We start from the raw sequence: 121,896 nt of genomic DNA, 5'->3' as shown, positions 1-121,896 counted from the left end.
TATGGGGGGAGTGGGGCAGCTATGTACAATGCCCCTGATCCCGTCTCCTGGATTGGGGCATCTGGAACTCAGGGAGGGTCGTGTCCACCTTCCAGCCAGGCTCGGGGCGCTTACGCACATCCAGGTGGCACACCCCAGGTGGGTGGCGCAGTGTTCGGCTGAGTCTCTTTGTCGGGGGAGAAACCATTCCAGGGATAGTGACGGCTTCCCGCGGTCTCAGTCCTTCCCTGCGGGGCCCGAGGCATCCCCTGCGTCCTCCACATCGCTCTGCGGCAGGGGGACGGCCAGCCCCGGGGGCTCCTCCACCGCGATCTGTGGTACGCCGGCAGCTGGCCCGGGGGACCCGTCCAACGGCTCGTCGAAGCTCACCTCCTGCACGGCCTCCTGCTTCTTGAAGGAGTCCCTGCGCTCCGACAGGTGCAGCCTCCGCATCACCACCAGCTCCGAGTCCTGCCCACGCCCCCGGCGGCTGGCCTCCCCGTCTGACCGATCGCCCATACCCAGCTTGTCCGCGGACTGGCCCCGGCGCAGCCTGGGGGAGCGGGCAGGTCCCGGTGGGTGCCCGGGCAGCGGGGAGGGCGAGCGGGGTGCAGCAGCCGACAGGGGTGGACAGGCCAGCGGGGATGGCGGTATGCTGCTGGTGGACTTGCGGCGCCCTGTCTTGTGCCGGGGTGGCCCCAGCTTGGCAGCCAGGCCGTGCAGGGAGCTGGGACGGGCGTGGCTGGCCGTGGCTGGCGAGGCTGGGCTGCTGGAGCTCGGGGACACGCTAGGCGGGGATGAGTTATCTGCGGAGGACAGGTGAGTCTCAGGACCACCAGCCCTGGGGCCTCTAGGATACTCTGGAGGTCAGCCAAGGCCCGTATCCTCCTAGTAGTCTGTTTCCTGCCCCCTGCGGGGCTCACAGGATGTTTATCTAGGCCTGTTTTGGTGACTCCTACTCAAGTATCAAAGCCCCAGGGTCTTTGCCCAGCTCACAGCGCAGGCGCACCAGTGGGGCAGATTCAAATCCTCCACCTGCTCCTCCGCCCCCAGGCGGCCAGCCCAGCCCACTCCCTGCCCCACCCGCACGGCTTGGCCCCACAAAAAAGCTAGAGGGAGGTCAGGCACCCCCCCACCTCCCTCAAGATGCCCGTTGCTCCTGTCTCCTCCCTCCCACCAGCCCTTCCCCTGCAGGGGGTCGCACCTGCGGGGGCGTCGGGTGCAGGGTTTCGGCAGGAGGTAGTGGGGCTGGGCGAGAGGCTGTGGGTCGGGGAGCCAGATGGGCTCTCGCTGGAGGACAGCGAGTGGTGCAGGCCGGACGAGAAGCTGCGGCTGGTGTGCAGCACGGACGTCTGCTTGGAGATCTTCTTGAAGAGGGACTTGCGGCTGCAGGGTGCCCAGGCGGCTCAGGACACCGTGCAGGAGCCCGCCCGGCTGCTGCCCGCCGGCCTCCCGCCCCCGGGTGCCCAGTGCCCAGCACCCCCCACTCCCGCTCACCGGTCCTGCGTCTCCCGCCGGCGGCTGCGCTTGCTCCTCCGCGCCATGCGGCCCTTGGTCACGTTCTTGCGCGCCGGCCCCATCTTGATGGAGGTGTTCTCCAGGGCCGTGGTGCGCAGCGCGATCTTGCCCCCACTCTGCAAGGGTTTGTCGGTGGGTCGGTCACACCCGGAGGCCCCGTTCACCCACCGGGGAGGAGGGCCGGGGACGGGGCGTGGGCGCGGCCGGGCCTCTGGGGAGGGGCGCCATACCTTCAGCAGCAGTTCCACCACATCCATATGCACCAGTCCCAGCACCGACTCCCCGTTGATGTGTGTGATCAGGTCCCCGGCGCGCAAACCCGCTTCCTGGGCCGGGCCTCCCTCCTCCACGCTCTGGGGACAGGGACATGTCCGCAGCCTCAGTGATTCAGGAGACACTCACTCCCGCCCGGAGCTCACTTGAGACCTCTGTCCCCGTGTGTCCCACCTCCCCTCCCCAACTGATGACCCAAGACAGAGGATCAGGAATCCCTGGGGGCCATCAGGTTTCTCATCCAGCCCTGAAAAGCAGCGCATGAGCACTGGCTACGCCCTGGGATCACAAGTGGCTCCAGGGGCAACGCGTCAGTACTGTGGGTAGTACTGTGGGTAGCCTTGCACACAGGCGACCAGGGTTTGATCGCCAGCACTCCATACTGTCAGTCCCTGTGCACTGCCAGAAGCAGGCGTCTACTATGCCGGGTATGGCCCCAACCCCCCCCCCAAAAGAAAACGGCCCCAAAGGCGGCTGTGGTGGGGCAGGAATACCCCAGTCTACAAGGTGGTTCCTGCCTTCCCAATGCCCTTGCCCTGGGCAACCTCCACCCACTGAACCCCAACTGTGCCCCCAGGGTGACTGCCCCTGCACCCACTACACATCCTTTCAAGTCTGGTGACCTGTGCTCCTCATCTTCAGGTACCCCATGCACCCCAGTTCTCTCCATCCCTGGTCTCAGGTCCAGTGAATTTACACCCAGGCACCAGAAAGCACCAGGCCACGCCCACCTGGAGCCACACCCAATCACAACCATGCATGCCCAAAGCCCCACCCTACACGTGGCTACATCCTATTGGAAGCCCTGCCTTATCCCACTGCGTGGCCCGCCCACCTGAGATCCCGCCCCTATGATGTGCCCCCGCCCACCTAAGGTCCGCCCCACCCTAGCAGCGACCATCCCTCTCACCCAGACCACGTGATGCACAGTGTAGACGTCGCTGTCCCCCATGTAGACGCGGATGGCCCGCAGGCTGAAGCCGTATTTCTTCCCTGAGCTGTGGATGACAATTGGGGGCCGCAGGCTGCCGCACACGGGGGACGGGTCCCGGCTGGGAGAGGAGTCTCGGGAGGACGGGTTTGAGGACAGCGAGCGTGGGGACAGCGGGCTCATGAGGGGGCCACCGCTCCCGTCATCTGTGGGGCCAGGGCGAGGGCGGGTCACCCTGAGGGCCCGGACCGCCCCCCCCAGCTCCCCTGCAGCTCCCGGGTCACCCCAAGGCCTGCCCCACACCCCCACCCCAGCTCCCCCCATGACAGTGCTGCAGCTCCAGGGTCAACCCCTAGGAGGGCCGGGGCTACCTGCCGTGATGATGAGCGACAGGGCGGACACAGAGGCTGACTTGGGCACACGGCCCCCCACCGGTGCCTGCCCTGGCCTTCTCCAGACCCGACTCCCTGGCGGCCCCCAGGCGGCGGCCCCGCGTGGCATCCACAGCCCGTGGGGTGGAGTGGCGCGCGCCTGTGCTATTGCTCCGCAGCCGTGCGTGGCTGAGGGCAGCGGTGTCTGCTGAGGGGGAAGGAGGAGGGTGTCAGCGGAACCCCAGGGGGCCCGGCCCTTTCCTCCCCCCTGCTTAATTTCAGAAAAACTCAAGGTCCATCCCAGCTAGCCTTTGCCCAGCCCCTGGGGCTCTGTCCGCAGTCCTGTCCTGACCCCTGACCACTGGTTTCTTGGTGTCCAGGTGATGACTGGAGGCCCCGCTTTCTTCAAGCATTACTTAGGTGACAACTGGACAGTTCCTGTTCATCCCTGAAAACCCATCTCAAATAGCCCTTCAAATAGCCCTTAGTCCCCAAGCCACTGGACTCCACTGACCTGAAAGGCCTGAGGGCTTTGATGCCCCGGGGGTGGCCGCTGGGAGGGGGTCTGGTTCCCCCAGAATGAAGACAGGTTTCTGGAGCCCCCCTGGGGCTGGGCCCACTCCTTCATCCTCTGAGGAAAAGGCAAACTTGGGCATGGTGTCCAGGCTGATGGTGTTCAGGACAGACGGGCTGGGGCCCCGCTCAGGCTGAGACGAGGAGGTCCCAGAGGAGGAGGGCCGCAGTCTGTCAGGGGGGAAGAGACCCGGTCAGACGGTCATCCCTGGCACAGGACACCCTGTAAAACGCAGCCTCTACCCGGGCAACTGGTTCAAGCCCAGAACCAGCTTGCTGGGCCCATGCAGTTCTTGGAATTCCCGAGCAAACTCCTACACATCCTGTGAAACATCCCTCCCCACGCCCACCTGCCAGCAGACAGCGTTTCTTGGGTGGCTGGATTTTGGGGTGCTGAGGAATGTGAAGCCAGAGGCGAAGATGCCAGGGGATCGTTCTGGGAGTGCGACAGGCTGGCCAAGACGCCAGACTCTTTTCCGCTGGGCCACCAGGAGGCTTGCCAGGGCCAGAGTTGGTGTTTCTCCCACTCAGGTCAGCCACGGCTTCTGGCGCACCCACCGGATCTCAGCACTGCTCATGCGCCGGCCGTAATCCACCTCGCTGCGGTCCCAGCCATCCTCCCGGTCCTCACTGAAGCTCCTCTCGGCCAGGCTTGGGGTGGGCTGCACAGCCAGGAACTCGGAGCTGCTGTAGACCTGGGAAGCAGCGAAACAAGCATTCTGACACGAGGAAGCCACAGGGCTGACCTACAGCACTCAAAGACCAAACACAGTGCCAGGGATGGACCCGGGGCGGGTCAGGTGCGTGAAAGGCAAGGCCCCACCTACCAGACTACTCTCTGGCCCTGCACTTGCAATTTTTTTTTCTTTCGGTTTTTAGGCCACACTCAGCAATGCTCAGGGGTTACTCCTGTCTCTGCGCTCATGGATCACTCCTGGAGGGGCTCAGGGGACCCCATGGGAAGCCAGGCACGGAACCTGGGTCGGCCACGTGCAAGGCAAACGCCCTCTCTGCTGGACTGTCAGCCCCAGACTTTTTTTTTCTTCTTCTTCCTTTTTGGGTCACACCCAGTGATGTACAGGGGTTCCTCCTGGCTCTGCACTCAGGAATCACTCCTGGCGGTGCTCAGGGGAGCATATGGGATTCCAGGGATTGAACCTGGGTCGGCCGCGTGCAAGGCAAACGCCCTATTTGCTGCGCTATCGCTCCAGCCCCTCAGCCCAGACTTTTCTTTTTTTTCTTTTTGGGTCACACCTGGCGATGCACAGGGGTTACTCCTGGCTCTGCACTCAGAAGTTACTCCAGGCGGTGCTCAGGGGACCATATGGGATGCTGGGAATCGAACCCAGGTCGGCTGCGTGCAAGGCAAACGCCCTACCTGCTGTGCTATCTCTCCAGCCCCAGCCCTGACTCTTGACTGTACTTTTTAACGCCCCTCTCCCTACACAAACACCCCCTCCTGTCGCTGCCACACGCGGCCAGGCCACCTTGCTGAAGCGATGGGAGCAGGAGGAGAACTGCGGGATTTCCGTGGATGATTCTTCGTCATTGGTCTCCTCGTCCTCCGAGCCCAGGTGCCGGTACCGCTCAGAGCGCGCTGCAGATGGGAGGGGAGGGGGGCGTGGGGAAGGCGGCCCAGGACGGGGCAGCGGAGGAAGGGGCTACAAGGGGCCTGCAGACCGATGTCCACTGGATTGCATGGCAAGGGGGACCCAGTCACAGGAGGGACAGGATGAGCCCCCACCCGCCGCCATGGCTCAGGGACAACTTGCTTAAATACCCCGGCTCCCAGCACAATGAAACACAAGAGGAAACACATCCACAGTGAAACAGGACGGGAAAGCAAGGCTGGAGCTCCGAGTGGGAAGAGAGCACGTGTGGGACGTTTCCCTGGATGAGCGAGGGCCTCCCACCCCAACCAAGACCAGCCATGCAGGAGGCGGGGTTGTGGGGTCCCTGACAGGCCCCACTTCTAGGGGCTGCAACAGGAAACGCTGCCTGAGTGTGTGAGTGCCGGGAGATGGGGCGGCGGGGGGGGGGGGGGGAAGAAGTGCCTCAGCTTCTCAGAAACCTCAGGAAGTCGTAAGCTCTAGGGCCAGGCTTGGCGGGGGACACTGCTGACGTCCCCTCCAGCCCGCAGAGTCGGCCCCTGCCCTGTCGGCCCGGCCCCCACATACTGTCGAAGTAGCTGGTGTCATCCTCGGCCTCGAGCTGCGGCACGAATTCGGCCTTATGCCTCAGGAGCCCTGCCCAATCCAGCGTCCGGAAGAAGGGGTGCTGCTTAACTTCGTGAGTGCCACCTGCAAGGCACCACATGTGATCTGGGGTCCCACCAGACCTCCCTCACCGCCATGGCGGGTGTCTTCTTGGGCCCGAATGCCCCCTCCGAGAGGTACCCAAGACTTGTGCCAAGTGTGCAAGTATGTGTGTGCCAGTGCCCGGGGGCCAATGAACTGTGCCAAAACCTTCGGGACACAGATCCCTAAGAGCAGACCCACAACTGCCCAGTGAGCCAGAAATCCTGGAAAACTCCTATGCACCCTCCAAAGCCCCAGCTTCAGGTGTTCCTCCTCCCAAACAGGCCCCCTCCCAGCCACACCTCCGTACCAGTGCCCAGTCGGTCCAGCGGGCTCTGTCGAAGCAGCCGGGTAATGAGGTCCTGGGCGTCAGCGGGCAGGGCCTCGTCCCCCTCTGGCCATATGATCTCATCTATAGTGTGGGCATTGGCGAGAAATGCAGAGTCGGCTCACAGCTGCCATTCTTCCCACCGGGCCCCTCTTTACTTCTGGGTGCTGTTCTCTGGCATTTTTTTGGGGCTTGGGCACTACTCCTGACAACACTGATCAACTGCAGTACTGGGACTGGGCAGTGCCTAGGACTCCGGCATCACTCCTTGAGTGGCTGTTTCTCTGTCATGGTTTCCGCTTAGGGGGGGCCACAGCTGCTGGTGTTCAGGGCCCCCGCCCCAAGGTGCCAGGAATCGAACCCATCAGTGTCTGCAGAGCCGCAAGGCAGCACCTGTTGTCTGTCCCCTCCGACCCCTCTGGCCTTTTGATTGACAGATTCATTTTGGTTTCGGGGCCAAACCTGGTGATACTCAGAACCCTATGGGGTGTCAGGGATTGAACCCACCGGCCCAGTGCAAGGCCAGTGCCCTTCACATGGCCGCGCGGATTGGGGGACGCACCGCTGACCACCTGGCCAAAGAGCTCCTCGGGCGTGTCTCCGAAGAAGGGCACGCAGCCCACCAGGAACTCATAGAGGATGATGCCCATGGCCCACCAGTCCACCGGCTTGCCATAGCCCTGGCGGAAGATCACCTCGGGCGCGATGTACTCGGGGGTCCCGCACACCTGGGCAGGAGAGGATCGGGGGACGTGGAGGTCATTGAGGACCCCTCCCTGCCTGGGAGAGACCCTCGGAGAGGCAGGTGACCCTAACCCAGAGGCAAGACCCGGATGGCAACCGCCCACCTGCTTATCCACGAACTCCCGGGTGTCTTTCTCAATGTGGCCCTCGTACAGGTTGGTGGCCATGCTCATGAGGCCGATCTTGGACAGGCCAAAGTCGGTCAGCTTGATGTGGCCCAGTGACGTGATGAGCAGGCTACAGGGGGCAGGGAGAGAGGACGCAGAGTGGGGTGGGACGGAAGGAGAGCCTCCTCCCCACCCTCCCCCACCCCCCCCAAGATGTTCCCAAAGCACCACAGGGTCCCCAGTACCGCCCAGAGCGACACTAAGCACAGAGCCATCAGATATGGCCCCAAACCCCTGACTAGGAGAAGCCACAGGGCGCGGGGCCCCTGAGAATCGGATGTTCCCGTCCACCCCAGTGTAATCCTGCAGGCAGACGAGGTGGGCCCCATCTTCACACATTACACTTAGCAGGAGCCTAGCACGAACTCCCACTGACACTCGCGCAGGAACTCCGACTGTGCACGAGCACCGAGCACCGACCAGACCAGCATCTCTGAGCCCAGCCCCAGGCCCCAAAGCCACACACTCAGCCTTGCCCCGCCCCCAACATGGCCCCGCCCCAACATGGCCCCGCCCCACCCCGCCCCTCGGTCTGCACAGGCGCACTTGTCAGGCTTGAGGTCCCGGTGCACGATGCCGTAGTTGTGCAGGTACTCGAGCGCCAGCACGGTCTCGGCGAAGTACATGCGTGCCATGTCCACAGGCAGCGGACCCATGTTCTTCAGCAGCGTGGCACAGTCACCGCCTGCAGGAGGGCAGGGAGGCGGTCAGAGACTGGGGCTGCCTGGGCACAGGGCAAAGCCTTCCTCGCCTTGTCTGTCGGGAGCCGGGGTGCAGGGCAGCAGCTCGGCATTAGCGACACTGCACAGCGCCCGCTAAAGGCTAGGGGCCAGCGGCGAACGCCACCTGCAACCCTGCCCCCTCTCCCCACTTCCCTTCTCCAGCTGCCTGTGCTGCGGACCTCGCGGGGCACCAGGCGCACCTTCCACGTACTCCATGACCATGCAGAGGTGGCGGCGCGTCTCGAAGGAGCAGAACATGCTGACCACGAAGGGGTTCTCAGCGAAGGTAAGGATGTCGCGCTCCACGAACACCTGCTGGATCTGGTTCCGCAGCATCAGGTTCTGCTTGTTGATCTTCTTGATGGCAAAGCGCTGCCGTGTCTCACGGTGCCGCACCAGGTAGACGGCACTGCGGGGGGGGGGGGGGGGGGGGGGGGGGGGGGCGGGTGTCACAGAGGCCGTGGAGCAGGCCCCTGCCAGCAATGGGCCCCAGCAAACTCCAACGGTGGCCAGACCAAGGACACGCAGCTTACGATGGGGGCGAGGCTCGAGTGGGGTAACACAAGCCACTCATGGGAGTCCAGGGACTGGTCCCTCCACACGCACCCCTGGGTCAGGGACTGCTGGATGTGGTCCCCACAACAAAAAGACACGATTCTGAAGGAGCCAAGGAGAGCAGTGACCCACATAGCACCTGGAGTGGAAGTCCTGGGGACTCCCGTGCAGCTGCCCACCAGTGTGGTGTGGCCCGACTGCCTGAGCCCCCCGCCCCCCATCCTGGACCCTGGGTTGGGCCACACCTCCTGCACCCTCTGAGACAGGGGCTTCCAGGGACAGGACTTACCCGTATGCCCCATTGCTGATGAGTTTGATGGTCTCGAAGTCATTCTCACACGGCTTCCTCCGGCACTGGCCGGCCAAGGCCCGGTTCTGGGGATTGGAGTAGGGTTTAGGAAAAGCTCAGGGCCCAGCACCACTAGGTGAAGCTCCTCATTCCCCCAGCTCCAAACTGTCGATACCACAAACTGCCCTCATTTCCTCCCTCCTAGTTTCTCAAATTCAAGCTTCTCAGCTTTGGGTACAAGAAAAGTCCTACACATCCTCCAAAGCCCACCTGGGCAATAACCACCCCCCCAGCCTCCAAGCCTGGGGATCCCATTTTCCTCACTGTCACCACCCTGGGTTTTTTTTTGGGGGGGAGGGTCACACCCGGAGATGCTCAGGGGTCACTCCTGGCTCTGCACTCAGGAACTACCCCTGTCAGTGCTCGGGGGACCATATGGGATGCTGGGAATCGAACCCAGGTCAGCCACGTGCAAGGCAAATGCTCTACCCACTGTGCTATCGCTCCAGCCCAAACATGGGTTTTTTTTAACTGCCAACTACATGGAAGACCTCAAAGGACCCCCAGTGCCTCTCCTGGCCACCTGGTCTAGACTACACAGGAACCGACAGGGGTTATGTGTGTACTAGCACCCACATGCATATGTGTCCATATCTGTGCATGTACATAGTGTGTACGTGTGCATGCACTGTGTGCGTGCAGCCACACACGTCTAGGTTCTTCAGCTCACCTCAGGGGACTCAGGGGCTGGAGGCTGTCCACCATCGTCGAGGTGACTCAGAGGCACCATCTCTGCAGGATGAGTGAGGAAAGGGACTCTACTCAGGCCTGCCTCTCTAGCAACCCAGGGTTTCCTGAGGTTCTCAGGGCCCATCCTGGGCAGGAGACATGGTATCTCCCTGGGACCCTGTCCCGCCGCTGCTCTGAGCACTGCAGCTGGTGACCTCTCCATGTCCCAGCAGCAGCACAGTCTCCCAGGCCAACCTGACCGCCCAGAAGCCCCTCCCAGCTGTGACACGGTTTCCATCCCAGCTCTTTTTGGGCGAGGGCTTTTTTGTTTTGGTTTTGGGCCACACCTAGCGACGATGCTCAGGGTTCATTCCTGGCAGGGCTCAGGAGGGAGCCTAAGGGATGCAAGCATCGAATTGGGTTGGCTGAGTGCTAGGCAAGCATCCTACTCACTGTCCTAGTGCTCCAGCCCCAGGAGGGGACTCCTGAGTGTCTTGGTGTCACCCAAGGACTAGGTCAGTCTCCCCTACCCCCAACTCCCAGGACACCTCCAGGTCCCATTCAGGACTAGGGCTTTGTGAGCAGACAGGGCCAGGTGCTGCTGGTCACTGACGCTGACCCCAGACAGCTGGATGATCAGAGCCCAACTCCTAAGAGCAAGATACTTCCGGGCCTGCAGGTGGATGCAGCACAGGCTGAGGCCTAGGTTTGCATCCCAGCTCACCTTCCAGGGGATCCTTGGCCAAGCCCAGCTGCCCGATGATGTACTGGGGCAGGTCCGTCTTGATGCCCTGGCCCTCACGGGCTTGGCCCTCAGCGGCCTCCAGCAGGTGATAAAACTCCTCGGGGTCAAACTCCTGGGGACAGAGGGGGTGGCTCAGGGGCGTCTGCATACACTGTGGTCCCCGCCAGCGTCAGAATTCTGGGAAGCCCAGTCCTGTCTGGAGGCACCCTGCATCTCTCTGAGCTCCCCACACGACTGGGCCCTGTGGTGAGACCCACCAGGCACTCTAGGAGCCTCGCGGGCCGTGAGATGATGATCAGCAGCTTCCGGACGAGTTGGACTACGAAGCCCACCTCCTCGCTGTCCGACCGCTGGTGGGCCTTAAGACAGAGAGAGGGGCATCATCATAGGGCACCTACTGGCCCCGCCCCCAGACCCCGCCCCCAAACGCCCACAGGCCCGGTATTCAAAGGCCCCGCCCCGAAGCACGCCCATAGGCCCAGCTCCCGCAGGCCCCGCCCCAGACACGCCCACCCCCACACCCCCACCAGCGTTGCCCTGCTCACGCACGTCCATCAACAGCCTCTCCAATTTCTCCTGCATCTCTAGGAAGTAGCGGGAGGTGATGAGTGCCTCGTGGGACTTGGCCAGGCAGTCCCGGGCCAGCTCGATGATCTGGTGGTGGATGAAGCCCAGGACTCCATCGGCCAGGGCCAGCTTGTCGCCGGGCTCGAAGGCCGTTAAGAACTCCTGCAGTCGGCCCTCCATCTGCGCCGTGGCCTGCAGGCAGGGGCAGCCGGTCACCCAACGCGATGCGCAGAGACAGGGCCCAGAGCAGCAGCTGCCGCGAGAGGAGACGGGGAAAGGAGCTAACAGGGTGCAGGGCTGGGTGAGCAGGGGCAGAGCAGGCAGCTGCCCACCTTGGGAAAGCGCTCCCGGTACACGTGGTTCATCATGACGATCTCATTGTCAAAAGTGCCTGTTCCACGTCCTGGGCTGCGGGGCGGAGAGGGGTCGGTTAGCATGTGACCAGGCAACCTTATGCCGGCCAGGGGAGGAGCCGAGCCGGGGCAGAAGGCTAGCGTCAGAGGCTGAGGCGACGGGGTGGGTTGGGGGGGAGAGGGGACAGCCACAGCATGGACCTCCCCAATACCCCCAGGCGCACCTGAGGCTCCGGGAGCGTGGGCGCAGGCGGGGGGAGCGGCCACCCTCCTCGTCCACCACATTCTCGGAGCTGCGGAAATGCTTGGACAGGAAGCGCAGCTCGTCCGGCGTTGGTTGGAAAGGAAGCTGGTGGAGGCGCTCGCGCGAGGATGAACTGGACTGGGGTGAAGAGCAGGAGCGCAATCAGAGCCCTGGGCCAGAGTTTGCACCCAGCCAGGGACCTCAGCCCTCTCTCTCAGGGCTACAGGCCGCTAGGGGGCTCCTCAAAACCCCTGCTCCCATGCCCTGTCCTCCAGGAGGCCCTCCCTGACTGCTCAGAGCTGACCCCACAGGCTGGGCATGTCTGTGTCCCCTAGAATGGAAGTATCTGGGGGAATCCCCCCACAATTATCTGACATCTTGCAAGCAACCAGACTTGTCCCTCCCCAGAGCCACCTCACGCCCGCCACGAAGCACTGTTCGGTACCGAGACTGTGGAGCTGGGAGTGTTGGTTCCATAGCCAGAAGAAGGGAGGGATGCCAGCGACCATCTCCTGCCATCCGCCCTGGCAAGGGAAGCGGGAATGGAGGTGAGGAGGGCAGGAACCCTGCAGTCGCGGGAGCTGAGCAAGGCACTGTGGCCAGCAGCCTGGCCCCGCTGGAGGCAGGACCTCCCATCCAGGCTGAAGGTGGACACTGGTGATAGGGGGCGGAGCCACTTCTCTACAGGCTGCTTCCTCCAGGAAGCCCTTCTGCCTCCAACTGCCAAGATGGCCCCCATTCCAGCTACCGGGGTACCCGACGACTATCCCTCGAGGATTTCCTCCCCAGTCCCAGGGACACACAAACCAAAGCCTCTCTCCCTCCCCACTCCCACCAAGGCAGGGCCCCTGACCTTCGAGCAAAGGGGAAGTTGATGGCCGATACGGCTGAGAAGTTCCGAGGACTGTCTAGGGGGCTGCTGCCTGCTGAGAGAGTGGGGAGACTGAGTCAGGTGCCCACACTGGGCCCCAAGTCCCCGCCCCCCGCTGGCCCTCTGCACTCACCAGTTGGGACAGACAGTGGAGACAGGGGCCGGGAGAGGGTGGGCGATGGGGTTCCCACCACCAGGCTTTTGCGGTTCCCACTGCGGCAGCTGGGGGCAGAGTAGGGGCTTGTGCAGGGCCGGGCAGCGGGCAGTGGGCACAGTCGCACCCCCCAGCTGCCTCGCAGCTCGGCTGATCACCCCGCAGCTAGGACAGCCCAGACCGCAAGGAGCAGGATGGGTCCCGCCACCTCGCCCACCCCACGCCAACGGTCAGGAGCGCGCAAGAGCAGCAGGCAGCCTGGTGCAGAGGCCTGCTCCCGGAGACCCCCCAAATGGGGTGCCATCTTTACTCTGCCCGAGATTCGCCCCTCCCTCCCACCCCCACACCCTAGCCCCCGCCCTGGCAGCGCGAGGCTGGGAGCGACAGTCTGCCCACCCCCCCAGCGCTGTCTCCCGGCAACGGCTCCATCTCCACCAGTACCGCTGCCCACACAGCCTGGCCGCCAACGCACGCAGTGCCCGCAGCTGGGCGGGGAGCGCGCACGAGCGCGGGCACAAGGGAGGGCACGGAGAACAGCGGGGCACAGGGTCGGCTGAAACCCCCTGCCCCCCTCCCCGCGATCTGGTGACGAGAGCACAGCGGCCCCACCTGTCGTCACCTGGGCCTCAGTTTCCCCACCTGGACCCTGCACTGTCACACTTGCACACGGGGGAGGGGGCAGGGATGGGTGTACCCTGGGTTGCCAGGTCTCCTGCAAGGTGGGCCTGTGTGCCACCACAACAGCGACCAAGGAAAGGCCTGGCCAGCGCATAGATGGCTCAGCGCAGCTCCCAACCCTGACCCAGCCAGGGCGGAGGTTGACACCCCTTTCCCACCCAGAAAAAGGCGAGACCACAAATGTCAACAGCCTGACAGCCCGAGCTCCAGCCCGCGCTGCAAACACAAAAGTGAAACCTACAAATTCCGCAAAATGTTGTCTCCCCGGTCCCAGCGCCCCCACATCCTCTCCGGCCCTCACCTGGACTCTGGGGCTACCTCCCTTACCCCCTCAACAGGGAGGGAAAGAATCCGCTGGCTCTTCAGTGCGGGGGGGGGGGGGGGGGTTGGGGTTGGGGACCCTCTGGAAAGCAGCAAGATGCACTAGCTCGGAGGAACCTGCAAACTGGCGGGGAGGAGGGGAGGCTCCCAGCAACTGGGGTGTGCTCAGAACTCGCAGCAGGCCCAGGACCCCGAGAAGCTGCTTCCTGTGTCCCCCCCACCCTGGGGAGTCTGAGCTCTGGGCTGAGAGTTTGCGGAGACCCCATGCCCGTGTTCCCAATGCTGAACCCTGGAAAGGGGACACACAGAGAGGTGAAGGCACTGCCACTGATCACACAGCCCGGGGGCCCAGGTAGACAGCGAGCAGGGATGGGCCGGGGGTGGCGGCCTGACACCCACCCTGCGTGCACCTCGCCTCAGGCGGCCAGTGTGTGAGCTTCTGAGCCAACGTTTCCGCTGACTGAGCCCCGAGGACCTGCCTCACTTTTTCCGAGAAGCTCCTCCCCAGGTCCGCTATGTGCTCGAGGCCCAGGTTCGAAGCCCGGCTGGGCAGATCGGGTCCCGGGGAATTCGGGCATCCCCACCCCCCCAGCTGCGACCCCAGCCTCACGACGGGACTAGACAACCACGAACGTCCAGGCTTGTCCGTGGCTGGCTCTCCAGGGGTCCTCCCGCTGCCCTCCACCACTGCTCCCGGGGCCCCCGCCACGCCGCCCGCCAGGAAGAACCCTGGGGTCCGCCCGTGCCCGCGCCGTGCGCCCACCTCTTGGAGCGTTGCAGCAGCGCGCCCTTGGCCAGGCGGCTCCGGTGGCCGGGCGCCGCCACCGCCGTCCAGTAGCTGGGGTCGGACATGCCGCTTCCCTTTGTGCCGCCGCCGCCGCCGCCGCCGGGACCCGGGAAGCGCGAACCTCGGCGGCGGGATCGGCCCCCGGGAACCCCGCAGACCTGGCTGGGGGGCGCTCGGCGGAGCGGGGAGGGGGCGGGGAGGAAGCGCGCGCCCCGGAGCCCCGCCCAGGAGGGCTAGGGGCGGGGTCAGGGGCGGGGCCACAACGCGGAAGCGCCCCCGCGAATCCGCTGGCAGGCACCGGGCGGGGCGTTGCCATGGCTACGGGGGCGGGGCATCACCGGCACAGCGCGAAAAGGGGCGGGGCGTTGCTAGGGCTGTAGGGGCGCGGCGTCCGAATGGGGCTACCTTCCCTCAGATGGGTGGGAGCCCTCCCGCCCCTCTTTGCCCGTTAAGCTGACCCTCTCTGAGCGCGGAGAGCCAGACCGACCCAGTGGTCCCGTCCAAGTCCTGCTCCCATCTTGGAATGCACTTCCTGTCTGGTAAGACCCAGCAGCTCCTCCTCTGGGAAGCCCTTCCAGCTTTCTGTCCTGCTCAGGTTGGACTCCTTGAGGCCCCAGCATCTCCCATGCCCTGGCAGAGAGGGTATGCTTGGCAGACTGAGTCAGAAATCAGATGAACGTGTCAAGCCCAGTGTTTTCAACTAGAAGGTGGGAGGAAAGCCAGGCTGACACGTGGATTGCTGGGCTAAGTGGGATCAGGCTGTGCCTACAACCGTGCCACGTATAGGTTCCACAAAGGGTGGCACCAGGCTAGTTCTCAGGCCCCTTTCTCTAGCCCACATAAGTCGCCTCATGGAAGAATAGAAAGAGGGCCAGAGAGGGTACAGGGTAAAGCACATGCCTTGTGCCCACCCCCGCCCCACCCCCAGAGACTAAACAGGAAACAGCAAACAACACAATTTCAAACGCCCAGGGGATAAGGGGATCGCCGACACCACCAGAGAATAAAGAAATAAATGTGAATAACCAGACAGAGAGGGTTCTCTGAAGCGGGGGAGGGGAAGGGCCGCTGGGGACAGCTGAGACAGACAGGACAGAGGAGTCGCCCTGGAGAACGGGAAGGAAGGACTCAAGCTTGCAGTCCAGCGGGCAGGCCCTGCAGGAGAGCCGGTGCAGTGTGGATGAGGGTAGGGGCAAAGGCAGAGACCCCAGTTTGGGGGTCACCGCGAGAGAAGCTGAAGCGACCCAATGCTGGCGTGCTGGACCTGCGCCCCCAAGGGGCCACCTCTGCCCACCACCTCTGCCGCAGCCCTGTCTGCGCCTCGCACCACCTACAAGCCCCCCACCACGCTGGTAAGCTGACCTCGGCTGCTCCTACGCGCGTCTGGCCTGCAGCGTTTGGGGGCGGGCCTGCAACTGAGGATCCGCGCTGGCCACGCCTCCGGGGTGGAGCCTATCTCCCGCCACGCCCACCCCGCCGCAGACAGCTCCAATGCCCAGGCTCGTCGTCCCCTCCCGGCCCCCCCCGCCCCCCCCCGGGGGTGTCTGCTTCGCTTTCCTGGGGAAATACCCCTTCAAGGGCTCAGCCCCCCCCCCCCCGCCCTGTCTGGCCCACGCTCTGCCTCACTCTCCTCTACTGAGCCAGCCAGTAGGGAGGTGTCCAAAGGGCGGCCCTTCAATGGGCACTGACCTCGCCCTGTTCCTTCAGTTTGGCCACCCAGCCCAGCCCAGATTCTTCCTCTTTCAATTTTTTTTTCTTTTTTGGGTCACACCCAGCAATGCTCAGGGGTTACTCCTGGCTTGGCATTCAGGAATTACTCCTGGCAGCGCTTAGGGGACCATATGGGATGAGATCGAACCCAGGTCAGCTGCATGCAAGGCAAACGCCCTACCCACTGTGCTATGGCTCCGGCCCCACTTTCAATTTTTTTAAAAATTTTGTTGTAAATAAATTAAATAAATAAATGGGATGGAGTGATAGCACAGCGGTAGGGCATTTGCCTTGCACGCAGCCAGCCCGGCCGAGCCGGGTTCGATTCCTCTGCCCCTCTCGGAGAGCCCGGCAATCTACCGAGAGTATCTCGCCCGCACGGCAAAGCCTGGCAAGCTACCCGTGACGTATTCAATGTGCCAAACACAATATGCCAAACACAGTAACAACAAGTCTCAAAATGGAGAGGTTACTGGGCCCGCTCGAGCAAATAAGTAAATATAAAAATAAATTAAAATTTTGTTGTAGCGCCCAGCAGTGCTTTGGGGTCACGTCGTACTGGAATCCCAGTCCTCACCAATGCAAAGTATAAACCATCTTTCCAGCTCCAGAAGGAAAAAAAAAACTTTTTGTGGGGCCAGAGCTATAGTACAGCTTGGAGGGCGTGATCCTCCACATCCCACACTCCTCCCGAGCACCACCGGTTGTGACCCAAAAATGCAAAAAATAATGCTAATTTTGCTTTGATTTTGGCCCACACCTAGAAGTGCTCAGGGCTTACTCCTGGCTCTGTTCTCAGGGATCTCTCCTGGCAGGGCAAGAGAGGCCATCTGGGGTGACAAGGATCAAATCGCGTCAACCACATGCAAGGCAAGAGCCCTCTCCGCTGTCGTGCCTCATCAGTCCCAACAATTCTTTATTTCTTTTTGCTCTTTGGGTCACCCCGGCGATGCACAGGGGTTACTCCTGGCGGTGCTCGGGAGACCATATGGGATGCTGGGAATTTAACCCGGGTTGGCGGCAAGCAAGGCAAACGCCCTACCTGCTGGGCCCCAGCCCCAACAATTCTTAATATCCTAGGCACTCAAGGGCCAAGGGCAATACTGAAGGATCTGCTCACCGCCCCCCGCCCCCACCCCACACCCCTGCCCTACCCGCTCCAGGACAATGCGGTTCTGGCCTGGAACCATCTGTCCAGGAGAACCCAACTCACAACCACCCTCCACGCCCTGACCACCCAGGCTGAGCCCTCCCAGCTTGCCCCTGCACCAGCGTGTCTGCAGAACCCCGCTCTGAGGACACGATTGGAGGTGTCCACCTCGCACCTTTCAGAAGCTACAGAAGGCTCAGAGCTGGCCAGAGAAGCTGTGAGGGCTTGTGGCCCTGAGAGTAAACAACGCCGGCCGCCCTCAGCTGATCTGCAGACACTGTAGGAGCAAAAGCTCCTGGCGCCATAGCTTGCATTTCCTGGGGTGTCGATCTGCGGAGGTTGCAGGGGAGGAACCCAAAACACGGGGCTTTCTGCCTAGAGCCCGTTTCTTGCCCAGCCCAAGGCGGCAACACTCTGTTGCCCCCTGGCGGTGGGAGAAGAAGCAGCACTACCTGTCCCACATGACCCCGCAGGGAGGGTGGCCAAGGATTCACAGAATGAGATCGTTCACTTTGATGGCTTGACAGAAGCACACCAAGGAGTCACGGCAGCTCCCTGTCCACTAATGCACTCTTGATAAGATCCCAAAGGTAGATTCCCGACCTTCCCCACCCCCAGCCCCAGTTGCCAGGGGTGAACAAGGAGGATGTGGTCTATATACCCATTGGACTTTGATTCTGCCCCATGAAGGGGCGCCAGCTGCCAACGAAAATGAGTCGGATGGCATGAGGGAGCTCGCCTAGGGCACCCTTGACATATCATGAGGTGCCTCAGTTTCCTTCCCTACTCTGCCTTCCTGTGCATGCTCCAGCACCCTAACCAGATGCACCCTAGCCGCCTCCGGTCCTTCTCCGGGGCAGGCCTCCATCAGCTCCCAGTACAGCCACAGAGAATTTAAACCATCTTAGTGTAGGGGCTGGAGTGATAGCACAGCAGGTAGGGCATTTGCCTTACATGCAAGCGGGCTAGATTCCCAGCATCCCATATGGTCCCCTGGACTCTGCCAGGAGTAATTCCTGAGTGCATGAGCCAGGAGTAACCCCTGAGCATCACCAGGTGTGACTTCAGAGAGAAAAAAAAATCCTAGAGGGATGGAGCAATAGCACAGCTGGTAGGGGGTTTGACTTGCACACGGCCAACCCGAGTTTGATCCCCAGCATCTCGTATGGTCTCCTGAGCACTGCCAGGGGTAATTCCTGAGTGCAAAGCCAGGAGTAACCCCTGTGCATTGTCGGGTGTGACCCAAAAAGGAAAAAAAAAAGTCCTAGCCTGAGGCTGGAGTGATCTTACAGCGGCCCACCTGGGTTCCTTCCCCGATGTCCCATAAGGCCCCCAAGCACTACCACAAATGATTCCTGAGTGCAGAGCCAGGAAGTAACCCCTGAACATTGCCAGGTGTGGCCCCCAAATTTAAAAATAATGAACAAAAATTCCATCTGTGGAAATGGACCCTGAATTGGCCCCCTGGCACCATGTTGCTCCCTTTCCCAGCACTGCCCAGGGCGGCTCTGATGGGTGCCGAGCACTTTTGGCTTGAGCATCTCTCAGAGTGGACCCTCGCTCCCACTCAGCTGGCCGTGGCCCCGATGACACCGGAGTCTGGGGTAGCCCTGTGTGGCCCCCTTGCTCTGCCTAGGTCTGGGCTCAAAGGGCACAGAGAGGAAGAGGCTGGCCTGCCATGCAGTGAACTTGGGTTCTGCACCCAACAAGATCCCCCCAAGCACCTCCAGGAGTGATCCCTGAGCACAGAGCCAGGAGTCAGCCCTGAATACGGCCAGAAAACAAACAAAAACCACGCATCACCTCCTCTGAGAGGTGCCTCCAGGGTTCTGTTCATTTGATCACAGTGGGCAGCCCAGGAGTGGGGGGCATATGGGAGCAACCACCACTGCTTACTCCCGGCTATGCCCAGAGCTCCTGGCACACTGCGTGTGACCCAACATCCAAATGCCCCCATCCGAGCCAGTGCCAGCCCCAGGACTGCTGGTGCAGACTAACAATTGCATAGCTGCCAGCCACCCGCCCCCGTCCTGAGACAGGTCCCAACTGTGCTCGCTCCCTCCAGTCCCCACAAGGCCCAGGGACCCACCAAGCTCAACAGAGCCTCGGTTTCCCCCTCTGGAAAATAGCGCCAGGACAGAGCAGGAGGCAGCTGGTGCGGCTGGAGGTCATTGGTGCCAGGTCTGTCCTCTCTCTCGCATGCACTTGCAGGCCACACTGGACATCAGATGCCTCCCGGGGCTGGTGGACGCGTGGATGCGCCTTCCAGCCTGTGCGCTACTGGGCATGCTCAGTGGGCAGAGTCCTGGACCTCGAGGAGGTGGAGGGTCTGGGGGGAGGGACAGGAACCGGCTGGGAGCCCCACCACCTGTCCTGCACATGTCCTTGAGCAGGAGCTCAAGTTCCGGCTGGTCTTGGCCACCTGTTGGTGGGGGGACCTGCTGTTTCCGGCAGGAATCAGCTGGTCCAAGTCCAAGTGTGGACAGCAGCTTCTGAGGGTAAACTGAGGCCCCAGAGGTGATGTCCCTAGGCCCACTCCCGCAGGGTCTGGGCTGTTTCCCCGGATAATGTGAGGGTAGGGCTGGAGGTCCCCGCACCCCGTGCACTGTCACTTACCTCCAGGGGTGCAGGCCCAGGGACAACGAGGGACTCCCAGGGCTCGTGGGGCTGCAGGGGCTCAGCAAGGTTGGGATCTGGCCGCTCGGAGACAGACTGCAAGAGTTCGCCCGCCAGTGACTCTCGTGGCAGTCCCCACCTCCGCCTGATGCCAGCCCCCGGGAGGGCATGTCCCGTGGGGCGCAGGGGTTCAAGGCCCTGGATTCTGGGAAGCGCACAGGCCGCGAGGGCGGGGCCAGACCGATGACCCGGGAGGGCTCCCCGGAGGCAGCGGCAGCGGCGACGCTGGGGCTCCACCCCAGGCACCCGGAGCGCAGCTCGGAGGCGCTGGGGGGTAAAGGGTGCTGGGCGCCCGTCAGCCTGCGCTGGGGCCCACCCCCACCGCCAGGATCCCACCCCTCCCGCGCCGAGCACTCACTCCAGAGTCAGAGCCGGGATATGCAGCTTCTCTTGGCGGGGCTTCATGCCGCGGCCCGGGCCGCGGCGAAGCCGACGCCCTCTCCTGGGCCCCGGGGCCTTGCTGGGGGCGCGATCATACACGCACAGATGGTCACGAACGCGGGGCCAGCATGCCTGGCAGGCGGGCAGACTCGGCGCCGGCGCCGGGGCTGGGCCGCCGGGGGCCGGGGGGGAGGGAGCTGTCCGCCTTGGGGCGGGGCTCGGGGCCCGCACCTGCGCGCAAGCCCGGCCCGGAGGGAGGTAGGGCAGCGCAGGGCGCGCGCCCAGGAGGTGGAGGTAGGGACACCCGGGTCCCCGGGTCGGGAGCAGACTCTGCCCCCGCCCCCGATGAACCCCGCCCCTTGTTGGCTACGCCCGTCAGCAGGCCCCGCCCCTCCGGCGAATCCGTCCTCTATTGGCCCCACCCCCCAAATTTTTCGCCCCGTGTTAGCCCCGCCCTCCTCCTCTAGGGACCGCCCCTTTGATTACAGCCCCGCCCGTGTACCGGCCCGCCCCCTCAGATACACCCAATCCCCTACTGGCCCCACCCCCGACACGACCTCGTCCGCGTATTGGCCACACCCCTACGGCAGGCTCCGCCCTCTATCTGGCCCGCCCATCACCAGGCCCCGCCTCTTAGTTGTCCCGCCCTCCATAAGGCCCAGCATCTTAATTAGTCCCGCCCCAGGTCTGGGACCGCCGGCTCAGGAAGCTTCCATCCCTGCCCAGCCTCCTCCACTGCTCATTGTCCAGGAGGGCCCCAGCGCGGGTCTCTGCGCCCCTGAGCGCCACGGGGACCAGCCCCCGCTGTCCACCTCCCGCCTCTGCCCCGCGTCGTCAACCTTGCCATCCCCTCTCAGGCCTCGAACTTCCCTGCCCCGAGCCTTCCCTGGGCGCATCCAGAATCCTAGGGGAGGCGTGCGCAGGTTCCGCAACCCCCGGATAACCGAGATTGCAGACATGCTGCAGGGTGTCCCTGTCTCCTGCGCTGCCTCTGTGCTCTGAAGCCAGCCACGTCCACGTCCAAACTTCGTGAGCCGCTAGCCTGGGCAGAGGCCAGCACAGTGCCTGCCAGCTTCGCCCCTGTGGGCCCAAGCCCACCGCTGTGCCCTCCCAGGTCCAGTCAGCTCGGGGTCTGGGCTTGAGGCTACTCCCACCCCATGGCGCCCTTGGACCCCATCTGTACTCACATCCCTCCCAAGTTTCCAAGCTCGCCCATGCTGTTCCCTCTGCCGAAATTCTATTCCTGCTCTCGGGCCTCTTGCTCCCCTTCCAGCTAGAGGCTCAAATGTCACCTCCTCCCAGGGTCTCTTGCTCAAATCTAGAGGGCCCTTCCTCTGTCTATGCTGAATTTCTGCAGAGAATGACAGTTTCCTGTAGCCGGGGGAGACAAGCCATGCCCCCATTCAAGTCTCAGGTCTGAGTTCCGAGATTTTGGGATGAGAGCATGCCTGGGGGCCAGACGCAGTCCTTCTCTGGCCTCCAGAAAGACAGTGAGTGAGCTCCCCGGCTCAGGGCCACGCCAGTCCAGGGTATCGCTGTGGTGGACAAGAGTCTAGTCTCGGCCCCACACACATTTCTCCCTGTCCAAACTGGGCCCCCTTGATCCGGGAGTGCACAGCCTCAGTTTTCCCCCTTGCCAATCCCTGGGCGGGGTGACCCGGGAAGGTGTGCCCACAGGACACTGCAAACGAAGGATGGGCGTTTTCTCCAGGATGGAGAAAGGCTCAGCAGAGACCCCAGCACCCCCTCACCCCCCCCCCACCTCTCCCCCATGCAAACTCACCCACGTCCTCGGCGGGGCAGGCTCAGCTCCTTCTGAAAGGGAATGAAAACGCGAAGTGATCCCCACTGCCAGGGTGCTCCATGACATTGTCATGTCATGTGACCCAAAAGCATAGTCCTGTCATGTGACATCAGGTGACCCAAAGGCCACCTCTCCCCCTGCAGCCCCTGAGGGCCACGCCGCACCCCATGGAGCCTTTCTAGTCTCCCAACCCCCATGGGCTGGGCTCAGTCCTATTCTCCACCAGACCCACCCAGCCTCCCCTTTGGGCCCCTCTGGACACATCACCTCTCAGCTAAAAACGTTCCTTCCTCCAGGACGTCCACCCAGATTGCCCATCTACCTCCCTATCCGACTCGTTATGTATTAAAAATCATTTAATCACTCCCACGTGAGCTTTTATTTTCTGATCTACTTCAAGAGTCTGGAGAGAGTACAGGGGCAAAGGCTCTGGACTTGCTGGGTCAGTCCCAGTTTCATTCCTGAAAGCCACGAGGGGGCACTCCTGAGCGAACAGCCAGGAACAGCCCAAGGCCACAGGACACAGGACGTGGCCCCCAAACCTGGTCACGGTCACGGTCCTCCCATTGTTCATCGATTTTGCTCGAGCGGGCCCAGTAACGTCTCCATCATGAGACTTGTTACTGTGTTTGGCATATCGAATATGTCACGGGTAGCTTGCCGGGCTTTGCCGTGCGGGCGAGATACTCTCGGTAGCTTGCCGGGCTCTCCGAGAGGGGCGGAGGAATCGAACTCGGGTCGGCCATGTTGGCCGCTTGTAAGGCAAACGCCCTACCGCTGTGCTATCATTCCTGATAGTGTGATATACTTCACAGGAAGCGTGTCAACAGTGGCTAAATGCCACTGGGTCAGCCTTAGCTGTGCACCCCAAGAGAAAGTAGTGGCTCCCTCATTCCCTGTAGCGCTTATGCAGGCTGGGCCCTGACTGGGCCCCTGGTGACAGTTTTCTGGGCCACATCCAGTGGTGCTCAGGGATCACTCCTGGTGGGCCTCAGGGACCTTATGAGGTGCCAGGAATCAAACCCGCGCCCGCAGTGTGCAAGGGCAGCACTCTGCCCGCTGTACTCTCCCCACATAGGTACACAGAGCCGGGCACCCGAGAGCGGCTCTCTGAGGGGACTTGCAGTCTCCCAGAGGACACACAGAGTGAGCCAGAGCCTTGGGACACCCAGGCTTGGCACAGACCGACTGGCCGGTTGGAGCTATGCGACTGGCCACCCACTGGGTCTCCCCACCAGCTGCTTGGTGCCACCACGGGGGTGGGGGGGAAGGGAGGAGGGGTCAGGGTGAAAACAAGCACCAGGAGCTCAGCAAGGCTCTGTGTGCACCTTCTGGGTGACTGACACACCCCCTCTCCACTACACCAGGGCAGGTCAAGAGACAGGGAAACTGAGGCACAGGAGCACATCAGCTATTTGATTCCATTGGTGAAGGGAGAGCGGGACTTCCGGGTGTCCCCTCACACCCACCCCCAGCCTCCACACAACACCGCGGGGTAGTCCTGGACACGCCACTATTTTCTCCCTCAGTGGGCTTCCAGCTGCCCACGCCCAGAGCGGATGTTTGCCATGGCAACCGATTATATCATCACACCACAGCCAATGGGAGGGGGCTGAAGCATCTGGACTGGGAGCTGCTGGGCTGGGGATAAGGTAGCAGGGAGGTCTCCCCAATCTGGAAGGGGAAGGGCGCTTGGGGTGACCTGGAGCTCAGGGAACAGCGTCATTCCAGATGGAAGGAAGTGGATCACCCACCTTGCAGCCTCCCCTTCAGCTTGATTACTCCCAGGGACCTGGAGCTCACTACCAGCAGTACAGCGTTGGCTGTGGGACCCCAGCCAGCTGCCCCCCCCCACTCCTGTTCCCTCACTAACATGCTGGGCTCTGACCTCCAGGGTCTCTCTCTCTCTCTCTCTCTCTCTCTCTCTCTCTCTCTCTCTCTCTCTCTCTCTCTCTCTCTCACACACACACACACACACACACTCTTTGTGCCTTCGAGCCAGGGAGAAATCGTGCCCTGCGGGCAATGGGGGAAGCTGGGAGGAATTAATTGGAGGCAAGCCGCTGACTTAGTGCTGTTAATAATAACCTCCCATTTCCCAACAAATGTGCCTTTGCTTCCAAAATACAGAACGATGTAAAGTAGCAGAGAGGTGAGAGCAAGCGGCATCCCCCGAGGATCTGGGAAGGAGCAGCCCACAGGAGCTCTCCCAAGACCGCCTCGGCTCCCCCCTTCCCTGCGCCATCTGCTTCCGCCTTCAGCCCCCTCAGTGCCGGCTGTTCCCCCAGGGAGTGGATCCAGCCCAGACAGGGGAGGTGGGACTTGCCCCAGGGTTGGGATGGTTGCTCTGCCTGAAACCTCAGCTGGAGCTGGAGTCCTAGAGGCGTCTGGAGAGCTGGGGGGGGGTGGGGGGGGGAGGAAGAAATGAAGGCAAGGGGAAACCACCGGCTGCAGTCCCCAAGGGCTTCCTGGAGGAGGAAAATAAGTGGGCCGGAGCCAGGAGGAAACTTTCAGGGAGACTCTACCCGGCAGTCACAGAGACAAAATCCAGACACGGACGCGGTCACTTGGCTACAAGAGGCTGTGCTGGGGGAATGTGTTTTAAAGTCTGTTGTTTGCGAGATGAGGAAAACAGTGAAATAAATAACCGTCGTCGCCATCAGAATAACACTCCATGTGAAGTGGCGCCTACAGATGTCACACAGGAGACGGCTAAGGCCAGCGCAGGAAGGGCCCATCGCCACCTCATCCTCTGACCCCACTGCCGAGGCCAGATGGCCAGGTCCTGGCGCGCGTTCCCGGGACAGAGGCATCCGCGTGCCTATATTGCTACGACCCCATTGGCTGGGAGAGTAGGTATACTGTCTACACCAGCCAATCAGCACTGCCTGATTTCCTGGGGTCAGCTGCCAGGGTATCTGATTTGGTCTGCGGAACAGGCTGCAACCTGATTGGCTAGAGCTGTTCCCAGGCCCGTTATTCGGGTTCCTTCTGGGGGAAGCCTGTGGCCCGAGCCTCAGTACATGAGGCCCCTCAATCTCTTTGCACCCTGGTGCCAGAGGGGTTAAAATGCCAAGCGCTCTGACATCCGGGCTGCTTCTTTCTCTCCTGGAGACTCGGTTTCCCCCTCTGAGAAAATAAGGCTAATAATAGCACTGAAATCGGTGGCTGGGAGCAGCCTGATAATGTCCGCAGCAATTTCTACCCCAATTATTTGACGAATTTCGTTGTCTGCTTAGTTCTTTACCCCAAACACCTCTCTCGCTCAGCGGGCCGCTGTTCAGGTCCCAAGCTGACTCCAGAGCACTTTAAACGTCCTTACATCTGGGAGTCCTCAGCTCCAGGAAGCCAGTCACCCCAGGGACAAAATCTCACTCCCCCAAACTTGCGGAGGGACCATCTGTCTCCTGGGGAGGCTGCCGACACTTCCTGTTTCATGCCTCTGGCTCTTGGCATGTGCCATGGTCGAGCCCTTCTTGGGGACGGTTTCCCACTTCTGGACTATCCCTCAACCCCGTCGGCCCCCCGGATGGGCCTGAGGAGGGAGGGGGCCCCAACCCTACCTGCGCTCACGCCCGGACTGTGACCTACATGCTGTGCCACCAGCCCTGTGGCAAAGCTTCACTGAGCCTCAGTTTCCCCTTCTGCACTGGGCCTCCAGTCGTCAGGGAATGGGCACCTCTTCCCCTGGGAACGGCCCCCATTTCCTGACGTCAGCAGCGCCCCCAGGCGCCTACCCGAGGGCGGTTTCTCTATTTTAAGAGGCCGGGGGCGGGGCTGGTGTCTAACTGGGGCTTCAGGCGGGGCCTGGTCCCCCCCACAAACACCCCACTGTTTACCAGCCCTGCCTTGCCCCCGGCTAAGTGTCCAGCTCCCCCACTCCTGACTCTGTCCCCTCAGAGCCCCCCACCGCAGCAAGTGGGGGGTGGAGGGGGGATTCCCGCTGTATATCTTGGCCGGGGCTGCGCAGTGGCTGTCTGGGTCCGACCCCCACCCTCCCTGCTCAGCTTTTCGAGGTCCTGGCTCCCCTCTGCCGGCTTTGCTTCCCCTGCCTCTGCTGCCCTCCTGGGCTGCCAACACCACAGAGCCCACCACTTTCTGCAGAGATGCCAACGTCCCCACTGCCCCAGCCCCTGACAGCCAGACCAGTGCAGCCACCCAGTCCAGAAGGTTCCACCCACCTCACGCCCCAGGGGCAGATCCCCCGGGGCCTGCTTGTTGCGCAAAGGATGAATCTTGGGGTAGCCCCTTGCCTCCCGGGAGCTGCTTTGTGGTTGCGGTGTAGCAACCCCCTCCCCAACCACCTCACAGCACATCTGGGGAAACTGAGGTCTCAGGGTGCTGCTGGTGGGAACGCGAGGCCTCCGCGGGCTGGGCCCGGGACCTCTGCCAGCCGCCGCAAGCCCAGGCCAAAGGCCAGGCAGAGGCCCTCCCGGGGGCTTCCTGGGGCTGCCCCAACACACGGCCAGCGGCGGGGGCTCGTGTCCCTCAGGGAGTGGATGAGGGCATGGGGTTGGAGCCTGCAGACTCAGTTTCTCCACCTGATGAATGGACACCCGGGCAGCCTCCACCTCCCTGGCTCGCCGTAGGGGGAGCTGAACCGAGGCAGGGGCGCAGAGCCCGAGACAGGGATGAAGGCGCTGAATTAATATTAATACATCCCGGGAGCTAGGATTAATCAGCGAAGAGCATATGGCCCAGCGCTCTGGCTGCGGCGGCTCCTATTATCAGCGCAGTTGGGGGAGCGGGACGAGACCCTGAGCCCCCCTCCAACTCCCCCGCTATTGCTCGGACCTCAGTTTCCCCGAATGTCCAATAGAGCACTACCCTCTTGTCTCTCTCCCCCGCTAGGGGAAGGCACTTGGAGAAGCGCCAGAGCGCTCCCGGCCCTGCCTTCCGGCTCCCCCGGGCCCGCCCGAGCCCCGCCCCCCGGGCCGGGTCAGGTGCGCCGGGGCAGAGCCCGTCCGCACGGGGCCTCACCTGGAGCCCGCGGCGCCGCAGCAGGCTCGGCTCGTCCATGGTCCCCGAGTCCCGCCGCCAGCCCCGCCCCCGGCCCCGCCCCGGCCCGCTGTGCCCCGCCCCCACGCGCCATTGGCGGAGCCGATCAGCTGACGAGGCCTGGCCCCTCCCATCCCGGGGAGCCCGCTAGAAGGGCCCGCCCCCATTGGGCGAGCCGGCCCCGCCTCCTCAGGCCACGCCCACCCCAGCCCAGGCGTAAACAGCCCTGAACCCCGAGCCTGCGCGCCCCCATCTTTCAGGTGGAGAAACTGAGGCTCTGAGGAGTGAGTGGGCGTGCCCAGAGCACACGCTTCCGACCGCGCAGAGTTTAACACGGCTCTCTCCCGTTCCCCCCATAAAAACCTCCTTGGGGTACACCAAGTTTTAATACTAGGTACTCCCGAACTCAAAACAGATGCCAACATTCTCCATGCGTGAAACAGGCAGCTGCAGACACTCTGTCCTCCCGGGCGCTGCCTTTTCCCGCCCCAGCCTCCCTTGGTTCCCCTACCTAATACCGGCCCGCTCCTAATAAAACTTTATTTACAAGAACATGTGACCGTGGTGGCTGTCAGTCTGAGAAGGGCTGCAGGAGCAGAGGGCTGACTGGAGCTTAGCTCAGGACGAACAACTGTCACAGGCGGCTCTGCTCACAACTGCTCAGCCGCACTGCACAGGAGGGACGTGCCCGAACCCCTGCAAGGCAGCCATGATCCTCTTGCCGTTCCCTCTGACTCACTCCTGCTGTTCTGCTGACAACAGCACGACTGAGCACAGGAAGACACAGGAGCCGAGTAAAGCTCCTGCTTCTCAGACCCGCTTTGCAGTGACCTAAAATTCTCATACCAGAAAATTCGCCTTGTAAGATGTAAGGTTCGGGGGCATGGAGGGCACACACGTGATGCAGTCACCACCTCTAATTCCAGAACACTGCACCCCCAAAAGAAGACTGTCCACCTGGGCAACGGCCCCTCCCCAGGGTCTGTCCTAGGGGTTTCCTAGGGGCTGCGGGGGCTGCAGTTCTTGCTTCTCTCCCCAGTGGAAGGGTTTGGATTCATATACATTGTAGCCTAGGTCAGCTCTTTGTTCCTTTTTGTGGTTGCATAATATTCTGCTGGGTAGCCCACAGTGGTGGTTTCCCATTGTGCCCTGAGGGACACTGGCCCCATCCGTTGTTCGAATCCTGCTGCCCTATGCTCCGATACAAATATGGGTATTTTACAGGGGAAGGTCACACCCAGTCACGCTCAGGCTTCCGTGCTCTTTGCTCCTGGCTTTCTGCTCAGGGATCACTCCTGACGAGGTTTGGAGGCCAAGGCGGGGTGTTGGGAACAGAACTCGGGTTGGCTATGTGCAAGGCCAGCACCCTCCCCGCTGTCGTCCCATCTCCCCCCCCCCCCAAGTTTTGGTACTTCGTGTTGCACTGGGGAACACAGACGGCGGAGCTCAGGGTGGTGCCCGGTGCGGAGGGAGCCCTGGGACTGGGTTCTTGACCTGCCCCTGTGAGCTTATGCGTCAGCTGACCTAAGCAGAGGCTCTATTTCCCCCAGGCCTCGAACACAAGTTCTTTTCTTGCTTTGGTTTGGTTTGGGGGCCACACCCAGTGGCACTCAGGGACCACTCCCGGTGGGGCTGGAGGAACCCAGTGGGGTGCAGGGGGCGAGACAGGATCTCCTGCTGCAAGGTGAGTGCCCGCACCCCTCACAGGCTCCCTGTGCGCTCGCAGGTGCAGGACACCCTGCTGGCTCTGTACTCGGGGCTTGCTCCTGGCACTGCCAGCTGCCCGCGCTGCTATGGCTCTGGCCCTGCTCTAACTTTTTGTTTGTTTGTTTTGCTTTTTGGGTCACATCCAGCGATGCACAGGGGTTACTCCTGGCTCTGCGCTCAGGAATTACCCCTGGCGGTGCTCAGGGGACCATATGGGAGGCTGGGGATTGATCCCGGGTCAGCCGCGTGCAAGGCCAACGCCCTGCCCGCTGTGCTATCACTCCAGCCCCCCTGCTCTAACTTTTGAAGCCAACTCGTAGACCCTTGTCCACACAGCCCTGCTCCAGAGATGATGGAGATGGGGAAGCGGGGAACGGTGGCGCTTGGGCAGGCAGACGGGGTGGCAGGTATCTAGAGGAGTCACCTCTCTTGCTGAACTGGGGAATCCCTACGCAAGCAGCCCCTCTGCGGGTCCCAGGAACACTCGTTGCTGCCGGCGTGACTTGCCCCATCCAAGGCACGTGCGCCCTTCACAGCCGGCTCAGGTCCGTAGCACAGAGCCTTCCTGGTGGGAACTTCTAAGCATCCACCAAAACCCTCCTCCTGTTCAGGTGAGCCCAGGAGAGGCTCAGGAAGGAGTGAGTGGGGGGCTTGTTTTCTCTGCCACATTATATTACCTTTCAGACACCCTCGGACCACCCCCCAGAGGCCTCAGAAAATTAGGCTGAATGGAAATATTCCTTGCAAACTCCTACACATCCCTCCCTGCCCTCCCCACATGGCCCAGAGGGGCTTCCAACACTGCAATCTTGTTTGGCTGAGAGGGGCCAGACCTCCTCCCGAGAAGCTGAAGGTCACTGTCCCCAGGAAGAAGGCGGAGGCTGCAGGGGTGGGAAAGTTCCTGTCACAGTTTCCGGGGGCCCCTTGGCCAGATCCTTCCTGCCTCCCTTCCCCCCTGAGCTTGAGGTTCCTAAAAGTAGGGCAGGGCTGGGCTGTGTGGGCAGCTATGGTGACGGGGAGGGTGGCTCCGACTCATGCTTTGACCTTAGCAACTCATTTTGGGGTGTCTGGGCCACAACCAGCGGGGGCTCAGGGGACCCTAAGCAGTGGCGGGGCTCAAACCCCGGTCAGCCGCGTGCACAGTGAGAGCTCTGCTCACACGGGACCCCTGAGTCTCCACACCAGAGCCACCCAGGCAGCTCTGGCTTCCTGTTTGCCACCTGTCAAATGGGGTGACAGGCCTCCAAGGCCCGGGGGCTGGGGCAGGGCTGGCATTGGTCCGCATCTCTAAGGTCCCCTCTCCCTGCTCTCTGTGTCTCTCCTGCAGACCCCACCCGGGCTCCCCACAGCCACCCCTGCGCAGCTCAGCCTAGAAAGGCGGCTGTGTGTGAGGTCACGGGCCGGCGCCCCGCGTGCCAGGCTGGGGACACTGCCCCTTTGTTCCCAGACCCTGACCTCAGGCCTGCTGGCTGCCGGCCGCCCTCACAGGGGCTCCTCCCACTGCTGCCTGGGCCTCAGTCTCCCCAGGAGCGCCCCTTAGCCTCTCAGAGGCCACAGGTTCCCACCCCCATCTCCTTCCAGAACATTCCAACCCGTACAGGCACTGATCCAGGAACACTTATCCCTCCGCCTCCAGTGATACCCCCGCCAGGGCCACTAGATCCCTCTTCTTGTTTGCCCCATCCCCCGCGATGCTCAGAGGTCACTCCTGGCTCTGTGCTCAAGGGTCACTCTGGTGGGACTCGGGGACCGTGGAGGAGCCGGGGAGGGAAGCCAGTGGGCTGCGTGCATGGCCCCATCCCCTGGGTCCCCTTGGGTGATTCTTTGCGGTTCACTCATTTTCTGGAGCCAAACATTCCAGCAAGAGTCAGTTGGGGGAACCAGAGAGACAGGACTGACTGTTAAGGTGCCGGGTTCGATCCCCGCCACAGCAAGGGTTCCCCAAGCCCTGCCCAAGAGATCACTGAGCACAGAGCCAGGAGTCAGCCCTGAGCACCGCCAGGTGTGGTGCAGGAAACCATCAACAAATATCTGTTTGGGGGGCCCAAGTGTACCCTTAATCACGTTTGTCTGAGAGTGCAGACGTCCCAGGGACCCGGGGCGCTTCCCTGGTGCTCAGCCCCCCAGGTTACAAACTCATGCCCCCGGGGGCCCCTCCAACTTCAACCACAGACTTTCCTATTAGTTTCTCAGCCTCACTATCAACCGGCCCGGCCAGTCAGAGAGAAGAGCTGCCCATAGGGCACTGCCCCTCTGGCTGGGGATCCAGACTCGAACCCCCCTACTCCTCTCCAACACTCACTGCTCTGGGCTCAGGCTGTGCAGTGAGGCCACCACCACCGAGCTGACTTCCTGAGTTTCTCTTTCACTCTTGCTTGTGCCAGAAGTCCCGACGTCTCCTCCGTGAGAAATCATTTTATTTTCTCCTGCCCACGGCACGGGGTTCCTGGCTGGGGCACCTGATGGGGCAGTCTGCGGCCGTGCTGGTGTCTCTGCCCGTCCTCCTCCTGCTGCCCCCCAGGCAGGGCGGTGAGTCCCCCTGGCCCTCAGCTGGGGGGTCTGGGACAGCGTGCGAGCAGGGCCCCCACGGTGGGTCCGGGCCACCCACGTGGGATCTGATGCCCCCCGGAGATGCTGCTGTGCACTGTGGGGGCCTGAGGGTGGGAAGGGTGGTGAGTGCGTAGAGGGGTGGACAGACTGAAGGACAGACAGACAGATGAACAGGGGAGTGGATGGATGGATGAGTAGGTGGGTGGGCAGATGAATGCACGGGTGGATGGATAGACAGATGGAAAACCAGACAGATGAACGGGCGAGGGGATGGATGGGTGGGCAGAGGGACAGATGGATGGATGGATGGATGGATGGATGAATGGATGGATGGGTGGATGGGTGGGTGGGTGGGTGGACAGATGGTGGGTGGGTATATAAAATGGGTGAACAAACTAATGGATGAGTGGGTACATGCGTGGACAGATGGATGGACAGAGAGACGGACAGATGGGGGCGGGTGGATGGAGGAGGATGGATGGCGGATGGGCGGGGAGCCTGAGCTGCAGTGTGACGCCGCCCACTGTCGCTTTGTCTCAGAGGCCTGCGCCCCCGGGGAGTGCTGCTTCGGGGCCCTGCCCTACACAGAGGACTCAGGTCAGGGGGCCCCATGTGTGGGTGCAGGGACAGGGAGCAGCCCCTCCTTCCGTGCCCCTCCCCCGCCCCTGGCTGAGGGGCTGTGGGAGGGCTGTGGGCAGGGGGTCTCAGGGTCGGGTTCACATGGGGTCGCACTCAGACCCCAGGTGGACATGGCGGGTGGGCATAATGCCCCACCCCCTCTCTCCATGACCCTCCAGGGTCCCCATGGGCTTTAACGCCCGGACCCCAAAACCTGACCTGCTACCGGCTCTCCGATGGCCACTATGAGTGCTCCTGGGGATACGAGGGGCCACGCGAAGGGGTCAACCACTTTCTGCGCTGCTGGTGAGCACCAGTCTTGCACCCCTGCCCCATCCCTGCCTCTGACCCTACAATCCCTGCTCCTGACTTTGCACCCTTGCCCCTACCCCAGCACCCCTGCCCCTATCCACACACCCCTGCTCTGTTTTTTTTCTTTTTGCTTTTTTGGTCATACTGGCGATGCTTAGGGGCTACTCCTGGCTCTGCACTCAGGAATCACCATGGCGATGCTCAGGGGACCCTATGGGATGCTGGGAATCGAACCCGGGTTCGGCTGCGTGCAAGGCAAACGCCCTACCCGCTGTGCTATTGCTCCAGCCCTCACTCACACACCCCTGTTCTTACCCACACACCCCTGCTACCCCTACTCCCCTGCACCTGCACCCCTGCCCCTACACCCACGCCCCTGCTCCTGTCCCTGCACCCCTGTTCCTGACCCCGCACCCCTATCTCCAGACATGCGTCTGGGGGGGGGGTTCCTGCCCTGGTCTGATTGCCCGAGAAGGGAGGGTGGGGTGAACGTGCCAGTCCGGGTGAGCACTGCAGTGGAGCTGCCACTGGGGCTGGCTCGGCCTCTCCTCATCCTCCCTCCTCACCCTCTTCCTCCCCACACACCCTGAGCACCCTTGGTTCAGTCCCCCTTGGGTCAGGGCGGGGGGTCCGGATTCTAGAGTTCCCCTATCTGCACCCCAGACTCACCGCTGCCCCCCACTCCACCTTCACAGCTTTGGCCCCCGGCGCTGCTGCTACTTCGCAGTGGGTGCAGCCACTGCCTTCCAGTTCTCCGACCAGGACGAGGTCCCCGTGCGTCGCACCGTGTCCTTCTGGGTGGAATCCTGGGGGCCCAGGGGCATGCAGCGTTCCCCTCGGGTGAACGTGACCCTCAACAGAATGGGTGAGCAGCCGCCCCAGCCTCGGGCCCTGGTGAGTGGATGGGGGGGGGGTCCTGGTCCCCAGGAATGACCGATGTAGTCTCTGTTGCCTGGCCCCTGAGCTGAGGCCACTGCCTGGCACTCTCCTGGCCCCCACGATCCGCGAACTCGCTTTATCTGGTGCCACTTCCCCAGTGGCCTGCAGGGGGCGCCACACACGAAGCCTGAGCCACTTCTCCCAACTGCATCCCCAGCCCCGATCAACCTCCACCACCCCCTGCACTTTTGGGGAAGAGTGACTGCCCAGAGCCCGGAGGGGTGGGCGCTGGGGAAGTTCTCTGGAATGTTCCACAGGAACGCCTCGAAGCCCTCCTGGTCCCCTTTCTAGTTAAGTACGACCCTCCCACTGGTAACATCAAAGTGTCCAGGCGGCATGGACAGCTGCTGATGGAATGGGAGGCACCCGAGGACCAGGGCGACGCGCAGGTGCAGTTCCGGCAGAGGCCAGCAGGCGGCTTCTGGGAGCTGGTGAGCTCCCTTCTGAACCTGTTGCATACACAGACCTGGGGTGGGAGGGCTGTACCCCCAAACAGTGTCCCTCCCTGTGTGCCCCTGCTCATCGCTGGGGTCTCTGCTATAACAGTGGTCTCACGCCCCCCCCCCCCGCTATGGCTCCCTGTCACCCACATCTGTATCCGGCTTGCTCTGTGCTGCCAGAACCAAGTCAGGGTGACTGGCCTGCTGGGTCTCCTTCCAGGGTGACTGTGCACAGCAGGGAGGTGGCCACCAGGACACGATGCACGGTAATGGGGGGCTGCACCCACCACGTCAGGCCCCCAGGGAGGCTACTCGGCTGCCTGATGTCATATTCGTTTCTCCCCAGAGTCCTGCCTCTGGCCCCTGGAAGCAGGAGTTGTGCGAGAGTTCCAGTTTCGGAGACGGTGGGGCCGAGGGGACCCCAGGGTGCCCTGGAGCAGATGGAGCAGTTCTGTGTGCAGCCCCCTCGGTGAGAGCGCCTGGCCCCAGAAATGGTGGTGCAGCATTAGAAATCAGACGGGGGAAAAAAAAAAAGAAATCAGACGGGGACATTAGAAACCAGGCAGGGAGTGTTAGAAATCGGGTGGCGGGTGTTAGAAATCAGAAGATAATTAGAGACCAGGTGGGGAGTGTTAGAATCCAGGTGGCAGATGTTAGAAATCAGGCCTGGAGTGTTTAGGGGTTCGGGGCCCAGCAATGCTCAGAGATGCCAGCCTGTGCCAAGGGTCTCCCTGCTCTCAGATTCTGGAAACAACCTGACAGCCCAGGACAAGCCTGTGTCAGGTGGCAGAGGCTCTGCGCCCCCCAACCACAGGCCGCCATCCAGCACCCCCTCATCTTTCTCACCCCAGAGCCCCCGGCACTGCCGCAACTGAATATCTCGCTGGGGCCGCTGGGCCCAGAAGGGAGGAGGCAGCTGATCCTGGATGGACAGGTGACATTCTGCCTGTGAATGACCCTTTTGGCGGGGGACAAGCCCAGTCTCAGGAGCGAACCCACCAAACCTCTCCCAGAGAGGCTGCTCCAGAATTCTGCCCACCCCCCAGAACTGACTCCGCTGCATCCCCCCCACCCCCCCAGCCCACTGATCACTTTGTCTTTGGCGCCACCTAGTGGTTCTCAGGGCTCATTTCTGGCTCTTCAATCGGGGAGCACTCCTGGGGGCGGGGACCATATGGGGTGCAGGGGATTAAACCCAGGTTGACTGTGTGCAAGGCAAGTGCCCTAACCACTGGATTATCTGGCCCTCCTCTAATAATTCTTAGGGAAAATGTACAGATATCAGGTCCCAGGGCCCCAAGAGGAAACCTCCTTCCCTAGAACTCAGTGATGTCAAATTATGCCCCGAAAACTGTCTCACAGATGGGCATGCTGACGTCCCAACAGCCACGCCAGCATTGGGTCTTACTCATTTTCCCCCCATTTTGGGGTGTTCTGATATCCGTGTCCTCGGGGTTCTGAGCATGTCGGGGTCCCCACCAGCCGTCTCTCGCACCTATGCCAGCTGCCTCAGCCTGCGCTTCCAGAGGGCTGCCGTGGGGAGGTGACCTACCGCGTCCACCTGCAAATGCTGTCCTGCGCATGCAAGCCCGAGGCCACAGCTGTTCAGGCTCTGCACCTCGGGAGAAGCTTCGACATCTCGGGCGCCGCCTACCGCCTGACGGTTGCCCCGGAGGATGGCGGCAGCCCCAACCAGTCCTGGCACATTCCTGCCCAGGCATACACAGGTGCCTCCTCCCACCGGGGGTTGGGGAGGCGCAGCGACTCGGCTCTCAGTTCCCATGGATTTGGGGGAGGGGGCCTGGGCCTCCTGAGGGCCTGTTCTCTGGGGTCGGTGCTAACGGCCAGGCCGAGGCCAGCTGCACCCAGAGCCGTGGCCGCCAAGGCACAGGTGTCTGAGCATCCGAGGAACATCCTGCCACATGCACAGAGGCCAGGGAATTTGGGGTAGAGTGACGGCACAGCGTGGAGGTCACCTGCCCTGCCAACAGCCAACCCGGCCTCAGTCACTGTCCCCTGTGGGCGTCTCTGGCGCCTGCTGGGTGATCTCTGAGCTCAGAGCACACGATGTGGGGTTCTGGGAGGCAGGCGGGGTGCGGGATGGAATCCTGTGGGCCGAGTGCGAGGCCAGAGCCCCGTGGCCGTGCTCTCGCCCCAGCGGCTCCGTGGGCAAGGTCAGCGCCGATGCTTCCTGCTCCCAGCGGCGCGTTTCTAGATGAGCAAAGCCCGCATGCACGCGGTGCAGACACAGGGCCGCCCTGGAGCCCGCTCCACCCCCAGCCCCGCCCCCTGACTCGGTGCTCCGGGGTCTCCCCACAGGAGCAGCAGTTGCCGCCGGGGGCAGCCCGCGCTGGCCCGACCGAACTCCGGGCACGACCTACTGCATCGAGTGGGAGCCCCAGAGCCCGGAGGAGGGCAACGCCTCCTGCACCCTCCTGACCCCCCAGGCCGGTACGAGATGCCCCTTGCGTCTGCCCCCCCCCCACACACACACCAGGCTGGAGTCCCCGTCTGTCCCTAAGAGACTGGCCTGCAGCTCAGCCATTTCCCGAGCTCGCCCCGGGTCACACCTTTGGGTAATGAGTGTCACCTCTGGGGTGTTGGCCAAACACCAGCACCGTGTGAGAGGCTGTGGCAGCATGACCATGCTCCAGGGCACCCAGGGCAGGGACTGTTCTGTCCCCCACTTCCTGCCAGGGTTGTTCCAGTTCCCAGGAACTCGGACCCCACGGGCTGGAGACAGACACTCGCCTTTGAGAAAGGGCTGGGCCATGGGGAACACGGTTCATCTGGGAGGAGACTCAGGGACTCAGGGAGGGGTTCCGCAGGAGGGGGCATTTTTGCAAAGGTTTTGAAGCACGAGTAGGAGAGCGTTAGGGACTCCTGGGGTCCTATCTACCTGCCTGGCCCTTGCTGGTTCTCCCAGCGAACCACAGCTGGACCCGAATGGCTGGAGATTGCGGCTGCATCACCATCTTGGCCTCTGCGAGCCCAGAGAAGCTGGCCACGTGGTCTTCCGTCCTGTCTACCTTCCGCTTCGGGGGCAACGGTGAGTGGCCCTGCCGTCTGCGGGGGCTTCCGGGGTCCCCACGTCTCCCCGTGCACGGGGCGGGGCGGGCAGCGGGGGCTGAACGTGCAGGACACGGGCCGGGCGCTTGGGTCTGCAGCCCCGGGAGCCGGGAGCCCGCAGCTCGTGCTGGTCAGGAACGTCACCTCGCGCTCCGCCAGCGTGTCCTGGACGCCGCCCGCGCTGGGCGCCTGCGCGGGGCTCCTGCGAGGCTACGCGGTGCGCTACAGGGAGGAGGCGCGCGACGACGCCAGCGCGGCAGGTAGGTGGGGCCGGGCGGGGCAGACCCGGGAGTGCACCCACTGGTGCCTTGTCGGAAAAGCGTCTGAGTGTTCCCCGGCACTGCCGGCTGGGCGGCCCCTCACAAACCACCCCTTCTTAGAGGGAAACTGAGGCCCAGGAGGCTCCAGCGGGCAGTTGCGGGGAGGGAGGGCAGGTCTCGGGGACATCAGGGCCTCCCTGGAGTGGATCCCGGCAGGCCGACTCATGCCCTCCGCATCCCGCAGAGCATCCCGTGGGGCCTGCCCAGACCCACGCCCACCTCCGTGGCCTGCAGCCGGGCCGGCCCTACGCTGTGCAGGTGCGTGCCCACCTGATGCAGGGTCCCGGCACCTGGAGCCCACCCGTCTGCTTCCACACAGGTGAGGGCGCTGCCCAACCCTGGGCTGTCCTGTCCCCACCACCAGCCACTCACACTCCTCCCACCTGCCCACTTGAGCCATTCAGCCTCTAATCATGTTTTCCTTCTTGTCCAACTGCTTTCATCCTTTGAAATCTGGCTATAATGCTACCTCCTCCAGGAAGTCTTCCAGGCTTCCTGTGGAGCTCTGGCTAGCTAGCTGTGCTACTCGTCCTTCCTAGAGCTGACATCTGGGAGTGTGTGTGTGTGTGTGTGTGTGTGTGTGTGTTTGTGTGTGTGTGTGTGTGATAGGGGAGTTATCTATCCAGCTTTGGTCTTTCCTGCTAGGGGGAATCTTAGAGAAATTGAGGGACAGGGAAGCAGTTCCGGGGTCTGGGACTTCTAAGCAGGTATTTCACCAGGCATGTGGGTCCCGCGGCGCCCACCCGATGGCCCATGTGCTGGGCCCATGCCCATAGTGACTCCCCCCGACCCAGGCTCTCCCCTCCCCAGATGATGAGCTGTCAGCACTGTCCACCTTCCTGGCGTCCGTGGGGAGCTTTGTGGCTGTCTTTCTCCTGGGCATCCTGGGCTACCTGGGCCTGAGCAGGTAAGTCCAGCCTGGCACAGGGGCGGGAGACAGCCTTGGCCATGCACTCCTGGCACTGCCACGCCCAGCAGTACTCGGGGGAATGCGGGCTCCCCCCCAGCTCAGCCCTTGGCACTGGAGCCCACCGTTACTCCCTTTCCAATTTAAGAGGGATTAGGATGAGTCAGGGGGTTGGAAAATGCAGCCGGAGGGACTAGAGCAATATCACAGTGGGGAGAGCGCTTGCCTTGCCCACAACCAACCCAGGTTCAATCCCTGGCATCCCATAGCACCAAGCACCGAGCACCCCTAGGAGTGATTGCTAAGGCAGAGCCAGCAGTAACACCTGAGCATCACCAGGTGTGACCCAAAGAAACAGAAGAGGGAGGGAGGAAGAGAGAGAGAGGGAGGGAGTGAGGGAGAGAGAGGGAGAGAGAGAAAGGGAAGGAGAGAGGGAGGAAGAAAGAGGGAGAGGAACAGAGAGGGAGGGAGAGAGGGAGAGAGAGAGGGAGGGGGAGAGGGATGGAGGAAGAGAGAGGGGAGGGAGGAAGAGAGAGGGAGAGAGAGGAAGAGAAGGAGAGGGAGAGAGAGAGTGAGGGGGAAGGAGGAAGAGAGAGAGGGAGGGAGAGAGAGGGAGAGAGGGGGGACAGAGAGAGGGGTGTGCGGCAGAAAGCATGGCTTCTGACCCCCCTCACCCAGGGCTGCCCGGTGCCTGTGCCCGCCCCTGCCTGTGCCCTGTGCCAGCTCTGCTGTCCAGCTCCCTGACGGCCACTGGAAGCAGGTAAGAGACGTTTCTGACCCCAGCGCCCATGCAGAGTGAGGGCTGCGTGTCTGATCATTTCATTTTCCCCAACTATGGAGGCCGGGGCAGGAAAAGCAAGTCCCACTTCATTTTACTTTTTGGCTTTTTGGGTCACAGGGGTTAATCCTGGCTCTGCACTCAGGAATTACCCCTGGCGGTGCTCGGGGGACCATATGGGATGCTGGGAATCAAACCCGGGGTCGGCCGCATGCAAGGCAAATGCCCTACCCTCTGTGCTAAGGCTCCAGCCCAGGCCCACAGATCCTATTTGAATCAGAAAGGGCAACCTACAGTTTGTCAGGCAGAGGCACCCCCGGCAGAAACCTCTGGTGGGTCACTTCCCAGTCACAGAACTACATATCCAAGTGGCTTTGACAGAAAGAGAAGCTGACGGGGCTGGAGAGATAGCACAGCGGGTAGGGTGTTTGCCTTGCACGCGGCCGACCTGGGTTCGACTCCCAGCATCCCATATGGTCCCTTGAGCACCGCCAGGAGTATCCAGGAGTAATTCCTGTGCATTGCCGGGTGTGACTCAAAAAGCAAAAAAAAAAAAAAACAAAAGAGAAACGGAGAGGGGAACTTGGGCGGGGGGGGGGGGGGGAGGCTGCAGGCATGTCTGGATCCATCATCCAGGGCCGCCCCTCTGTAAGCAGCCCACTCTCCATGCTGGCTCCTCCAGACATGCGGGGCCTCCCCTTGCTGGACCCGGGGTGTCCATTGTCCCCTATTAACTGGAGTGAAGGTTAGAATTGTGGCCTCTATCACTGACCTATGACTGGGGCTGCTGTTGGAACCAGGAGGGCTGTCCTTGCTGTCCCAAGCACTGGGCTGGAGGTAGGTGCTGTGCCCCAACCCCAACGGGATGGGAGGGCAGAGCCGAGGAAACAGCCCCTCCTGGAAGGTGAAGAAGGGGGGAGTTGGGACTGGAGCAATAGCACAGCGGGTAGGGCGTTTGCCTTGCACACGGCCGACCCGGGTTCGATTCCCAGCATCCCATATGGTCCTCTGAGCACCGCCAGGTGTAACCCCAAAAGCAAAAGAAAAAAAAAGAAGGGGGGGTCACTGAGGAGCAGATGCTGCTGCAACCAGCTTCAGGGTCCCAGAGGGGCTAGGCAGCAGGCCTGTTGTTGAGGAAGGGACATAGGGACCCCCAAGCCCACACACTCGACTCCACCTCTCTCTCTCCAGGCTTGGTTTTGGGTCAGTCCGGCAGACTTCCTGGAGGAGGCATCCCTACAAGAGGCCTTGGCAGTGAACACATCCTGGGAAGAAGGCGAGGAGGCTGGCCCAGACACCCCTGGGCATCCCCACCAGAAGCTGGAGGCCCCACAGGGTGCCCCCAAGCCCTCCTAGGGACGTGGAGCTACCGGCTGAAGATGGGGGCCTGGGGCTTGGATGTGGGGAGGCTGGAGGGCAGGTGGGGGGGTCCCACCTGGGCGGCTGGACTCCCGTGAGCACAGAGCCTTGGGCTGGACAGCCCTGGACATGGGAATCTGCAGTCTGAGCAAGGACCTGGGGACACCATAGGTCAGTGGCTGATGGACTCTGGATTCCCAGAAGCCCCTATGAAACTATGCAGCTGCCCCAGTCTGGGCGTGATGCTGGACTCAGAGAGGGCGGGTGGCTGGCCCCCGACGCACAGCATCGGCAGGCCGTGGATTCTGATGGGAGGCCAGGCGTCTCCAGACACAAGCGCCCTCAAACCTAATAGGTCCTGCAGCCATGCTCCGGCGCCCAACAAGAGCCTGACCATCCGTCTGTCGTCCACCCATTCCGTGTGCCTCTGGGAGTCTCTGAGCAGTGGAGCTGGCTGACCACTGTCAGGAGCCCCCAAAGTCAGGGCTAGGCAGGGTGGGCGCTGCTGTGGCAAGTCACCCCTGAGGGGGACGGCCTTGCTCCCTGCCCCACACCGCCTAGGCGACTGTCTGCTCTGGGCAAGGGGGCTGGGGCCTAGCACGGAGGGAGGGCATTTGCCTCGCAAGTGGCTGACGTGGGTTCAGTCCCCGACACCCTATAGGGTCCCCCGAGCACAGAGCCAGGAGTCAGCCCCGAGCGTCCTGGGTGTGGCCCAATCCAACAAAAAACACCAAAGCTACCAGGCAGGATCTGGTTCGTTTTGTGCAGCCTCCAAGTGCCCTCAGCAAGACCCCGAAACCCGCCTCCACGCCCACCCCACCCACCCCGACGCTACCCCCACACCCGCCTTCCGCCTCAGCGTGCTGCCATTCCCCGCACAGCCGCCAGGCGGCGCTGCAGCCCACACGCCGAGCTTGCCAGGCCCTGCCCGCCGGATTTGCAGAACAGACTTTTCTGGTTTTAACCCACACAGGGAATCTCAGAGCACCTGTATTTTGTGGCCAGAGACTGAGGCAGGGGATTCCCGTAGCGTGTTAGGCCTGGGGGCGACAGGTGCAGGCCCAGCCCCAGGATTGCCTCGGTTTTCCCGTCTGTGCACACGGGTACTGGCACAGCCATGGCCCGGGCTAGTGGACAGACAGAACATGCCCCGATGGGGGCCAGAGAAGAGAAGACAGTGGGGAGGCCAACCTGGGCTCGATCCCCGACACCCCATAGAGTACTCTGAGCACAGAACCAGGAGTAACCCCTGAGCACTGCCAGGTGTGACCCAAGAACCAACATTTTTTTTGAAAAGTTCAGCAAGGGGGCTGGTGTTACCAGATAGCACAGCGGGGAGGGCATTTGCCTTCAATGCAGCCGACCCGAGTTCGATTCCCAGCATCCCATATGGTCCCCTGAGCACCGCCAGGAGTGATTCCTGAGTGCAGAGCCAGGAGGAATCCCTGTGCATCGCTGGGTGTGACCCAAAAAGAAAACGATCACGATCACGATCATCCTGTTGTTCATCGATTGTCTCGAGCAGGCACCAGTAACGGCTCCTTCGTCCTCGAGCTGAGATTTTAAAAAGTGCCATATTCAAGGCTGCCCCAGGTTTAGGAGAATGAGACCCATCATTGTTACTGGTATTTGGCATATTGGGTACGCCACGGGGAGTTTGCCAGACTCTGCCGTGTGGGCAGGCTACATTCGGTAGCCTGCCAGGTTGTCCAAAGTAAGAATGAGATTATAAGATGTCATGCCGCAGCAAATGTGGCCGCGCCCTTTTGGGAGCTGAATTTTATAGTCTCTGGGTCTTGGTTGTTGATGGGATTACAAGGCGCTGGGGGTCAGTTGGTGGGTGTGATCCCTGCCTACTGGAAGATGGAGGATCTCGGTGGAAGATGCTTAGCCCCGATCCAAGCAGGCTTGGAGATCTCAGCCCCGGGAACCGGCACTCTTCCCCCCCCCCTCCCCGCCCCCCCCCCCCCCCCCCGTCCTCGCTGGGGAAAAGGAAAAAAAAAAAAAAACAAAGTTCAGCAAATGCCACAGCTATGGGGTCCTGGGTGTGAGTGTGACAGATCTTCCTGGGGGCCTTGCCCATGGCTGACCCACATGCCATGTCCCCCAACGCTCCAGGTATGATGGCAAGCACAGAGCCAGGAGTCAGCCCTGGCGGGGCGAGTGATGGCCCGAGGCTGCCCGGGTCTGACTCCATCAGCTCATCAGCTCTTCAGCCTGTGTCAGAAGTACCTGAGAGTTGCATCCCCCCCCCCCCCCCCCCCGCGGCAGCTCCTTCTCCCTCCCCTTCCCGCCTGTCCCGGAATGTCCCTGCTCTCCCCAGGTCCTTGTTTCCGCCCCTTCACAGCGTGGCATCACGCAGCCTCTGTCCCCTTAAATGTACCCTGAAGGTGCCCCCAGTGACTGTACCCCATGCCTGGCTCCTGCCGCTGCTCCAGCCCTTTCCACAGAGCTCGGGGGCCCCCCCCCGAGCTGTGATGCCAGGCCTCCCGGGGAGCCCCCTCCTCCGGGACCTCCAGGGATGGGCCCTGACCTGCTTCTGCGCCCGCGCAGCTGGATTCCAATCCTTGGCCCAGGCTGCCATCAGCCGCGCCCGCCCGCCCTCAGCCAGCCACACCACTGGGTCACCAGCTCTGATTCTGGACCCGAACATGGACTGAGGCTCTGGGGTCCAGGTGGACAGGCTCACGGGGTGGGCTGCAGCCTCAGACCTGTCAGGACAGGGGCGCCCCCTCGGCCACCGCGAGCCTGGAGCTGTCTGGAACCAGCCCTCGCGGTCACACGGTGGTCAGACCCCCACAAGCAGCTCCTGGCCCCCGCCCACCTCTTGCAGCGCGGGCGGAGCCACCAAACAGGCCTTCCGGACCCTTTCCTGGCTCAGGAGCACTTGGGACTCCTCCCCCACCTCCATCCCTCCCCTGTCCTCCTCCCTCCCCCTCCTCTCCCCTTCCTCCCTCCTCTCTCCCTCCTCCCTCCTCCTCTCCCCTCTCCCTCATCTCCCTTCTCCCTCCTCCTCTCCCGCTCCTCCCTTCCTCCTCCCTCCCCATCCTCATCCTCTCCCGCCTCCTTCCTCCCCTTCCCTCCTCCCTCCTCTTCTCCCTCTCCTCCCTTCCTCCTCCCTCCCCTTCCCCATCCTCTTTCCCTCCTCCCCTCCTCCTTCCTCCCTCCTCTTCTCTCCTCCCTTCCTCCTCCCTCCCCCTCCCCATCCTCTCTCCCTCCTCCCTTCTCTCCCCATCCCCTGCCTCCTCCCTCCCCCTCCTGCTCTTCTCTACCTCCTCCTACCCCTTCTTCCTCCTTCTTCCTTTTGGGCCAATCTGATGGTAGTCTGGGCTGACTCCTGGCTCTCTGCTCAGTGCTAACTCCTAGCGGGCTCAGGGTGTCAGAGATCCAACTGGACTGGGCCTTGTGCATGGCCTGTGCCCTGTCCTACCTTGATGTACCCTGGACAGCCCTCATTTTGAACTCCGACCCCACGGCCCACACCATCATCTCATAATTAAGAGCGGTCCTGGGGGCTGGGCGTCCCTAAGAGGCCGGTGCAGAGCCCAGGGGCCCAGCCTGCTCCAGAGCCTCCAATACCAGGACGCAGGCTGGGGGCCTGTCTGGGCCACTGCCCACCTGCACCGGCATGGAGGCTGTGCGCAGCCAGGAGACATGGGGCTGCCAGGAGGCTCTTGTGACTGGCCCCTCCCCTGCAGACACTCGATACCCAGTAAACAGCATCCCTGGACAAGGCCACACACGGCGGGGGCCACCGTCCGTCTTGTCCTCTGTCCCCGACTGACTGTCCAGAGCCTCGAGTGCAGCGTGGGCTGCTGTGCTTCTGTCTGGGTGGCCTCCTGCCCCAGCCTGGGGAGCCACGAGTCCCGGCCTATGTGCCCACGGCTGGTGCCACATCAGCTCTGCCGCCCCAGGGTCCCCTGCACCCTCGAGGCCCCGTGGCTGGTGAGCAGTGTCAACCCGCCACAGAGCAAGGCCAGAGGGAGGCCCCCGGAGCCACAGCCCAACAATGGGGAACTGGAAACGCATCCCAGAGGGGAAGGCAGCCCAAAGCCACAGGACAGGGGGTGGGTTCCAGCCCCAGCACCCCACGGGGGACCCCGAGCACCGCCAGGAGGGAGCCTGAGCACCGCTGCGTGTGGCCTGAATGAATAAAAACGCTTCTGTGGTTAAAAACATTCGTGACGGTGGGGCTGGAGCAATTGCTCAGCGGGTAGGGCGTTTGCCTTGCACGCGGCCAAGCCAGGTTCGATTCCCAGCATCCCATATGGTCCCCTGAGCACCGCCAGGACTAACTTCTGGGTGCAGAGCCAGGAGTAACCCCTGTGCATTGCCAGGTGTGACCCCAAAAAGCAAAATAATAATAATAATAATAAAATAAAATAAAAACCATTCGTGATGGAAACCGGGGAGGGGGTGAAGGAGTCTCTCGGGACCCTCCGGGGACCCTGCGGCCCCTCGCCCCTGTGTCACCAGGACTGTGCTGCTGGCTGTCTCAGTGGGGTCCCACCCCAGCTTCCGCGCAGGCTCAGAGACCCGGAGGTGGGACCCGGTGTCACTGCTGATCATCCCCCCGGTGCAGGGGGGGACCCCCAGACAGCACTGAGGCCTGGCCAGCCCCAGGAAGGCTGAGGGGAGCCCGTGGCAGCAGGGAGGGCGGGGTTCCTGACACCACGGACCTCAGAGAGGGCTGGGCACTGTTGTCACCAGTCATCAGGGGCAGCAGTGTCCAGCCAGGCCTGTGACCATCGGGAGGGGGAGGGGTGCCCGGGGCCAGCACCCAGAACTCAGCATGCAGGACAGGCTCCTGCGCCCCAGGGAGGCCTCCGCTGGCCAGCGGGGGGAGGGCAGTTGGAGAAAGGGGGCTCAGAGCTGGGGCTGAGGGCTGCCTAGAGGCTCGCCAGCAGGAGAGCTGACCCCCCAAGGACAGGAGAAGCCCCCCCATATGACCATCTCTGGCCCCTTGACCCCTGGGCAGCACCTGGCGCTGTGGCGCAGGGACAGGGTGGGGGGGATCAGTGGCTGGAGCAAGCAGAGACCCGGTACCCCCCCATGCCCACCTCAGAACCCCACGGGGAACCCCAAGGCGTGTCTGCAAAGGCTCCGGAAGCACCCCCAGCACCCCCAGATTGGGCTTCCTGGAACTGCTGACAGAATGTTCTGGAGAGCCCCGCCCCTCCATGGCCTCAAAAGGGTCTCTGGCAGTTGTTAGGCGTCCGGGGGTGCTCGATCCGGCACAGAAGCACCACGGGGCTCCCAGGCCCCAACCTGCTGCTCTCTGGAGTCCCCGTGTCCGGCTGTGTCAGCTCAGGGAGCCGAGGGGCACACACTCCCGGGGTCTCCACCCATGAGTCCGATTCATCCACCCTCATCAGTGTCCTCCAGAGGACTGTCCATTCAGGAAACAAAATGCGCCGGCTGCCACAGACTGGGAGCAGGTCAGCAGGTAAACTGGCTCAGCTCTGGGCAAACTCCTCTGCACCCGTCAAAGCCCCATTCCAGGTGCCCACCTGCCCAGGGAAACCCTACAGGCCCTGCAGCTCCCACACTGCCCTCAGCAGTGGGGGTGTCTGGAAGCTGCACCTCCACCGCCTCAGGATTCTGACCCACTGTTGTGGCCCCTGCCATTGGCTTTCCCAAATCTGCAGCCTGTGAGGGAGTCAGGTGGGCACCCCAGAGCCAGTCCCTCAGGGCCATGCGGTAGACTCTGATTGTCATATGTCCATGGCTGGTTGCAGAAGCACGCTCGGGAGAGTGGGGACCCCTGAGGGCCTGCGGCGTGGCTGGTGCAGCCCTGGGCAAGTCCCTGTGGCCGTCCCAGTGTTCCTGGCCTGTGCCTGGAGCCGAGTGTCCACTGCCCCATTGTCCCTGCGTGGCAGGCACTGCCGGCCCCGCTGAGTCACCGCTGGGTGCTTGCCCAGCCCCAGCTCCAGTGCTTCTGTGCCAGGCAGCCACGGGGGTGGCACCAGCCTGACCTGCCGCCTCCTGCACCCCTGGGGACCCTCCTGCCCTTCCCGGGGACCCTCCGGCCCTGCTCAGGACCCTCCTGCCCTTCCCGGGGATCCTCCGGCCCTGCTCGGAACCCTCCTGCTGGGGGGACCCTCCTGCCCTGCCCCTGGGGTCCTCCTGGGGTCCCCTCCTCCCCCACGTGCAGCACCATCTGCGCCCGCCCTGCAGCTCCACCCAACGGGGGTCTCAGCGCCGCCGAGAGCAGCAGGCTAGGCACAGGGAACGCCTAAAGACACTGGGCAGGAAAGGTGGGCCTGGGCCGGGAGGCCTGGGGGTATACAGACATGTGCGGGTGCCACCCAGGCTTGGGTACTACCGAGTTGTAATGGCATGTTGTTAATTCTAGAACGTTCTCTCACATTCTGCTGTGTGCGGTGGGTCCCCGGCCAGCAGACACATGAACCATCAGGTCAGTCTGTGGCCTTGGCAGAGCGAGGAGGCCGAGGGGGTGTGGGGGGGGGGACACCTGGGTCAGCTGCTCCCGGCCCCGAGCAGGGGGTGAAGCTTACCCTGGGCTCCATCTAGGAAGATCTAAGCCGGGGCCAGGGAAGGGGTCGTGGACAAGGACGGGCTGTGCTAGTGCAGGGCTGCAGGGACAGAATGTGCCTGGGGACAGGCGGCCACGGCAGCGGTGGCAGTAGTGACCGAGGAGGAAGATTCCTGAACAGCGGCCTGCCAGGCCCCCAGCCAACAAGGGCAGGAACGGGGATGGCCGCGGGCCTGCAGGGTCAGGGCAGGAGACTGGACGGGGCAAGACCCAGAAAGTGGCAGTGAGAGAAGACAGAGACGGTGAGAGACAGAGACAGATATGGTGAGACAGTGACAGTGAGAGACAAGGACAGTGAGACAGTGAGAGACGGTGGGACGTGGAACTGGGAGTGGGGGAGAGATCTGACATTTTGCTGTTGCTGAAGGCTGCGGGGTCCCGAGACAGAGGTGAAGGGTGACCCCTCCTGGGTGGTCCCGGGTGATGCCGAGGCTGGGCGGGCGGGGCAGTGGGGTCCGGGCCTTCTACCCTGTGCGGGCCCTGTCCTCTTCATCCTCCAGAACCTGAAAACCTGTGGGCAGGCGGGCAAGGATCAGGTTCCAGTGGCCTGCGAGGACGGTGTCCGGGTGTCTGTGGGCACCACGCCTGCCCGCCCACAGTGCGCCCGGAGAGGCCCTGCCCAGAGGAACCAACACCCCGCCTGCCCATCCGGCGGAGGGGAGGGTGGTCCCCGGGCCATGCAGGGGACCCGGAAACGGAGCCTCAGATGGCGCGGGTACCCTCAGGCCCAGCCAGGTGTCTGTCCTCAGGCTGAGGCACGGCCAGCAAACCGGACTGAATCCCCCAGGGTACCACAGCCGGATGAATCTGCCCCCCGTGAGGGGTCAGGACCCCCACACCCCAGCCTCCATGCCAGCCGAGGAGGAGGGCAGGAGGGGAGGGGAGAAGAAGCTGGTGAGCCTGGGGCACCCTCTGAGTCTTTATTTAAAAAGTTGCATGGGACAGGATCCCGGGACAGCAGGGAGGCTGGCCTGGCATCCCATAGGGTACCCTGAGCACCTTTGGGAGTGACCCCTGAGCACAGGGCCAGAAGTAACCCTGAGCACTGCGGGGTGTGGCCCCAAACCCCAGAAAATCAAAAATAAAATCACAACAGGTGTAAAGTCGCTCCAAAGGCAAGCACCGAGGCGCAGGGGGTGTGGGGTCCCGCGCCCCTCCCGGGCACTCACCCTGCACTGTGGCTTCCTCCGGCCGCCCAGAGCTCAGGCTGACTCTAATCTCGGCGTCCCCCAGGGACCCTGCCTCCAGGTCCTGGGCTCCAGCCTGGGGCCCCCCAGAGCCACCCGAGCACCCGTGATGGTGCTCCCTCCTCCTGGGACTCCTCTCGCCTGGCCTTGCCCTCTGAGCTTGTGTCTGTACATCAAAGCCTCAACAGAAATGCCCCTTCAGAGCCAGGAGATGTGAGCTGCCAGCCCAGCTCACGCCTGGCTTGAGTGGCCCCGGATTCGAGCCCTGGCACCACCTAACACAAGAACCGGAACTAACATGCCTCTTCCTCCAGGAAGCTGCCTCGGCTCCCCCACCAGATCCTCTCCTCGTCCATAGGCTCGCGGGAACAGGCCCCCTGAGCCTGGGCATCCACATGCCCTGAGCACGGCCGTGCAGACAAATGCCCTCCTGTGCTGCTGTGAGGCGTAGGGGCGGCCCCGGCCCAGCCCATGACTCGGTTTCCCCCACGGTCTGGGTGCCTGCGAGGCTGTGGCGTCCACGGAGATTGGATACACGTCTGTGACCTCGGGCCTCAGTGTCACTCCTCAGCAGGTCACCGCGCAGCCCCATGGCCCAGGGACTGGGTTAGGATCCTCCTGTGGGGAGTGGACCCATCAATTTTCAGGGGACCCCCGGCTCAGAAACAGCCCCCTTGTCTCAGCTCCAGCCCCCCTCACTCAAGGCAGCCCCGTGATGGGAACACTGTGGGTGTGCTGGTGCTCGGGGGCCCAGACCCCCCAGCACCCAGGGCTCGCACACGGGGACTCAGAACCCCCCAGCACCCAGGGCTCTTTCCCAAGGGCCCGGACCCCCCAGCACCTAGGCCTGCTCACAGCTCACCTCAGAATACAGGGGTGGTGGGCAGTAGCGGAACTCGGGGACACAGGCCAGAAAGGGGGGCTCCCAGGCTCCCAGAGTGAGCCTTCCCCTGGCAGCCTCTGCTTCTCCCTCTGCTATCACGTCCCAGTAGTCGGGGGGAGCTGAGAAGAGAACGGGGTGAGGAAGACGGGGAGGAGCACAAGGAGGAGCACAGGGAGGAGGGGAGGCCACCCAGGGCAGCAGATGAAGTCCGGCTTGTGCCAGCTGCCAGGGCTGGGGGGGGCGGGGACCCCCTGGGGCAAGGGGCTGGGGGAGCATTTACCTTCCAGCTGCTGCAGGGGGCCTCCCAGTGCCCAGTCCAGCAGGAGGCTGGTATGGCTATCCAGGCCGGCTGAGCCTGAGCCAAAGGGGTGCAGGGGGACGGTCCCGATGACCAGGGGCAGCTCCAGGAGCAGCTTGGACGTCCCTGGGATGTCCACGCACACCTGTGGGCGAAAGGCGAGCTGAGGGGTGCCGGGCCACTGGGACAGGGGGGGAGGGGCGGCTGGCCCCGGTGGGGAGGGGGCCCGGGTCCGCACCTTGAGCGTGTAATCCACGTGGAGCACGCGGCAGCCCAGGATGGAGGGGCCCACTGGGGGGACGCGCAGCGCGCGGCCGTGCCACAGCGCCCGCCGCCCCGGGCCCACAGGCTCGCCTGCCAGGCTGGCCACCACCAGCCGCTTCTGTTTGCGGGCGCCACGGGCCGTGAAGGTCTGAGTCTGCACCACGGCTACGCGCGGCCGCACCGGCCTCGAAGAGCTGTTGTTGATCTCTGCGAACACCAGGATGGCCTCGCCTGCAGGCACAGCACGGCTCAGCCTCCCCGCCCGGCCTGTGCCCACCCGGCCCTGTGGCCTGATGCTGGGGGGTCACACCCGGCAGTGCTCAGGGACCCTGTGGGGTGCATGCGAGGCCATGCCCTCCAGCAGTCTGACCCCTACCCGGCGCGTAGCCCTTGCGGTCGATCTTGGCCGACAGAGACACGACGCCACGGCCGCTGCACCAGGATCGCGCCTCCTTCTCCTGGGCTCCTGCCTGTGGGGCCTGAGCAGAGGGACACAGTGGGCACCCAGGAATCCTGCACAGCGCCTGGATGAGTGAGGCACACTGGGGTGCCCACTAGCTTCCTGCTGCTGCTGTTCCCTGTCCCTTTACAGAGCAGGGGTGGGGGCGGCACCTGAGCAAGCTGGGTTCTCAGTGTGTATCGGGGCTTCTCCATCCTTGGGTGCTCTCCCCACGGTCACCACGGATGCCTCTGAGGCTCAGAGAGGGTGAGGCACTTGCCCGGAGTCACACAGTGCACACACACACACACACACACACACACACACCTGTCACTTTACACCCAGTTCCACAGCCCTAGGTGCAGGGGGCCCTCTATCTGTGGTTTGGACACCAACACCCTCCAGGGCAGTGGGAGGGGCCACTCACCAGCAGTGCCGGGGTGTTGATGTTGAGGGGTTCAATTACAGTGAAGACCTTCTGGGCCCGACGGGCGGGTACCCATGGCCGGTGCAGGACAGCCTTGATGGTGTAGCGGACGCTCCCGTGTTTGCCTTCGAAAGATGTCACCAGGATCCTGGGGGTAAGTGGGCTATCAGTGTGCGTCTCGGAGAAATTGAGGCCTGAGCTGGGCAGGGCGGGTCCCAAAGACTTAGGAGGGTAAGAGGAGGACGCTCTCCAGAAGCTTCCCCCGCTCCAATGGTCCTGCTCTGGAGACCAGGCCAGTCTGGAAGGGGCTGTGAGTGCAGGGCGCCCGCGGCCACCCTTTCGCACCCCGGACGGCTTACGGGGGCAGCTGGAAGCTGAAGGGGAACTGGTGGCGTCCTGCCGGCAGCTTGATGACCTCCCCGGAGCCTGCGGGGAGCACAGGGAGGAGCGGCTCAGGGTCGCCGGCGCGCGGGGTACCCACGGCGCGCTGACCTCGGGAGCGCGGGGCCAGGAACCCTACCTGGAGCGAGCAGCGTGGCGCGGTGGCTCACGACGTCCACGCGCTCGCTGTAGCTCTGCGTGTACGCGGTGCTGGATCCCGAGCTGCGCGACTCGGTCCAGTGCACGTGGACCCGACCCCGCGCGCGCAGCGACAGGGCGCCCAGGCGCACGGGGCTGGTCAGTTCCAGCAGCACCCGGCCGGCCACCGCCTGGCCGCCGCGGAACACCGGCTCGGCTCCCGGGCTCGCGCCGTCCAACTGCACGGAGAACGCCTTCACCTTGTCGAACAGCATCGCGCCCGCGACGGCGACAGCAATCCCGCGACGCAGGAGTTGGGGGGGGAACCGTCTCAACCGTGAGCGGACGGGGCGAGCGGTTGGCAAGCGGCCGGCAAGCGGCCGGAGGTCCCGGGAGCCGGCCCAGCGCCGCCTTTTATAGGGCGCCGCGTGGTGCGCCCCGCCCGGCAGTGAGCTGTCCAATAGGCGCGCGGCGGGGGCGTGGCTTCCAGGGCGAAAGTTACCTGGTGTGGGTTACCAGCCCGCAGCCAAGCGCGGCCCTTACCCCACCTGCCACCCTTGGTGATCCCGGAACTGAAGCATCTCTGGGTGCAGAACCGCAAACTCCCAGGCGACTGAGGGGAGACAGGCCTGGCTTGCGGCCACGGCGCCGGAGCACTCGGCTTGGTCATTCCTCTCTGCCCACCTTGTGGACGTGTCCCGGGATATGTCGCGACCGCCCACGTTTGCAGCTTGCAGGTGTCTGTGGGCGCGATTGCGCGCCAGGGTACATATCAGTGCGCAAAGATCTGATCCCAGACCGCGCCCTGAGAACCTCGGCCTAGCCAGGACCTCCCTTGTGCAACGCGGAGAGAGAGAAGGAAGTGGGTGCCCCCCACCTCGGGGACGAGCGGGGCCGGCCTCAATTTCCCCCTCCGTGCTGCGAGGTTGGAAGGAAAGCCGGGAGACGTCTCCTTTTGCTTTGGGACTTTGCCACCCCCCTCCTTGTCCCACCTGAGCCCTCACAGATAAAGCCGAGTGCAGGGACACACCGGGGACCCTCGGTCACCTCCCCCCTTCTAGGCTGCCGGGCGCCCCCTCGGGCCTGTTTTCCCAGGGGAAGCACAAGGGTTCAAGGCCGCTTCGTGGACTGCGGGGCGAGGGCGCCCTCTGCTGCCCGGACCCTGCACACGCCGTGTGTCGTCCCAGCACGTCCCTGCTGGTCCCCCAGTCTGACTCCAGGGCCTCCTCGCCCCTGGTCAGGAGCTGGTATAATCCGACACTTCTGGGGCTGAAGCAATAACGCAGCGGGTAGGGCGTTTGCCTTGCACGCAACCGACCTGGGTTCGATTCCCAGCATCCCATCTGGTCCCCCGAGCACCGCTATCCCCCGAGCACCGCTAGGAGTAATTCCTGAGTGCATGAACCAGGAGTAACTCCTGTGCATTGCCGGGTGTGACCCCCAAAAAAGAAAAAAATAATTCCGACATTTCTATGGGGAGAGCGGCCAGGCAGGGCAGAAAGGAAAGGCCGAGGCTGAAAGCAAGTGATCAGTCTGGGGACTGCGTGAACGGGGGGTGGGCCCTGGGCTGAAATGGGAGTTGGGGGACCACCTCCCAGGGACCAAGACCAGCCTGGAGGGAGGACAGGGGGTCATCAGAGAGACAGCGACCCTGGAGGGAAGGCGGGAGCTTGCAGGAAACCTGGGGGCGCCCCATTTGTTCACAGGTGGGTTCCCAGGAGCCCAGAGAGGGGCAGGGCAGACCAGGACCACACAGCAGCCCCGGGGTCAATTACCACCCCTGGCAGGGTGGAAGCACCCTCAATTTTCTGCGAACTATGGGGAAGGGGAGTGGGAAGGCCTTTCCCACCTCACTCCACAACCTACACCCCTACAGTGGATTTGGCACCCCAGAACCTCATTCAGGTGGGTTAGACGGAACCCCTAACACTCTTTTTTAGGGACTCCCTGACAGGCCTCCCACTGAGGGTGGGAAAGGGGCTTCAAAGCCAGGTAGGGGTGCGCGTGCCTGCACCTCCCCTCTGGTAGCAGCCCCCACCCAGCGACTACCTCCTTGTAAACACAGCAGGGTAAACTGAGGCAGGGCACCTGTGACTTGGAACTTAGAAACTCAGGCTTAAGGGAAAAGTTGCTTCCAAACTCCTGGTGGGGATCCCCAATGCACAGCTTCAAAGTTGGGGGCAACCAGTTCCTGAGAAAGAGGCGTGGGCTGTGGACGGAAGGTGGGGGTCCGGAGGGGCGGGGCTTGCTCTCCGGCTTATTCTCCCTCAGACCAGCCGAGAAGGGGAAGGGGGCCTCAGGGGGATCTACGCCCCTACACCGGGGACCATCACAAAACAAGACGCACCCCAGCCACGCATGCACCACCAGTGTGTGGGTCCTGCTTTATTGAGAACCAGCTGGGACCCCTCTAGCCCTGCATGCCCCCTGCCCACCAGGGGCTGGGGGAGAGCTGGGGGGTGGGGACCAGAGGAAGCTCCGGGCTCACCCCTGCCCTTCGCCCCGGCAGTCTTGGGGGGCCGGCCCCAGACCATTCAGCCCAACCCAGCTGTGGCTTCTTGGACCCCAAGAAGCACCAGAGTTCAGGAGCATCCGGCAGCCATGGAGGTCGGGGGGCCACACAATGGCCAAGATCAGGGGGTCCATGGGTGGACGCAGTGGACGCATCGTCACCCGCAGTCCCAGGTGGGCACAGGAGGCCATGGGCTGAGGGCGCTTCCGGATGCCCAGCGGTGGGGTCCGGGCCGGGGTGCGTGTATGGCTTGAGCGATGCCCCTGGGCAGCGCCTGCAGGGCCGTGCCGAGAGCGTCCAGTCGTGCCTCCAGGGCCGCCAGGCGGGCCTCCAGCTCCTCGTGCTGGGCCTGCAGCTCCGCCATGAGGTCATACATGACATTCTGTGTCTGTGGAGAGAGGAGTGCGGGGCTGACCCCAGGGAGGGGCGAGGCGGACACCCCCACGGCCACCTGTACTGCTCCCTCCTGCTCCCCCCGCGAAAGCCAGCCCCTCACTGTCCCCAGCCCTGCCCAGCGCAGGTGTCCCTGTCCCCAGGGGCTCAGAGCCATGGTGGCCACCAGGGAGCCAGGGTGAGAGCAGGATAGGTAATGTCCACTCACCTTGGCCAGGTCAGCGAGCGCATTGGCCTGGTCATTCAGCTTCCCCTGCTCAATCTTCACACTTCGAAGTCTGTTGGACAGGAGAGGGGCTGAGGGAGGCAGGGGGACAGGCAGGGGGACAGGAGAGGGCCGAGGGGGGAGGGGGAGGCTCTGCGAGGGGCGAGGTGAGCACCGTGGCATAGACATCCCGCGTGCACTCCCACGGTCACCCGTGGTGTCCCCTACCCAGTCCCCGGGGTGCCCACGCCCGCCCCCCACACTTACTTTTGAGCTCTGGCAGGCCGCGTGCAAAGAGGGAGCACGAGAGAGGAGGGTCCAGTCAGTGCGGCGGGGTCCCTGGGGGCGCCTCCAGCAGCCCACACAGGGTTGCCTCCACCCCGCTGTCATGTCTGGCACTGAGCCAGCCTGGCACCCTTCTCTGCATCCCTGGGGATCACCTCCAGCAGCACTGGGCAGCCCTGGGCTCAGGGGCGGGGGTCTTCCTGGGGGCTCTGGAACCTTCTCACACGGGCTGAAGGGGCCCCAGAGAGAGCCCTGGGCCCTGCCCAATGGGGTCCTCAGCCTGCCCGGGGCCTTCTGAGCTCGGGCTGATTTGGAATCCGTTCTCAGCACCGGAAACTCCAACGGGAGCAATGGGGGCGGGGCTGGCCCCCCGAGCCTGGACCCCAGCACCCTCAGTCCTCGGCCGACCAGCTGTGGTCCTGGTGACCCTGAGCATTCCATCGCTCAGCGGGGCTGGCTGAGTACTACTGGGATGGCCTTGGGCACCTGGACACTGTGGGGACCCACCCGCAGGAATGGGGCAAGTGAGACAAGGGTCACGGGAAAAATGCAGAGGCAGTTCCTGGACCACGGGGTGGCAAGGATGTGGCCAGCTCCTGAGTGACGTGGGCAGAGGCTGAGGGCTTGGAGGGATGGGTGCCCCCATTCCACTCCACCCCACACCCAGCTGCCAGCTTTGTCCGCACCGAGCGTGTCCCCAGGTGTCCCTGCAGAATCCAAGCAGGGCTGTGACCTGGGCTCCCGGCGGGGTCAGTGAAGGAGATTCTCGGAGGGAGCCCAAGGTCGCACGCCCCCCCAGCCCGCAGCCATGTCCGGGGGGGCACTTACTGATGGATGGCCTGGAGGAACTTACGCTGGTGCCCCCGAACCCGGCTGCGGTCTGGCCTCCTCACCAGCCTGGTGTGTTTGTAGATGAGCCATGTCTCCCTGAGCACATTGGCTGCAGCGTTCCTCACCTGCCAGTGCGGGGACAGCGCGGGCCTTAGGTGAGCCCAGAAGTTTCCGGAAAGGCAGAGCAGCTCCCAGAAAGTGTGAAACCCAGAGAGGCCCATCCAGGCTTCGGGCACGGCCAGGCTGGACCACGCCTGCAGATCTGCTCCCCCACCTGCACACCCTCCTTTAATAAGGGGGAAACTGAGGCATGGCATGGTGCAGTGTGCTGGCCAAGCCTAGGCGGAAGGTTCTGGAGCGTCCACCTCTGGTCACATGTGCCGGCTCGCGCCCTCCCCGCCCAGCTGCCCTTCAGGAGGGGTCCGGCCTACCCGCTTGCTGAGCTGAGTGTCCATCATGAAATTGTGCACATGCTTCTCGGCCTTGGTGAGCTCCAGCTTCCGGGCCACCACGGCCACCACCAGCGCCGTGCAGCCGGCCCCCTGTGGACAAGGGGCCGCGTGGAGACAGCTGTCTCCACTGGGCCTTGGCCAGGTGTGTGCCCTCCTCCCGGAAGCCTGCTCTGACTGCACAGCCACCCTCCCCACCAGGGCACCAGCATGCTGGTGACACTGGAGACAGGGCGGGGGTCCCTGTGGGTGCAGTGGGAGGGGGTGCGGCAGCGCGCCTACCATGATGCCGGTGAGCAGGCACACGGCCTTGCCGCAGTAGCTGTGGGGCACCATGTCCCCATAGCCGATGGACAGGAAGGTGATGGAGATCAGCCACATGGCGCTCAGGAAGCTGCCGGCCACTTCCGGCTTGTCCTGGTACCTGGGGGCGTGGGGGAGAAGGGTTCGGTCACAGGTTCCTCCACCCCCATGCACCAGCTGCTCAGACGCCCCAGGGCTCCTGCATTCCTGGGGCACCAGCTCTGGGGGGGGACCCAGCCCTGCTCTCCTCACCCAGAATCCTGGCTAGCTGCCCACCTCAGCGATGGCTCCAGGTGGCAGGAGCATCTGTGTGGCCCTAACAAACACCTGTGTGTGCGCCCCAAGATAGATGCATGCATGCACGAACGATGGGTGGATGACAGACATGTGGACAGACAGACAGATACACGGAAGGACAGACGGACAGACAGATGGACAGAGAGATGCACAGACAGACATATGGATGGACACAGATGGGCGGACAGACACCCACGCTGCCAGACTGAGAGGGGCCCAGTGAAGCAGGCCAGGGAGCTGGGGGGCTGGAAGAGCGGGAGCAGGAAGGTGCCCCCACAGCTGTGGCATGACCCCCAGGCCCTCTGGTCTGTGCTTTCGGATCACGGAGGGGGATGAGGTGGGGGGAAAGGGACTGAATCCCATCTTTTTTGGCCAGCGACCCAGGGCAACCAAAGAGAGGGGTCCCTGCAGTGGGCAGAATCCCAGGCCTCGCCATCGCTCAAGGGAAGCAGGGGATGGAGTCATGCGGGAGGTGCAGGGTGTGGGCAGAGCCACGGTGGGTCTGAGGCCCAGTACCTACTGGCCAGCTGTCACCTCCCGGACCTCCTCCACACGTGGAGGGCAGCGGCAGGGACCAGACTCCAGCCCAGCTCAGGGCCTCCCGGCCAAACCCTCCCCCAACTCGCACTGGCTATCCAGGACTCACATGTCTTCCCTACCATCCGGGCAGGCAGAGGGGAGAAGGAGAGAGAGTCACACGGTGCGCAGCAGTGGAGGGCGCAGCATGTCCCGGCGCTCACTGGGAGATGAGGCCTCCCCCACGCCCCTGCGCATGCACCCAGAGGCGGGTGCGTTCCAGCACACCCGCAGGCGCGTCCCCGCACACCCACAGGGGCGTTCCCGCAGGCGTGTCCCCGCACACCTGCAAGCGCGTCCCCACATGCGCGCCCCCGCACACCCGCAGGCGCGCCCCCGCACACCCGCAGGCGCGTCCCCGCACACGCACCTCTCGCACACGCGCACAGTCCAGGCGGCGAGCACCCAGGACGACAGGCTGCAGACGAGCAGCACGGTGCCGGGGCACACGGTCATGAGCGTCTTCATGACGAAGCGCGTGTTGAAGGTGACCTTGTTGAGCGCGCCGATGCTGCGGCTGGACGCGTCGGTGAAGGCCTTGCTGTGCAGCAGCAGCACGCGGCCCAGCAGGTACAGGCGCAGGAACATGGGCACCGACAGCAGCACGTCGGCATCCGCCTCGGCCGCCGCGGGCGCGTAGCTGACCGCCAGGCGCGCTGCCCAGCCCAGGTGCTGGCCGGGCAGCGGGTGGATGGCGCACACGGCCAGCTCCAGAGAGATGAGCAGCACCCGCTCCCGCGTCATGGCCACCCGCCAGTCGGCGGCACCGTTGTCCACCATGAAAAGCTGCGGGCACAGGGCGCAGCAAGGGGTGGGGCCCGGCCCACCAGCCCACCCTGTGTCGCTCACCCCAACCCCCGTCCCGTGAGCTCCTGCGGGACAGCGTCACCCCAGAGTGCGGGGAGGGGGTGTGGATAGGGGTGGGAGCTGGGGCCCAGCACCCACCTGGATCTCCCGGGCGTGGTAGAGTATGACGAGGCCCAGCAGGATGAGCGTGGACAGGCTGATGAGGGACTTCAGTGCCACTGAGCACAGTGACCCCTGCAAGGGACAGACACACCCTGGGGCTGGACCGGCAGCAAGAGTCCTGCGCCCCCAGGCTCTGTGGCCTGACCCACGTGGCCCTACACCCCCAGGCTCCGTGGCCTGACCCACAGGGCCCCACACTCTCAGGCTCTGTGGCCTGACCCACGCGGCCTCACACACCTCGTCTGTGTCCTGACCCGCGCTCTGGCCTCCAGGCTGACAGCTGGGGCCTACCTTGGCATAGACGCCCCAGGACAGCTCGGCCTCGGTCACCATGGCCACAATGCCGAACATGCCGAAGATGAGTGCGTAGTCACTGAGGCGCTTCCGCTTTTCAAAGAGCAGCCGACGGTGGCCCAGGCGGTGGCCAGGGGTGGAGTCCCCAGGCCCGCCCTCCTCGTCCTCATCCTCCTCCTCCTCCTCCTCCTCCTCCTCCTCCTCGTCTTCTTCCTCCTCCTCCTCCTCGTCCTCCTGTTCCTGGGGTCGTCCCCCACCGCTGCTCTTGGACACTATCACCTGGAGGCTGGGGCCAGCTGGGGTCTGTGGGGGGCGGCCGGACTCGGGCTCTGGGGCATCTCGGCCTGAGACGCCTGGCCCGCTGCCTGGGGGTCGCCCCCCGCAGCCGTTGAGGCTGTGGCTGTTCATGATTATGTGGGTGCCGGGCTGGGACTCACTCCCAGCTGCCTGGGGCCTAGCATGGCTGTGTGGCTCAGTGCCCACTCTGACCTGCGGAACAGGGGGGGCACCATCACCCCAAGGATCAGGAGACTGTTAGCCCACCGCAGCCGGTGGGATGGGGGGTCTGGAACCTGCCTTGGCTCCAGCACCTGCCTGGGTATAGCCAGAGCCTCACCCAGAGCCCCCATTCCCCGTGCTCCCCAATGCTCCCCATGCTCCCTGATGCCCCCCCATGCCTCTCCCATGCTGACAGGCTCAGGGCCTCATGCAGTGCCCGCTGGCCAGGCCCCTCCAGCCCTGGATGATGCCGGGAACTTCCTGGAGGACCTCCTGCAAGGATGATGGACTGAAGAGGGCTGGGGGTCCCCAGTGCCTGCGCCACTCTGCTGAGCCCCAGTGCTCCGGGGTCCCGGGGATGCAGGCTGTGAGCGCGCTCCTCGCAGAGCCACCCGGAGCTCCTCGGGGCGGGAGATGCGCAGTGGCTGGGCAGTGCTGACTTTGGGGAGGGGGAGATGTGGACTGGGGTGACTCAGTGGGGCCACGCTCCAGCCCAGCCCAGTGGAGCACTGTGCTGAGTGGGCCATACTCCCCACCCCAGCACTGTGCCCCAAAGTGAGAGGAGGGTGAGTGGGGGACAGGACCAGGTGCAAGGGGGAGAGGGAGAGGCGTGGAGTGTGGGGGGTCTCCGGGGGGAGGGGTCTGGTGATCCTGGCTCTGGCCTGAGGAGCACTTCACCCAAATTGCCACCACCGCTGGGGACCCAGTGACATGCCCCTTGTCACAGCAGGCAGGAAGCTGGGCTGAGAGGTCCAGAGATGCCCAGCACCTTGCTCAAGGTCACAGAGCACAGCAGGGTCCCAGTCAGGGCACCCAGGGGCACAGGGTGGGGTGGCACTGCCCGCCACCATCCCAGTCATGTGCTGGAGTGGCTGTGGCACATGGGAGCAGCCTAGACCTGCGAGGCCTGTCCACGGGCAGCTCGCGCAGGAGGCCAGCTGGGCTCTGCGCCTCTGCCGCTGGCCAAGGCTCGCATGTCAACACCGGGCACCTTTTTGGGTGACGAGGGTCCCACCAAAGAGTCAGGACTCCCTGTGAGCTCTTACTAGCTTTTGGGGTGCCTGGAAGCATGAAAATCACCTTGTGTGTGGGCTCCTGCAGGTCGGGAGAGCTCAAACACCGAACACAGCCCGTGTCCCTGCCCTGGACACTGCGGGGGGCTGATGGGATCAGAGGCCAGAACTGGACACTCCCCGGCCTTGCTCCTGCCACCCAGCAGCGGGGGAAAGTGAGCGGCTGGAGCTCTGGCACTGAGGATGGGTGGACGGCAGAGGGTTGTGGGGGGATCCCGGGAAGTGGCAGTGCAGCTTCCCTGGAGGGGCGCTTCAGCCCCTCAAACACTCCCACGTGAAAGTCATCAGCAGGAGTGGGGCATGCACCCGCCAGGCCTGGCACCATCCAGGGAGCTGGCCATGGGGGTGCCTGGGGCCCGCCAGCACCATGGAGAGCTCCCTGCCCTGGGCAGCCCACCCCCCACCCCCCATGACACCTGGAGTCACTTCCCACTTCTGGAGAGGCGGTTCAGGGGTCAATCACCCGAGTGGGGAGCTGTGTTCAGGAGCCCTGCCTTGGCCTGGGGGAAGCCTCAGGGGTCGTCCCGCTTCACACCAGGAGGACCCATGAGTAGCCTGCAGGACCTGACCCAGCCTCTGCGACGGGGCCGTAGTCTGTGTCTGCGGGGTCCCCACTGTCCAGAGGGCGCGGGATTGCCCCCACCCCAGGACCAGGCGCCTGCATGGGGGGATCCCCTCCTCTCAAATCGTCCCGGGTCACTAACTCCACCGAGAGCGTCCCAACCTGACGGCGCCCTCACTGCCCTAAGGAGCCTGGAGACTCACCCCCGAGTCAGTCCGTGGTGGCCCCCCGCCCTGGGGGTCCCTGGACCTTTTCGTGTGCCCTGTCCGCGCGGGCGCCCCTGCCCGTCCCACCGGTACCTGCGGGACTCGGCTCGTGCGGCGCGAGCGGGCTGATGGGGAGCGGGCCCCCGGCGGGGTCGGGTCCGGCGGGGTCCAGGGTGTGGGTCCGGCGCGTCCAGCGCGCATCCCCCGCCCCAGTGCGCGGGCCGGGCCGGGGCCGAGCGCCCGCCGGGCCGGAGAAGAGGGGTGGGGCGGGGCCACGCGGGCGGCGCCGCTGATTGGCCAATCCCGTCCGCCCCGCCCTCAACGACCTCGCGGGCCCCACCCCCATTTAAAGATCCCGCCTTCCCAAGGCGCCCCCCCCCCAACGCCCCGCGCCCGGCCGCGCGGGTGCACCCCGCTTCCCCCCAGGCTTCGCGCCTAGGAGGAGAACCAAGAGACGCCATCGAAGCCCGAGCCCCTGCGGGGACCGTCGTCTCCCCGCAAACCGGTCCCCCGCCGCCCCTCAACCTTCGCGCTCTCGGGGAGGCGCGCACTGAGGCCACAACTTTGCAGAGCGAAGCTATGAATGGCCGCAAACGGTCACCGCAGAGCGTGTGTGTCTGGGGAGAGGAAGCAGGGTGGGACGGGCGGGGCTGCCCGGGAGCGGGCAGGGGGACTTCCCTTTGGGGCTCAGCCCCCCACCATGCAATGCCACGGTGGCAGGAGCCTGTGGGGAGCCCTCAGTCCGCACCCACCGTAAACGCAGTTGGATGGGGAGGTGGGCTGAAGACTTTCCTGCATTCTCCCTTAACGACCCCCGCGTTTCCGAGGCGCACCCAACCCCGCGCCCACCTATGGTTGCTAGAGAAGCTCACACCCCTCCCGTGGGCTGGGGTCACCCTGCGTGTCCCTGCTCAGGCCAGCCAGTCTGCTCTGCAGGGCCCTGGGCCGCTGGGGATGGGGATCCTGGCCCCTGCAGGGAGGGGGACCCTGGACTGGGCCTGGAGATGTGGGGTGTCTAGAGTTCTGTTATCCTTCCTGTCTCTCAGTTACTCACCTCAGTACCCTCCCTCCCCCCAGGGGGACCCTCTCACTCCCCCAGCAGGATGGACCCCACAGACAGGCCCATGCTGTGCCCCGGGGCTGCCTGGGTTCCCCCAGGATCTGACTCCCCTGATTCGAGTCCCACCAGGCAGAGACTGAGGGCCACACCCTGAGGCCCCACCCCGCTCTGGCCCTGCACTGCCCTGGCTTTTCCAAGTCTAGAAAGCCCCTTTCCTCCCCCTCGGTTCAGCCCAATGAAGCATCAAGGGTCTCCTTCAAGGATGGGAACTGAATCTGCCTGCAACCTCCTGTACCCCGACATTCACCCGCCCGCCCACCATCCATCATGCCCCATTCCCCATGAGACGGCCCAAGCCCCCTCGCGCGCTTACATCCCCACAGATCCGGGACACAGCCCCTCCTCTGGACAGGGGCTAAAAACAAAAGCACCCTTGAATTAAAAAGTCCTGGACAGGAAGGAGCTAGGGCTCAGAGGGAGGACGGACACCACCGCCAGGTGGCTCAGAGCACACCATCACGGGGTGCACTGGCAGCGTGGGGCCCCGCCAAGGCGGTGCAGGGCAGAGGCAGCAGGAAGGAACCCCGAAGGGGACCTGGGGGGCTCTGAAGGGTTCTGGGGGCCGCAGGGGTGGAAGTGGGGAGCTGGATTCTCCTGGATTCAGGGAGCAGGAGATGCTCCTGCATGCAGGTTGGTACCCTGAGGCGGACACTGCGGGGACAGACACACTAAACCCCCAAAATCAGATTCAGGTTGGGGGTGAGGGCAAGGAAAGATCCAAGTTGCCAAGTACATATTGGGATCCTGGTGGAGGTTACGAGGTGACTAATAAGTATTAAAGTGGGTCTGCTTTCATGCGGGGCCCTACACCACGCCCAGCAGACACACACGCAGACACACACACACACACACATACACACGCGCATGTGCACCACCAGATCTACCTGTCCCCCTCAACCCCCGCCACATCTGCTCAGACTTAGAGGCTTCGTTTTGCAGAACCTCACAGTCTAGAAAAGCAAATTATACCCCCCTGGACCAGGTGTCTTGACCTAACGGCAGGGTCAGGTTAGGACACACACAGTGGGTGTACATATGGGGGGGTGGATGCCTGGGACCCCCCAGATGCTGGGAGAGGCAGAAGGGGACACCAAAGCCTGCAGGGACTGGGGCTCTGATCTGAAACCGGGAACAGTGCACCCCTGGAGTTTAGGTGCCCGGGTGGCTGAGGACAGAGGACTGTGTCTTTGTGAGCATCACTGGGGTATGGGGCCCCGGAGTGAAATGCGGCAGTGAGAGCTCTCTGCACTTATCTGCCTCTGTTCTGAAATCCAGTCACAGGCTCTCTCAGGGCAAGGTAACACAGCATCAGAACAGTTCTGCCCAGCACATCCCCAGCCTTGGCCAGTGGCAAACTCCTACTCTACTGCCTGAACCCATCTGAAACAGCAAGGTCACCTCCTCCAGGATGCCTTCTCAGCTTTTTCCACACTCAAAGGATGTCCATCCCCACCCCTCCCCTCCCTGTGATCCTGCAGAATTCTGCCCATCTGTGTTACATGCTCTCAGCTTGATCTTCAGCTGGCCCGCCTGTGCCTGGACCCCAGATTTCCATGCCTTGTGCTCTGAGACTCCCTACTTCTTACAGTCACCAGAGTGTGTGTGGCGTGTCCCCCGCTCAAACCCCCTGTGCCTGGCTCCATGTGCCCCAGACAGTGCAAAGGCTCCACTGTCCCCTCCCTTCCTCCTGGACACCAGTCTCCAGGCTCCTGATGGCACTTGCTCACCGGCCCTGCAGCCTCCCTGCCTCCTCCCACGTCCCTCCCCAGCCCGAGGACCCTTGCACCCCCAGGTGCTGCAGCAAGATTCCCTACCCCCCCGGCGCTGCTCAGGACAGCTGCAGGAGCCCACACCTGTCCTGGCCCACACCCTGAGGGGAAGGCAAGCTGGGAGGCTGGGGAGAGGAGGCCCTGCCCTCCAGCAGGTGCAGGAGACCTGGGATCCCTTCACCACTGCACAAACAGCCCCAAGAACACCCCTTCCCACGTCCAGCTCGGCTCAGGCCCTGCACTGGTCCTGGCTGTGTGGACTGAATTGGCCCGCGCTGGGGACATGAAGAGAAACTTGGTACCAGGATGACATTGTCCAGGCGACTTAAGGTCATGCTGGTCCCCTGAGCTGTGTTCAGGCTGGGGGGGTCACTCACCCTGTGATGGAGGGGTCTCAGGGACCAGCTGCTCGGGAGAAGCCAGTGGCCTCGATTCCCGCTAGGCTCGTGCGTCAGCCACGGGGTCTCTCCTGGCCCTGGAAGGAGCAGACAGGGGTGAGGGTGGCGGCTGAGTCCTACCCAGGGCAGAGGGTGGCTTGGGACAGAGGGGAACCCCACTACCTCTCATGAGCCCAAGGGCCAGGAAGATGGACATGGCCTTGGGTGTCCCAGCAGGGGTGGAAGCACTGGACACAGGCAGGGTGTGAGGACAGCGTGGCCTGGACCCGGTGCGATGGAGGGGTCTGCCCAAGGTCAGGAGGGGCAGAGTTTAGGGGCTCCGCCCCCCCCCCCCCCCGCAGAGGCTTTCCTGGAGAATGGGTCTGGTGCGGGGACACAGCCCAACCTGGCCTCAGTGTCCAGTCCTGCACAGGGCTCCTGGGGGAGACGGGGGTGGGAGAGCGGAGTCGCACCCTGTCCCTGGGTCCCAGCCTTGGCCAGTCTGTGTGACCTTGGGTCACACCCTCTCTGTCCTGGCGGTGGGCAGGGGCCAGGGGGCGTGGGGGGCACAGGGAGGGTTATGTAGGAGTCCAGCACCCAGAGCGCAGCAGCGGGTAGGGGCTCCCTGACCCCCTGCAACAGGGAATCCCGCCTTCCCTGGGAGCTAGAATAGAGAGCATGGGAGGAAGGGACCCTCCGAGAGGGCACAGCTGCAGTCCCCAGACCCACCCTCAGCCCACGGGGCAGCCTGAGTGCTGGGACCCTGCCACCACCTTGCCACAGGGCCGAGGGGTCCTGAGCACAATCAGAGGGACAGAGGGACGAGAAGGGGTTGCCCCCTCTCCCGCGGCACCCCCAGGTCGCTGCGCGCCGCCTGCCCCCAGGACAAGGCAGCGGGGCAGGGGACCGTTGCGGGACCGCCGAGGTGCCTGGCTGCCTACTCACCGCGCCCGCAGCCCGCCGCGCGGGGCTCCTCAAACCCCTGGTGGCGTGACTGCGGGTTCTCAACACGCCGCACGGAGAGCCCGTCCCGCACCCCAGCAGCGCAGGAGAAATATTCGAGGGCTCGCTGCCCCACCCTGAGTAGCCCGTGACCGGGCTACTCAGGACCAAGGAGCCTGAGGACCACGAAACCCCGTCGCCCCGGCTGGAGTGGCATCCGGGAGGAAGCGCGGGGCCGTGGGAGAGCTGGTGATGCAGCGGGAACGGTCTCTGGCGGGGGGGGGGGGGGGGGGGGGGGGAGGGGGGCGGGGCGGGGCGAGACAGGCATCCCGGAAAACTTGTCCATCTCCTCCGTGGGCCTCGAGGACCCCCTCTCCCCGCACAGGTGCCGACCCCGGGAAGGGCGCGGGACGTGAGTGTGGGGGTCACGCAGAGAGACCAGCGGGGCCCTCAGCACCCCAAGGCCTCGACCCCGCCCTGCGCCTGACCTTGCGCCTCCCAACGCCGCGCTCCAGCGCTCAAAAGCGCCCACCTTTGGGATCCCCCCGCCGCCCGCTGCCGCGGACGCTCTGGGGGGGCTCCACCTTCTGCCGCGCTCCCCGGGAACCCCGCGCGGCCCGCGTGGGAGCTCTCACCCACCTTCTGCCTGGCTGGGGGACCCGGGGCTTCCCTCTGCGGGCGGGGCGCTTCTCTGAGCCTTCAGCCCTTTTGTTGTCTGCTTACCCCACCCCCTTCCCATCCATTCTAAAAATAGACTTCCCCTTTCCCTGGCCGCCCCACGCCCCGCGCCCGCGTCTCGCGGGACGTCCTGCGCGGTGGCTGCGTGGGGGCCCCAGCAGGAACGCGCGCACCCCCAAGGTACCAGCCGTGTAGAGAGGAGAACCGGGGAAGAGGAGGGCCCCGTGGCGGGGGCTGGGGGGCAGCGTGCACCTGAGCGGTGGGTAGGCGGGACGGTCCCCGAGGCAGGTGGGGCTGCAGCCTGGTGGGGGTGGGGCGCAGGGCGAGTACCCTTGGGCGGGATCTCCGAGCCCTGGGGTCCCCCACTTTTTCTATGTCCCCCTCAAATGCCCGCTCCTTGTCTTGTACCTTTGCAGCCACGGGATTTTCGTCGGTGCGCACAGCTGCGCACATCTTGGCCCCATCAGACCGCACCCCCCCCACACACATACCCCCCCTCCAGCGAGGCCGAGCAGCGCCCCCTTTTGTCTCAGTTCTCCCCCCACCGTTCTGCTGTGTTCAAGGCAGTGCCCCCTGCCAGCCAGAGAGAGCCGCTCCCCCATGCCCTTGCAGTCACGGGGTCCCCTCTGCCTCTCGGGACGAGGGTCTGTGGAGCACGGCAGGAGATCCCGCTCCCTCTCCCGTGAGGGCCAGTGCCCCTGAAAGTCATCCCCAGGACAAGGGGTGCGGCTGGGGGTGGGGGAGCGTGAACACGCGCACCCCGACCCACCACCTAGGGGGTCCCAGAACCACGCGGCAATTGGGAGACACCCCCGGGTGTCTCCGGGCCGGAGAAGGAGGAGTGAAAAAGTAAAAATGCCCCAAAAGCAAAGATGGAGAACAAAGGGGCATGGGACCCTGGGTGCAGCGCGGTCCCCGCTGTTAGCCTTCCCCTGGCTCGTCACCTTCCACTCTCTGAAAGCGACAGGAAATCTGGAGAAAGGCTTCGACCGGGCTCCGGAGGCCGAGAGGGGCGCCTGCCCGCCCTCCACTCACAAACCCAAACCCGGCCGAGGCTGGGCAACAGCGCAGCGTCTGCTCCGTGCACACACACGGGAGCGCGCCTGGGAGGTGGGGTTCCCATGGCGTCCCGGGGGTCCTGAGGAAGGGGGAGACCGTCGTCTGGATCGGGCTTGTCTCGTCTGCAGAGCTTGGCTGTTGCGGGAGTCACGATTGAGGCAGGGGCGGGGACACTACGGCAAGGATTCCTGGGGGTACCACTGCAGGGCATGGGCTGGGGCGGGGGCGCGAGCCAGGACAAGGCCGCCCTGGACACTCAGACCACGGGGCGGGCGCGGCTCTCCGAGTCAAGTTTAAGTGGGCGTCCCGGTTTTGCCTTTTTTTTCTTTCTAAATCTGGTGACACTGGTGCTGGAGCTTCGGGCTGGGGGGCGGGGCTTTCCAAAGGTGACACCCCCACCTCCTTTCCACAGTAGCGTTCCCCCTTGCATCGTCCTGGCTCCTTCAGTGTCTTTCAAGCTCCCCCTTCCTCCCTTTTCTTTGTTATCCCCACCACCCGCACCCCTCCCCCTCTCCGGGGTCCGCAACCTCTGGCCGTCCCCCGCCCCGACCTTCCCGGCTCCCCTACCTTCTCCGGCCCCACCCCGCCTGCTCTTCACTCCACCACGCTCCCCTTCCCCGCCTCTCCCTCTCCTTGCAGATCCCGGGGCGCACCGGGGGAACCCCCGCCGCAGGCGCCCAGGCGCGCGCAGACGCAGAGCTTCCCGGCTTTCCGCGGCTGCCGCCCCCGCGCCCGGTTGCCACGGCGACAGCCCGGGCTGGGCGAGCGGGATCCCGGGGAAGACCTCACTCGGCTGCCGCCCCCCGCCCCTCTGCCGCGTACCCCGCTCGGGCTGGCCGGGTCCCCGCCCCCAGCCCCGGCCTTGCGCACTGCGGCGCGCGAGGATTTCCCTGGCCCCGGCGGCGCAGGCGCCTTGCGCGCGGTTTCCCCGCACCCGCGAGCCGGGAAAGCCCCCGCCCACCCCCCGCAGGTGCAGTGCGCGCCCCTCCCCCCGGCCGAGGCCGGCGCGTGCACGGGTGGGCGGGAGCGCGCGGGATCCCGGCTCACGCCCCCGCCCTCGCGGGACCGGGGATGGCCCTGCTGCCTGCGCGCATGCGCGAGGCCCGGGACTCCTCCGCGCGCTGGCGCCACGTTCCCGCGGGGACTCGCGATCGCAGACGCTGCTCCCCCAAGCTCGCCCCGTGCCCTGGGCCGGCACGCGCACCGCTCTCCTCCCTCCAGGTCGCAACAGCTGCTCCCCGGCCACCAGACTCCACGAAGCCATGCAGGAGCCTCCGGCCTGCCCTCCCTAGGTTAGCCGAGGAGTGCGCCCCGGCTGGAGAGGAGCACTCAGAACTGGCCTGGGCCTTCGAGCGTGGGCCCCCATCTGCGACCCCAGTTCCATCCCCATGGGCAGCCCTGCGCGCTCCTTGATCAGAGGGCACAAGCTCTCTATCTCTGACCGTAATCAGTGTCACTGGGTGATCCCCTATCTGAGCGGCAGGAGACGGTGGCACAGGGTCCTTGCTGCATCCCAGTCCCCATCACCCCTCACCCGCCTAATCAGACGTGCGCAGAGAACACTGCCTCACCGGCCGCCTTTATTGGGCACTCAGCCGCCCGCTCTATGCTCGCACGAAGAGGGGGTCACTCGGAGCTGGGGGGCTCGGGCGGGACGCGTGGTCCACGGTGGCCCCTTGCTCCCCAGGACGCGGCACAGCCCGGTCTGCTTGGGAACCCATGCGGGGCGGGTCAGCCGGCAGGGGGCTCACTTGGGAGCGTTGAAGGGCACGGACCGCTGGTTCCGTGGGTTCTCAGGGGCCCGCGCCCATTCCTTCTTCAGCAGCTGCTTCAGTTGCGAAAGGCGCATGTTTGGATTCTCCTGCTTGAGCCGCGGCAGCTGCGCTTCCTCGAAGGCGGTGAAGGCCGCGCGCATCCGGCGCTCAGGGTGACGGTCAGCCTCTTCCGCCACGCTGGGGGTGCACACTGCCGTCAGTGTGGCGCTGGCCCCGGCCTCCGGGCCCCAAGTTCCCCAGCTCAGGCCCCTCCTCTCACGCGGGGCCAAATGCCAAGCCCCGCCCCTCGAGAATCAGGCCCCACCTCCGCACGAAGCCCCGCCTCTCCGCGGTCAGGCCCCGCCCCGCCCACCTGAGAACTGCGATGGCATCCTCGATAGTGCGGGCCTCCACGCTGCCCTCCTCCGGCACGCGGCGGTTCAAGTTCTCCTGCAGGGGCACCTCCAAGTGGCTCTTGGCTTTCTCTGCTGCGGGAGGGCAGAGACAGGAAGAGGACCATGACAGTTGGGGGTGGGGGCGCAGGAGGCAGAGCTGGCATAGCCTCCCGGGCCGCCCCGCGCCCCGCTGCCTTGTGGGGGGCCCACCTGGGTCGGGGCCGTCCTTGTGTGCGTGGTCACGGCGGAGCGTGTCCTCGATCTGTGCGCGGGTGACCTTGGCCGGCGCGGCACCCCGGGGGCCCTTGCCGCCCTTGAGCTTGGAGTCTTCCTCCTGCAGTAGCCGCTGGGTCTCCTTCTTACGCTCCAGCTGCTCCAGGCGCCGCTTCTCCTTCTCCTCCTGCGGGGCGGGAGGAGATCAGGCGGCACCCGACAAGTCCTGGAGACCCCCGAGCACTGCGCAGAGGGCCGGGCGGTAGCAAGGGCTGTGGAAGTCCAGAGTGTGGGAATAGGGTGCTAAGGCCCTAACGCGGGAGGGTTGGTGGGGCGCAGCCGGCAGAGCCAGCATCAGGGAGCCTCAGGAGTACTGGAGACCTTCCTGAAGTTAAGTAAAAGCTGCTGGAGCCCCCTTTCCCGCACTGCTGCCCCAGGGCCTTTGCACCTACCATGCCCTTCACCCCCAGCTACTTTCAGTGCCCCCCAAATCCCTGCCTCCTGGCCTGGGAAGGGTGGCTCAGCCCTGGTCCGACTCCAAAAGGCAAGTCCCCCAAAACCCACTCACAGGGAAGGGGGCCCAGGCAGTTCTCTGCAGGGTTTTGTAAGGACAGGGTCCTCAACCCTGAGGTGTGTTGAGCCTCAGCTGCTTGGTCACCTGGCCTTAACGAGGCGCTGGCTCACTGCCCCCCTGTTCCCCACCATGAGCCTCAGTGGGGCCCAAGAAGCCAGAGGGCGGATGTGTGGCTGGGGCTCGCCGCCTTCTGTTGCCTCAGTTTCCTTCTCTGCAATAGCTGCCTGGCCCCTCAGGATGCCGAAGAGCACCTGGTCAGCCTGGACGGCCCGGCGACCCCAGAGGCTGCAGAACCGGTTTCTGCTGCCCCCTGCTGGACCGACCGTTTCAGCGCAGCGGCCACGGTCTCCACTGCGCCTGGGGAGCGCGGTGGACCAGTCTCCCCGGCCCTGAGCACCACTCATAGGCCTGCGGCTATGGCAGGCTCCCCGCTGTCGGGGTGGGGTGGGTGGGGGTCCCCACCTTGCGCTGCTCCTTCCTCATGACGTGCTTGTCCTCGTCCCTCCAGTACGCATCCTCCAGCTCCTGCTGCTTCCGTGCATCGGCCGCCGCCTTGGCCTCCGCCTTGCGCGCCCGCGCCGCCGCAGACTTGCTGTTCTCGCCCTGGAACTTCTTGGGCATTCCTCAGCAGGCTGCGGGAGTGGGGGGCAGAGAATGCCGGGACCCTGTCGGGCTGCAGTGGGGGCTCTGCGCCTGCTTCTCTTCCTTCTTTTATGTGGTTCTTTGGAGGGGTGCGGCAACAGTGTGCAGGGGCCCGCAGGGGGCAACGCACTCCCACCCCGGGGCTCACCCTACCAAGGAAAACCCCGCCAGCGTCCCTTCTACGCGCCACTGCTCGGGATCCCCACGCCCACCCAGAGCCCTGCTCAGGCTGGGAATCTCAGTGGAGGCTTGGGCGCCCCAGCCCTGGAGGGTCTGCCTGGGTGTGGAATCAGGTGACTGTGGGAATCGGGTCGCACGGGTTGTGGGAGCCTCTGTAACTGCCACGGACGCCCGGGTGGCTGGCTCCATCATGGCGGGCGGGGAGCAAACGGGGCGGGGGGAACCAGTCAGAGAAAGCAGGGTCCCAGATCTCAGGCGGGGCTCAGGGCCTATGCTCATTCATCAGACCTACCTAGCGCCAGCTGTGTGGGCGGGGGATGGGCACTCAGAAACCCAGCGGGAGCCGGGGCCTGAGTGACAGCAACCCATGGGCGCAAGGAGAGGTAGGTATCCAGAAGGGCTTCCGGGAGGCGACGTTTAAGCAAAGGCCCCATGAGCCGGGTCGCTGTGTCCCATTCGGGGTGACGGGAAGGTGCGAGAGGCACCCAACTTGGGGGGTTGACCGCTCTCAGCCGCCCCACCCCTCGCAAAGGTCCGGGGAGGGGCTCTAGCTGAGACCCACATGACTGCTGGCGCCAAGCAGGCGCGAACGCCACCTCCTCCTGGTAGTCCTCCCGGACTCCCTGCACCCCACCCTTCCCATAGTCCCATTGCATGTAACCGGGCGTCGGGGCGTCGTTCCCGGTTCGGTCAGCCCCGCAAGCCTGGAGGTTGCATAGAGCAGGGGCGGGTCCTTAGTGGGAAGCCGTCCCTGGGAGTCGGCCTCCCGCTCTGGGAAACGGGCGCAGCCCCCGCGGGAGCCGGAAGCACCCTCATCTCCGAGAACCCACCTCCAAGCGTTGCGGGACGGTGGTCTCTGGCAGGGGCCCCCTCCGGGTCCACCCGCACCCCGCCCCCTGCCCCCGGGCTCCGCCCGCGCCGCGACCGAGCCTACCTCCTTTCCCCGGCGCCGGTCAGGTCGCGCCTCCGTGACGTCACGCCGCGCCTGCGCACCATGCCGGCACCGGCTGGCGCCGACGACGTCCGGGCGCCATCTTGGTAGAGGCAAAGGCGGCTGTGACTTCGGGCCCAGTTCCCCGCGTCAGACTTTGATCGTCCCCTTCCACAATCGCATCCTCTATAAGCCCGCGATACTTCCCTCGTGTCACACTTCACTCCAGGCACAGGTGGGCCGGGAAGAGCGGGCTGGGACCCACCCGCGGGAGCGACGCCTTTACCATTATGGCCGCTGCCCGGATGAAAGATGGCAGCCTCCGCTTCTCACGGGCTCTCGCGGCTGCGCCGAACCCGGTCGCGCCAGACCTGGGGAGGTTGGAAGGAGCCGCCCCAAACCGGCACGACCGCATCTGGGAGGGTGCATCAAACTCGAGTCCAAAGGCACGGCTCTTCTCTGAGCGCTCTCTCCTCCCCCGAACACCCCCTGCACCTCCAGTGTCCTCCGAAAACCCAGACAAACCGGGCCTGCCTGGGTCTCCGAGACGTGCTTGTGGCTGCCTGGCTTGCACGCATCGCGTTACAGTTCCTGTTCTTCCTCAAGGAAACGCATTCCTGACCCCTGGCCACTTCGGTTCACTTGAAGGTTGATATTTGAGGCCGTCACAAGTGAAGGAGATGAACCCCTGGGGGTCCCCCCATTTCTGAGCCGCCTCCTTCCCTAATGTTGGTCAGGCCGCCCCGGAGGCGCCCCCACGTTCTTCCGTGGCCCCCATGCTGTCCCCCACTTCCTCGTTTCTGCTGCAGAGACGAGGTGAACTCCAATCTGTCTGCTCGAACTTGTTAAGATTATGGGGCGCCGGCGAGGTGACTCAGAGCGATGGGACACAAGTTTTGCATGCAGGAGCCCCAGCACTGCCAGGTGTAGCCATAAGATTAAAAAAAAAAAAAAGACGTAAACGCGCAGGCGTGCCAACTTGCACCGCAGCTAGTTTTACGAGTAAGATTCTTCTGCACGTTTTCTCTCAGACCAGACAGTGAAAAATTGGGTATTCTGGGGGATGTTGGATTGCTTTTCTCCAACCAAACCGTTCTCCGCGACACATCTGTGACCCCAGCGCTGGGCAACTGTCCCCCCCCCCCCACACACACACACACACCACATCCCCCAGGTCCATGCCCCTGCAAATGCCTGTAGGTGTGGGAATGTTTGGGGAGGGGCCCGCCCAGCATCATTAACCCAGCAGCACCTCCTAAAGACGCCTCCACTTGGGAACCCTTCAGGCTTTCCCCAGAGGTGCCCCTGAGTGTGGAGATGGAGGGATGGGGAATGCCAGCCTGGGGCGGCTCCACGTGCCAAGAACAACCCTCTGCTGAGCCCTGAAGAGGCACGCTGGGGGTGGGGGTGGGCTCTGACACACACAGGAGGAAGATGCCAGGCGCTCCGCTGCCTCTGGCTGTCACCTGCTTCCCGGGCCCCCACACCACCTGCGGGCTGTGGTCCAGCTTCTTTGTTTTCTCAGCAGGCTCACCCTTAGAGTGTTAGGTGTTTAGGTGCTTAGGGCTCACTCTTCTCTGTGCCCAGGGATCACCCTGGTGAGGCTCTGGGGACCCTATGTGGTGCCAGAGATCGAACTGTATCAGGCAAATGCCTTCCCCAAGTACCATCTCTCTGGCCGCCCCCCCCCCAAGCCCTCTCTGAGTATGCCAGTGGCTGGCACGACCCTCTCCTGCTCCCAGCCCCAGGTCCATTGGTCCCCGGCAGAGTGGGTGTCCCTGGTGAGCTACCCTTTGGGCACCTAAAGAAAGGGTCCATGGGGCTGGAGAGATAGCACAGCGGGTAAGGAGTTTTTGCCTTGCATGCAGCCGACCCAGGTTCAATTCCCAGCATCCCATATGGTCCCCTGAGCACTGCCAGGCGTAATTCCTGAGTGCAGAGCCAGGAGTAACCCCTGTGCATCACCGGGTGTGACCCAAAAAGCAAAAAAAAAAAAAAGGGTCCAATCCCCCCCACTCCTCTCATCTGAGTGCCAGCACATGCCCCCACCTGCCTCTGTCCTTGCCGCAAGTCTCTCACAGCCGTGACACCATTGGGAAGAGGAGCGGGGATCCCTGTCCTTGTCTGGGGGGGTACCTGCATGGAAGAATACATTGGTACATTGGTGAAGAGTCCCAGGCAGTGCAGGGTTAAACTTCCCTGGGATTGCGGCCAGGTCTTGCAAAAATAAGCTGCAGGGGCAGAGGAACCGGGTTGTGGCCACCCTGGAGCAGGGCCCCCTGTGGTCTCTGTTGACAGAAGCACTGACGTTGGCCTCTCTGGTGACCCCTGCCAGAACCCAGAATGAGCCGTCCAGGAAGCCGCCCCTGCCGCTACCCTCATCTGCCCTGTGCAGGTGCAAATTTGGGCTCTGGATTATTCGCTGGGTCTGGGTAGAGTTACTCTGGGGTTCTCACTGGAGCCCCCCAACCTCGTGTTTCTCATTTGGTGGGGGCCGCACCTGGGGATGCTCATGCCTCAGCCATGTGGGATGTGGAGGACGGAACCCAGGTTGGCTGCGTGCACGGCAAACACCTACCTGCTGCCCTACCATTGTCCTAACCATCACCTCTCTAGGTCTGCTTGGCTGTCTGTCGGCTGTCTGACCGTCTGTTGATTATTTGACCATCTGTCTGTTGATCTGTCTGTCAGCTGTCTGTCCATCTGCCTGCGGGCTGTCTGATTGTCCATATGTCTGTCAGCTGTCTGTCTACTGGCTGTCCATCTGTTGACTGTCTCTATGTCCACTGGCTGTCCGTCTATTTTTCTGTCGGCTCTCTGCCTGTTGGCTGTTCATCTGCCTCTGTTGGCTGTCTGACCATCTGTCTGCTGACTGACCATCTATCTGTCCATGCAGACGGCAGAGGAGAGAACACTAGTAAAAGATCAAAATAGAAACCAGGGTCGGAGAAAGAGCACAGGGTAAGGCACTGGCCTCACACAGCCAGCTCGGGTTCCATCCCCCACACCCTCGAGGGTCCCACCAGGTCCTGCCAGGAGTTGTCCCTGGGCACAGTCAGGAGCCAGCCCTGAGCACCTCCAGTGTGGCCCCGAAACTGAGAAAGAGAAGGAAAAGAGCAGCAGAGGGCGGTTCTCACCCCTGTGTCAGAGCAAACAAGAGGTGGGGCTGGAGCAGTGCCTCTGGCTCACGCCCCATTCCTGTCCCTGAGATAAAGATCAAGGCGCCTGGGGATGCACCCCACTTCCTGCCTGGCCTCCCAGCCTCCCACCAGCTCCCAGCCACAGCTCCCTTTGGGCCACCTGACTGCAGGGAGTCCCAACCCCATAACTGGCCCGGACCCCTCTGCCCCAGCTGAGACTAAGGGGGCTGCCACAGAGGGGTGCCCCAAGCAACAGGCATGTCCAGGCACGGCCCCCAGACCACGCACTGGGTCGGTCAGAGGGAGAGAGCAAAGTCATCCCCTAACCCCAGTACCCGCCAGTACCTCTAGCTCCAGCGCTCTGGGACACGGATGCTTGTTCTGGTCCTCAGACTGGGATGAAAGCCATGCAGCTGGAGTGAGAGGGCTGGGGGCAGTACAGCGGGGGTCGGCGGGGGGGCAGCCTTGCATGTGATCGGCACAGGTTCAATCCCTGAGTCCTGCCAGGGTGATCTCTGAGCACAAATCTGGGAGTTATCCCTGAGCACAGAGGCAGGAAGTTAGCCCGAGCTCTACCCGGGGTCCCCGATGAACTCTCTCCGATAGAAAGTGCACCACAGGCACATATGCTGCCTGAGCCCATGTGCTGCTTGCACCCGCGTGGCCAAGTTCGGGTTCCATCCCCCACATATGGTGCCTGAGCACATGTGTCGCCCGCATCTCCCCTCTTGAGATATGTCATTTCATGCTTCCTATCTAATGCTGGGGTGTATGTAGGGTGTATGAGGGCCCTTGGAGGAGCCCTTGTTCCCTCTTGAGCGTGTTACTGTCTCTTACTCTCTACGTTCTCCAACTTTGTCTCCCTCCTTCCCTTCAAAAAAACCCTCCAAATAAAATCTTTTTACTTAAAAAAAACAAAAAAGAGGGGCTGGAGCAATAGCATGGCGGGTAAAGCGTTTGCCTTGCATGTGGCCAACCCGGGTTCAATTCTCAGCATCCCATATGGTCTCCTGAGCACTGCCGGGCATGAATACTGAGTGCAGAGCCAGGAGTAACCCCTGTGCATTGCTGGGTGTGACCCAAAAAGCAAAAAATAAAAAAAAAAGAAAGAAAGGAAAAAGAAAGTGCACCACAGACCCTGCCTCCAGAGTCAGGCGAGAGCGCCAGGTACCTCAGACGGCCTGTGAGCATCCACCTCCGTGGCTGTCCCCACCCCCAGGACACACAGCCCCTTCCTGACCCCATCCTCTACGTCCCCGGGGCATTCTGGGCTCTGGTCTCCAGGGCTCCACATTGGGGGACTGTGTGTCTGTCCTGCCCAGGGCAGGGTTTGGGGTCCTCCGGGGTTGGGGGCTCACCCTGTCGATTGGAAGTTGTGGACCCTGTGTCCACAAGGCCTAGTCCAGGATGCTCTGTGGCCCCCCTACAAACCCGTGGCCCCACCCCTGCCCCCTGCCCCGCAGAGCTGCTTTCTCAGAGCCAGGCTAAAGTACAAGGGCTCCAGCAGAGGCTTGTTGGAAAACAAATGTTTGAGAAGAGATTTCCAGAGTGGACCCCACCCTTGCCCTCTGCAGAGGCCGGGGAACCCAGCTGAGGAGTAGCCGGGTCCTGGCACTGGCCCGTCCCCGAAACCAGGGCACATGTGCCCTGAGACGTGCTGATCAGGTGCCCCTTTCTCCATATCAAACAGGGCCCCGGGCTAGGCCCCAAGGAGTGGTGGGGAGCCGCCTCTGCGGGGTCTGTCGGAGACAAGCAATTGCCTCCCTGCACCTCGCCGTTCTGCCCCCACCATAGCATGCGAACAGTCACTGATTGCACAGCGAGTGTGAGCGATGGGTCAGTCCTGGGAGCCTGAGGGGGAGGGGGCAGGCAGGTTCATGTGTCTGGCACCTGTCAAACCCCAGGAGTCCACGCCTGTCCAGCACATCACCCCTTAGGATGGGTCCAGGATGGGGCTCGTGGTTCTGTTTGGGGTGCCTGGCGCTGAACCAGTTTCCACTTGTGAAGCCTCTCCCCAGCAGACTGCTTTGTTTTGTTTCTGTTCATTATTTTATTCTGTCCATCAGATGTGCCATGCAGGGTCTGTGGAATCTCAGAGTGAACCTTCCAGAATAATCTTTAAACTTAGTATTGTGTGTGTGGGGGGGTTTCTTTTAATTTGTTCTCTTTATTTGTGGAGAGGCACACTTGGCAATGCTCATGGGGTTTTTCCAGGCTCTACATTCAGGAATCATTCCTGACAGTGCTCAGAGAACTAGATGAGAACCCAGGTTTGCCATGTCCTCCCTGCTGTGTTATCTCTCCGGCCTCTGTGTATTTTTTTTTTTTTTTGCTTTTCGGGTCACACCTGGCGATACTCAGGGGTTACTCCTGGCTTTGCACTCAGGACTCACTCCTGGCAGTGCTCAGGGGACCATCTGGGATGCTGGGAATCGAACCCGGGTCGACCACATGCAAGGCAAACGTCCTACTTGCTGTGCTATCGCTCCAGCCCAAAAGTGAAACAAATTTTAAAGAAGAAACAAATAAGATTGATTATTGTGGTTCAGGAAAACACATGATTGATTCTTTTTTTTTCTTTTTGGGTTACACTCAGTGGTGCTCAGGGGTTACTCCTGGCTCATGGATCAGGAATTACTCCTGGCGGTGCTTGGAGGACCATATGGGATGTTGGGAATCAACCCAGGTTGGCCACGTGCAAGGCAAACGCCCTGCCCGCTATGCTATCACTCCAGCCCCAATTGATAGGTTCTTGAAGGAAAATAAATACGCCTCCATGTAGTTCAGATAATGGGATTCAAATATTCAAATATAATTCAAATATCTTCTGGGCTTTTAAATTTTGATGTAGCACCTGGCAGTGCTCAGGGGTCACTCCTGGTGGAGCTCAAGGGATCTTATGGGATTCTGGGAATTGAACCTGGGTCAGCTGTGTGCAAGTCCAACGCCCTCCTTCCTCTACTCAGGCTCTGGTCCCTCTCGACATTTTGTGTGATGGGTTCTGTTGTCCATGGGTTCGACATTTTGTGTGATGGGTTCTGTTGCTCATGGGTTCGATATTTTGTGTGATGGGTTCTGTTGTGTGATGGGTTCTGTTGTGTGTGTTCTGTTGCTGGGGTAACCCTAAGTTTGATCTATGCTATGTAGCAACCATGAGCCAGTTTGGATAAATAGAGGGTAAGGAGATTCCCAGAGAGGGTCGGCCACCAATTCAAGCAGCTCAGCACTGGCGCTTGCCTGGCGACGTGAGACCCCAAGCTCAAGCCCACACTCAAATGAAGTCATTTCATGAGTCTGCAGGACAGAGCTGGGACCTGCAGGGATGTGGTTTAGGGGGCATTCCATCAGCAGCCAGCAGAGTCCCCTCCCACCCCTGCCCCCCACCCCGTGCCTGGAGCCAGTCAAGCCTGCAGCTGGCGGTGAGCAAGCATGGAGGAGCACCTGGGGCGCTGCTGGCACACACTCATAACTTCCTGCCCAGCCCCGCCTCCGGCCCTCTCTGGTGACCCAACTGCCCATCCAGAACTAACAAGAATGTGTGTGTGTGTGTGGGGGGGGGTTCTCTGGACACAGCTGAGGATGCCAAGAGCGGCAGGAGAGCTGGAGAGAGGCCTGGAGGCCAGGGGTGGCCAGGCGCTGTGAGCTGTTCTCCTCAGCTCTGTCAATAAGGGGGGGGGGGGAAGGGGACGCGCCCCAGGAAGGAGGTGTGGGCTGGGTCACTGAGAGGACTGTATGCAGGGGACCCTTCGGCAGTTCTGGGGAGGTGGTTGGGGGTGAGGGTTCAACAGCAAGGTTAAATAATCAGCAAATGGAGCTCAGATGAGCTGGGAGCGCCCAGCCGGGCAGGAGAGGACAAGCACACAGGAGCACCAGGCTCTGAAGGGGGCTGTGGACCCCACCCCCTAGTCAGACTTCCCGGGCAACAGCCCCTGGCGCCCACATCCTTGCTGGAATTCAAGGATGTTTCTCTAAGAGATGTCCACCCCTGGGCCTGACCTCCCTGCAGAACGTTCTCTAGCTCCAAAGTACACGCAGCAATTCTGCAGAGGGGAGACCAGTCTCGCTCGCCGCCACAACCCACCACACTGACTGGACCAGCAAGTGGCTCTGGCTTCTTTATTTGGGGGTTCGGGGTGCGCCAGGAGAAGTGTGAAGGAAGAGGTCGGGGTGGGCCGCCGGTTCAGGAGGGGGCACCCAGGTTACGGTGCAGGAGCCCCGCAAAAGCCTTGTCCATCGGCAGGTGTGCGGAGCCGGTCATGACTGCAGAGAAAGCGCCTCTGGGATGAGCTGGGCCGTGCCAGTGACTGGCCCTCTGCATCCACCCTGGCTCTCCCCAACAGTGCCCTGCTGTGCTGGCCCGGGAAACTGAATCCTTAATTTTCATTCCTGCTCCCAGTGACCTCTAACTCAGGACTCCTGGGGGAGTCTGCTTCGTAAGTACCTTGACCAAATGGCTGCCCCTCTCCGGGCCTCAGTTTCCCTGTCCCTGGATGGGGCCTTTTCTGCATCATAGATAAGGGAAAAGTCAGAGGGGGCTGGACCCCCCTACGCCCGGCTCATCTGCATAGAAGTGCGTTCCAGCCAATCAGAACCTGAGCCCTCGACTGCTGGCCTGGGATTGGCCATCCTGAGTTCCGCCCACCCTCAGAGGTTCGTCTCGCGCAGGTCCGGGCCTGGAGCCCTGGCACTGGACCCCTCTGCCCCCTGGAAGAGTGGACGGTCCTCAGCGGGCAGGAGCTCCGGGGAATTCTTGGCTCTCGGGGTCAGTGTCTCCACGCCCTGGCGGGGAGGCAGGAAATACCAGTGGAATCCTAGTTTTAGCCCGCACTCCCTTTCCTGCACGCCCCCACCGCTGGACCCTTTGCGGGCTGAGGAAAGGGGCATCCCCACCCATGCACGTCCTCCAACCCTCGGGGATGAAGCCCTCTTAAGTTTGCACCAAAGACTTGATGCCTGGCCACAGACTGGAGTTGCAAAATCGGAAACAATGAAATGAGGGCTTGGGGAGACAGGACACCGCTGGATAGCCCTGCTGAGGGTCGCTTTCCCAGACGCCCACTCACCATCCACATCCCAGCCCTCACCCGGCCTGGGTTCGTACCTTCACCAAAGCGCCATCATCCAGCACGACGGCTTCTTCCTGTCCTGCCACAGGCGTCATCTGCCTGCCCAGGTCCCACCACAGCAGCCCGGGACCCACGGAAGCACGCTTTGTGGGACCTGGGGGTGCGGGGAGACGGGGGTGGGGGGAGGGGGGCCTTTGAGGAGACCAGCGGCTGCGGTGGTGGCCGTTTCAGCACCAGGAACAGCTCCATGCCGGTTCCCTGTTCCTGGTCCCACCCACCCCTTCCGGCAAGGGACAGGGAGCCATCAGGGCCAGCTCTGCAAGATTCTGGGTGACCCCACGGGGCCCCCCTTCCTGCACCCTCCCAGCTTGCCAGTAGCTTCTTCTTACCCATCAGGCAACTGACAAGGGCACCACACAGCACCGTGACCACCGTGCCCAGGGCTCCATAATAGAGGTAGGAGATGGCATACAAACTGTTGGCCAAGGCTGGCAGGCCAGTGTCCCCGCTGAGGAAGCAGGGAGAGAGTTAGGAGGTTATCCCCAAGCTACCCCCAATGCACATATCTCCTACCTGCCGCTCCTCTCCCAGCTCCCAGGCCCCCTGTGCAATAGCGAGGTGCGCTCAGCAGTTAATGAACCCTCACTCCAGACCTCCACCCCAGCACACCCTGCCACGCCCCAGGGAGTGTCATTAAAACACTGCTCAGGGCGGCTTCTGTGTCCCTGCATCCCCCTCCTGGTTCCCCGTCACCATCCTGTCCTGGACCAAATTAAATGAAACCTGAGAGGAAAATCCTGAGCGGTTCCCTGAGCTTTGTCAGTGGTAGCGCACTCAAGGGCAGGAGAGAGAGAAAAATCTCATCCATACTCACACGGGGTGGGGGTTGGGGGGCAGAGTAATAGTATAGCGGGGAGGGCATTTGCCTTGCATTCAGTCAACCTAGGTTCGATCCCCAGCACCCCATTTGGTTCCCTGAGCACTGCCAGAAGTAATTTCTGAGTGCAGAGCCAGGAGTAACCCCTGAGCATCACTGGGTGTGACCCAAAAAGCCAAAAAATAAATAAACATGCTGGGGGTAGGAGGGACATGGTCACCGGGACAGAGACGGCCCTCAGGATCAGGATGGGAGGGAATAGTGAGCCCCTCAGCAAAGGTCGAACCTCGCTGGCAGCAGATATGAAGACAAGGAGCAAATACCCAAGGGGAGATATGGCCTGGTTTATAGGGAGGGCAGAGGACTGGGGGTGAGCCTTCCAGGCTCCTGAGTCTTCAAAGAAAACACAGGAGACCCGCAGGCTTCCCAAAGGACAGAATGGTGACATGAGGAAGCACTGGCACGATGTGGGGACAGTGTGCAGCTGCAGACAGGAGACTGCATCTAGACAGATATGGCCACAAAGTACCACAGAACTTGGGGAGGACACCAAGGACGCTGGAAGGTGCCCAAAGGACCTCCTACCTTCGTGCCCTCGCACGTGTCCACTGGGCTCACCTGTGGCCCTCACTGGAGGCGTTAGCGGTGCCCTGCTGGTTCAGGAGGGAGGCGTTGGCCAGGAGCTGGGCGCAGCCGGCAGCCGAAGTCGACAGCTCCCCCATGGACTGTGGGCTGGGCGGGTACAGGGTGGCGCCCACGGCCACCCACAGTGATAGTGCCAAGCCCGCTGCCAGACCAGAGAGCACGCCCTGGGACCCGGTAGCAGTGTCAGCAGCGTCCAGCCCCTGAACACGCTAGCCCCAGCATATGCCGTGTCCTATGAAGTCCCGCCCACAACGCCCCGCCCCTCAAAGCCCCAACACACCCCCGAACAAGCCCCGCCCCAGTATGTGCCCTGCTCTAGGGAGCCCCGCCCCCAAAGACCCCACCCACAATGCCCTGCCCCAGCAGTGCCCTGCCCCATGGAGCCCCGCCTACAAGTTCCCGGCCCCGCACAGACCACGCCCAGAAACAAGTCCGGCCCAGTATGTGCCCAGCCCAATGGAGCCCCGCCCACAAGACCCCACCCCTACACAGACCACACCCCAAACAAAGTCCCACCCTTGTGCATGCCCCACCCGCCACGCATAGGACACGCCCCAAACACCTCCGCCCACAATGCCCCCACCAAATATCCCTGTTCCTGTGCAAAAGGGCACCCCCCCACCCTTCCGCCATCCGGACCCGACCCCAGTGGATCTCACCCGCGAGTTACAGGAGGGAAGGAAGATGCCCAGGATGAAGGCCCCGAGCAGGGGGCCGCTGATGACGCCCATGACCGTGAAGGAGCCCTGGGGAGGGGGGGTGAGCAGCTTCAGTTTACCCACTGGGAAAGCAAGCCCTAAAAAGGCCTTTTTATTTGTAGTGGGGGGCTCTCCCAGGATGCCAGCATCAAATCTTACCTGTGCTGCGGCAGGTTTTTGAGTTGTTTTCCCACCTCACCCCCCTCTCCCTGCGCCCTTATCCAACTCTGTTCCTTAGTTTCCCTACAGGGGGAGGGGCTCTTTTGCCGGGCCACAATGCTGATGGGGCGCTGACTCTACTGCCACCTGCCAGTCAGCGCTGCTCTGGGGCTGGGGGACCTCAGCTGTGGGCAGACCCTGGCTCTGGGGACTCCCGCTTCGCACTCACCTGGAGGACACCGCCCCCCAGCAGCGAGGACAGGGCAGCCACAGTGAGGCAGGCGGAACCATAGATGAACGCTGCGGGGTGCGGGATACCATCAGCTGGGGAGCCCCCGCGCCCCCAGACCCGGGCTCACACGGCACCTTGGACACCAGCACCAGCTGCCGGGCCCCACGTGGGTCCCCCCACGCCCCCAGACCCGCACTCACAAAGCGCCTTGGACACCAGAACCAGCCGGCGGGGCCCCAGGCCGCGTAGGCGTGGCTTGAGCAGATCTTCCAGGGTGACAGCCGCCATCGCATTGATGCTGGTGGACGCCGTGCTGGGGGCAAGCAGGCGCTGGGCGACCCCATCTCCACCCCTTCTCCCATGGGGACCTGCCAGGACCCCTCAGCCCCACGTGGTGACCTCATCCAAGGCAGAATAACGGGGTGTGAAAAACCCAGCGGGAGGCTGGGAGGACAGCGCTGAGGGCCCTGGGAGGCCTTAGGCTCCCTCCCCTGGTCAGTCTCCGAGGAACCCCCAGGGTCTCCTGTGGAGGGACCAGTGACCAGGAAGCTCTGGGCGGGGCATGGTTGGGCTCACCTGAGGGTGCCGCTGTAGGCGCAGGCCAGGAAGAGCCCAGGGACCCCGGGCAAATCCCGGAAGATGTCCAGCACCAGCATGGGCATGTACTGGGAGAGTAGGGGGAGTGTTAGTCTCGGGAAGCCCCTGCTGCTTCTCATGCCAGTGCCCAGGGCACCACAGTGCACTCAGGGTGCTCCTGACAGTGCAATGTACAGAGATCCTACCAAGACAGGGGCCCCGGTCTGCCTCTCCCGCATGGGCGAGGACGGAGGTCAGGGTCACTCACTGGGCTATCCAGGGTGCGGCCCAGGAAGGGGATGGCAGAAGAAGGGGGTCCCAGGTGGGAGCTGCAGGCTGGCGGATGACCCAGGCAGGATGTGTGAGTGCATGTGTGTGTATGTGTGTGTGAGCATGAGTGTGAGTGTACAAGTGTATATGTAAGCGAGTATATGTGTGCATGAGCATGGTTGTGTGCATGCATACATGCCTGTGTATGCCTGGGTGTGAGTATATTTGTGAGAGCATGTGTGTATGTGAGCATGTGTGTGTGGGTTTGTGTATGTATGTGTGCATATATGTGTGTAAATAAAGAGGGCGTACCCCTAGAGCACCATCCCACCACCATGCTTTCCTGGGGCCAGCACAAGAGCAGCACAACTGAGGGACCCCTCACTGCCTCCCTAAAGGTCCGTCAGCCTGGCCTGGCCTGTGTGGACCTGGTTTTGGCCACAGCAGCAACGATCATGAGGGGCCTGGCCCCGCTTCCTCACCCCCACCCTCCACACTCGCGAGCCCCAGCCTGTACCACGAGGCCCCTCAGAGGTGGGCTGGACCTCACCTGGTCGGGGGCAGAGATGCGCCCGGTGCGGAGAGGGTCACAGCTGGCATAGAAGGCGAACATGACCATCCCGCAGCTGGCCGCGCTGAACACTATCACGAACAGGCCCAGCTGGTTGATGAGCAGAGCCCTGGGGGGGGGGTCACCTCAGACCCACCCTGCACGGCTCAGGCCCATCCCAGACACACCCCTCCCCCACACTCACAGTTTGGCCTGCGACTCCGAGCGACAGGCCACGTAGCGCTGCACTTGTGCCTGGTTCACCCCGTACATGGACAGCCACACCAGCGTACCCCCCACCAGAAAGGTCCAGAAGGTGTAGCGGCTCCGGGGGTCCAGGTCAAAGCTGGGTGGGAGCAGAGCAAGTCAGCTCTGTATGCTATTCTGGAAACTCCTCATCAAGACTTTTTGGGGGATATTTGGAGTGGGTTTTGAAGGGTGAATAGGAGTTGCCAGGCTACAAATCCACCAATTAGCATATGATCCAGAAATTCCACTCCTTGGCATCTACCCTGAGAACACAGAAATGCTGTGTTCATTGCAGCACTATTTACAAGAGCCAAGATCGGGAGACAGCCCACGTCCAATGACAGATGAACAGGTAAAGAAGCTGCAGGCCCTATGAGGTCAGACATGGAGGCCCAGGTGCATCTCCCACACAGATTCCCTGGCAGTGCCCCCGCCCCCCACTTCCTCACTCCAGCAGGTTGATCCGTGAGTGGTTCTGGACAAGCTCCAACACTTGTGCAGGACCTCCCCCGAGCATGGTCCCCCGGATTAGGATGGCCCAGAAGCCAGCCAGCATCACCACCACCTGGAAGACGTCGGTCCAGACCACCGCCTTCATGCCTCCCTGCAGGTGTGTGGAGAGAGGTGTCGGGCAGCATCCGGGACAGAGTTCCCTGGCAGCCCCACGTACCTCCACCTGAAAATGGGGTTTATAGCCATCCCTCCCAGCAGTGGGGCAGTCTGCTTGTTTTTTTGTTTTTGTTTTTTTTTGCTTTTTGGGTCACACCCGGTGATGCACAGGGGTTACTCCTGGCTCTGCATTCAGGAATCACCCCTGGCGGTGCTCAGGGGACCATATGGGATGCTGAGAATCGAACCTGGGTTGGACGCGTGCAAGGCAAATGCCCTACCCGCTGTGCTATTGCTCCAGACCCTGGGGCAGTCTGCTTGAAGGCCTGGTGTGTTCTAGGCCTGGGTTTGATCCCTGAGTCCCAGTGTGACTTGGAGTGACTCCCATGGCCCACACCTGAACCTCCTTCCAAGCTCCAGGGCTCTGCTAAGTGTCACGGGTGGGAGCAGACCTGCTGAGAACTACTTGGGAGCCCCCCAAAGGAAACTGAGCAACTGCACCTCCCCTGGTGGTGGCTGGCCCAGCTCCTGGCCACACTGCTGCTCAGGGAGACCTGTCACAGGAACTTTGCTCGCTGTTCGGCTGTTCTTTCCACCCAGCCCCACTTTGACCCTTCTCCCCTCACCCCCTCATCACAAGAACAGCCTGTCAGAGCATCGCATTCATAATTCATCCTAAGCAGGGGCTGCCCAAGCAGTGCTACTATGGAAGACTGGTCAGCTGGTTCTTTCTTTCTTTCTTTCTTTCTTTCTTTCTTTCTTTCTTTCTTTCTTTTTCTTTCTTTTTTTGCTTTTTGGGTTACACCCAGCGATGCACAGAGGTTATTCCTGGCTCATGCACTCAGAAATTACTCCTGGCGGTGCTCGGGGAACCATATGGGATGCTGGGAATCGAACCCGGGTTGGCCGCGTGCAAGGTAAATGCCATACCCGCTGTGCTCCCTGGTTCCCTTTCTATGGTTCTAGAAACCAGAAGTGGGAGAAACCTGGGGCTGACTCCAAAGTATAACTCCTGGATCCAGTCAGACCTGAAGCTACAGTTTCCCAGGCTCCCAGCAAGAAGCCTTTCAAAATCACCTTTCATTACAGGGGTGAAGAGATGGAGAAGGGGTTGCGGCACAGGCCTCCTCAGAAGGACTAGCCTCAGGGGTCCCCCACCAGGGATCTGGAATCTCCCACGGGGACTGCTTGGAGGGAGTCACTCACCACAGTCGTATAAAAGGTGCAGATGGCTCCTGTGGACAGGAGGGATGCCCAGATGTCCAGGCCGGTCACTGCAAAGACACCCTTCACCAGTTGTACAGGGGTGGGGGGCAAACGATGCCCCAGGGTCCTGGGGGTCAGCTCTGCCCCCCCAGGTGCTTCCATATATGCAACCCCCGGAGCCCCCTCCCGGGCTCCCAGTCTCACCCTGGTTCAGGATGAGGGCGGGCGCGTAGATCACGATGCCCGTGTAGAGCACCTGAAGGCAGAGGGCGGGGAGCGGGGGTGAGGGGCGGGCCCAGAGCAAGAGCACTTCTGCGGGGGCGGGGCCCTGTGGACTGTGGGCGGGGCCTGATGGAACCGGGCCAATCACAAGTGTGAGGCTTAGGGACAGGTGAAGCCATGCGTGTGGGCGGAACTATTCGGAATGGGGCAGGCTCGTGAAGGGCGGGGCAAATGCGGCTTGGGGCGGGGACAGAGCCGATGGGCGTAGCCACTCACCGTGGCCACCAGGTACTGCACGGTCCCGCAGAGCCGCACCGCGCGGCTGAAGCGCAGCTCCAGGTACTGCAAAGAAGAGCCCGACCGGTGTCATCTGGACTGCTCCCACCCGAGTCCTTCGCCAATACTTAGGCTTCTGCCTACCCGGGACCGTCTCGGTCGCGGGGACACGGCGTGTGCAAGAGGCCATCGTCGGCTGTGCACCCCTCGGGCCCCGCAGCGTCCATGGCCAGCGGTCTGGCCGCTTTACTACTGTTCACAGGTCACTCTGTCATTTGTCCTGGAGGCAGGATCCCCGCTGAGAAGCAGCGGGCGCCCGTCGGGGACCCCGCGACCTGTGTACCCCGGCTCCCCGCAGAGCTCCGGGGTCTGCGCGCAGGTGAGGGAAGGGCACTCAGGGTCCAGTTTGGCCCTGCCGAGCGCACCTCCAGGGCGTTGCCTCTTCCTCCTTCCTGCCCCTCTCCCCACTGCCCCGGCCACTTCCCAGAACCCCGCAGTCCCACCTCGTAGGTGCTGGTTAGCCGCAGGCGATAGAAGACGGGCAAGAAGAGGGTGGCAGAGAGCACCGAGCTGAGCAGCTGGCCCAGGCACATCCACAAGAACTTGAGTCCGAAGCGTGCGGCCTCTGCGGGCACGCCCAGCACTTGCACGGCCGACATGAAGCTGGCGGCCAGCGACAGGCCCACGGGCACGGCCGTTAATTGGCGGCCGCCCGTGAAGAAGTCGTCGGCGCTCCGCTGTCCACCGCGCGCCAGCCCGACGCCCAGCCCGATGCCCGTGGACACCAACAGCATGAGCGCGAAGACCCCGTAGTCCCACGCTCCAAAGGTGGCCGGAGGCCCTGCCTCGACGGTGGCCATTGGTCCTGCGGGACGCAGTGAGTTTGGTGTCCTCCCGTCACGGCCCGTGGTCAGTCCCTCACCAGTGCCGGCTGCTGGGGACCCTGCGGACGACTGCGCATTTATGGGGCGCCCTCCCGGGTCGCAAAGCTGCAGCCCCGCCCCGGGGTGGGCAGGACCCGCACCCTTTGCGTTCTGAACTGGGCGGGCTATGGCCTCGCGGGTGGCTGGTCCCCTCCCCTCCTGCTGGGAAATTGGCTGCAGAGGCTGCAAGCCTCTGACCAGCCCCGTGGGGCTCATCCCGAGCATTTTTCCGAAGTCTGGCAGACCATGCAACCCAACTCAGAAGGCTGCAAAGAGTGCTGCCTCGAGGGCTGGCACTCCCGGGGCCTGCTTACACACGTGTAACTGGGGGTGGGAGAGTGGGCTACAGAGCGTTCCAACAGCCTGTGTGCTATGGGGGTGGGGCAGGTGCCCCCGGTCAGGAATCCCCTGAGCTCAGGGGCTCATCCCAATTAGAACCCAAGCATGGAGGGTCATAGGCTTCCCCAGGAAACTGGTAATTGCAGGTATGGGTTTCTAGTGTTGATAACTGGAACCCCAGATGGGGTACAGCCTGGCCCCTGCTGTATGCCAAACACCTGTCCCGTCCAGACACAGGACAGTAGTGCCATGCAGCGTGCAGGCCCCTCCCCATGGGCACTGGCCTATCCATGAGACCAATGTTTTGCATATTCTGGAGTACACCAAACAGTACTTAATTCCTGGTAGGGATGGGGGAATTTAGGGGATATCCCGACAGGGGTTGGCTGCTGTCCTGTTGATCAGTCAGTTGACTCAGTTCAGCTGACACTACTCATTCAGGAGTGAAGATCCTCCTGCATGCCCGGACCTCACCACCCCACCCCAAGGAGGGCCACGCAGCAGGATCTAGGGCTCCCTGTGCAGAGGGGCATTGGGAGGCAATGCTAATTTCACTCCAGAACAAGCCTCACCAAGACAGACCCCCTATTCCCCAGATTGCAGGGATGGATGCTCCAGAATTGGGTTGGGGGGTGTACGCCAACACTGACCCCAACTTCCAGGGAACTTGGACTCTGGAGTTTGGGGGAACTGGAGATTCTTCCTCATAGTGCCCTGCTACTCCAGTGCTTCCTTTAGTGGGGGATGAGCAGATGCACCCCAACAAACAAGTGTGGGCTGAGCAGGGCAAGCAGGAGAACAGTCAGCAAACCCCAAACATTGGCGTGGAAGCTGTGCCACAGGAAGGGCTCCACTTTGCTGTTCCCATGCCAACGGGACAGCAGACCGGGTGAAGCACCCACCAATCCCAAGGCAGACTCCTCCTGGCCGCACCCTTTTGAGCCCCCCCCCCCCAAGAACCAAATACGCCCTGGATGCCGAGGAGTTTATTGGAGCTCCCACAGCTCAGAAGAAGGTGTTGGGCCTCTTGGTGGTGAAGCGGGGCTTGTGCTGGCGCCTCAGGACCCGGTGGGGCAGCGGGAACTTGATCTTGGAGTCCTGCAGGGAGGAGAGGGTCAGGCGTGTTGTGGAGCCCACGCCCCACCCCCCCCCCATGCCCTCCCTACCCGACAGGACACTCACATGGAACTGCTTGACCGCTGGCCGACGGCACTTGCTAGCCGGGATTTCCTCCACCTTCATAATCTGGATGGAGTGGGCGCGGGCACGGTGGCGGGCGCCCATGTCACGGTCTGCGGAGACAGTCGGGCTGATGATCCCCTCCAACCCCCCGCGCTGCTCACCCCCCCTCACACACACCAGTCCTGTAGAACCTCCAAATTCACTCTGAGGGACACCGCCCAGCCCCCCAAAGGCGACGAGATGCAATTGCTGTCGGCACCGCTGTTTAAGCTGCGGCAACGAGAAGCAGCAGCTCTTGGGTTTGGGTGCTCAGGGGACCTGGTCCCCGTTGGGTGTTCCTCCCCCTTGCCCTGGTGTCCCACGCACAGCACTGGGTGACGGCGCCGGCCGTGGTGAGGTCGCGGTACTCCCGGTACATGTTGTGGGTGCCACTGCGGGAATCGTATCGCAGCCAGATGCCAAAGTTCTTCACCCGCAGGGGCGACTTCTCGAACACCTGCGGGAGAGCGGGGTGAGGGGCTGCTGGGCCAGGGCGCACCCCCCACGCAGGGCGCGGTCACCCCACCCTACCTGGCCACAGTAGACGATCTCGCCCGAGGATTTCTTCATCTTCTTCAACTGTGACACGAAGTACCAGAAGCGAGACTTGGCCACCACGTGATTGGGGGCGAAGATGCGCATGCGGTACAGGGGCGGCGTGTGGCACTTGGGGGTGGGCAGACAGCGTCCCACCACCTTGTACTCTCGCAGCTACGGTGGGAGGGAGCAGGCGTGAGGCGTAGCGAGCGCCAAGTCCCCGGACGGACCCCAGCCAGGCCCCGTGCCCCGCAGCTGCACCCCGGCCCCGCTTCCCCGCGCGCCCCACGCGGCGGCCGCCATGTTGGCCGCACAGTCCCGGGCGGCACGCACGCCCCCACCCGCCGTCCGGAACGCGCCTCGCTCTCCGGTCCCTGGAAGCTCCCGGTGCCCCGCGCCCGCCCGCCGGGCCCCGAACCCCAGTCCCGGCCCCGCTGCCCGCTGCGCTCGCCTGACCGTGCCCGAGGCCTTCATGGCGACCGCTCCGCTCTCGCCGCCACTCGCAAAAGGAAGTGCTCGTTGTCGCGCAGTCGCTCTCCAGGACTTCGCTACAGGAAATCCCGCCCCATCCACAGAGCGTATTCATTGGCGTATAGGCCTCTCACTCAAGGGTCTCTAAGTTTTCATTGGCTGAGAGTTCTCGCCAATTTTGGGACTACAACTCCCAGAAGGCATCGCGGACGCCGCTCGAATTTCGCTGCGGTCGCGAGGCGGTGTGTACGCGCGCTGCACGCCGGGAGTTGTAGGCTTAGTAAGCGGTCCTGTGTGGTTGAGTGCGGCGTCTGTCGGTCTTATGGAACTACTTGTTTTATGGACGGAGAGCCAGGTTTTCCCCCATTCTTACCATCTTTTCTGCGGGAGAGGTCTCGACCCATCGATCTGAGGTGGGCGTGGCCAAAAGAAAGCAAGTCTTTGCAGTTAGTGTTAACTCTTCATGGCTTATCTGCACTGCGGGGGGGCCAAATGCAGCACACCCGGAGTCAGACCTGTGTGCTACAGACCCGGCCAAACGCACTGGCACAATTTCCACTTTTTTTTTCTTTTTTGCTTTTTTGGGTCACACCTGGCGATGCACAGGGGTTACTCCTGGCTCTGCACTCAAGAATTACCCCTGGTGGTGCTCAGGGAACCATATGGGATGCTGGGAATCGAACCTGGGTCGGCTACGTGCAAGGCAAATGCCCTACCCGCTGTGCTATTGCTCCCGCCCCCAATTTCCACTTTTCTACAATTTTAAATCCTTTGAGATACAAAGGGGAAGAAACGAGAGTGTGGTGTGTTAGAATGACGGCTGCTCGGTGGTCACGGCAAAGGCACCCACCCTCAGGAGCAGGTCAGCGCCCACACACACCTTGAATTGCTCCCACCCGCCTATAGATGAACAGAAGCTTTTCGGAAAAATTGGGTGGTTCACGTTTGGTGCCTGACCCAAGCATTCATGCAGTTAGGGAAGAGAAGGTGTGAGTTCCAATCACGATGCGGGAAAATGCATCTGTGTTACACCTCCTGGCTCTGCCCTGGGGAGAACCTTCTCCAGCAGTCCTACAGCCCAGTGGGCACTCGCAGCTAAACCCCGGTGGTTCCAGGGTTAACCCTGTGGTTCTTTTTGCAGTAAAGAGGTTCCGAGGGGGTGGGGAGATTGTGTAGCAGGTAGGATGCTTGCTCGCCTTCCATGCAGTCTGTTCTGGTTCAGGTCCCTGGATCATCTACCTGGACCCTGAATAGGGCCAAGTGTGACTGCTGAGCATAGAGCCTGACATAACCCCTGAGCACCGCTGGGTGTCGCTCAGAAACCAGCAGAAGAACGGCCTGGAACACTTTGCAAGGGGGATCCTTGGGCTCAATCCTCGCAATCCATGGTCTTCTGAGCACCACGGAGTGGCCCCCAAACCAAATTTAATAAATGAAACAATAAGAGGCCTGGGCGATAGTGCAGGGGGTAAGGGGCTTGCCTTGCACGTGACCAACCTGGATTCAATCCCTGGCACCCCATATGGTCCCCTGACACCCACCAGGATAGATCCCTAAGCAGCACTGGGTGTGGCCCCCAAACAAAACAAAACAGAAAAATGAAACAATGGTACTCGCCTACCTGACAAACACCGGTCCTGTGAGGAGCATGATGGTTGGGGAGGGGGTCGTGATCCAGGACCCCCAGCTCCTCCCCTGGAGGTCTGAGAGGGAGGCTGTGTTCGGGCGCTGCCGCGTGTGGCCAGCAGGTGGCAGCAGCACAGGCCGCGTTTCCTTGCTCACGGTACCAGGCTCCCATCTCATTTCTGTGCAGGCGGCCTGAATCCCCCCCCCCCTCCTCGCCGCACGACCCGGATTAGTAACCGGGTCTTCCTCCCTTTAGAAGTTAAAGCTGAAGGCCGTAGTGATAGGACAGAGGGTGGGGCGCTGCCTCGCACGTGGCCGACCAGCCTCCAGCCCGACATCCCATAGGGTCTCCCACCTCATCAGGAGTACTTCCTGAGCACAGCCAGGAGTGACCCCAAACCAACCAACCAACCAACCAAAAAACCTACAAGCAAGGACTCCGCTGGTCCTCACGGTGAGAGGCTGCTGCGCCCTGGCACCACTGGGAGTGACTCCCACACAGAACCGGGGCACTGGGGATTGGCTCACAGTGCCCTTGCCCCGGGGGAAGAACTGGCATCCAGCGACAGTGAGTTCTCACATGAATACGACTAAGGGTTCCCATCCACTTCCATCCCCAGGAATTCCCCTCAGTGATGGATGTAGCATAGTTGGATTTTGGAGACACATCTGCCTTGTGCTCAGGGCTGACTTTTTTTTTTTTCTTTTTGGGTCAAACCCGGCCATGCACAGGGGTTACTCCTGGCTCTGCACTCAGGAATCACTCCTGGCGATGCTCAAGGGACTATATAGGATGCTGGGCATTGAACCCAGGTTGGCCTTGTGCAAGGCAAATGCACTACCTGCTGTACTATCACTCCGGTCCCTCAGGGCTGACTCTTGGCTGGGAATTGAGACCTGTCTGCCAAACGCAAGGCAGGAGCCATTGATTGATTGTTTGATTAATTGTTTGAGTTCAGATATCCATCAATGATCATGGATCAGAGATATTGTCTCATTTGCCAAGGCGTCGAAAATCAGATGGTCCGGACACGTAATGCAATTTGGAGATAACCACTGGACTAGAACCGTTACCGATTGGATTCCACAGGACGTCAAAAGAATGCCTAGGGGGTATGGTGCCACCAGCAGGTCAATCCGTACCTGTGAGGCGAGTGCATCAGTAGCCTGATGGCGCCTTCAGACTTCCAGATACACCAAAATTGCTGCTGTGCCTTTGGTCAGACCCCAAAACCTTGGGACAAAGTTTACTAAGAAAGTAAACAGCCAAAAGTTAGGTATGTGGGAGACACACCCACAAACCTCCTCCGGCTCAGCTATATAATCGGAGGCATGGCCTCTCTGGTTCCTGAGTGAACTGCTTAACGGCCATGATCCCAGAGACCCAACAGCTTTTGGCAGAAATGCGTCCAGTCCCTGTAGTAAGTTACAGGCGCTGGGCCACCCCAGGTGGGAATAGATGTGCCTTGGCCTGCTCCCCCTGGCTGCCCGGTGGCCGCCAGGCTCCAGAGGCCACTGAACAGTCAGGTTTGGGCCCACAGTGACAAGACACGTGGGGCCTCACAGGATGGGGTGGAGCCGACCCTCTCCTCCCCGTTCCAACGAGATCCCGAGTTGCCACCCACGAATGGCCTCTCTGGCTCCTGATCAAGCTGCTTAACTGCCATGATCCCAGAGACTCAGAAACAAATTGTGGAACTCAGTGACTTTTGGCAGAAATGCGTTCAGTCCCTGCAGTAGGTTACCAGTGCTGGGCCATCCCAGGTGGGAATAGGTTTTGTGCCTTGACCTGTTTCCCCCTGGCAACCCGGTGGCCGCCATCCTCCAGAGGCCACTGGACAGTCAGGTTTTGCCCCGCAGTGACGAGACTCGCGGGCCCTCACGGGATGAGGCTAGAGTCGGCCCTTTCCTCCCTGTCCCAACGAGACCCCGGGTTGCCTACCATGAACGGCCTTTCTGGCTCCTGATCAAGCTGCTTAACGGTCATGATCCAAGAGACTCAGGAACAAATCTCGGAACCCAGCAGGTTTTGGCAGAAACCCCTCCAGATTTAATTGTTAAAATTTCGGAATTTCAAAATCGCGCAGCCTCTACTGCAGCCACGTGACATCATATGTTATTCATAATCAGCAATAGAAAACAAATTGTCTACTGTTGCCTTTTCAGCAGATCTGAGTGTTGGGGTAAAATCCCAAATAATAATGGTTGGTCTAGTGTTAAAATATTGAATGTAATCAAAGTAGAGAGAGTAATGTGGAAATCATCTGCCCCACAGGTAGGCGGAGGGTGTGGGATGGGGGTATACTGGGGTTTTTGGTGGTGGAGAATGAGCACTGGTGAAGGTATGGGGTATTTCATTGTATGAGTGAGACTAAACCCGAAAGCTTTGTTTGTAACTGCTCTCACGGTGATTCAATAAATAAAATTATAAAAGAAAGAAAGAAAGAAAGAAAGAAAGAAAGAAAGAAGGGGCTAGAGCAATAGCACAGCGGGTAGGGCGTTTGCCTTGCACGCGGCCAACCCGGGTTCGATTCCCAGCATCCCATATGGTCCCCTGAGTACCACCAGGGGTGATTCCTGAGTGCAGAGCCAGGAGTAACCCCTGTGCATCTCCAGGTGTGACCCAAAAAGAAAAAAAAAGAAAGAAAAAAAAAGAGCGCCTGACCGCCCACCTACAAGATGGTCGGACTTCTTCATCTAGACCCTGAATGAATGGTTTGATGCTCTTCGTGTTCCTGGAGCGAGGAGACACCATTGGGCTACACTAGCACGCTACAGGGGTGAACGGAGACGTTACTGGTGTCTGCTCGAGCAAATCGATGAGCAACAGATGACAAGTGATACAAGTGACTTGTTTGATAATATATGACTAGAAGGAAAGGGAAAGCAATATAGATATCCCTGAGATATAGAGCGTCTCCTTGAGTTGATCTCCCCGAGAACATTCTCTGCCGGAATGTTCCGCCTCTGTAAATCACACGGACGTGCAGTCCTACACCTCTGACCCCATCAGATGCTCTATGAGGGTGCTAGCAGCTCTGCACTAAACGGGCCATTTTGACCATCAGGCTGTGCTCCCCGTCTGTCTCTCTGCTGGGGAGGTCAGGGGAGGACGGGAGGCGGCTCTCAGCCTCTGAACACACACGGGTCGTCACAGCACCCACATAATTTGTGAACTCAGGGGTGCAGGCCTGGGGGTGAGGGTGCGCGCCTGACACTGCTCAGGGGTCACTTCTGATGGTACTCAGGGGTTCCTACGGGGTCAGCCTTGTGCAGGACCGGCGACCTCTCCACTGTCCTATCGCCCCAGCCCCCAGGTCACTTTTGCTGTGCCCTGCCTCCCTTGGTGCCCTCCCCCCATCTCTCCCATCACCCATGAGCAGCTCAGACACTCAGGGCTGCTGAGGAAGGCAGTTGCAGAGACGTGTGCACCTTCCCCCAAGAGCGCCTGCCCAGGAAACGAGACAAAAGGAGGACAGTTTGGTCCCTGCACGGCACTTCCTGCCACAAGCTGAGGGGGCTCCCACCGGATGCCACGGCCACACCCCCGTGCCTCTGCCGCCACCGGCCACACGGCTGTCTCCAGAGGGGACCAGCCCCTGCTCCCTGTCCAGCCTCTCAGCCTTAGCCTGGCTACACCTTCTGTGGGTCCTGGGATTTCACTAGCAAACCTGCTTCCTCCAAGAAGCCCTCTTGGACTGCTTCCCAACGGCCTGGCCACAAATGCCAGAGTGATTGGGGTGACCACATGGGGACTGCCCACAAGAACAGCGACTCTAACAGAGAGGAGTCTGCTCTGTCCCCTGCCGCGCACCCGGACCCCACACAGGAGCTGATTCCTGGGTATCAGCGGCGATCAGGTCAAAGCTGAGCAGAATCAGACCATCTGCAGCCAAGCCAGGCCATGCCGAACCCATGATGGGCTCCGCTGTGGAAGGCATCACAGAGGGTCAGGGAGAGGATTGGGGGCTGAGCTCTAAGTCCCGTCAGGCTGGTCCTGGACTCTTGAGTGCCTAGTCGGGCCCATCGCTGCAGGGTCCTGGCACTGTGGTGGGAGGCCCCACACAGAACCTTCCCGAATCTCTGCTTTCCCAGGTTCCCCCAAACCCCTTCCCCAAGCCATGGGCCTTGGTCCCCCTGGGGGCGCCCCTTGGGGCTGTCATTGCCGCGCTCCTGACTTCTGGGCACTGTGGCAGGCGGGGGGAGCAGAAGCAGAGCCCCAGCCAGGGTCCACCCCACACCTCCCCTCCCACCCGCTCCCAGGAGGGGCGCCCCCTGCTGGGGCCCCTGCTTCTCCCTCAGTGGGGCCAGCATCCTCCAGTGTTTGGGGCCATGTCCCCGCCCTGTCCTCTGCAGTGACTTTCTGTAAGTGACAGGCAGGAAGTGGGGCTCACCGGAAGGCAGCTCAGCCCGGACTCGATCGGCAGGAGCAGGTAAGGGCTGGGGGGCCGTGAGCGGGGGAGGGTCAGGACAGCGATGGCCAGGCCGCAGAGCAGAGTGAAGGGGACCGAGAGAGCTGGGGGGGGGGGGGGACGCTGCCCGGGGCAGGGGACAGAGGTCCTGCTGGAGGCCAGTGCCGAGCTCCAGCCCTGTTCCCCACAGGAGTCCCTGCCCCCAGTCCTGCTGGCCCTCCAGACCCCTCCAGGGCCAGCTGTGCCTGGACTTGGACTTTTGGGGTCAAACAGGAACTTTTTCTTAAGGCCCTGAAGGCCTATTTTCACTTTCGCTATTTTAAAAATAAAGCATGTTTCTGGGGCCGGGGGGCCGCTGCTGAGGGCTGGAGCTCAGGCTCAGGGCCCAGGTGGGGGCCCAGTGCCACCAGGAGTTGCCCTGACGGCCCCTCCCGGCACTGTTTGGGGGCCGCAGACAGAAGCAGACCGGCTCTTAGGGTTGAAACTGGGGGCTGGCAGAGCTGTGGGAAGGCACCCTCCTGGCGCGTGGCTGATCTGGTTAGGGTCCCAGCACTGCGCAGGGTTCGAGCCTGCCTGACGGGAGTCAGCCCTGAGCACCCCGCAGAAGAGGCTGAAATCACAGGCACGGCCTGGGGCTGCGAATAGAAAGTGCCGCAAGGGGCAGTCTGGGCTGGTCAGTCTGTGGGAGGCCACCACTGGCCCAGGCTCTCTGCGTCTCTACCTTTTCCAGCGCTGGCTGGTACGTACTCACACACACCCCGTGAGTGTGTGTGGGGGTCATCCTGTTTCACAACCAGGTCCCCCCGGGACGGGCATGGGGATTGGGTGAGGCTGGGCCCCCATCCTGGCGTCTTCGCCGCCTTCTGGCACTGCCGCAAGGTCATCGCAGAGATATCAGTCCACTCCTAGTTTTCACCAGTTCACAGGAGCTTGTTTCTCTGCACGTGTGTGCACAGGCATGTAATGTGTACGTGTGTATGTGTGCACGTGTGTGCATGTATAAATGCATGCGTGTGTGCATGTTGCATGCATGTGCACATGTACGCATGTACATGTGTTTGTGTGCATGTGCATACATGTGTGTACCTATGTGCATGTGCTCATGTGTGTGCGTGCATGCCTGCACATCTGGGCTGGATTGCTCTTCCTGGGGGTGCAGACAACCCGAGGGCTTGGCCTCGGGCACCCAAATGCCAGCTTGGGGACTCACAAACTCAGGGTGGGAAGGTGGGTGCTCCACCCCAACTTCCTCCCCACCTACCTTCTTCCCTCTGTCCCCCTCCCCAGCGCTAGGCATGGCCCCGCCCAGCGAGGAGATCCCCCTGCTCCCACAGCGCTCCTGCAGCCTGTCTTCCTCTGAGGCTGGTGCCCTGCAAGTGCTGCTGCCCTCGCGGGGACCTGGGCCTCCCAGGCGTCTGTCCTTCTCCTTTGGGGAACACTCGGCAGAGGAGCTGTGTGTGATTGCAGCCGAGGCTAGCGGTGAGGGGTCCTCTGGGAGCTGGGCCAGTAGGAGGAGTGGTGGACAGACTTGGGTTGGGCCTGGAATGGTGGACAGACTTGGGGTGGACAGACTGGGGTTGGGCCCAGTAGAGCTGTCATGGGAGCTGGGGTTTTGAGGGATGAGCAGGAGTTTGGTAAAGTGGTGGGTGCCTGGGGGAAAGGTGAGAAAAGGTGGTGTCATGATGCATGGGGCCAGTGCTGGCTCTCTCTGGAAGCAGAAGGTGCTTGTGGGAAAGAACTGAGCTCCAGACAGGCACAGGGCCGACTCACTTCCTGAGCGAGCATGTGAGCATATGGGAGAGGGCGTGAGCCTGCCTGGTGGGGTGGGGTAGACCCAGGGAAGACTTGGTGTCTCCGCAGGCATCTTGCCCGTGTACCACCCCCTCTTCGCTCTGGCCACGGAGGATCTGTCCTTGTGGTTCCCTCCCAGCCACATCTTCTCGGTGGATGATGCCGGCACCCAAGTCCTGCTCTACAGGCTGCGGTGAGCCGAGGGTGCGCCCCATTCAATGCCGTGATGTGATCTGTGGGCTCCGCGTGGAGGAAGCAGGGAACAGAGAGGGTGGGCAGTGCCCCGGGTCACACGGGGCTCTCTGAAGTCACCTCCCAGTGGCCCCGCCCTAGTCCAGGCTCCCCTTCCAGATTTTACTTCCCCAACTGGTATGGCCTGGATAAGTGCCACCGCTTCGGGCTGCGGAAGGAGCTGGCCAGCGGCGTGCTGGACCTGGCGGTGCTGGAGCACATCTTTGCCCAGGTGTGGGGCTGTAGGGGCTGCCCGGGCGGGTGGGGGCAGGACTCAGGGGACAGGAGGGGGCGGAGGACACCAGGGCAGCTGTGCTCAAGGTCAGTCTGAGTCCCCAGCACCGCGCAGACCTGGTGAGTGGCCGACTCCCCGTGGGCATCAGCCTCAAGGAGCAGGGCGAGTGCCTCAGCTTGGCGGTGCTGGACCTCGCCCAGATGGCGCGCCAGCGGGCCCAGCAGCCCCGGGACCTGCTGAAGACGGTCAGGTGAGGGCTCCCAGGAGATGGTGTCCAGCCTCTTCCCTAGAGAGCTCAGATGCCCCTAGCCCTGGCACGTCCACCCCCACGCCCCTGTCCCCCCCAACCCTGCACTGAGACTGCCGCCCCCGCAGCTACAAGACCTGCCTGCCCCCTGGGCTGCGGGAGCTGATTCAGAGCCTGAGCTTCGTGACGCGCAAGCGCATCCGCAGGACCGTGCGCCAGGCCCTGCGCCGCGTCGTGGCCTGCAGGGCTGACAGACACTCGCTCATGGCCAAGTACATCATGGACCTGGAGCGGCTGGACCTGACCCGAGTTGCAGAGACCTTCTGCGTGGGCCTCCCCGGGGCCACTGGGGGCCAGACTGCAGTGGGGCTGCTCCAGGTGGCTGGGGCCAGCGGCATTGCCTGGAGCCCTGGAGGGCAGGAGGTGCGCACAGGGTGTGGGCACTGGCCAGTGGAGGAGGCGGGGTGAGGGGAGCAACAGGGGCACAGACCCACAGCTGAGTTGGGGCGCGAGGTGGGCAGGGTCACCGAGTGGGCGGGGCCTGGTGATGAAGTCTGTGAGTGGGCGGTACCGTGGTGAGCGGAGTCACGGGGTGGGCGGGGTCTGGTGGTGAAGTCTGCGAATGGGTGGTACCGTGGTGGGCGGGGTCACGGAGTGGGCGGGATCTGGCGATGAAATCTTATAGTGATGGCCCAGCATGTGCTGTCATGGAGTGGGCGGGGCCTTGGTGGTGAAGCTGAGTAGGTGTGGTAGTGATGGTGATGCCCATAGGTGGGCGTGGTGGGCAGTCAGTGAGTGGGTGGGGGGCTATTGAGGGCAGAGGGCGGGGCAGGGGAGTGGGTGTGTCTCTGAAAGGCAGTGGGTGGGAATCTGAAGGGTGGAACCAAACACCACAGGATAAGGGCAGGGTACCGGGAGGGAGAGCAGGCGGGTGGGTGGGACTCTGGCAGGGCAGGACAAGGCCAGAAAAAGACAAATGGGCGTGAAGATGAAAGGGGCGGGGTCCGAGACGAGCGAAGGGGGCAGACTGGGCAGAGCTGTGGGGGGCACGGCCAGTGGTGAGTGGGTAAATGAGGCAAGAAAGAAAATACAGGTGGGACTGTAGGGGAGGGGCCGATGGGGGGGCGGGGCAGTGTGGCAGCTCTAAGGGGCAGGCAAATGAGAGGTGGGGCTCAGCAAGGGGTCAGGATCGGACAGAGAAGTTGTTGGGTGGGGGTAAGGCTCCTTGAAGTCTAGGGAGCCTCAGGACTCCTTGCTGAGATAGCCGTGAGAGGGAGGGGCTGGGGGCAGCCTCACGAATGGGAGTGGGGCGTGGGGGCCAATGGGGCGGGGCCTGGAGGTGATAAAGGGGAGGGACAGGGGCTGTGAAGGGAGGAGCTAAGAACAGGACTCAGGGGCTCGGGGGTCCCAGGGGGGCTCCTGGGCACTTGGGACCCAGCCTGACCCTTGCCCTTCTGCCAGGCGCTCCAGCCCTTCTGTGACTTTCCAGAAATCGTGGACATTAGTGTTAAGCAGGCCTCTCGCGCGGGCCAGGCTGGGGAGCAGCGCCTGGTCACCATCACAAGGACGGACAGCCAGATCCTGGTGCGTGCCCACACCCCGAGGGGTGCGGGGAGCAGGCCTTGGTCGAGGGGCGCTTACCAGGGGATTCCCACAGGAGGCTGAGTTCCCGGGGCTGCCCGAGGCCTTGTCCTTCCTCTCACTGGTGGATGGTTACTTCCGGCTGACCACCGACTCTCGCCACTACTTCTGCAAGGAGGTGGCACCGCCACGGCTGCTGGACGACATAGCAGAGCAGTGCCATGGGCCTATCACGTAAGTGTGCCCCAGGCTTAGTGAGATGGGGGGTCAGTTCCCTCTCTGACCCCTGGCGCTCTCTGGGGGATGGACACCAGCTGGCTGGATCTTGTTCAACCCCTACCATAGGCCCCCACTTTCCCCCACAGCCTGGACTTTGCCATCAACAAACTCAAGGCTGAGGGCTCCCTCCCTGGCTCCTATGTTCTGCGCCGAAGCCCTCAGGATTTTAACAGTTTCCTCCTCACAATCTGTGTTCAGGTTGGTCCAGCAGCCACAAAGGGCCAAACGGGGATGGCGGGCTTTCTGGAGGAGGTGGCATTTGAGCTGAGAAATGCAGAAGAGGAGGGAAAGGCATTTCCAGTGTGGGGAACAGCTTATGTAAAGGCTCAGAGGGACTGAGAGGGGAGGCTGCTGTCTGCTCCATCTCAGGGCACACCTCTCTTTGCAGACCCCCTTGGGCCCTGATTACAAGGGGTGCCTCATCCGGTGCGACCCCAAAGGCAGCTTCTCCCTGGCTGGCCTGGGCCGCCCCCACAGCAGTCTCCGCATGCTTCTGGCAGCCTGCAAGGAGGGTGGTCTGCACGCGGATGGTGTGGCGTTGAGCCTTACCTCCTGCTGCGCCCCCAGATCCAAAGGTGAGCCTGGCTTCTCGGGCCTGTCACTGTGCCCGCGTGGCAAGCGGCAGGAACTGCAGGTCAGGATGGTTTAGGGAAGAAGTGATTTCCCAGCGCAGGCTGGAGATGGCCGCAGGCAGTCACACCTCACACCTGTTGTCTTTGTCCCTCTGTCTCGCTCCTCCTTCTCTTTGCGGTGGCCATGGTGGCGCTCACACACCTGGCTGCAGTGCTCATGGCATTTGGGTTGCGGTTCCTACCAGGGTTATGGTGGCCCTGCGGCCTCCACACAGCAGAGCTTCAGGGTGGTGCCAGGGTGAACTCAGGCGGGTGCTGTCTCCTGACTACCCGGCCTTTCCTGCTGGATTTTGCTTTGTTTTTTTTTTGGATTTTGCTTCTTTCTGGGACCAATTTCACACCCAGCAAATTCCACCGGCGGGTTGGGTCTGTGCCCACATCAGGAGATGGGGCTTTCCTATGGCTACATACCTCCCCCAACCTGCCGGCACTCCCTGAGTCTCCTCGTCCTGTGTCCTGGTCCCTTCTTCCTCAGCTCTCAGCTCTGGAAGCCCATCTTGAAGGACCTTTTACTTCTGACCTTTGATCCCTGACCCCCTTTTTCCTTAGAAAGGACGAACCTGATCGTGGTGCGAAGCGACTGCAGTCTGTCTGCATCGCCCCCCGTCTACCCCCAAGTCCAGTGCCAGCTGAGTCAGATGACCTTCCACAAGATCCCCGCCCAGAGCCTGGAGTGGGTAAGGTACCCAGGGAAACGAGGAGGGGCCTTCTCGGGGTGAACGCAGACTCCCATGCATAAGACCCCGCTCTCTGTGCCTCCAGTCTCGCCCTGGGGCCAGGGTCCTGGCAGGGGGCCCCTTACTGGGCTCTCTTGCTGCTCCTTCACCCTCCAGCATGAGAACCTGGGTCACGGGTCCTTCACCAAGATTTACCGGGGTCATCGGCACGAGGTGGTGGATGGGGAGGCCCGGGATACTGAGGTGCTGCTGAAAGTGATGGATGCCAAGCACAAGAGCTGCATGGAGGTGAGAAGCCGGGTGGCCCAGAGGGCAGTGCGGGGACAGGCCAAGAGATCAGAGGAGCTGAGCCTGTGGTGACAGCCACTCCAGAGCGGGAACTGGGTGGGGGGGTTCAGACATGAGGTTCAGGTGTGAGGGAGCCCTCGACACAGGGGCTCACAAAGGCTCGAGGGCTGGGGGCAGGAGGATGTGGACCCTCAGCTGGTCCCCTGGGGGAGGCTTAAAATCTCCTCAAACCCCGAATCGTCTGCTGTATGAGGGCCACCAGGTCAGGTGTAGAAGGTTCTGCCTCCTGCCATGGACTCTGATCACGGGTGGGCTCCAAGGCTGGGCAGAGAGGTCATCACGGGATGGCTCCAGCTTCAGGCAGGGCTGGATCCCAGCAGACGAGCTGGCTCCCAGCCCTCAGTATCACTGAGCTCCAGAGGTAGATGCTTGGGCAGCATTGGTCTTACCCTCACTGGGAGGATCTGCACCTCCCCTACCTCCCCTCCCCTCACTCCTGCCTCCAACTTCCCTCCGGCAGTCGTTCCTGGAAGCTGCGAGCCTCATGAGCCAAGTGTCCTACCAGCATCTGGTGCTTCTTCACGGCGTGTGCATGGCTGGAGACAGTGAGCTGCCCCGCCCACAGTTCCTCCCACCAAAACCAGGGCTCCCCGTCCCGCCCACCCAGACCACGCCCACCTGCTAAATCCAGCCCCGCCCCCACATGCCACGCCTCCCATTGGTCCCGCCCCACCACCCCGCCTACACAGACCACGCCTCCCATCGGTCCCACCCGCGGGGGCTGCCCACAGAGATCATACCTCCCGTTAATCCGCCCCCACCAAACCACGCCCGCCCACCGGAGCCCTTTGTGGCGGCACCAATAGTACCAAGCTAGAGCCTACCCTGGCAGGGGCCCCACGTGCTTTAGGCTCGATCCTGTTGTTAGATATGCGGCAGGATCAGGTGCCAATCACAGCTGGATGATGGGGTGGTGCAGTGAAGGGCAAGAAGCTGCTCATCCAGCTTTTGCTCACTTTTCCTCTTTGCGTCTCTCTCCACAACCCCACCTTGTTCTCCTGTCACACAAGTTGCCTGGCACATCCCTGGGGCAGGGGGTGGGGCATCAGGCAGTGATTCTGGACTCCGGGAGGAGAAATTAGGAGAAGAAAAGGAAAAGGGAGGTTCCAGGTAGAAGCCAGATGCCCCCAAGGGTGGAGCTGAGGGCGCTGCCAGGGTCTGAGTCTGCCCCTTGCTGCCCCCATGATATCCAGGTATCATGGTGCAGGAATTCGTACGTCCGGGGGCACTGGACACCTATCTGCAGAAGTGTGGTCCCCTGGTGCCGGCCAGCTGGAAGCTCCAGGTGATCAAGCAGCTGGCCTATGCCCTTAACTATCTGGTGAGTGCCCTTCCGCGCCTCCATCTCTGTCCACTGGGCAGAGGGGCCACTGTGAGAGGGCTCTGTGGTGTGGACAGAAGGAAGGGCAAGAGGAACACTGGAGACCAGGGCAGCAGGGAACAGCTGGGCCCCCATGGATGTCAGGGATTGGAGGAAGTGCGTGGGAACATGGATGCTGGGGCCTTGAAGGCTGGGTAGGAGTTTATCAAGAGCAGAGGGGAAGGACGGCTAGTCAGTGGAGGGAAGAGAGTGCGTCGGCTTGGTGGGTGAAGTGCCACGTGCCCGGGGATGCGCCAGGCAGTTTGTGTGACAGGAGAACAAGGTGGGGTTGTGGAGAAAGAAGCCAATGGGAAAAGTGAGCAAAAGCTGAATCTCAAATGGCCTTGAAGGCCAGGCTGAGGACCTACAAACAATCCCGAAGGAGCCAGTCATGGTGAGCGGGCTGGTGCTGGAAGAAACTCAGGTCAGCACAGTGGTGGAAGAGTCTAGGCATGATGCTAATGTATGGCTTGAGCAGTGCCCATGGGCTTTGAGGGATGTATAGGAGTTCACCAGTGAGAGCATTCATTCATCAAACTCTTCTGACCTCTGGCTGTGTCCTGCCCACCTAGGAGGATAAAGGCCTCCCCCATGGCAATGTCTCAGCCCGGAAGGTGCTGCTGGCTCGAGAGGGGTCTGATGGGAGCCCCCCATTCATCAAATTGAGTGACCCTGGTGTCAGCCCTGCTGTGCTGAGCCTAGAGAGTAAGAATGAAGGGTGAGGGCAGAGGGGTGTCTCGTGGGACCCGGAGGTGGCTCTCTGATCCCCTCCTTCCCCCAGTGCTCACAGACAGGATCCCCTGGGTGGCCCCCGAGTGTCTCCAGGAGGCCCGAACGCTTGGCTTGGAAGCAGACAAATGGGGATTCGGGGCCACTGTCTGGGAGGTGCTGAGCGGAATCACGATGCCTGTCAGCACCCTGGATCCTGCCCAGGTCAGACAGGGGCGGGGAGGAGGGGCCCGCGGGGTCCCCTAGAGGGTACCTGTGGCTGATGTGTCCCCCTCGCACCCTCAGAAACTCCAGTTTTACCAACGACGGCAGCAGCTGCCCACCCCCAAGTGGACGGAGCTGGCCGAGCTCGTCCAGCAGTGCATGACCTACGAGCCCCACCTCAGGCCCTCGTTCCGCGCCATCATCCGGGACCTCAACAGCCTCATCACCTCAGGTGCCCGCGTGTGATGCCACCAGACCTTCGAGGGCTCCAGCTAGTGCGCCCTCACCTGCAATGCACACCACAGTTGGCTGCTGTGACGAGCAGGCCGACAGGTGCCTGCGGAGAGGACTGTCCTCTTCCAGCTAGTCCAGCGGAGTCTGGACATACTTACTGTCTCACCACCATGGGCCATTGCTCTGGTTGTGCCCTGCACAGGGGGTGTGCCTTTGCCCAGAGTCTTCTACTCATTCTCCCAAATTGCCTCTCACCACGCACAGAGAGAGTGAGAGTGCAAGTGGCGGCCACAGTCAGCTCCTATCCACTTTCCCCCTCCTGCCCCCCAGATTATGAGCTCCTCTCGGACCCCAGCCCCGGTGCCCTGACACCTCGGGACGCACTGTGGAGCGGCGCCCAGCTCTGCCAGGACCCCACCATCTTCCAGGAGAGGCACCTCAAGTACATCTCTCAGCTGGGCAAGGTGAGGCACCCTCATCCAGGGGAGCTGCGCTCTGGGATCACCACCCCTGGCAGGGATCGGGGTCCGCTGGAACCCAGGCAGGCCGCGTGCACGGCCAGCATATCCACACTCTACTGTCGTGGGGCCCCTGCCAGGGCAACTTTGGCAGCGTGGAGCTGTGCCGTTACGACCCGCTGGGCGACAACACAGGCGCGCTGGTGGCGGTGAAGCAGCTGCTGCAGCACAGCGAGCCCGAGCAGCAGCGTGATTTCCAGCGGGAGATCCAGATCCTCAAAGCCCTGCACAGCGACTTCATCGTCAAGTACCGCGGTGTCAGCTACGGCCCAGGTTAGCCCCGGGCGCTCACCACCAGGGGGCGCTGCTTCCCCGGGCTCACCTGAGCCACAGGTGCCAGCCCCACCGGGCTGATCTGGACAGGTGTCTCAGCTTCCCTGGGTATTCACTTCCCTGCCTGCAAAACGGGTTTCATTTTTTTCATTTTTTTGGGTGGGGCCACTCCCGGCGATGCTTAAGGCTGATTCCTGGCTCTGCGCCAAGACTCCTGGAGGGGCTGGGGGACCCATGGGATACTGGGGATCCAACTCAGGTCAGTTGTGTAGAAGTCCAGCGCCTCCCTCGCTGTCCTATCACCCCCTCGCTCAAGCCCCTTACAAAATGGGCTTAAAGGAAGCTGTGTACTGCTGACCTTGGAGGAAGTGGGTTTGTCCAATAGGCTTCCAGACCCAACTCACACCCCTCCTTGCAATGCAGATTCCAAATTCCCAGCCCCACCTCACCCAGGTGGGGTGGCTGTTTTCACAATTACAGAAACACAAACCTGGGAGATGCCCTATGAATGGGGTTCCTTGACAGGTGGGAGGAAGAGGGCTTGGCGTGATTCAGGGCTCAGGTGATGTATTAGTGATGGGTGGAATTGCAACTGTTCCCACTTTACCACACACGGCCTGGAGGGACACTGCAGAGGGGGAGGAACCAGCGTCCGGTCAGATGCTGACCCCCCCCCCTCCCCACAACTCCCAGGCCGTCAGAGCCTGCGGCTGGTTATGGAGTACATGCCCAGTGGCTGCCTGCGGGACTTTCTCCAGCGCCACCGCTCACGCCTGGACGCCAGCCGTCTTCTGCTCTACGCCTCGCAGATCTGCAAGGTGCGACGTGAGCCTTCAAGGGGAGCCCTGGGGGCCTAAGCTGGCTGGGCCTCACACCCGGGTCTGGGTGGACTCATGGGGCAGGCTGACGGCTGAAGTCTGGGCCCAGCGCAGGGCAGAAACATGGAGCGAGTTAGGGCCAACAATGGTCAGCAGCGGAGCGCACAATGGTTTGGGGTGGGGTTGCGGGCACGGTTCGGGCTGGGGCCCAGGCTTCCCACGGAGCCCCCCTCCCCGCCAACCCGCTTGCAGGGCATGGAGTACCTGGGCGCCCGTCGCTGCGTACACCGTGACCTGGCTGCCAGGAACATCCTGGTGGAGAGTGAGACGCATGTCAAGATCGCAGACTTCGGCCTCGCTAAACTGCTGCCCCTTGACAAGGACTACTACGTGGTCCAGGAGCCCGGCCAGAGCCCCATCTTCTGGTGGGATCCGCCGCATGCATCCCGTTCACAACCTAGCCCCGCCCCCCGCGCCTTCCTGGCTTCCTGGGAGCAGTGGCCGTGCCTTAACCCCGCCCTGCCCGTGCTTCCCGGCTTCTCCCTTTGGCTCCGCCTTAGCCCCGCCCTCCACACGGCTGGCCTCTCCTTAGCCCCGCCCCCACACAACACCTTAGCCCGCCCAGACCACGCCCACCGTCTGCCCCGTCCCACCCCATCCCTGGGAATACCCCGCAGCCACAGCTCTGCCCTGACCCCAGCTCCTTGGGGCACAGTCCTGTGCCATCACCTGGTTCAGGGAAACACGGGCGGGGGGGGGGCCTGACCCCTCAACCCCCATCGAGCCCTCCACCTCCCCGTCCTCTGCCCCACGCGAGTGCTCCCTGTCGCCCAGGTACGCCCCTGAGTCCCTGTCAGACAACGTTTTCTCGCGCCAGTCCGACGTGTGGAGTTTCGGGGTGGTCCTGTACGAGCTCTTTACCTATGGTGACAAGAGCTGCAGCCCCTCGGCCGTGAGTCGCCTCCCCCAGCCCAAGCTCCCTGTCCCCCCACCCCGCCAGGCCTGGCCTCACCCACCTCCCGCCCACCTCCTGTGTTTGCTCACCGGGTGGGGCGTCTGTGACCCCAGGTAGGGGACTGCAGTGGAAGCCTTCCGCCTATCACCTATCCCCCAGACCCCCCTCCATCTTCCCTGCTCCTCACGGTGTCCCCTTCTCCAGGAGTTCCTGCGGATGACTGGGTGTGAGCGAGACGTCCCTGCCCTCTGCCGGCTCCTGGAGCTCCTGGCTGAAGGCCAGCGACTGCCTGCACCTCCTGCTTGCCCAGTAGAGGTGACCTGGAGGGCCTGCCTCAGTTTCCCAGTTTGCCCACTTGCACTGGGCAGGCTCTGAAGCCCAGGGCCAGTCAACAACCCTTCAGAGCCTCAGTTTTCCCAAAATGGGCAGAGGCAGCATCTCCTGGTGTGGGGGTCTGTAACTCCCCGCAGGAAAGGGGCCCAGGGTGTGGCCGTGTTCATCAAGGAGAGAGCAGTCCCCAAGGCCATGTGCTGGGGAAGCCCCAGGACAGGCCTGATGCCACCTCCCTGGTGTCCAAGCACTGAGTGCAGGGCGACTGGGAGGGTCAGCAGTGGCATTGGGCCTCCAGGAGGCCTGCAGCAGGGGTGCTGACACTGATGGAGACTGTGCTCCTCCCCAGGTTCACGAGGTCATGAAGAGGTGCTGGGCGGACAGCCCGCAGGACCGGCCATCCTTCAGTGCCTTGGGCCCCCAGCTGGAGGCGCTGCGAAGCGGAGCCCTGGGCTAGTCCCTTCTGCATGGACCCTCCCAGGAGACACCCCGCCCTTCCCTTCCCCATCTCCCATACACAGGCCCAGGGACTCTGGTCTGGGGGTGCTGTGTGACCTCGGGCAGGCAGCTGCCCCCTCTGGACCCCTGCTCCAAGGGAAGCCCTGCAGGACAAATGAAGCAGCTTTTTCTTGGGGGCACCCCTGCCCGGTAGAGCAGTAGTCACTCCCCGGTGTCTGGACTTGGATAGAAGACTGGGTGTTGGGCACCCAGTGTCCGTCTAGACTGTCCTCTCAGAGCAGGGGACCCCATGTCCCCAGGCTCGGGTCCCCTTCTGTCCCAAAGGAGCAACAGCAGAGGAGTGGGGGGAGGGTGCTCACCGTGCATGCAGCCAACCCGGGTTCCATCCCTCGCACCCCGTAGAGTCCCCGGAACACCACCAGGAGTGAATCCTGAGCACAGAGCCAGGAGTCAGTTCTGAGCGCGGCTGTGGGCCCCCTCCCCCTAAATTAACCAACCCAAGGGCAAGTGCTGTGAGCCGAGGCCGCGTGGCCGGGAGCGGCATGTGGAGAATTTGGAGCTTAGATCCATGCTCGTTTGCCAGGGCTCTGGGCTAGTGGCTGGTCCACCTGGCGGCCACAACAAAACCCCTCTGCTCAACACAGAGGCTTCCAGGGCACAGGGGGCCTCAGGGGGTCTGTCCTTCCCACTGCTTCTCCAGCTCCCCCAGACACCTGCTCTCACCTGGCTCCCCGCACCCTGCAGCTTCCGCAGCACTGGCCCCGGGAGGAGGGGGTACCCTTCCCTCTCCTCCAGTCTGGGGGCTCCAGGGTTGGGCTGGGCCCTGGGGGGCTTTGGATGTGTTTGTGCGAATAAAGACTCTGGTGGAGAAAATGGGCTGTGACTGTCTGGGGAAATGACTCAGGAATGTGAGTGCAGCCGGGGCAGAGGCCCCTCTGGGGGCACCCTGGGCACCTCGAGGCGGGTGGGGGCGGGGAGCGGGGGGCCTTGGAGCACCTCTGGGGAACAGCTGCTGCCCTTGGCTCCTTGCCGGGGCCTGCTGATTAGAAATTCTTGGTGGGTTCAGAGGGCAAGGCTAGGGCCCAGCTCTGAGCAGCGGGGGCGGGGGCGGGGGTGGGTGGGTGGGTGGGATCTGCGCAGTGGGCGTGGGGGTGCGCAGGCCTCAGAGGGCAAGGCTGAGGCTCAGCATGTGGGGGGAGGGGGGTGTGCGCAGTAGGGGTGTGATGCGCAGAGTTCAGAGGGCAAGGCTGGGGCCCGGCTATGCGGCTATGCGCAGTGGGGCGGGGTGAGGGGCCCTCTGCGCAGTTGGGGGGTGTGCAGGGCTCAGAGGTCAGGGCTGGAAGGTGGGGGGTTCTGTACAACGAGGACTGGGACCCCCAACGGTCCTGCCGTTGTTCATTGATTTGCTCTAGCGGGCCCAACGTCTCCACCGTGAGACTTGTTGTTACTGTGTTTGGCATATTGAATACCTCACGGGTGCGGCCGGGGCAGGGCTTGACCCACTCTCGAGAGGGTCGGAGGAATTGAACTGGGGTCGGCCATATTGGCTGAGTGCAAGGCAAACGCCCTACCGCTGTGCTATCGCTCCAGCCCCCAAACCAGCCTTTAAATTTGTCTTTTGTTCATTTTGGGGCCACCCCTGTTGGTGCTCAGGACTAACTCCTAGCTCTGTGATCAGGGATCACTCTTGAAAGCCTTGGGGGACTCTATGGGCCCTCACCCCTGTCCTGTCCTCTGGCCCCTTTTCTTTTCTTTGTTTTTTTGCTTTTTGGGTCACACCCGGCGATGCTCAGTGGTTACTCCTGGCTCATGCACTCATGCACTCTGCAATTACTCCTGGCGGTGCTTGGGGGACCATATGGGATGCTGGGAATTGAACCTGGGTCCGCTGCAGGCAAGGCAAATGCCCTACCTGCTGTGCTATTGCTCCAGCCCCTATTTTTTTTTTTTAATTTTAGACACCAGACTTACAATGCTGTCAACCGTACGGCGTCAGGAGTGAAGCATCCCATGCCACCCCCTCCACCAAGTGCCCACCTCCTCTTCCACTGTCCAGTGCCCTGCCCAGTCCGTCCCCTTCCCCGGCCCATGGTCAGCGTCCATGGCCTTCGGCTGGCCATTCTTCCACCAGCACCTTCGTTGTTGCTTTGCTTGGGGCCACCCCCGACGGTGCCCAGGGAAGCCTACGGGGTGGCCAGGTGCCGGGCAGGGGGGCCCTCGAACGGGCCCGTCTACACTCGGGTTGCTTGGTTTATCCGTGTCCATTTCACCTCTGGCCTCAGCGGTGCCATCGGCGCCAAGGCCCTGGGCTGCGGGAGGCGGGGACCCTGGCCCTGAGCGCGCCCTCGACCTCAGGCCGGGCCTGGGAACGCGGTGCGCCCCTCCAAGGCCTGCAGCTGGGCGGCCCCGCGCTATAAAGGGGGCGCGGGCGGAGGCATCCTCGCTGCCATGGACCCCCGCGCGCTGCCCTGGGCGCTGGCGCTGCTGGGCGTCGCTCTGGCCCTGGGCCCCGCGCCCGGCCCGGACGCGCCCGAGAGGCTCTGCGGGCACCGCCTGGTGCGGGCGTTGGTGCGCGCGTGTGGGGGTCCGCGCTGGTCCCCCGAGGAGGCGCGGTCCGCGGCGGCGGGCGGCGACCGTGAGTCGGCGAGGGCGGGCAGGCGGGCGGGCAGGGCGGCACCAGGACGCGCGGGTCGCGGGGAGCCCGCGGGGCCGCGTGGCCTCAGCTTCTCGGCTGCTCGGACCCGCTGCCAGGCGGGGCGTGGGGAGCGCGGGCAGGGTCGGCCCGTCCCTGGCACCGCACAGGGTCCCCGGAGCCTACCGGGAGCGCCCCTGAGCTCTGCTGGGTGTGGCCCAAAAATCCGAAAGAGAAGAATAAAATGACGGTCCTGGAGCCTCCCCCGGGTCCCCGCATGGGGTGGGGCCGCGCTGCAGCCCGGCAGGTGCCTCCAGGCTGAGGGCCCCGGGGCGGACCCAGCATTGGGGGGGGGTCGTGACCAGCCGGCAGTGGGGTGTCTCCGTGGGAGCAGGCACGCGTGGACGCATCTTGGGGTTCCAGCGGCAAGCTGGGATGAAAAACACCCCTTCTCCATCACGTGGTCCAGTGGTCCGTTTGTGGGGGGGAAGTGGTCAGTGTTCTCAGCTCTGGGGCTGCTTCCGGGAGCCCCGTTCTGAATCTTGCTTTGTGCCCAGGGGAGCTGCTGCAGTGGCTGGAGCGGCGACACCTCCAGGAGCTGGTGGCCGATGGGGACATGTTGGTGCCTCGGGGCCGCCGAGGCCGGGCCGCTGCCCTCAACCCCGCCCAGCACTGCTGCCTTCACGGGTGTGCCCGCCGCGGCCTGCTGGCCCTGTGTCCGCGCTGACCCCCCCAACCCCCTCCCTTCAGAGTTCATAAACCTGTGCAGAATTCAGAGCTTTCTTTTCTTGGTGGGAGAACTGGGTTTGGGGGTCACACCAGGCAGCGCTTGGGGGCGAGGGGGACCCTCTGCCGTCTCACTGGCCCCTGGGGGCAGTGGGAGCGTCTAGCCTGGGGCAGCACTCACAGGGGGAATAATTCAAGGCAGTGGCAGGGGGCAGAAGGGGCTGCTGGCCAAGGTCAGGCCAAGGTCAGGCCAGCAGGGGTGTAGGGTGCAGTCCTCTTTTCTCCAATGGATGCCCACAAGCGTCCACATAAAATGGACACTTGGTGGCCCATGGTGGCCATTCTCCACAGTATCCTCCCTTCTCTCTGACTTGGGATTGAGTGATAGGGCCCACCAGAAGACGCAGCCAATCAGAGCCAATGTGCACCTGCCCCCCATCGTGGGTCCTTGTGACTGCAGTGGGCACAGGCTAACTGTGGGCAGCCCACTGTGCAGCCGAGGGGCTCTGGGTGGACACATGCCCCAGTGCCATTCCCAGCCCCCCCCCCCGACATCATGACCACCGGTGGGGCATGAGGCCAGCCCCTCCCCCACACACTCACAAAAATGGGTCACCCTCAAGGCTCCGTGGGCAAGACACTGCACCCCTCAGCTCTCCCTTGCTGGAAGCCCTGCCTCTCACACAGGCTTACCAGCCCCACTGGAGACACCCAAACAGGGCCCAGTTTCCTGGAGGGCAGTGCCTAAGCTGGGGCACACAGGGCGGGACCAGCCCCTGCCCCCACACCCCCAAGACACGTCCTCTCGGGGGATTCCTGGAAATGAGACTTTCTAGCGTGGAATGCACCAGGCACTTAAAAATTAAACCCTTTAGGAATTCACAGTTGTATTTCCAGACGTGGAGGCCTCGTCTGCACCCCAAGTTTAAGTTCCACATACACACCTGCCAGCAGGCGGCAAGATGGGGGGCACCAGCCGACACAGAACTCTCCAATCTGAAAATTGCACAAATGAGGGCAGGTCTTGGGCGCTGAGAGTTCTAGAGGTGCTCTAGAACCTGAACCCCCCTTCTCTGGGCAGAATGGGGGAGGGGCATCATTCTGGCATTCCTGGGGTGAGTCCCACTGTCCAGCACTGGGCAGCACCTGAGGCCCCAGGCTTGATCCCGGGACTGCATGATGCCCCAAGGACCTGGAGTGCCACACGCCCAGGATGGGGCTGGTTGCTGGCAGGTGTTGGGGGGTAGGGGACCCAGCCAGCATGGGGATGGTTCGATGTGCCCAGCATTACATGGGGAGACCCGGGTTCAAGGACTGTGGGTTTTGCCCTGAGTACCACTGGGAGTGATCCTCAAGTTCAGAGCAGCTAAGCAGCCCTGAGCGTGGCCAGGTGGGGTCCTCAAAAACACACAAAAAAATTTGGCATCAGCAGCTGGTGGCCCAGTAGCTCGTGAAAGGTCGATGGTTGGGGCGGGGGTGTGGGGCTGGGTCCCAAGAATCTGTCAGACAAAGCACCACAAAGTCACTGGTGAGAAGGGGGCAGTGTGGGACCCTGAATTTAGGGGGTCCAGTGTGGCAGCAGCTGGCCCCTGAGCACTGGCCCACCTGGCGTGAGGCTCCGGGGTGCATGCCAGTGCCCCAAGAAAAACAAACCTGCTCTCTGGGGCTGGAGAGACAGCACAGACCACACTGCTCAGGGTCCTCTAAGCCACACCAGGGGTGACCCCTGAGCACAGAGCCAGGAGTCAGAATTAAGCCCTGAGCACCCCTGGGTGTGGTCCCCAACCCTCCCCCCCAAATAACCAACAAGAAAATAAACAGAAAAACCTCCCCAGGAAAGTGCTCCTGCCTGGAGCAGGGGTGTCGGAGCAAGCACCAGGGCCCCTCCAGCCAAGATTACTGTGGGCACAGCACGAGGTGGGTTTTGAAGGATGAGTAGGAGTTTGCTGGCTGGCCCCACGCCTCCTCCAACTCTCCCCAACACTGGTGCCCGGTCCGCGCAGGACAGGACCTCCGCTTCTGGGGTCGGAGGGTGCGGCGGTGGCCCCTCAGTCAATGCGCACCTTCCTGCCACAGTCCGGGAGCGGCTGGTTTAGCGCCTCCCACATGAGAAGCATCTCGTAGGGCAGGAAGCGGTGCACCAGCAGCAGGTGACGGTAGAAGCAGGGGTCAAAGGAGGAGCGTCTGCGGGTGGGCGAGTGCACGCCGGCCGTGCGGATGCCCGAGTGCGAGGTAGGCAGCAGCCCCTCGTGCTGCAGGCACATGCCCATGAAGACGTCGTCGATGGGGAAGAGCTGCAGGGCGCTTGCGGCGCGGAGCAGCGCGGCGGCCGTGAAGCGCGACAGCAGGAAGCCACCGCCGCCGCAGTAGGGCGGGTACCGCTCTTCCGCCGTCACCTCCCGCGGCACGTAGTACTTGCTCCAGGGCACCCGGATGGGCCCCACGTTCTGGATGAGGTGCCCCGCGAAGAGGTGGCGGTCGGGGTCATGGCCCTGCAGGAACGCCACCATGTTGTCCGTGTGAGCGAAGACGTCGTCGTCCCCGTTGAACTGGAAGCTGGCCAGGGGGCACTGTGTGTTCTGCCACTCCAGGAAGAGGACCTGCGGGGGCGCGGGGCGTGAGGGGACGCCGTCCTCAACGACCCGCGGCCACGGGCACGGCTGGCCTGCCAGGTCTGGGGAGGGGCATGGGGGCGGGGGCCGGCCAGCACCCCTGGGTCCCTCCTGACATGGCAGGGTGTGGCTCATGTGCTCCGTGAGAGGAGCCCTGGGGAAGGCAGTGCGGGGGACACACGACCCCCATCGGTCCCCAGGAACGGGCGAGGGGCACCAGCATCGTTTCTATCCCCACCAGGGAACAGGACCCCATCAGGGCACAGGAGGGTGAAGCGCCCGCCCGCCCACGCCATCCCCGGCCCCTACCTGCTTGAGCGTCAGGTTGAAGAAGGTGTCGTGGAAGTCCCACTGCAAGATGTCGCCGTGGGCGCGGGCCTCCAGGGCCAGCAGCTGGTCCACCTTGCGGGCCTCGTGCGGGTCGCGCTCAGTGCCCAGCAGGAAGACGCGGCGCAGGGGCACCCCCCGCACCATGCGCTCGCGCCCCCACGTGCGCCGCAGCACCTCGCGCCGCTCGTAGTTGGCGGGCGACGACTTGATGGCCAGGAGCAGGAAGGGCGCCGGCTGGCACTTGGTGGGCGCGGGCGCCTGCAGCAGGCGGAAGGCCCGACAGTGGCGGTGTAGCAGGAAGTCCCGCACCTGGGCAGGCAGCGTCGTGAAGTTGGGCAGCGCTGCCATGGACAGGTTGGCGAGGCAGGGCGGGGGCGAGGACCCCAAGGCCGGGGGCGGCCCTGCCTCGGGCAGCCGCAGGTCCACGTCCCTGCGCTGCAACTCCCCTCCCGTCACACAGGTCAAGGGCGCTTGGTGCAGGCTGCAGAGTAGCAGGAGGGTGACAGTCACCAGGGCCACTGCCAGGATCACCTCGGTCCGCTGAAGCCTCGGACAGCGCATCTTGCTGGCCTTCGGACAGCCCCGGACACTCCTGCAAAGAACAGCTGGCACTGAGGGTCCCGAGAAACAGACGGCCACACCCGGAACCCCCCTAGGAGTGAGGCCTGAGCACCCCACCTAACCCCAGCAATAACGTTCCTGGGTCCAGAGAGCTATGATGGTATTACAGCGTTTGCCTGTACACAGCTGACCAGGGTTCGGGTCTCTGCACCACATGGGGCCCCTAGGACCTCTCTGCAAGTGATTCCTGAGCACAGAGTTCAGAACCAGCCATGAGCACTGCCGGATATGGCCCCAAACCCAAAAAGCAAAAGGCACAATGGGGTCCGAGGTGGTGCCAGAGGGAGCAGGCAGCCCTTACTGCCTCCTCCTCCAGCCCCCGGTGGCTACCTGAGTCACTGCCAGATTCAGGGTCCCCACAGACCCCTCAGAGCTCAGTGGGCACCACCCCCAGGGGACCTTTCTTGGAAGCTTCCGCTCCCCCTTCAGACGGTGTCTAATGGCCCATTCTCAGGGCCATGTCCCCGCCCGCCGGCCACCCTGAGCCTGGCCCCACCTGGCCTCGGAGGGTGCCTGAGGCTCACCCAGCCTCCCCATTTCCGGGTCCCCAACATCTCCTGCACGCGGCAGACACACAGCAGGTAGGAGCGCTTGAGTGAGTGGGAGAAAAGAAAATCCAGGGTGTTCCTCTGGCAAAGTGTTCTGGTTGGCTTTGGGGCCACACCCAACGATGCTCAGGGCTGATCCTGGCTCAGGGATCACTTTGCCGGGGCTGGGGGACCATGTGGGGCGCCCGGGACTGAACCCAGGTTGTCTGCATGCAAGGCAAACGCCCTCCCCGCCGTGCCATCACGCCGGCCCCTCTCGCAAACTCTTGTTCACCCTTCCGAGCTCCAGCCCCAGTGCCATCCCCATCTAAAGATTCCCCCCTTCCTTTGGTCTTGACCTCAACAGGGTGCCCTACAGATCCCCGAATCTCAGCTCTGAGCCACCCCAACATCAGGCATGTGGACAGTGCCTCAGCATCTGGCCCTGGGCCGTGACAGTGACCTGGGGTACTCACCGCCAGCCTCCGTGGGCTGTCCTGCTAGCATGGGGTGTCTTGGAGCTCCCCTGCAGAGTCAGGGCGCCTGTGGGTTCAGGAAGGCCCCTGGCCCCCGCGCAGCCCTGTCCGGAACCAGGAAGAGTGAAGCTTCCTGTTTATCAAAGACACGCCCACCCCCCCTCCCACACTGTTTCTTTGGCTTCCTCCTGCCCATCACTATGCAGCACCCTGTTCCCTGCCCCCGGTTCTGTTGTGTGGCCTTGGGGAGAAGCTCAGCCTTTCTGCGCTGCAACTGACCCTGGGAACTGTGACCCCCAAGGGGCTCCCTCTGCCAGCATTCCAGGCCCAGTGCTCCGGGCGACCGCCCCTCCCAGAGGGAAGGTCTCTGCGGGAGCCAAAGAGCAGGGCCAGTCCTGCCTCCCTGTTCAGGACTTACCCCGAGAACACTCTTGGGGGGCGATGTGTGGTGCCCGGGACTCGAACCAAGCTCACTGGGATGAAGGGTGAGTGCTTGGCTCTTGGGCCATCTCTCCAAGCCAAAGCTAATTAGTATTGTTCTTCTGGGGGCCACACTGGTCGTGCTCATGGCTGACTCTTGGCTCTGTGCTCAGGGATCACTCCTGATCGGGCTCAGGGGACCCTCCGTGGGTGCTGGGGATCGAACCCAGGTCAGTTGTGTGCTGAACTGAAAGCTTCCCCGCTGCTGTCTCTCTCCTGGGCCCTAATTCTGTTTGGAAGGGGTGATAGCAGGTGGCATGGGGGATCAAACCCAGGGCCTGGCACACTGCAGGCAAGAGTTTTCCCCTGAGCTCCCTCCGCGGTGCCCTTGCCAACCAGACTCAGTCAGGCGGATGCCAGCAGATGGGAAGGCATCTGCTCTTCCTGCCACAGTCCCCGCTCACCACACACGGACCCCTGAGCTGTGAGCTGGGCGTCAGCTCTGAGTGCTGCTGGCGTGGCCCCAAACCAAACACCCTCCAAAATGATGAGGAACCCGGGAGCAGGACACACGCAGGCGCAGAGCCACAGAAGGTGCTGACTCAGAATCCTCACTCCTCCTTCCAGCCAATACTTGACCGGGCACCCCAGGGAGGGCCTTGGGGCAGAGGGTGTAAGGGGACGTGTCACTCCCCGAACGAGCCTGCTGGCAGTGACCTGGAGAGATGGGCATGAGGGTGGGGAGGTGGGGTTGGAGGTTGACAGTGGGTTGGTGGGATGATAGGGGTGGGAATCATTTGCAAAGGCCCCAGGGAAGCCCCCGAGAACCCACAGCACAGGTCTGAGAGGCAAACGTCATCTTGGGGTGCAGCTGTGAACTCATGTGGTGTGGGACCCTGGAGCCCCGAGATCAGCAGGGAGTCCGATTCTCATGGGGCAGGCCCGGTGCTGGGATATAGCTCTAAACATTTTAAGTTTTACACTTGTTTGTCCTTTGTCCCTGGCCGCAGGGAGTGTAGGTAATACTCATTGGTAACACAGTGCTCCTGAGGCACTCCTATTCCTCTGTGTTTATCTGTAACCTCTTTGTGCTCTGCTACCCCAACCCATCAATCACCTATATCCCCTAATCAGATTGTAAGGTCACATCCTTCTAAGGACACTGGATTTGTATTTGTAAGTGAAATATTGCTCTTCTCTTCTTACGTCCTTTGTGTAGTTTACTTTAGAGCAATGTCCTTTTTGTATAGACACAGGAAGACAGTTAATGTTGTGTTTTTGTAACTTGGGAGTTAATTGGCTCCAAATAATATTCACTCTGAGGCATCTGGTTTCTCGACTTAAGCCTCAGTTGCCCTTAGTTCCTAGCATCCCAAAAGCAGGGTCCTGACGAGAAACTAGATGGATCCAGGGCAAGCTGTGAGCTACCCTGGCATTGAAATGGGCCAGGCCAAAGCGCCATAATACTTAACTATAAGTTAAGAGCATGGTCATGGACAAATTCTGTCATGATCCAAAAAGTAATAGGGTCAGGAAAGACTAATCTGGCCTGAGCACTGTAGTCTGAGGTCCATAGCAAGATGGCCCCAGGAGAGCCATCCTATAAACTTAGTCTCTTACTGTGTCCATAAAAAATGATTAATTTCATTAAGGAGCAGAATTAAGGTGAATGTTTATATGGTTGTTCAACTAAGGAGAGACACGCCCATGGATGGTATTTGGCCCTTAGGGGGGTCATCTTGCTGGGTGAGAATCTGTCCTAGGAGAAGCTTCCCCCAGGGATGGACTTTACAACTGCTGATTGTACCACTATACCAATGTGTAATTGCTACCCCAACCCCTCACAATTCAGGATATAAATTAAGGCTGTAAGAGGTGGTGAGGAGAGGAGAAAAAGAGTTAAGGGGAAGGAGATTCAGAAGAGAATGGAGATGAGACTGGAATAAACTGCAGTTGAGACCAACCAGCCTGGCCCTCATTTCCTCCATTGTCTGCCCATTGCCATCGGCTGTCCTGTGTGGGGGAAGCTGCGTGAGACCACCGAACACAGGCGGCGAGAGAGAGAGAGAGAGAGAGAGAGAGAGAGAGAGAACCAAGGGCTCTGTATTTGTTTTTGTAATACACATTTGTCTTCTTGGGTGGGCCTGAAGCACCAGGCTGAACCACACATGCACATAAAGGTAAAGACAGCGTCTGGTGGACACCCACTTTAGAAAGCGAGTGGGAGAACAGGATTCTGTGGTGTTGTGATTTAGAATACTAGCCGGACTCTGGGCTGCACAGCGGGTACGGCGTTTGCCCTGCATGCATGCTGGGTTCGATTCCCAGCATCCCATATGGTCCCCGAGCACCGCCAGGAGTAATTCCTGAGTGCAGAGCCAGGAGTAACCCCTGAGCATCACTGGGTGTGACACAAAAAGAAAAAAAAAGAATACTAGCAGTACTCCCCTGTAAAATCTTATCTCGCCGAAGGTTGTGTGTTCACGGGCTCCCTGGGTAGCTCTTTCTCACCGACTGCGTTCGGTGCTCTTGAGCCCTATGTGTGCCTGGATCAGGATGGCTGTTCTTTCTCTCAAGCTTGAGCCCCTCTCGCTCTGACTCTGGATCTCTGGAGCCCGAGCTCTCTTGCTTCTGACTCTCCTCCCCCGAGCTGTTTTTGCTCATGTCTGTGAGGTCGCCCTGTGGGCCTGGGAGAAGATTGATACGGATGCTGAATTTAAGGGAAGCTATACAAAGATTATTCAGGGTGCCTCAGAACTGTATGCAGACTTCACAGGGAGGTTGATGGAAGCCATTGAAAGGTAGGTTAAGGGTAAGGAAACTCAGGAGTATTTGGCCTTTGAAAATGCTTATGAGGATTACCAGGTCATTCTGTGCCCCATTAAGGAGAAGGAGGTCATAAAAGGGGCATCTGAAGGTGTGCCGAAATGTCGGTTCAATTAAACATCAGACACATATGCAGTACAGAGGCAAGATCTGAGCAAATGTTTCAATCGTAGGAATAAATGTTTTAATTGCAGGAAATCTTTCAAAGGAATTGCAGGAACTCCCAGGCCTGCTTCTTGGAAAGCACCACCCGGGCTTTGTCCTCAGTAAGAGAGGGAACCACTGGTCTAGGAACTACAGTGTCAGATTTGATGCTACAAATAACTCAATCTCGGGAAGCCAGCAAGGGGGCCAACCCCAGCCTCCGTTAAACCAGGGAGGCGTTCCCAGCTGCTGCCCTTCTCCCCAGTGTAAAGTTTCAGACTTCCGGTCAGTAGTTCACTGCAACCAGCCATGGCAGGGAGCGCTGCCTTGGATATCCCCTGCCCTGATACGGTTCCTATCTCTCCCACCCAGAGTCCCTACAGATTAAATTCTGGTGGAAAGAGACGAGATTTGAACCCCCAGGAAGAAAGGGAGTTTGCTCAAGTGAATCTTACAATCAGCACATCAGGTTTTCATGGTTCTATGGAGGATTTCCTGATAGCGAAGGAAAAGGCATCTCCGATCCCTGACTCCATTCCTCAGGGAGAGCATCTAGAGGCTTACTGACAAGTGTTGAGTTCAGGGAACAAGAAGCTATCCCAAGTATGGGATATGCGGAGCTGAGTTCTGTACCTAATGGGCATCAGGTTTTGAACCAGGACAAAAATGAGGAGCTGGGGGCTGGAGCGACAGCACACCATTAGGGTGTTTGTCCTGAACGCGGACAACCCGGGTTCGATTCCCAGCATCCCATATGGGCCCCCCAAGCACCACAGGAGCAACTCTTGAATGCAGAGCCAGGAGTAACCCCTGTACATTGCTGGGTGCGAACCAAAAAACAAACAAAAAATAAATAAAAATAAAACAAACACTGTCCTCCCGTTGTTCATGGATTTGCTCGAGCGGGCCCAGTAACGTCTCCATTTTGAGACTGGTTATTACTGTTTTGGCATATTGAATACCTCACAAGTAGCTTGCCAGGCTTTGCTGTGTGGGCGAGATATTCTCGGTAGCTTGCTGGGCTCTCCAAGAGGGGTGGAGGAATTGAACCCGGCTCGGCCGGGCTGGCTGCAGGCAAGGCAAATGCCCTACTGCTGTGCTATCACTCCAGCGCCCCCCCCCCAAAAAGTGAGAAACTTTGGAATCAAAGAGTTGTGTCTATTGGTGAATTTGTGCTGGCAAACCTAGCAGAACTTTGTGTAAAAGGGTCCAGCTACCCCGAGAGCCCTCAGGCAGGTCATGAGGGCAGGTCAGAGGTGGAGAAAGCCTTCCCTAGGTTCTTAGCCTTGATTCCCAAGATCATCTGCCAGAAACTCAGTCTGGACAACCGACTCTCAGGTTTTTTATCAGAACCTACGGTGATGTGCCAGTTCCATGGAAAGCTATTCAAAGGCTCAGGCTGGTACAGTTTTATTTTTGGAGAAGAACTTCCACTTCTAGTTCATGAGATGCCACCTCTGGGAAAACGGCTTCAGGGCCAGTGGGGACGTGGTTATTCTCCCACCCAGCCATTGCTTATTGGCCCAGGAGGCACAGAGACGCCTTATCCATGGGTGCTCAGTCACTCAGCCATTACAGACACTGAGTCTGGTGCGGGACAGAAGGCATTGTCACCAGGATACTTCTGTCTGTGTATGTGTGTATGGTTATGAAGCAGGTTATTTCTGATATCAGGAAAGAGCTTCCAATGAAGGCTGTAACTCGCCACATGGGTTTCTTCACTTGCCCGTGTGCCAGGGCCTGCTAACATCATCTCAGATTCAGCTTATGCTGTTGGCCTGTTCCCTGGCATTGTGACTGCTTTTCTAAATGCCCCATAAATGCCCCAAATGCTAAAGTTCAACAACTGCTTCAGCGGCTACAGGTTCTTTTACAAAAGCACTCTGACTCTGTTTTATTACTCATATCAGACCTCATTCTAATATGAGTTATGGATCTATGACTTTGATATAGTTATTTAAAAAAAGAGGTATGTCCCCATTTGACTCCTTGTCTTTGACATTATTCTCTTTAAACTTTTAAAATTTACCTCAAGCAGAGCCAAGAAAGTCAAGAAACTGGAGGAATTTCCAGCGACAAAGGATCTGCCAAAGAAAATATCCCTACAGATCAGCAGAAGATAAAGGCCTCCAACTCCTTTGACATATCATGAGGTCACATTAAGAACATTCTTTATGGGGTCGGATATATATTCCTTATAGTGGGTAGTGTGTTGGTCTTGCACGCAGCAAACCTGAGTTCAATTCCAGGCATCCCATGTGGTTCCCCAACACCGCCAGGGGTAATTGCTGAGTGCAGAGCCAGGAGTAACCCCTGAGCATCGCTGGGTGTGAGCCAAAAAGCAAAACAAGCAAAAAAAAAAAAAAAGAACATTCCTTGTACCTTTCTTTTACAGGTTGTGGATAGGACTCCGTATTTTAGATTAATAATTCCTTCCTTTTACCCTCCCCTTGGGATTCACCCATGCCTCAGTTATCGAATGAAGAAGGAACACCTTTTAATTTTTCTCTAGGCTACTCCCTTGATCCTGTTTGCTTTGGAGTGCCTCCTTCTTCACTCTCAGTCTTGGATTCCCACCAAGCCTCTGATACATACCACCTCTGATGACTCACAGAAAGATTTTTCTTTTACGCATGTCCTTTCCATTGATGTGACACCTACTAACTTAACCTCTCGAGGTCAACCTCCCATTCCAGTTTGTGAATCTACCTCTACAAAAGGTTGGAAATACTTGAAAGATTGGAAATACAGTCTAGGGAGTGGATGGAATGCTGTCCCGAGGCAAACTTTCTCCTCGTGATGATTACGAGTTAGTAGACTGGGAGTTCGTCCCGGACTGTGCTGATGATCCTGATTATGTTAAATGTCATTTTCTCCACCAGCCAGTTAGCATGTCACTTCTCTTTTGAGCTCTCTCAGCCTTCATATCCAGACCCACATCCTGCTGGGATGGCACATGAGGGGGTGGATACGCCCCCCCTCGCCCTCGAGCTATGTGTAGTAGAATACTCTATCCAAAACTTACTGACCTATGGAAAGGGGCCTTAAGCCCTGGCTGCTATTCGGATGGATATTTGCGTGGCTCTAAGCAGCTCACTTTTACTTGTCATGTCAGTTATAATTCTCCTTTTTCCACATGCAAGCATGCGTCAAGCATCATTATGTTTGCTCGAGGTACTCTCTCTTTTAACCCCCATCAAAAAAAGAATTTCGGGTGTTTGGAGGATCCTCCCAGGAGGGGAGATGCATGTCGAAAGTAGACTATGGACTGAACATGTTTGCCACTCAATGCCTCTTTTGCAGATCACAACACCCAAAAGGAAAGAGAGAACACAAGGGATTGCCCTGCCACAGAGGCAGAGTGGGGATGGGGGTGGGAGGGATACTGGGACCCGTGGTGGTGGGAAATGGGCACTGGTGGAGGGATGGGTATTTGATCATTGTATAATCGAAACCCAAGCACAAAAAATTGTAAATCTACAACTGTACCTCATGGTGTTTCACTAATAATAATAAAGGTAAAGGCCCTCCCGTTGATCGTCGATTTGCTCGAGCGGGCCCAGTAACGTCTCCATTGGAGACTTTGTTGTTACTGTGTCTGGCATATCGAATACTCTCAGTAGCTTGCCGGGCTCTCCGAGAGGGGCGGAGGAATCAAACTCGGGTCGGCCATGTTGGCTGTGTGCAAGGCAAATGCCCTACCGCTGTGCTATCGCTCCAGGCCCCAATAATAATAATAATAATAATAATAATAATAAAGAATTTCTTGGGGCTGGAGCGATAGCACAGTGGGTAGGGCATTT

The 121,896-nt window shown here is 62.0% G+C and overlaps 10 protein-coding genes and 1 non-coding gene across 12 annotated transcripts; 3 read left to right on the top strand and 8 right to left on the bottom strand.

Moving 5' to 3' along the window:
* Positions 1 to 201: 201 nt before the first annotated feature.
* MAST3 (microtubule associated serine/threonine kinase 3) lies at positions 202 to 26,970 on the bottom strand. Its single transcript, XM_056119762.1, is given in 28 exon segments — positions 202 to 785; positions 1,184 to 1,365; positions 1,477 to 1,613; positions 1,728 to 1,850; positions 2,681 to 2,907; positions 3,073 to 3,131; positions 3,133 to 3,280; positions 3,587 to 3,816; positions 4,204 to 4,340; positions 5,133 to 5,242; positions 5,823 to 5,945; positions 6,253 to 6,354; positions 6,833 to 6,998; positions 7,119 to 7,251; positions 7,728 to 7,866; positions 8,104 to 8,312; positions 8,748 to 8,833; positions 9,478 to 9,539; positions 10,201 to 10,333; positions 10,479 to 10,580; positions 10,771 to 10,980; positions 11,121 to 11,196; positions 11,366 to 11,523; positions 11,831 to 11,909; positions 12,239 to 12,308; positions 12,390 to 12,478; positions 21,897 to 21,928; positions 26,898 to 26,970. Coding segments are annotated over 28 exon segments (3,930 nt in total). The 5' UTR covers positions 26,937 to 26,970; the 3' UTR covers positions 202 to 216.
* A 4,666-nt stretch (positions 26,971 to 31,636) lies between these two features.
* IL12RB1 (interleukin 12 receptor subunit beta 1) lies at positions 31,637 to 39,911 on the top strand. Its single transcript, XM_056119677.1, has 15 exons — positions 31,637 to 31,769; positions 31,970 to 32,096; positions 32,798 to 32,967; positions 33,333 to 33,472; positions 33,702 to 33,747; positions 33,828 to 33,907; positions 34,296 to 34,415; positions 34,986 to 35,208; positions 35,801 to 35,932; positions 36,408 to 36,530; positions 36,649 to 36,810; positions 37,055 to 37,189; positions 37,681 to 37,777; positions 38,456 to 38,537; positions 39,747 to 39,911. The coding sequence occupies exons 1-15, from the start codon at positions 31,637 to 31,639 to the stop codon at positions 39,909 to 39,911; spliced, it is 1,935 nt and encodes a 644-aa protein (XP_055975652.1).
* A 7,023-nt stretch (positions 39,912 to 46,934) lies between these two features.
* ARRDC2 (arrestin domain containing 2) lies at positions 46,935 to 50,774 on the bottom strand. Its single transcript, XM_056119676.1, has 8 exons — positions 50,489 to 50,774; positions 50,328 to 50,394; positions 49,969 to 50,116; positions 49,479 to 49,581; positions 49,077 to 49,333; positions 48,821 to 48,983; positions 48,513 to 48,659; positions 46,935 to 46,981 (listed from the first exon to the last, which is right to left on the bottom strand). Exons 1-8 carry the CDS (start codon positions 50,760 to 50,762, stop codon positions 46,935 to 46,937), a joined length of 1,206 nt encoding a protein of 401 aa, XP_055975651.1. The 5' UTR covers positions 50,763 to 50,774.
* A 2,080-nt stretch (positions 50,775 to 52,854) lies between these two features.
* Positions 52,855 to 60,193, bottom strand: KCNN1 (potassium calcium-activated channel subfamily N member 1). The gene is made up of 10 exons (XM_056119834.1): positions 60,034 to 60,193; positions 57,599 to 58,090; positions 57,284 to 57,379; positions 56,709 to 57,124; positions 55,445 to 55,586; positions 55,145 to 55,255; positions 54,711 to 54,838; positions 53,865 to 53,873; positions 53,601 to 53,670; positions 52,855 to 53,387 (listed from the first exon to the last, which is right to left on the bottom strand). Exons 1-10 carry the CDS (start codon positions 60,139 to 60,141, stop codon positions 53,157 to 53,159), a joined length of 1,803 nt encoding a protein of 600 aa, XP_055975809.1. The 5' UTR covers positions 60,142 to 60,193; the 3' UTR covers positions 52,855 to 53,156.
* A 7,333-nt stretch (positions 60,194 to 67,526) lies between these two features.
* CCDC124 (coiled-coil domain containing 124) lies at positions 67,527 to 70,712 on the bottom strand. 2 transcript variants are annotated; one of them, XM_056119817.1, is made up of 5 exons: positions 70,578 to 70,712; positions 69,284 to 69,453; positions 68,245 to 68,434; positions 68,013 to 68,127; positions 67,527 to 67,837 (listed from the first exon to the last, which is right to left on the bottom strand). In XM_056119817.1, exons 2-5 carry the CDS (start codon positions 69,440 to 69,442, stop codon positions 67,633 to 67,635), a joined length of 669 nt encoding a protein of 222 aa, XP_055975792.1. In that variant the 5' UTR covers positions 69,443 to 69,453; positions 70,578 to 70,712; the 3' UTR covers positions 67,527 to 67,632. The 2 variants fall into 2 exon arrangements, with proteins under 2 accessions (XP_055975792.1, XP_055975793.1); XM_056119818.1 differs by lacking the exon at positions 70,578 to 70,712 and adding an exon at positions 70,474 to 70,577.
* A 7,339-nt stretch (positions 70,713 to 78,051) lies between these two features.
* Positions 78,052 to 86,240, bottom strand: SLC5A5 (solute carrier family 5 member 5). The gene is made up of 15 exons (XM_056119784.1): positions 85,853 to 86,240; positions 85,350 to 85,415; positions 85,056 to 85,107; positions 84,852 to 84,919; positions 83,486 to 83,640; positions 82,993 to 83,133; positions 82,788 to 82,917; positions 81,968 to 82,056; positions 81,592 to 81,704; positions 81,389 to 81,459; positions 80,962 to 81,048; positions 80,276 to 80,466; positions 79,170 to 79,288; positions 78,816 to 78,934; positions 78,052 to 78,493 (listed from the first exon to the last, which is right to left on the bottom strand). The coding sequence occupies exons 1-15, from the start codon at positions 86,207 to 86,209 to the stop codon at positions 78,359 to 78,361; spliced, it is 1,893 nt and encodes a 630-aa protein (XP_055975759.1). The 5' UTR covers positions 86,210 to 86,240; the 3' UTR covers positions 78,052 to 78,358.
* Positions 86,241 to 87,582: 1,342 nt separating this feature from the next.
* Positions 87,583 to 88,904, bottom strand: RPL18A (ribosomal protein L18a). The gene is made up of 5 exons (XM_056119821.1): positions 88,826 to 88,904; positions 88,364 to 88,543; positions 88,160 to 88,289; positions 87,794 to 87,903; positions 87,583 to 87,709 (listed from the first exon to the last, which is right to left on the bottom strand). The coding sequence occupies exons 1-5, from the start codon at positions 88,841 to 88,843 to the stop codon at positions 87,617 to 87,619; spliced, it is 531 nt and encodes a 176-aa protein (XP_055975796.1). The 5' UTR covers positions 88,844 to 88,904; the 3' UTR covers positions 87,583 to 87,616.
* LOC130029042 (small nucleolar RNA SNORA68) lies at positions 87,974 to 88,105 on the bottom strand. The gene has a single exon (XR_008793258.1). It is a non-coding gene; the product is annotated as a small nucleolar RNA SNORA68 (small nucleolar RNA).
* A 7,269-nt stretch (positions 88,905 to 96,173) lies between the features above and the next one.
* On the top strand, positions 96,174 to 106,798 carry JAK3 (Janus kinase 3). Its single transcript, XM_056119766.1, has 23 exons — positions 96,174 to 96,357; positions 96,739 to 96,862; positions 97,021 to 97,132; positions 97,240 to 97,385; positions 97,511 to 97,805; positions 98,844 to 98,966; positions 99,040 to 99,197; positions 99,329 to 99,440; positions 99,631 to 99,817; positions 100,424 to 100,551; positions 100,708 to 100,839; positions 101,360 to 101,444; positions 102,093 to 102,220; positions 102,832 to 102,964; positions 103,041 to 103,192; positions 103,274 to 103,424; positions 103,757 to 103,890; positions 104,025 to 104,217; positions 104,911 to 105,035; positions 105,288 to 105,460; positions 105,870 to 105,987; positions 106,195 to 106,305; positions 106,670 to 106,798. Exons 1-23 carry the CDS (start codon positions 96,174 to 96,176, stop codon positions 106,775 to 106,777), a joined length of 3,312 nt encoding a protein of 1,103 aa, XP_055975741.1. The 3' UTR covers positions 106,778 to 106,798.
* Positions 106,799 to 109,227: 2,429 nt separating this feature from the next.
* On the top strand, positions 109,228 to 110,138 carry INSL3 (insulin like 3). The gene is made up of 2 exons (XM_056119675.1): positions 109,228 to 109,414; positions 109,969 to 110,138. The coding sequence occupies exons 1-2, from the start codon at positions 109,228 to 109,230 to the stop codon at positions 110,136 to 110,138; spliced, it is 357 nt and encodes a 118-aa protein (XP_055975650.1).
* A 1,976-nt stretch (positions 110,139 to 112,114) lies between these two features.
* On the bottom strand, positions 112,115 to 113,640 carry B3GNT3 (UDP-GlcNAc:betaGal beta-1,3-N-acetylglucosaminyltransferase 3). Its single transcript, XM_056119796.1, has 2 exons — positions 113,059 to 113,640; positions 112,115 to 112,737 (listed from the first exon to the last, which is right to left on the bottom strand). The coding sequence occupies exons 1-2, from the start codon at positions 113,638 to 113,640 to the stop codon at positions 112,186 to 112,188; spliced, it is 1,134 nt and encodes a 377-aa protein (XP_055975771.1). The 3' UTR covers positions 112,115 to 112,185.
* Positions 113,641 to 121,896: the final 8,256 nt, after the last annotated feature.

Source organism: Sorex fumeus, unplaced genomic scaffold (assembly GCF_029834395.1).
Source record: "Sorex fumeus unplaced genomic scaffold, SorFum_2.1 ptg000041l, whole genome shotgun sequence".
Taxonomy (NCBI): Eukaryota; Metazoa; Chordata; class Mammalia; order Eulipotyphla; family Soricidae; genus Sorex; species Sorex fumeus.
The sequence above is the reverse complement of the archived record's forward strand: the minus strand, read 5'-3'. Positions and strand labels throughout refer to the sequence as shown.

Bases quoted from the DNA above. Each gene is read 5' to 3' on its own strand.
- IL12RB1 (XM_056119677.1), top strand. From the start codon at position 31,637: ATGGAGGAGGATGGATGGCGGATGGGCGGGGAGCCTGAGCTGCAGTGT. The intron at 33,908-34,295 runs GTGCCCTGGAGC...CCCCAACCACAG, and splicing joins GGGGCCGAGGGGACCCCAGG to GCCGCCATCCAGCACCCCCT. The intron at 36,811-37,054 runs GTAGGTGGGGCC...CGCATCCCGCAG, and splicing joins CGACGACGCCAGCGCGGCAG to AGCATCCCGTGGGGCCTGCC.
- ARRDC2 (XM_056119676.1), bottom strand. From the start codon at position 50,762: ATGCTGTTCGACAAGGTGAAGGCGTTCTCCGTGCAGTTGGACGGCGCG. The intron at 49,334-49,478 runs GTAGGGGTCAGA...CTGTGCCTGCAG, and splicing joins CCGCAAGGGCTACGCGCCGG to GCGAGGCCATCCTGGTGTTC. The intron at 46,982-48,512 runs GTGAGCAGGCCT...GCCTGCCCACAG, and splicing joins CCTGTATTCTGAGGTGAGCT to GTTTTCAGGTTCTGGAGGAT.
- KCNN1 (XM_056119834.1), bottom strand. From the start codon at position 60,141: ATGCGCGCTGGACGCGCCGGACCCACACCCTGGACCCCGCCGGACCCG. The intron at 58,091-60,033 runs GTACCGGTGGGA...CCTGTTCCGCAG, and splicing joins GCACGAGCCGAGTCCCGCAG to GTCAGAGTGGGCACTGAGCC. The intron at 57,125-57,283 runs GTGGGTGCTGGG...CTGTGCCCGCAG, and splicing joins ACCACGCCCGGGAGATCCAG to CTTTTCATGGTGGACAACGG.
- CCDC124 (XM_056119817.1), bottom strand. From the start codon at position 69,442: ATGCCCAAGAAGTTCCAGGGCGAGAACAGCAAGTCTGCGGCGGCGCGG. The intron at 68,128-68,244 runs GTGGGCCCCCCA...GCCCTCCCGCAG, and splicing joins CAAGGACGGCCCCGACCCAG to CAGAGAAAGCCAAGAGCCAC. The intron at 67,838-68,012 runs GTGGGCGGGGCG...GTGCACCCCCAG, and splicing joins GATGCCATCGCAGTTCTCAG to CGTGGCGGAAGAGGCTGACC.
- SLC5A5 (XM_056119784.1), bottom strand. From the start codon at position 86,209: ATGGCCACCGTCGAGGCAGGGCCTCCGGCCACCTTTGGAGCGTGGGAC. The intron at 83,641-84,851 runs GTGAGTGACTCC...ACACACCTGCAG, and splicing joins GCACCTTTTATACGACTGTG to GGAGGCATGAAGGCGGTGGT. The intron at 79,289-80,275 runs GTGAGCCCAGTG...CTGCTTCCTCAG, and splicing joins GCCTCCAGTGAGGGCCACAG to CGGGGACACTGGCCTGCCAG.
- RPL18A (XM_056119821.1), bottom strand. The intron at 87,904-88,159 runs GTGCGTGGGACA...CTGTCTCCGCAG, and splicing joins CGGCGCCGTCACCCAGTGCT to ACCGTGACATGGGCGCCCGC. The intron at 87,710-87,793 runs GTGAGTGTCCTG...TCCTCCCTGCAG, and splicing joins CAGCGGTCAAGCAGTTCCAT to GACTCCAAGATCAAGTTCCC.
- JAK3 (XM_056119766.1), top strand. From the start codon at position 96,174: ATGGCCCCGCCCAGCGAGGAGATCCCCCTGCTCCCACAGCGCTCCTGC. The intron at 99,198-99,328 runs GTAAGTGTGCCC...TTTCCCCCACAG, and splicing joins CAGTGCCATGGGCCTATCAC to CCTGGACTTTGCCATCAACA. The intron at 103,891-104,024 runs GTGAGGCACCCT...GGCCCCTGCCAG, and splicing joins ACATCTCTCAGCTGGGCAAG to GGCAACTTTGGCAGCGTGGA.
- INSL3 (XM_056119675.1), top strand. From the start codon at position 109,228: ATGGACCCCCGCGCGCTGCCCTGGGCGCTGGCGCTGCTGGGCGTCGCT. The intron at 109,415-109,968 runs GTGAGTCGGCGA...CTTTGTGCCCAG, and splicing joins CGCGGCGGCGGGCGGCGACC to GGGAGCTGCTGCAGTGGCTG.
- B3GNT3 (XM_056119796.1), bottom strand. From the start codon at position 113,640: ATGCGCTGTCCGAGGCTTCAGCGGACCGAGGTGATCCTGGCAGTGGCC. The intron at 112,738-113,058 runs GTAGGGGCCGGG...GCGCCCCCGCAG, and splicing joins TCAACCTGACGCTCAAGCAG to GTCCTCTTCCTGGAGTGGCA.